Here is a 144,179-nt window from a genome sequence, read left to right as displayed (position 1 = left end):
GGACCCAGGAGGTAAAGACCAATTGATCTCATCCTCACCAGTTTGGCCAATGCACAACCCTTGTAGAGACAATTCCCTCATTCACACTGAGGTTACCCACCATTGTGTAGTATGGCACCCTCATGTACTCAATGTGATATTCAGATTCAGGACAGGGAAAGCAGCTCCGAACTGAGCATCAAAGGTTATGTGCCTGACAACATCCTGACTGTAACACTGAAGACATGTGCACAAGAAAAAGCCATGTCACAATCCATGCAATTCCAGTACAGCTTCAACATTGGTATCTGCCCAATGCCATGGTAAATTGCCCAGGAATGTTCTGTCCACGATAAGCAGAACAAATTCAATCCTGCAATTTATTGCCTTGTCAGTCTAGTCCCAATCATCAGCAAAAGTGATGGAATTTGTCCTCGACAGTGCTATCTAGTTACTCACCAATGACCTGCTCAGCAATGTCCAGGTTAGATACCATCAGGACCACTCAGCTCATTGGAGCTTTGATCCAAACATGGGCAAAAGAGCTGATTTCCAGAGGTGAGCTACTGAATTACTGCCTTTGAGATCGAGGCAGCATTTGAACAAGTGTATTATACAGAAGCCTGAGTAAAACAGAAGTCAACAGGCATCAGGAGAAACAAACCAATGGTTGGAGTGAAACCTAGCACAATGGAAATTGATTGTGGTTGTTGGAGGCAAATCATCTCAGCCCCAGGTCATCAATGAAGGGGTTCCTCAGGGTAATATCCTAGGCCCAACCATCTTCAGTTAATGCATCAATGACCTTCCCTCCATATTAAGTCCAAAGTATAGATTTTCACTGATGATTGCACAGTGCTCAGAACCATTCGCAATTCCTCAGATAATGAAGCAGTCTGCGCCTTCATGCAGAAAAGCCTGGTCAGCATCCAGGCTTGGGATGATTGGTAGTAACTAACATACACAATACACAAGTGCCAGGCAATATCCATTTCCAAAAATCCCCCACCATCAACATCCTGGGGACGTTACTAGTGATCAGAAACTTAAATGGACGAGCCATATAAATACTGTGCTTATAAGAGCAGGCTAGAAGCTGATGAGTCCCTAAAAGCTTCCACCATCTACAAGGCGCAAGTGTGATGGAATACTCTCTATTTGCCTGTGTTCTTCCTCAACACTTATGAAGCTCAACACTATCCATGAAAAAGATGCTGCTTGATTGGCATCCCGACCATCATTGTAAACATGCATTCCCCTTGACCCTGCCACAGTGTGGCTGCAGGGTGAACCACCGACAAGATGCACTGTACAAACTCACCAAGGTTCCTTCAACTGCATCTCTCAAAACTACAACTTCTACACATGGAAGGGCAATGGCAGTGGGTACATTGTATGGGGCATGCACACACCATCCTGAATTGGAAATATTTCACCTTTCCTTCACCTTCACTGGGTCAAATCTGGCAACTCCATCCCTCACAGCAATGTGGCAGTACTTTCACCTCACAGACCTCAGCTGCTCATGTAGGCAGCTCAGCAGCACCTCCTCAGGCACAATTCGGAAAAGGCTGCAGGCCTTGCCAATGAAATCCACATCTGTGAGCTAGCCTAGGTTCTAGATTTTATTTTAGTAGGATCTTCTGTGCTTGCTTAAATTGGCAATTTTATACTAATATGTGAACGGAAAAGGAACCATGTTGATGTTGTTCACCTTTTACAACAAACTAACCCAAAGCAGTCACCAACTAGCAATAGATGATTTCATTATGAACAGATGATTAGAAAGAAGTTCCTCAATTAATCTGGTATTGAAGGGTAATTAATTAATAATCAGTAGTTGACTAGAAGTCAGTTGATGTTATTTCTGTAGTTCTCCATTAACATTTCTTATGAGAGAATTAAAGAGCTGCAACAGCCTGGAAATCCCTCCCTATCAGGGACACACGCTGTCTTTGACCATCGAGTCTATCTTAATATACACGACTCCTGTAAGGACACCTAGATAAGAGACAGAGCTTAAAGGAAGGCATTGTTCTAAGTTTAAGTCAATGTGCCTAATTAGCTAGAACCAATGGAGTTAACCCTTATGATATTGTTGACAAATTATAGACCAATTAACCATTTCTAACAACTTGGCTAAGGTGGGCTTACAACATCTTTGGAGTATAAAAAAAGGTGATGGGAACCATCTGTATGTAAATCAAGTGTGGAAGAACCGGTTTCGATCTTTGGGGGTAGTTTTAAGCATCCTCCTATCAACACGAAGGTCATTTCCAACAAACTTCAGGGCAGTTGAGTATTGAGTGCAGTTAGTACTGGGACTGGCTGGATGATGGTATCCCGGCCAGTCAAAACGCCAGAAAGGTGTAGTGCTTCTTGGGGGCAGCAACGGTTTCTCTGTGGATGTGAGGAGTTGAAGTTGTGGTTTCACTTCTCTTGGATTGATCACCCATTTGAAAGTGTGGATTTGGTAGAGTTTAATTGATGAGTATACTTTTCCTATATTCTTCTTCGATTAGTTAGCTGATAAGTTTTAGTTCATTAAGTTGGTTATTTAGTCTGTAGTTGATTGATAAGTTTTTGATTGGTTGACGATTGTATTGTTGTCAAAAATTCACTTATAATCAATAAACTTCAATACTATTTACAAATTTGTTGTCTGAGTCTTTGCCTGATGGTGATATCTCCGTCAAACTCAGTTTAATAGAGGTTGATCTCTTGGTGGAGGGATCAATAACCGGGGGGGTGGGGGGCATAGATTTAAGGTAAGGGGCAGGAGGTTTAGAGGGGATGTGAGGAAATCTTTTTTTCACCCAGAGGGTGGTGGGAATCTGGAACTCACTGCCTGAAAGAGTGGTAGAGGCAGAAACCCTCATAACATTTAAAAAGTATTTGGATGTGCACTTGCGATGTCATGGCATACAAGGCTATGGGTCTAATGGTGGAAAATGGGATTAGAGTAGTTAGATGCTTGTTTGACTGGCACAGACTTGATGGGCCGAAGGGCCTTTTTCTGTGCTGTAGACCTCTATGACTCTATAAAAGGGCAATTTGTGTTCCAGTATTAGGTCGTGCACAGCTAAATTAAAACAAGTCTAATTTATCAAAACACCCCTTTTAAAACTTACATTAGTGGCACCTCAGATGGGGCAGAGATAAAAGGCTGGGATATCAAAAGTGTAAGGTTGAGCTAGATCCTGCATCCGTACCAGACCAGCTCAGTAAAGAGTTCCAAACATTAAATGTGGAGTGCTTGAAAGAAAGTTGTATTAGCTATTGGGATGCTGATGAGTTTATCACTGAAGGAAGGTAGAGCTGATGAGTTTATCACTGAAGGAAGGTAGAGCTGATGAGTTTATCACTGAAGGAAGGTAGAGCTGATGAGTTTATCACTGAAGGAAGGTAGAGCTGATGAGTTTATCACTGAAGGAAGGTAGAGCTGATGAGTTTATCACTGAAGGAAGGTAGAGCTGATGAGTTTATCACTGGAAGGTAGAGACAAGTCAATATCTTTGGGAGTATAATGCATTGCTTTGTGCACGATGGACTGACAAAACCATCTGGAATAAGGAGAGAAATCCTTGAATTGAAGCTGCTGTTGGAAGAAAAGAACAAACTCCTTTTAAAACAAAACACTGCCATGCAACTTCAGATCCGCGATCTGAAGAATGAGAACAAAACACAGCTTGATGCATAAAAATGAGAAATTGTTTTATTGAAATATGGACTGGAGGGCAAGTTAATAAGGAAAAATGCAGTTCCTTCTGTGGTTATGAGGGGAGAACCCATCCACGATCTACCCACAAAACCAGAAACAGAACCCTGCCCTGACCTGGCTTTGCAGCCCCTCTGACTCCCCCATCCCCTCCAGCCAGGTATCCCACCCTTCCCCCTGAGAAAGCAGCAGCTCCTGTCTTGGTGGTATCTCCAGATGTCCCTGAAATGCTAAGTGAGAAAGCACAGTTTGCTCCTCTTTCTCCAGCTGACATACAGACTTGTGTTAGGAAGTTAGGAACAGTTAAAGACATTAGTCGGAATCATCCCAGATTTACACTAAGTGCGGAAGCGGGCAGGAAAAGAAACATTTTACCCGCTGTCCTCAATGGCTGCTTTTCACGTCATGTCATCCTATTCCTGCCTCATTAATCATGCATTCCCAGAAAATATTCCGGATCGCTGGCGGGGTGTCCGCATATTTGCCCACCCTGCCGTCACATCAGGCCTTCAGTAAGGGCGCCATATATAAAGACCACCTCTGCACAGAGCCTGCACTCTTCAAGGGATAGGAAGCTGCTGTGAACTGATTGCTGCCAAAGGGAGGAAATGTACTGCCCCCAGATTTAGTGACACCTCCCTCGAGCGCCTACTGGATACAGTGGAGGCCCACTGCAATGTCCTGGGCAAAGGCTAGCAATCAAGGTCACCAATCCAGCATGGGAGGCAGTGGCAGCGGTGGTCAGCGCCAACGCCCTGCAAGAGGGCAGCCACCCAGTGCCAAAAGAGGATGAATCTCTGTTCCGCCAGGGTAACTCACTTTTCTCATCGCTCTCAACTCACACACTCACAAACTTATCACACATCAACAGGAATTTCACACTTCAAGGGCCAACACCACTAAATCTCACACACACCCTCACATCTCCATCAGGCTCATATCCTCTCGAGCTCACATCCTATCCGGTCCATGTCTCCGCTCACCACACAAACATTCCACACCGTGCCATGTGTCCTGCTCACAATCTCTCCATCTGTTTCCATGCAGGAGAAGCTGGCTCATAGCAGCAGGGGGTGTCCCAGACTAGTGGCAGAGTGGTCCACATTAGGCCCCTCATTCACTTTGAGGAGTGTGCCATCGCACTGATTGGTGAGGACGTGGACCTTGCCTGCGGTGACAGTGAGGTCGGCGGTGAACACCCTCGTGAGGATCCTGCACCACATCATCCCTCTCTCAATGCAGCTGTGAGTGTCTCTCTCTCCTGCTTTTGGCTCTGCTGCCATGCACTAATTATCTCTAGTTTGGTTCACAGGGAGCTCTGCCAAACGACCGACACCCTCAGCCAGCCAGACCCTCAGCTCCATCCAGGTCCTCACCTCCAGCCAAGAGGACACCTTCTCCATTGAAGAACTCAAAATAAGCAGCCTGGAAGATCCATCACAGCGCTTACCCACACCCTCCACCTCCAGAGACACACACCTCGGTGGAAGCTTGATCTGGAGCAGGCTCAGGTTCACAATCTGGTGGTCACCGCACGGACGCATGTCCACAGCAGGCAGAGGCAGGTTCAGCCAAATTCCCCGGCACTCTAAGGACTGCTGGAAAAGAACCATCTGTGAGGTCTGAGTGAGATGACGAGCCTCTGGATTAGGCCTTCTAACTCATCACAGAGAGTCAGCAGAAGGCGGGAGAACATCATGTAGGGCTGTTGGAAGCCCTCAACAGAGAGGCACCTGAGTTGGAGGAACGCATTCGCCTGCTCTTTGATGAAGTGATGTCCACATATGTGCGCGTGGAGGCATCCATGGAAAGGATGACAGACGCCATGGAGACCCTGGTCCAGCAGAACGTGGGGATGCGCACAGACCTGCACCCCATTGCGGTAGCCATGGGTGGTTTTCTGCAGTGGGAACGCAAGAAGGAAACAGGGCACTTCGACATCCCTCCAGGTTCTCTTTCCCATCAAGGAGTCAGGCTGGGTCCCTTGGGCACCCACGAAGGAGAATCGGCAGCTGGATACTCCTGGGTCATCCACTCAGGAATCTCAGAGACTGTCCCCTCCCTCTGAGTCTCCTTTGCCCGTGACATCCTCAGCCTCATTTTCTGTCACCTCAGAAGGAGCAGCTGGTCCAAAGGAGGACCGCCAAAGCAAGCCGGGGCCCTCAAAGCCTCGGCTCTCCAGAGAACTCATGCCAATGTCATCAGGGGCAACAGGGCCAACCATTGCACAGGCTGTCTCCACCCCTGCTGCAGATGGCAGAGCAGCAGTAAGAGGTGTTAGGCCTAGAAAAGTGAAGAAATTCTGATCACAAGCGGTTGCATGGGCAAACACATTTTGGCACTTTATAATTTGAAAATTTGTTCACTTTCACTGAATAATGTGTAATAATGTCTTTCAGCTTCATTGACAGGCTTCGCAAGTCCACCCACTGCATCTCCCCCCATGCAGCCAGCCCATGAGTGATTGTGGAGGGAGGTGTGTGTTTGTGTGGTAGGACCTTTTGGAGCCTCGGGCAAGCACTGTCCCACACATGCAGACCCTTCCTCCATCACACTCATCTCAATGTCCAGAGCATTTTCAATGCTGCCTGCTGGGGTTCACTTTCAGTTGCTATTTGAGCTGACCTGCATCTCTGCCCACCCATTGATCGCACTTCCATGCAACACCTGATCCCGCCCAGCACGAGGCGCCTTTCACCCACCCTCATTTCACTCCTCAGGAGGCAGTCATCTACTCCACAGACCCCTCCCTTGCACGTTCACCTGGATAACCCCTCCACTCCTTTCACCACCCTTACTCTTTCATCCATCCTTACTCCTTCCTCCACCTTTAATCCTTCCTCCCCCCTTCATCCTTCCTCCCCACAGACTCATTCCTCCTCCTGAACTCCTTCCCCCTCTACGGACTACTTCCTCCCCCAGACTGCTTCCCCCCCCACAACAACCTCCTTCCTCCCCCTGAAGTCCTGCTCCCCTCTGAAATCCTTCCTGCATCCGATATCCTTCCCTCCTCCCAACTCCTTCCCTTACACCTTCCTCCCCAGTTGCCGTATTCTCCCCCATTACTCCCTCCTCCCCCTGTACTCCCTCCCTCCCAAACTCACCCCATCATTCCACTCCTCCCAACCTCACGCACATCCCCCCACCACCGACACACCTTCCTCTCACAATCAAATGGACACCTTCCTCTGCACCCCCTCGAAGGCTATGGCCAAGACACTGAAGCCCCGAAGCAACCCTCAACAATGACCTTCCATCTACTGTGAACTGCTTCACAGTGGAGCCATGTCCATGAGAATCTACCCAGCATGCAATGCATGTGTTTCTCCGGGGTCCGGTAGCTGTTGGGCTCCAGCACCTTCCGCTCCTCAGATGTCTGAGATGTGACCAAGGCCCTGACGGTAGGTTCCAACTTCTGCACATCACACTTGTCAAGACGTGTTCTGCATCGGCATATTTTCCCACCAACATGAGTGCTAAATTTAACATGAGGGGGTGATTCTGGCGAGTTGCGCTTATAATGATATGCAGATGTATTAAAATGAAGTTCCTGACCTGCGGCGGCTAGAAACGTGGCCCGCCATTGATGGGCAGAGCGGACAATTGCAAACTGGTTTCACGACGTCGTGCAACCAACTTTTGGCCTTCCCGCCATATTGTCCGCTTACTCCCGCCAAGAAGCCAGATGCCAACAGGCATGGAAAATTCCACCCAATTACCCCATTGAAGTGAATAAAAAGTGGCAACACATCAGGTGGGTCCTCTCGTAATTGGAACATCTGGATTACTGGTCAGTCGACACTGCCCGCAGCATTGATGAGGGCCGCAGGAAATGGTACACAAGGTATTGACTGTACAAAGAGAGGGAGTTATGAAGGCACGAAGAGTGGTGACGGCTGAAGGTTCAAAGTGGGGTTGTTTGCGCAGGGAAGGAGCGGGAAAGTGGGGGCGTGAGCGGGCAAGGGGGGTGTGAGCAATGAAGTGGGGGTGAGCGTGGGGAACTGGGGGTGTGAGCGGGGAAGTGGGGGCATGAAGGGGGAAGAGGGAAGGGGGGGGTGTGAAGGGGAAAGGGGGAGTGTGTGAGGGGGAAGGGAGCATGTGGGGGGGTGAAGGGAACATGTGAGGCGGGGAGGGAGCGTGTGAGAGGGGATTGGGGGTGTGAGCGGGGAAGGGGGGAATATTTTATAGCGAGGGATCAATGAAGTCAATAGCGTACTCTTGTGGGACAACTGAGTGTGATGATGGAATGAAGGGATGGTGACAGTGAGAGGGAGAATTGGGATGCGGGAGGGTGGGAGGGTCAGGGTTTGGGTGTACCAGGTATAGTTTTAAAAGGGAGGGTCAGTGAGGGGGACAAGAATTGTGGCATGGATAATGGGCGTGGGCAGGATCAGGGTGGGGCATGGGCATTGTGACTGGTGTGGGCTCATTGGGGAGGGAAGCCATGTTCAGGTTAATAGGGTCCAGGGTGATGGCTAGAGGTTCAAGAGTTACTGAGGGGAGAGCAAAGGTCACATTGGGGGTGTCAATGGTGATGAGGGGAAGTTAGTGGGTGACAGGGGGAGGGTACAAGGTGGTAGAGAGAGTTTGAAAGATTATACGCCCCATCATGGAACCAAGGAGCTCACCAGGAAACACCGCTCCCGATGTACAAATGCAAACCATCGAGGTGGGAGGAGGGCCTCCTTAGATGGAGCTGAAGGTCAGCACAACTGGACAACGAAATGGACACCCCAATAATCACGTGGAGACTGTATGAGAGTTTTGTTTTGAAATCCTCACTATTTGGTGAAGGCCACACATCAGCAGCTCTGGCCCATATATTGACCAGAGAAGGTAGGCTTGCAGTAGATGGTAGCAGAGAACCCATTGGCAGTTTTCTCAACTAGCACATTGAAGGAAAAAAAAAATTAGGCTAGTTAGTCTAACATCTATTATAGGGAAATTGTGAGAATCTATTATTAAGGAAGTTATAGCAGGATAGTTACTAAAATCATAATGTGATAAGAGAAAGACAGCAAGATTTTGTGAAAGGGCTATCGTGTTTAACTAATTTAGAAGAGTTCTTTGAGCAAGTAACAAAGTGGATAACGGGGAATCTATCCAAAGGCACTTGATAAGGCTCTACCTCAAATGTTACTATTCAAGGTAAGAGCACATGGTATGGGGGTAATGTATTAGCATGGGTAAAGGATTGGTTAGCTAACAGAAAGCAGAGAGTAGGGATAAATATATCTATTTTGGGATGTCAAACTTTTTTTTATTCATGGGATGTGGGTATTGCTAGGCCAGTGCTTATTGCCCATGTTCAGAGGGCAGTTAAGAGTCAACCACATTGCTCTGGGTCTGGAGTCACATGTAGGCCAGGCCAGGTAAGGACAACAGATTTCCTTCCCCAAAAGCGGTAACTTAAGTCAGTCACAGGGTAGATTCACAAGGCCTACATCCAGTTTAAGAAAAAGTGAAAGCCATTAAAGATGCTAAGGAGTACATCTGAACTGAAATCATTCTTGGGGATGATCAACAACTATGGACATTTCTTGCCTAATTTGTTGACAGTACTGGCACCACTGTATTACTTGCTCAAGAAAAACCAGAGATGGTCATGGCAAACACCACAAGAAGAAGCTTTCACAAAAGTGAAACAGTTGTTACAATCTTCTACACTGTACATTTTGATCCAAAGAGAGTTGATATTAACGTGTGACACATCACCTTATGGAGCGGGAGCAGTGCTTGCCCATCGAATGGATGATGGATTAGAACGACCTATAGGATATGTGTCGAAAACACTTAATACTGCAGAGAAAATGTGCTCACAAATTGAAAAAGAAGGGCTGCAATCATTTTCGGTGTTAAGAAGTTTAATCAATATGTACAAAGTCATCACTTTACTATCATAACAGACCACAAGCCATTATTAGGACTATTCGGTGAGAACAAGGCCAAATAGCCTCAGCAAGAGTACAAAGATGGGCATTGATCTTGGCAGCGTATGACTATACTTTCATTCATAGACCCAGAAGTCAAATTGCAAACACTGGTGCACTCAGTCATTTATCCTTGCAAGTAAAAGACGAGGATGTTCCAATTCGTCAGGAATGCATCTTGCTGTTGAACTTCCTGGACTCATCACCAATATGTGCGAAACAAATTAAAGATTGGACGAATGGTGACCCAGTCTTATCCAAAGTGAGAAAAATTCTTTATGATTGGTCACAAACACAACAATCCGATGAAATGAAACCATATTTCCAGAAAATATACGAGATAACCAGCCAAGAAGGTATAATACCTTGTGGGGAGCTTGAGTGATTGTTCCCCCAAAAGGACGAAAACCATTGTTATCTGAACATCACAGTGCACATCCCGGAATTTTCAACATGAAGGCAACAGCATGTAGCTATATGTCATGGCCAGGAACGGGTAGAGAACTAGAAAACTTAATGAGAGGTTGTATGCAGTGTCAACAAATACAAAAATTGCCTGCAACAGCTCTGTTACACCCCTGGGAGTGGCCAAGAAGGCCATGGGTACGAGTACACATCGACTATGTGGGCCCTTTAATGGGAACAATGTTTCTCCTTATCATAGACTCTCATTCAAAATGGATGGAAATATACAAAGTGAGGTTACCCACATCTTCAGCGACAATAGACAAACTACGACAAAGCTTGGCTATAAATGGATTCCCAGAAGTGCTAGTATCAGATAATGGAATAGTATTCACCAATGCTGCATTTAACCGATTTACAAGCCTCTTTGGTGTTGTTTATGTGAAAACATCTCCATACCACCCTTCTTCAAACAGACTGGCCGAGTGAGCAGTTCAGACATTCAAATCTGGTATGAAGAAATTACCTGGAGAGTCATTAACAACTAATTTAGCACGATTTATTTCCCATTATAAAACCACCCGCATTCGACAACAGGTGTTACACCTGCGGAATTGTTGATGAAACGCAGTCTCTGGTCGAGACTGAGCCTGATTATGCCAAACTTCAGGGGGAAGGTAGAAAGAAAGCAGAAAAGTCAGAAAATGGGACATGATTGTCACAGTCGGGGCAGAACATTTAATGTAGGAGAGAAGGTATTTGTGAAAAATTTTAGGGAAGGACTAGCTTGGTTATTCAGTGAAATAGGTGCCGTATGGGACCCCTTTCCTACCACGTGAAAGTCAGAAATTGAATAGTAAAGGGTCATGTGGATCACATAAGAAGTGGAGAAACCAAATATCCAGAAGTGATTCCACCAGTGTTCGAGACTGAATCAACATTCCCTGTTGAAAGAACTCAACCAAGTGGAAATGTACTTGTAGGGCCGACTGTACCTGAAAGAGTCAAAGAAACACATTTACCTGCTGTAGAACTTGATGCTCAGACAACTTCAGTAAGGGAGACTCCAAAGCAAACTTCAGAAGCTGTAGAGTTGAGGTGTTCTACATGCATAAGAAAACCCCCAGAGAGACTGACTTTGTAAATAATTGACCTGTGTAAATAACTTGATATACTGAAAAATTGTAAAATGTATTTTTCAGTAAAGGGGGAGGGATGTGGTAATCTGATATGTAATATACCTTTAAGACAAGTATTGATGTAAAATCACATGATCTTAATACCCACTAGCAGAGTAGCATGGGCTTCCTCTATGTGAAAGAGTCTTTAGTTAGTCACTGATGAGAAAAGACAGAGTTTTATGTTGTGAGTACACAAGTGTAGCTGCAGAGTTTTGTTTGTAAATAAACAGCATGTGTTTATCCTGTCAACAACCTCTGGATGTTCTCTATCTCTGTACCAACTCGGTCATCCTGAAACAAGCATGTAACCCGGATCCTTTAGCCCCGACAAACCAAGGGCACTGGGTCCAACACCAAAGGCACCCACTGTGAGGGGCCCAGCTCAACACCCGAGGCACCCACCATGAGCGGCCCGGCCAATATGTGCTAGCACAGGCATTGCTGAGGACCCGGAACAGCGCTGTTGCAGGTAGGCTCCAAACGTAGCACTCGCCCTAAAAGACATGAGTGAAGGGAGGGTGGACTGCTGCACGCCTCATATATATCCAACCGTGAATCAGACTGGTCGAATTTCCCATTAGTGTAGCACGTGATTGGGAGGGGGAATGTGATTCTGGCGAGTTGTGTTTTTAATGGGTATTCATCACACGCTAATGCATGCAGATGGGGTTCAAGTCATGGATCAGCAGGAAATCCGGCCTGCATTCAGCCCACCATGAAAGTGGTGAGCGGAAAATTCCAATTTATTTTCCCACTGGCGGGATACTGAATTTTGGCTTCTCTCCGAATATTCCGCTCCTGCCCACCATGAAACCCGTCGCTGGTGCGACCAGAATGTAGAAGGAACATATCTTTTTATTTCTGTTAGACTGATGTGAAGAAGATGGCCAGGACTTTTACTTTGTCAGACAGGTGCGGTGGCTGGGCCCGGGAGTGGTCACGAAGCCAACTGTGGCCCACAGTCGGGCCCCGACATCGATTTCATGCTGGCTGGCCAACTGATGGCCAGCCAGTGTGAAACACTCCCTGCAGCCGGGCGGGGTGGGAGGAGGGCGAGCGCTGAAGTTCTGCCTCAGGGAGCTGAAGATTTTAGACATAAAAATAAAAGTTATTTAAAATCATGAAAACATGTAGCCTCATATGACTCTGTCACATGAGCAGGGACATGTTAAATAGGAGTGTAAAAAGTTTTTTAAAATCATTGATCGAAGCCTCATCCCGCCATGGATGAGGTCTCGCCAAAAATGAAAAGGCCGCTTGGCCTTTTCGCCCACCTGCCAACTGAATGGTTGGACAGGCAGTGAAAAATTCTACTCAATTAATTGATTAAGGGACTTAATAGGCCTTTTAATTGTCAGCGGGTGCGTTGCCGACTCCCGCACACACCCGCTGACTAAAATATCGTGCAAGTGCGTGATTACGTTGGCACACTTGCCCGGTGTCTTTGTGCGTCATTTTACGCTTGTTTGGGTCAGGTGTGCGACCTCCCGACGAGAGAAAAATTCTGCCCCATGTCTTTTTATTTTCTGTTGGACTGTGGTAAAATTACAATGGCTGCAGTTGAAAGACACGTCCACTGAAACAGGATAAGAGATATATACAATGTTGCAGTCCTGGAACTGAGTGTGCCATGAAAGATGGGATGGTGCCAAAAAAGAATCCTGGACCAACGGAGCAGCCTGACAACAGCATTTTAATTGGCTTCTGACCAGGAGTGTGAGTGCAGCAGAATAGCTCCTAGCCTGAAAGGAACAAGACTTAAAACCTCTTTCTCCTGTGTGTGGAAAATTCCAGTAATTCCACAATAATAGCTAGCTGTTTTTTTTCTCTCATATCTTTATAACCTGCTAACTGTCAAAACCCCTGTTAAGAGGCAAAGGAGAAAACCACTGTTAGAGATATTGAAAGGCAAGTTCTCAACCAATGAACTAAATACTGAAAGTGCTGGAAGACCACCTTGTGTCACCAACAAGAACTGAAGGGAGTTTTGAAAACATCAGTCAAAATCAACTCATCGAATCCTGTCCTCCGGAATTGGTGCTATTGAATTATTTTGTCCCACCCTTAAAATCCGTGGGCAGAATTTTGCCTTTGGTGAGCAGGGGGCAGGGCCCGCTTGCCGATGCATAAAATGACGTGGGATGATGTTGGGCAGAACCCCCGTCGCCATCCCGGTCCATTTAAATTTTCAGGAAGGCGGGCCCGCAGCAAAATCAGGCTGCACAATGTGCCATTGACACATCAATTAAAGTACTTAGTGTACCTGCCGATCCAACCTTAAGGTTGGCGGGCAGGCCAGGAGCCCTGGCAGCAAACAGATAAAACATGAAACCGCATCCACGGGCGGGATGAGGTTTCATGCAGCGTTTTAAAATTTTTAATAAAGTTATTATGTGAATTATGAACATGTCCCATCTCACGTGACATTGTCACATGAGGGGGACATGTTAGGGAGTTTATTTTTTTCTATTTTTAATATTTTTAAAAGTGTCAGCGATCTCCCTGAGGCAGCACTTAGCCTCAGGGAGATGTACGTTCTTTTGTGTGCATGAATGAAAGAGCGCACTCTCGCTTTTGGGGAATCCCCCCCTCGCCCGCACAGGAAGTGTATAGCGTTTTCCGCCGGACATCACGCTGGGCTGGCCTTAATTGGCCCGCCCGCGTAAAATGGCGGCGGGGCCCACTTCTCCGGCGGGGATTGGCTCCCCGCCCGCCGGAGATTGGGTCGGGCCCACCCGCCCCGGGCCCGCCCGCCTGACAGGCAGAAAATTTTGCCCCATGGGCAGAATTTTGCCCTTGGTGGGCAGGCGGGCCCCACCAGCTCGGCAGCGGGCGGGCAGCCAAACTCCACCGCCGAAACGGGGCCCGCCGCCATTTTGAGTGGGCGGGCCAATTAAGGCCCACCCAGCAGCCTGCCCAACAGGAAGCGCTATGCGCTTCCTGTGTGGGGAGGAGGAGGAGGGATTCCTCATCTGTCAAAGTGCGATCTTTCGCGCATGCGCGTGAAAGAACGCACTGCTCCCTGAGACCAAGTGCAGCCTCAGGGAGATTACTGACAGGGAAAAAAACTCCAAAAATAGAAAAATATTAAAATTATTAACATGTCCCCCTCATGTGACAATGTTACATGAGATGGGACATGTTAATAAGAAACACATAAACTTTATGAAACTTTTTAAAAACGGACATGAAACCTCATCCCGCCGGTGGATGAGGTTTCATGTATTATCAGAAGCCCGCTGGGGCTCCTGGCCTGCCCGCCAGCCTTAAGGTTGGACGGGCAGGGTCTTTAACAATCTTAATTAGCCTGTCAATGGCCTTAATTGGCCATTGACAGGTCGGAGGGCGGACAGCTGATTTCGCTGTCCGCCTGCCTCCCTGAAAATTTAAAGGGTCCGGGATGACGTCGGGGGTTCCTCCTGATGTGTCATTTTCCCGTCGGCGAGCAGGCCCCGCCCACAAATGGCCGACGGGAAAATCCTGGCCCATGTTTTTGTGTGTCCTATGTGTCTTGTATATATGTGTAAAAGGATTTAAGAAGAGGGTAGAATTTAAGTTATAGTGTTAGAAGTTACCAGTTCATGTCTCTTTCTTTTGCCACTGGTTAATGACAGTTTGTTCAATAAACAGTTATTTATTTATTAAGCTTACAAACCTGGCGTTCAGATCCTGTTAACCTAAGTTAACCAGTTAGAATTGGGGCAATCTGGTGGTTTGGTCAAACTTTCACATTTGTTGCGGCTTGGGGAACAGTGGGGCTTGAGATTACAGCGCACTGTCCCCAGTGAGTCGTGATACCCACCATGAAACCCATCGCTGGTGGGACCAGAAAATTCCTCCTTGTTACTGCTGATAAACCTTACTATTGCTAAAAACCTTACCAATACCAGTGAAGCTTTATCAATACCAATAAACCCTACTAATACTCAATACACATTATTGGGAATAAACCCTCTGTGAAAATCCAAGACAAGACTGACCAGCTGCTCACATGTTACTTGTTATTAGTAGTTAATATTTTTAATGTGCTTTAAACTCCCAGTTGTCTAGATTCAGTCTCAAAGCAGCAACACTCACCAACCAATCATCTTACTATTTTCCTGTGATGTCAAGGTTTGATTTCTTTTTCAACCCAGCTTTCTCCAGACAGCTACAGCAGCCCCAGTCTGACCCTCTGCTACTTGCACGTTCACTCAGGTAACTGACTCTCTGCTGCCTCCACTCTCACAGGTAACTGACTCTCTGCTGCCTCCACTCTCACAGGTAACTGACTCTCTGCTGCCTCCACTCTCACAGGTAATGACTCTCTGCTGCCTCCACTCTCACAGGTAACTGACTCTCTGCTGCCTCCACTCTCACAGGTAACTGACTCTCTGTTGCCTCCACTCTCACAGGTAACTGACTCTCTGTTGCCTCCACTCTCACAGATAACGACTCTCTGCTGCCTCCACTCTCACAGGTAACTGACTCTCTGCTGCCTCCACTCTCACAGGTAACTGACTCTCTGCTGCCTCCACTCTCACAGGTAACGACTCTCTGCTGCCTCCACTCTCACAGGTAACGACTCTCTGCTGCCTCCACTCTCACAGGTAACGACTCTCTGCTGCCTCCACTCTCACAGGTAACGACTCTCTGCTGCCTCCACTCTCACAGGTAACGACTCTCTGCTGCCTCCACTCTCACAGGTAACGACTCTCTGCTGCCTCCACTCTCACAGGTAACGACTCTCTGCTGCCTCCACTCTCACAGGTAACGACTCTCTGCTGCCTCCACTCTCACAGGTAACTGACTCTCTGCTGCCTCCACTCTCACAGGTAACTGACTCTCTGCTGCCTCCACTCTCACAGGTAACGGACTCTCTGCTGCCTCCACTCTCACAGGTAACGGACTCTCTGCTGCCTCCACTCTCACAGGTAACGACTCTCTGCTGCCTCCACTCTCACAGGTAACGACTCTCTGCTGCCTCCACTCTCACAGGTAACGACTCTCTGCTGCCTCCACTCTCACAGGTAACTGACTCTCTGTTGCCTCCACTCTCACAGGTAACTGACTCTCTGTTGCCTGCATGCCCTCCCAGGTAACTGCCTCTCTGCTATCTCCATACACTCCCAAGTCACTGCCTCGCTGCTACCTGCTCACAAACTCAGGTAACTGCCTCTCTGCTACCTCCATGCTCTCCCAAGCAACTGTAGGGCCTCGAGCCTTGGTCAGTATTTATATCCTCACTCTCTGCTGCGTTCTCTTGCAAGTCAGCTGCCTCTGTGGTTTCCCAGGTCACTCGCATGGATTCATTCACATGAATGAAATGGCTAAGGACAACTGGCATCTTTTCCTCCTCAGTTTAGAATTTTAATTTTCAAATACTGTAAATTAAAATTCGCAAACCAACCAAAGCCAACTTTGTTCAAATACATCCAATATTCACCACCACTCACGCATTTATAGAAATGTTCACCGTACAGCCCAGAAACTGTAAATCTTGCTCTAAAAGGTGCCCACACAAGACTCCAACATTAGAGGAATTGATTCCCAAATTCACAGGAACAAGGCTTTTCTCCAAGTTGGATGCCAAACACGGATTTTTAAAAATATTTATTCTTTCAAGGGATGTGGGCATTACTGGCAAGGCCAGCATTTGTTGTCCATCCCTAATTGCCCTTGAACTGAGTGGCTTTCCGCACTATTTCGGAAGGCAGTTAAGAGTCAGCCCCATTGCTGTGGGTCTGGAGCCCATGTAGGCCAGACCAGGTATGAATGGCAGGTTTCCTTCCCTAAAAAGCTATTCGTGAACCAGATGGGTTTTTACAATGTTCACCAATGGTTTCATGGTCACCATTACTAAAATTAGTTTTTACTTCCAGATTTATGCATTGAATTTAAATTTCACCAGCTGCCCAGGTGGGATTTGAACCCTTATCCCCAGAACATTAGTATGGGCTTCTAGTCCAAGGATGTTACTACTATGCTATTGTCTGTCCTATTGGTCAATTCATTTGGCAGAAGGGTCTCAAAAGATCACTACTTTCAAGACATCATTCAGAAGATGCTGCTTCCAGAGATTATCCTTTGGTTTATCCATCAGTCAGAACCTGTTCCAGCAGCACATGGACAGAATTACAGAAAATATCCCTGGTTGCATAAGTATTACCGGTGATATTGCGTTGATGGGCAAAACCAAAGAAGAGTGTGAGCAAAATCTACACTCACTGATGACAGCAGCTCTTTGTGAAGGACTCGCCTTCATTAGTAAGAAATGCCAGGCGAATGTGGATCAGATTAACCTTTTCGGTTCCAACTATTCAAGTTCCAGGATTGATCCTGACCCAGGCAAACTTGAAGATGTACGAGACATTCCTACTCCCCAAAATAAAGAGGATGTGCAGAGATGCTTCAGATTTTTCAACTTCTTAGCACCATACATACCCAAGTATACCAACAGAGCATTGTCACTTAGAGAGATTTGTCCTGCTTTTTGTGTACAGGACATACCAGGGCAATTTTCCCCATAGTAGGGCAGATTCTAGTGTTGTAGCTGTCCTGGAATAGCTTGGCTAGGGGCACGGCAAGTTCTGGAGCACAAGTCTTCAGTACTTTTGCCAGAATATTGTCAGGGCCCATAGCCTTTGCAGTATCCAGTGCCTTCAGCCATTTCTTGATATCACGTGGAGTGAATCAAATTGACTGAAGGCTGGCATCTGTGCTGCTGGGAATCTCCGGAGGAGGCTGAGATGGATCACCACTTGGCACTTCTGGCTGAAGATTGTTGCCAATGCTTCAGCCTTATCTTATACACTGCTGTGCTGGGCCCTTTCCTCCATCATTGAGGATGGGGATATTTGTGGAGCCTCCTCCTCCAGTGAGTTGTTTAATTGTCCACCGCCATTCATGACTGGATGTGGCAGGACTGCAGAGCTTAGATGTGATCCGTTGGTTGTGGGATTGCTTAGCTCTGTCTATCACTTGCTGCTTATGCTGTTCGGCACACAAGTAGTCCTGTGTTATAGCTTCACCAGGTTGACACCTCATTTTTAGGTATGCCTGGTGCTGTTCCTGGCATGCCCTCCTGCACTCTTCATTGAACCAGGGTTGATCCCCTCAGTTGTGGGCGGAAATTGTGAAACTATGACAAAATCGTGAGTAGCTGACAAAATTAAATTAGCTGATGACTGCTTACGCAAATACATACGTGTAGAATAAATCAAGAGTCACATTATCATCCATCTCTATTTTGGAGTGATTTATTGTGAGTTTTATCTCCGAACAGCAGACTTGATGGCACCATGCTTCCATGAAGGAGACAATTGCTTTTATTTTAGCAACTTGATTGAGATCTTCCACTGGAATGAAAAAAGCCAGTGGAAAAATGTAATAAACTTAGAGTACCGGACAGGTTTCTTGTAAAAAACAGTAAACTTTATTTACAGAGCTCCTGATGAAGCTACACGCTTGTTCCAAGACCAAGGCTAGAAAGCTCCACCCCTAAGATTACCCGTGTTTAGGGCTGATTCGTCTGTATGTCACATGATTCCCATAACAGTATGAAAGGTTTAACTTACAATTACTACATTCCTCCCCTTTAATTTTGTTTTACCACTCTTATTTACAAAAATATCTTAACTCATATCGTACACAATTACATACAGTTCATACAATTATAGATTTAGTATTTGAGGAGGTTTTCTGATTTGGGTAGAGTGACACAATTCTACAACTTGAAATTGTTCCATTGGATTGACTTAACCAGGAACTGCAGCATCAGGGACATCCTTGGACAATGGTAGTTCAAAATTATTTACTTCAACAGAGACATCAGGTATGTCTATTCTTTGTCGATCTGGCACCTCAGGGATCAAAGATTTGACTTCGATTTCAGGTGGAGTAATTGGTTGTTGGAGTGTCTCTTTACTTCTGAGATGATTCACATGTTTCCTAACAATCCTTTTTTTTACTTCCACTTGATATGACAAAGTAACTGTTTCAGAGACGATTCAGAGACCCATCTCGGTCCAGTTGTAAAATTTCGCACAAAAACTGTCTCCCCCACGGTAAATTCTCGACCTTTATTGTGAACATCATGATTCACTTTCTGACTACTCTGGTTCTTTTCCACCTTCCCCTCTAAATTAGGGAAGACTACACTCAATCCTGTACAAAGTCAGCATTTCACTTGCAATTCAGGTGGTGTTGAAACCGCATATGCATGAGGAATCATGTGATAGTTGAACAGAAATCTTGAAATCCATGTTTCTGACGTGCCCTTGAATAATTTCTTCATGCCTGTTTTAAAGATTTGCATTGCTGTTTCTGCTAACCCATTGGATGAGGGATGATACGGTGCTGTTCTGACATGTTTAATCCCATTTAGGTTCATGAATCTCTGGGGTTCTGTACTAATGAAAGCAATATTTGCATGGTCAACACTTCACCATAATCAACACTTCACTGTGGGTGTACCGACACCACATGGACTGCAGCATTTCAAGAAGGCAGCTCACCACCACCTTCTCAAGGGCAACTCAGGATGGGCAATAAATGCTGGCCCAGCCAGCAAAGCCCACATCCCGTGAATGAATTAAAAAAAACCCTGCTCCCCTTCCTCTCCTCTCCCTTCCCCTCCTCCCTGGGGTTGTTAAATCTGGCTGGGCATATTCCAAGAGATGTCAGTGGAAGTGATGCCATGGAAAGCCAGTGGCATGGGTATGAGTGGGCTCTAAGGGAGAGGAAAACACATCAACTTCAATTAGGCAAAGAGGACGAATTTACAGCGAGGATGAATAACAATTAAATTTATAGGGAAAAAAAAGCTTTACTCACTCTGAAGGGGCTGACGCCATAATTTCAAACAGGCATATTAATAGCTGCTAAAACTGAGGAGAACGTAAATGTTTATTTTTCTCTATCTCTGTGTTTTTACAATTAAAAGATCTGAGGTGAAGTAATCCAATCACCCTCCCCACCCCCACCGATCGAGCTCGGGGACAAACCCTCAGTGCTCGTGCCTGATGAAATTCAAACGCCACCAATCCCATGGCAGCCCACCAAACTCCCAGCCAATCGGAGTCCTTCTGCGTCTCTGTCGGTTTAAGGTTTGAATTTGACTGGGTGACGCTGCGGTGGATGTGATGTCACCACGTGGCATTGCCTCATGATGGGCGTTATGGTTTCTTCCCATTATTGGGTCGCTGCTGTTGACCAGCCGCGGCTCAGTCGGCAGCGTGTCAGCACCACATTTTAACATTTCATGTCACCATAGCTGCCAAGAATGTGATCAGATCATCAGCTTCTGTACAAATCATTTGCATCTTATTAATTTATTTGCTTAAAATATAATTTTCAAATCTCCAAACTTGCTTTCAACAGCCACTGGGAGATAGATGTCCAATTCCGGTCGATACCCTCCCTGCCTTCCATCCTCCACCTTCTGCCCTCCCCATCCTTCCCCACTCCCTCCCCCTCCCTGTCCTGGCCACTCATTTCCCCACCCACCCCACGCTCCACCCTTGCCCACTCCCTCCCCCTGCTCTCTCCGATTATCGCTCCCTCAACCCTCTCTTCCCCCCTTTCTATCCGCTCTCCCTCCTCCCTTTCCACCCCCTCCTACTTACTCCCTCCAACCTCCCACCTCTCCTCCAACCTTCCGCCCTCTCTACCTGCTCCCCATCACCCCCTATCCGCATCCCCATCCCCCCATCCCCCTCCCCATCATCCCCCTCCCCGTCATACTCTTCCCCCCCACCCCCCCCAATCCACCCCCATCCCCCTCCCCACCAATCCACCCCCCCTCCCCCTATCCCCGTCCTCCCCCTCCCCCTCCTCCCCCCCATCCCCCTATGCCCCTCCTCCCCCCAATCCCCCACCCCCCCAATCCACCCCCTCACCCCAATCCACCACCCCTCTCCCCCCACCCCCCCAATCCACCCCCCCACCCCAATCCTCCCCCTACCCCTCTTCCTCCTCCCCCATCCCCCCCTCCCCCCATCCCCTCCTCCCCCTCCCCCCATCCCTCCTCCTCCCCCCATCCCTCCTCCCCCCATCCCCCCTCCTCCCCCCTTTTCCCCACCTCCTCACGCCCCATTTCCCCTCCTCACCCCCTTCCCCCCTCCCCCATCCCCCTCCACCCCCCATCACCCCACCCCATCACCCTCCCCATCCCTCCTCCCCCCTTCTCCCGCATCCGCCTCCCCCCTTCTCCCCCCATCCCATCCCCCTCCTCCCCCCATCCCCCTCCTCCTCCCCCCCATCCCCCTCCTCCTCCCCCCATCCCCCTCCTCCTCCCCCCATCCCCCTCCTCCTCCCCCCCATCCCCCTCCTCCTCCCCCCCATCCCCCTCCTCCTCCCCCCATCCCCCTCCTCCTCCCCCCATCCCCCTCCCCGTCCCCCCCATCCCCCTCCTCCTCCCCCATCCCCCTCCTCCTCCCCCCATCCCCCTCCTCCTCCTCCCCCCCATCCCCCTCCCCCTGCCCCCCATCCCCCTCCCCCTGCCCCCCATCCCCCTCCCCCCCACTCCCCCCACTCCCCCCCCATCCCCCTACTCCCCCCATCCCCCTACTCCCCCCCCATCCCCCTACTCCCCCCCCCATCTCCCCCTATCCCCCTCCATCCCCCCCTATCCCCCTCCATCCCCCCCATCCCCCTCCATCCCCCCCTATCCCCCTCCATCCCCCCCTATCCCCCTCCATCCCCCCCTATCCCCCTCCATCCCCCCCATCCCCCTCCTCCCCCCCATCCCCCTCCTCCCCCCCATCCCCCTTTTCCCCACCTCCTCCCCCCCTCCCCTCCCATGCCCCTCCTCCCCCCATTTCCCCTCCTCCTCCCCCACTTTCCCCCCTGCCCCCCATCACCCACCCCCACTTTCCCCAACACCAACTCTCCTCTCCCTCTCCCGATAATTCTCTCATTCCCCTGCCGGTGGCGCTGTGACGGGAGTCGCCGATCGGAAGCGGCCGCGATGCCTGGCGGCCGGGAGGGGGTCACGGAGGCTGCGGCGCTGGAGAGCGAGCGAGTGGCCGGAGCGGGTGTTAACACAGGGAGAGGATTCAGTAGCGGCTAATGTCGGCAGGAATGCGGGGAGAATAAATCAGCATCCTCAGTGAGTGAGTGAAATATGGCGGGAATAGCAGCGGACGCGGCTTTGTGCTGTAAACCTGTCTGTATGAGGCAGGCCCGTGTGTTCCCATGGCAACCACAGGGCACAGCCACAGGGCAGCCACAGGGCACCCAGCTCAGGGCAGCCAAAGGGCACAGCCACAGGGCAGCGCCACAGGGCAGAGCCGCAGGGCAGAGCCGCAGGGCACCCAGCTCAGGGCAGCCAAAGGGCACAGCCACAGGGCAGAGCCACAGGGCAGCCACAGGGCACAGCCACAGGGCACAGCCGCAGGGCACAGCCGCAGGGCAGCCACAGGGCACAGCCGCAGGGCACAGCCGCAGGGCAGCCACAGGGCACAGCCGCAGGGCACAGCCGCAGGGCAGCCACAGGGCACAGCCGCAGGGCACAGCCGCAGGGCACAGCCGCAGGGCAACCACAGGGCACAGCCACAGGGCAGAGCCACAGGGCAGCCACAGGGCACAGCCACAGGGCAGAGCCACAGGGCAGAGCCACAGGGCAGCCACAGGGCACAGCCACAGGGCAGAGCCACAGGGCAGCCACAGGGCACAGCCACAGGGCAGAGCCACAGGGCAGAGCCACAGGGCAGAGCCACAGGGCAGCCACAGGGCACAGCCACAGGGCAGAGCCACAGGGCAGCCACAGGGCACAGCCACAGGGCAGAGCCACAGGGCAGAGCCACAGGGCAGAGCCACAGGGCAGAGCCACAGGGCAGCGCCACAGGGCACAGCCACAGGGCAGAGCCACAGGGCAGCCACAGGGCACAGCCACACAGCCGCAGGGCGCAGCCACAGGGCAGCCACAGGGCACAGCCACAGGGCAGAGCCACAGGGCACCCAGCTCAGGGCAGCCACAGGGCACAGCCACAGGGCAGCCACAGGGCACAGCCACAGGGCGCCCAGCTCAGGGAAGGGGTTCCTCTAACCTGCAAATATAATTTACATCAATCCCTCCCTATATTTCCCCACTCCCCAGTTAAAGACACAGCGAAATAAACCGAGTCTTATTTCAAAACAAGGATCTTGTCTTCCGGTAAATTCATGGTTCAACCAACGAATTAGAAATGAGGAGCTCACGTTTAGCCAGTGCAGCCGGTTTATTTGATCTGCATTTTTGCGATGGTGTGGTGACTATGCAAGAGAACATCCCCTGACACTGTTTCCGCCCTGTCTGCCTGTCCACTTGCTGCTTTTCTCTGCCAAAAAGGTGGGGCAGAAGTTGAGCTTTGAAACTTGGCAGCAGTAAAACCAAATCCCCCAAAAATCTGGGTCTTTGTCAGAATGGTAGAAAGGGTGCTGTTTTTATTTTGGAGCACAGTAGTCAGTTAGAGAACTGTGTGTGTTATGATAGCTAAAACGTTGCAATGTAAATGTATTTTTCCTTTTTAAATTATCTCTGCTTCTGTACTGACTAAAGTGTGATTAGTACTTAATTTATTTCGTTCTATTGTTTTATCTCCACCTTTTAGACCATTTTGATCCATTTCCCCCCACCCTGGGCCATCTGCCACTTGCTTGTCCTGCTTGCTACCCTTAATGTCCCTATTAGCACATCCTTTAGCTAATATCATCACTGTCAACACCTCTTTGCCCTTATGTCTATGACATCTTTGGTAATCTCTCCTTTGCCTCCACCTATCACTGGCCCTCTATCCAGCTCCACCTGTCTCACCTCCCTCTACCAGCTTATATTTCACCTCATTTCTCTATTTCCTTAGTTCTGATGAAGAGTCATAGGGACTTGAAACGTCAACTGTGTTCCTCTTTGCAGATGCTGTCAGACCTGCTGAGTTTTTTCCAGCTATTTTTGTTTATGATCAGTACTTAGCCATGTGGGATTAGACGGTGAAAGTCAATCAACATTCACTGTCTATTTAACCTTACAGGGCATCCCAGGAAAATTCAATTCTGTTCTCGGCAAATGTGTATACACCTGCACTTAACACAGGAGCCACTGAAAATAGTCTGGTCCTGATTATTAAAAGTCATTTTATGTGCTTAAAAATGTTTTGAATTAAGAGGCACGGATGATTTTTTATTCTGCTTAGCCCATGAATGCTGACATCAGTGGTCAGAGCTCAGCTGCCACCCTCTAAAGCTAGTTATCTCAGCACAGATGGGATGGAACCACATCTCTTCTAGGTCTGTGTAGTTTAGGACTTTACAGGATGGCCATATTTACTCACTGAAACAGCTTCACAACCAGGTTCGCTGGCTTAGGACACTCATTCAGCGTTCTCATTCTCCCTTCAACACCTCCTGTGCCTGTCACTGCTCCAACATTGATTGCATAATCTCCACAGCTGCATTATTGAAGTGACACTTTGCATTTAAATTCCTGTTTTATCAGTTACTTTATCTAAATTATTTCAGTTGCTGGGTATAGTGAGGTAACTCTGACCTGTTCACAATAACTGACAGACTGGCGCTTGTCAGGAATTTTTTTGACTTATCTTGATTCCAGTTAAGCCGCTTATATGTATGCCCTGTGTTATGATCCTTGATCAGAACTCCCTCCACCATCCCAACAAGATGTTGATAAGATCTGGTTAGGGAATTTTATTTAAACTGGACAAAGTTTAAGATTTAAGAGATTTAATCAGTGAATAAAGCCACAAGATTCTACAGGTTTTGAACAAACAAAAGTGAAATTTACTGTAAAAGGTCAGGAGATAAAACAATTTACGGTATCTTTTATTCATTCATGGGATGCGGGTGTCGCTGGCTAGGCCAGCATTTATTGCCCATCCCTAATTGCCCTAACATTCAGGGTAAGTATGAGGTATATATGAATTAACAAGCCAACTATGGTCGAACATGCCAGGCTATACTATAAATGGCAGATGCGATCAAGACAAAATCTATGGACTTCTCAACAACCCACCCAGACATCAGTCAACACTGTGAGTCAACCAATCTCACTGAAACTCTGTCACTTTCACGAGGGATTCCAATCTTCTCCTTCGAAGATCTCGCCTTGAAATTCTCTCCAAGAGTTGCTCCAATTCAACTTCAATGACGGCCCACTTTGCAGGGTTTCAATCTCGTCTCCCAAGATTCTGTTCCTCTGGATTCCCAAATACACTTAAGCACCAATTCACAAGCACAGTTTCAGCTCTTTGGCTATGCCAAGCAGAACACTACTGCTCCTCGCTTTTTCCTTAAAGTGGGTTGATTTCTGTCCCCTGTATCTGTCCCGTACCTGGGACTTCCTTCTTGCGACCTCTCCTTGGCCCCCTCCCTTGTCCCCTGTCTGGGACACTTCTTGGGACCTCTCCCTGTACCCCTCCCTTGTCCCCTGTCTGGGACACTTGCTGCTTATGATGCTCTGCACCCTGGTCACCTGATCTGAGTTTTCACCCCTTTTATGCGCAGGCGTGCTGGTATTGTCTTGGGCCTAAGGAATATAAATTTGCAGAAGTGCACATGTGCAGCCCACTCCCAGCTTGTGCATGTGTGGGAACATCTGAAAACTGTCGGGACTCGGAGTTCCGGATCTCCAAGCTTAACAAGATAAATTTGGGTTTCGTAACACTTATCATTCACAATTGAGATGAGGTTGGGGGTTGCATGACAATTAGCTTATGTTTATTGTGAGAATTACAAAGAATTTACAACACAGAAAAAGGCCATTCAATCCAAAGGGTCTATGCTGGTGTTATGCAAACATCCCCCCACCTTACTTCGACTAATCTTATCAGCATATCCTTCTGTTCCTTTCTCCCTCAGATATTAGGCATTTGTGTTTATAAAAGGTGTCTTCATTGAGCAGGACAAGTGGAATTCCCCACCTTATCGGATTAAATGTCCCAGTGGAGCAGGTAGGATTGTCGAGTAGAATGGGTAGGATTGCTCTGTGGGACAGGTGGCATTGTGAAGTAGTAGAGGTGCTGTTCTGTAAAATAATGTTCCGAGCAGTCATTTACCCGACTGAATGAGTTGGCAATTAGCAGACGCCAATGTTAAGAGGAGTAAGAAAAAAGAAAGGTAAGTTAGTGGATGGGTGAGTTGTGGGTATTACACAACTTGCTCGTAAATCACTTATTTCTACTGAGTCACTAGTGGGTGCTTGACCTTGTTTTTAAGGAGGGAAATATTGTCATTATAACGTATTATTGTGTCTGAATATGGTAATTTTTCAAATGTTGGTGATGATTGAACAGTAAAAGCATGCTTACAGCAAGACTGCGTGGGGTGGGAAGAATTGAGGCTAGTTTGGTTGCTTGCAGAGTTCGTTCACTTGGGAAGCCTTGCCTCAGTTGATCTGATAGAAAACTTGGGCCAGATATTTTCATTCTTGTTTCATGCGTAATGAGCAGATACAAGCCCAGGATACATAGAATAGATTTTGAAACAAGTGAAGTTTATTTATGCATATTGTGTTCACTTACAGTGATGAATGAATAAGGCAGTGATTGTCATAGTTTTCTAGCCTATCACTCAGTTTCTTCTTCTCTCCAATGAAACCATTTTCCTGCCTTTTATTCTTACAAGGTGGGAGTTGTTCCTGATTTAAAGGCAATTAAGGCTAATTGTTTCTTAAAGCTATTCTTTTTACGTAACTTCTTAAAGTTGCATCACTATCTCAGGTAAAGAGCTCTCAACCTCCTAGAGCTTGCACTTCTCTCACTGTTACACGTTTCTCCAACAGTAAAGAAAACGGGGACCTGTACCATTTCTGTCATAAGGCATGATACCAGAAAGGGCATCCACATTACCTGTGTACCAACTCAGCTCTGTGCTCATCTGTAAAAACATGTTTGGAGGAACAAAAATCAATGTGCACTCTTTCCCTTATTTGCCCACTTTTTAAATTTGTTTAAAACTCATTCATGGGATGTGGACAATACTGGCCAGCATTTATTGTCCATCCCTAGTTGCCCTTGAGAAGGCGGTGGTGAGCTGCCTTCTTGAACCTCTGCAGTCCATGTGATGTAGGTATACCCACAGTGCTGTTAGGAAGGGAGTTCCAGGATTTTGACCCAGTGACAATGAAGGAACGGCGATGTATTTCCAAGTCAGGATAGTGAGTGGCTTAGAGGGGGAGCACAGGTGGTGGTGTTCCCATCTATCTGCTGCCCTTGTCCTTCCACATAAGGGAGGCATGATCAGTTACCAGCTAGAACATTCTCCCTAATAAATGGTGTTTTAATGTGTTTACTTCCCATTCGATCACTGAACAATCCTCCTTGACTATAACATTGTTGCATTCTCGTTGTGGAATACTCAGCCCCTTCGATAACCCGGGATGGTACTGTGCTGATCCCATCATCCAACATGTCCCTCCTGGGAGAAATCCGGAGCGATCAGTTCTAGGTCATAACATAATGCATTCCATGGGCCCTCGAATGTTGTTTCCCCTCCAGGCAGCCATTGGACTGTAATCAGCTCCTGGGACTTGGTTAGATCTGTTAAAGGGGCTGCCATGGTGATCGAGCTCTCCTGTCCCACCCCCTTCTACCAGCTTATATTTCATCTCATTTCTATATGTCATAGTTCTGACGAAGGGTCATACGGACTCGAAACGTCAGCTGTATCCCTCTCCGTAGATGCTGTCTGACCTGCTGAGTTTTTCCAGGTATTTTTGTTTTTGTTCTATCTTTCCTAGTCTTTGCCTTTACCTGTCCACTGTTTTCTTTAACATACTTCTCTATGTTTTATTTAAACAGTCTGTCAACCCAACAGTCTGGGGATGATGTATCAAGGTTCATGGAGTCTGAATCTTTAACAATGCACTTGTGTCTTCCATTTGTCTGGATATAAATGGAGTTCTGAGATGTCTGCCCAACAGGTGTTAATGGACCAGATTTAATACTAAACCATCAAACCAATAGTTGTTCTGCCTCTACCCATGCTCACTGTCACCCTGTGCAACAAATCATTCTTAATTGTACGGTAAGACCCAGCCCTTTTTAATTTCCCTTCTCCCGGGTGTTCATTAACCAATGCTATTTTGGTTTGCATGTTGTGGAAGGCTGGATCATCGGTCTATTCCTATTTCAAATCTGTTCTACTCATGTTAAATTACTGTAAGGAGTCTTTTCTTCTCCAAAGACTCTGCTAGTGGAAGGAGTTAAGTTGATCCCCTACTAATAATTGGGATCTTGTTCTCTGGATCCTCGTGCCTTATTCCAGCTATGCTCCTCTTTACATTTCTGTTTCTTCCCAACACCCTGAAATAAGTCAGGGTCTACAAAGGGATTTTTTTGAGCAGTATCTGGGTCCAACAATGCCTATTCTGGATGTCGATTTTATCAAGGGCTTCAAATTCCAGGAGATTCCTTTGCAGAATTACCGGTTGAAGGAGGCCTGGAACTACCCCTATAATCATTTCCTGACTCCTTCCTATTATATTCAAGTCACCTTAGTACTGGGGTTATATCACACATCCCCATGCACATACCATGCCCCTATTTTGTACTCCTGAAGTAACTCAGGAGGCCAGACCAAATTGTCAGATACCGGGGTCATGCCGCTACTGAAAACAGTCACTGCAGTGACTTCCTTACCATTTACTGGGAAAATAGGTTAAAAGGTAGGACAGTAGAGAAACAGCGGCAGACATTTAAGGAGCTATTCATGACTCTCAGCAAAGATACATTCTGTTGAGAAAGACTCTATGAGAAGGATGCACCATGCATGGTTAACTACGCAAGTTAAAGATAGTATCGAATTGAAAGAAAAAGCATACAATACTTTGCAGGATTAATGGCAGGCCAGAAGATTGGACAGATTTTAGAAACCAGCAAAGGATGACTTTTTAAAAAAAAAAAAATGAGGAATTAGAATACAAGAGAAAGCTAGCTAGAAATATGAAAACAGATAGTAAAAATTTCTACAAGTGTTTAAGAAGAAGGGTAACTAAACTGAGCATTGGTCCCTTAGAGGATGAGACTGGGGAATTAATAATGCATAACATGGAAATGGTGGAAGTATTGTCTTTCTTCATTGTAGAAGACACAAAAAACATTCTAAGAATACTTGAAAATCAAGAGGTAAAAGGGAGGAACTGAAAATGATCACAATCACAAGAAAAAAGACACTGGGAAAGCTATTGGAACTAATGGCTGACAAATCCCCTGGGGATCTGATGTCTTTCATTCTAGGGTCTTAATAGAAGTGGCTGCAGAGATAACAGATGCATTATTTGTGATCTTCCAAAATTTCCTAGATTCTGGAAAGGTCCCAGCAGATTCTAAAACCGCTAATATAACATCTCTGTTCAAAAAAGGAAGGAAACAGAAAGTAGTAAACTATAGACATCTGTTATAGGGAAAATGCTAGAATCCATTATCAAGCAGTAATAGCAGGACATTTAGAAAATCATAATACAATCAGGCAGAGTCAATGTGGTTTTGTGAAAGGGCAATCATGTTTGACTAATTGATCAGAGTTCTTTGAGCAAGTAACAAGCAAGGCAGATAAAGAGGAACCTGTAGATGTGGTGTACTTGGATTTTCAAAAGGCATTTGATAAGGTACCACATCAAGGGTTACTACACATAATAAGTGCTCATGGTATAGGGGTAACTTAGCATGGATAGAGGATTGGCTTGCTAACAGGAAGCAGAGAGGAGGGATAAGTGAGTCATTGTCAGGTTGGCAGGCTGTTATTTGTGGAGTGCCAAGGGGATCAGTGCTGGGGCTTCTACTATTTGCAATCAGTCTTTTAACTTGGTTGAAGGGACCAAATGTATGGTAACTAAACTTGCTGGTGACACAAAGATAGGTAGAAAAGTAAATTTTCAAGAGGACGTAAGGAGTCTACAAAGGGATTTAGATAGGTTAAGGGAGTGGGCAAAATTTGGCAGATGGAGAATAATGTGGGGAAATATAAACTTGTCTACTTTGGCAGAAAGAATAGAAAAGCAGTATATTATTTGAATGTAGTGAAACTGCAGAACATTACTGTACAGAGGGATTTGGGTATCCTTGTACTTGAAGGCATATTGAATGATGGTGTTTATTGCAAGGGAAGTTGAGTACAAAAGTACAGAAGTCTTGCTACAACTGTACAGGATCTTGGTTAGATTGCATCTGTAGTACTGTGTACAGTTTTGGTCATCTTAAGGAAGATATAATTACACTAGAAGCAGCTCAGAGAGGGTTCAGACAACTGATTCCTGGGATGAGGGGGTTATCTTACGAGGAAGAATGAGAGGCGATCTTATTGAACATATAAGATCCTGAGGGGACTTGACAGGATGGATACTGAGAGGAGGTTTCCCATGTATGGAAATCTAGAACCAAGGGAGTTTAAAAATTAGGGTTCTCCTATTTAAGACTGAGATAAAGAGAATTTTTTTCTCTGAGGGCCGTTAGTCTGTTGAATCCTCTTCCCCAGACAGCAGTGGAGACCAGATCATTGAATATATTCAAGACGGAGTTAGATAGATTTTTGATCGAGAGTCGAGGGTTATGGGGGGGCAGACTGGAAAGTGGAGTTGAGGCCACAATCAGATCGGTCATAATCTTATTGAACGGCAGAGCAGACTTGAGGGGGTGAACAGCCTACTCTTCCTAATGCTTTTGTTCTCGTGTTCCCAGACTTTAGCTTCCCAAAGTTAGGACATTATTTGTAATATGCCCTAGCCCATCTCAATAAAAGTTATGATGTCCCTTCATAGCTTCTTGCTGCAGTTCAGTGCCCCTCTTTCCCATACACTGTTACCAGGATCTCCATATTTCTTTTGGCCTGAAGGCACCATGGGGTCCTGAAGAGGATGTCTCCTCAATCAAAAGACAGTTTCTTCTCTACTATGGCCACCAGCTCTCTTTGCCCTTTGGAGGTAGAGCTTAGATGAACCAGCCCATGACAACCAACTCCATTATCTTTGCCAAGTGATTTGTCTCAGGCTGCAACCATCACTGGGCCAGATGTATTAGGTTGTGCATCTGTGATCTTTGAGGTTTCCCTACCTTGTTACCCATGTTTAAAACCTGTTTTCATCCCTGTGGAAACTGTAAACCAAAATAACCAAATTTACTGAATGACCCCAAAAGGAAGAAATTACTAACACTATTTCAATTTTTTGTAACTTTTAATTTAACACCAATGCAAATTAAACATGAATTAACAGGCAAATAATACTTCAAATAAAAAGGTAAATTTCCTTTTCATAGTCAACAAAACAATGATATGCCTTACACAACAACAAGCATCTCCCTTCACCATGTATGGCATTACGTAGCTACATATCTACAATATGCTATTCTTCATTCATGCAGGGTAGGTCAAGAGTTCTAACTGACAACAGCTTTCACCTCAGAGATTCACAAGTACGGTTGTCATTATCAAGGCACACTTCTACAAACCCTCTGTCCCTCGAGTCACGACAACCCTGATGTAGCTTTCCAGAGTTCCTTTTCAACTGACCAACCAATAACACGGTTTGGCTACTTCTGGGTAAACACTCAGCTCTTTAGTGTCTCCGACCTAGTCACAGCTTTCCAGGTTTTAGCCTTTTTTTTAGCCAGCTTTCATTTTTCCTCCAAGAGCTCCTGTCTCCTTTTCTGCCAAACAGAACTGACCTCTTTCTGAGAGTAATTTGATTCTTCTCTTCACAAGTTTAGTGTGTTCCCCTTTCTGTCTCTGTCTTCTTTCTCTTTGTGTCTGCATCTGGGCCTCCACGCTCCAGCTCCCCTGCTTGTAGCTATCCTTTATGTCTGACCACATGGCTTCTGCACCTTACCTTCCTTCCTGTTGGTACTGCTTCCAGGTCAAGGGTCTCCAGGTCACATGGACGGATTCTTATTATCCAAGAAATTGATCCCTTTACAATTGTTGTGGACCCTTAAAAGCCCTTTTCAAACAAACATTCTTAAAAGCAATTACAGATTCCACAGACATTTTAAAGAAATTACAAATTTTCCTTACTGTACTGCTTTGGGGTCAAAGGTCATCAAAATCATATTGCTGTCACCATGGGGCTTACACCAGTACAGGCTAAAATTTTATCCATCAGCATCTGGGAATCAGCTGCATCCATGATACAATTTGTTCCTTGTTGACATTCCAGAATTTTGTTGGTCTGTTCCTCTTGTGCCAATGTGGCTTATATGAATATTGTCAGCATGTCTCCATGATGCCTTTCCTCAGAATGCCAAAATCCCACTTCTAACACATGTGTAACAAGCTGAAGCAGGCCCAGTACCCAATGGTCAATTAGACACATAGTCTAGATCTTAAAAAGTGAGGCTTGTTGACAAGACTATGATCAATATTATTTTCCAGCCTACGGCTTCTCCCCCTCAGTTCTTTCCTTTCCCCAACTGAATAATTTCCCTGCATTTTATTTTTACAGGCAGGGAGTCAGTCCCCATTAAAATAAATTAAGATCAATGATTTCTTAAAACAATATCAACTTTTATAACTTCTTAAAGTTATATTCCTGTCTCTGATACAAAGTTCCTAGAATCTTATGGCTTACATATTGTGCCTCTATCAATCAGTTGTGATTCACTCAAACAAATGAATTTTAAATTTTATTTGTATTTTAGAGTTTTTTGAGAATTGTGCTATCTGAAAAGTACCAGGCAATGGAGAAGAATACCTGCACTACAACAACTGATGGGCCTCCAGCTACTCAAAGTAATCACAGGGGGACAGCAACAGTGGGAAGAAATGACTCTGCATCTGACTGGTAAGTGTGAGTTTAGGAAACACTGTAGAGGTAATTTTGCCTTTGTTCAAAAGTGATGACAGATGATGTTGAATCGGCAGCCCCTTTTACATCTCAATTATAGCAGTGTTTAACATTTCAAGTTGAATATGACTCTTCAGAACAACTTCAGTTCTGAAGAAGAGTCATATTCGACTCGAAACGTTAACCTTGTTTCTCCCTCCACAGATGCTGCCAGGCTGCTGAGTATTTCCAGCACTTCCTGTTTTTATTTCCAGCCTCCGCAGTATTTTACTTTTATTCTAAGTTATATTTACAATAGTTGTTAAGCTATACTAGCTCCTTAATATAAAGAAAATAAATGGTTCACACCTCTAATGTTAAACTATATTTTATCATTAACTTTTTATGTTCTTACCAACTCATTCATTCATGTGTGCTTTGCCCGAAGGCAGGTCCTTGGCTCATTGTCTGCTGATGCTTCATCCTGAGCCGTTTTCTTGGCCGTTTCTTCTTAAGTGGTGGTTTAACATTGCCTTCCACTCTGAGGCTGGTCCCAACTCCACCTCGGCCAGAACAGGAATCAAATCTGTGCTGTTGGTATTCCTAACCACATGCTAGCCAACTGAGCTAGCCACCACTACCACCCCCGCCCCCAACCCTTCCCAACTTACCAACTGCATGAGCCTTTTTTGAGGCATCCCCAATTTCAGCCGTTCCACCTTTGATAGCGGTGCCTTCAGCTGCCAAGGCCCTGAGCTCTGGAATTAGCACCCTAAACCTCTCCACCCCTCTACCATGCTTTCTTCTTTAAAAACACAGTTTAAAGTCCACCTCTTTGAGCAAGCTTTTGGTTTTCTGTCCTAATATTTGCTTAGGTGGCTTGTATCTTATTTTGTTTGATACCGCTCCTATGAAGTGTCTTTGGATTTTTTATTAAGATAAAGATGCTATATGAATCCTAGTTGTTGAAGAGATAACACATCTTCCTAGTCTCTCTAAAAATTCCTTACTGGCCTTCTCCAATTCGAACAATCCAAGCTAATTAAAGCAGTTACCAAAGATTTTGTGCATTTAAACAATTGTCAGCTGAGTGTAAAAGGATAGGCCAGTTATACACTTAACTGAACAATACATTTGTCTCTATTCGAATTGTTTGATTTAGCTCTTCACTTAGCTTTCTATTGAGAGACAAAACTGACCAGTAATCTTCATTGAGACAGACTAGGGATATGAGTTTTAAATGCAGGTGTTTTTAACTCCTTATGCACTGTGTTTGGATTAAGACAGCCAATACCAAGATAAAACTAGAAAATACACTGCAGGCTTGACAGCATCTGGAAAGGTTCTGCCAAGGTCCTTCATCAGAATTTGATCCTATAGGAACATAGGACATAGGAGCAGGAGTAGGCCATTTGACCTTTCGACCCTGTTTCGATAAGATCATGATTGATCTGGCTGTGGTCTCAGCTCTACTTTCCTGTCTGCCCCTCGTAATCCTTGACTCCCTTGTCAATCAAAAATCTATCTAACTCAGCCTTGAATAAATTCAATCACCCTGCTTCCACTGCTTTCTGGGGAAGAGAATTTCACATACTACTGATCTTCTGAGAGAGAAAAATTCTTCTCATCTCCATCTTGAAAGAGAGACCCCTAATTCTTAAATCCATGATGTTTCTACTTCTCTTTAGCTCTGAAGAAGATTCACATGGACTTGAAACATTAACTCTGTTTCTCTCTCTACAGATGCTGCCAGACCTGCTGAGTTTTTCCAGCACATTGTCTTTATTCCTGATTTCCAGCATCCGCAGTATTTTGCTTTTACTCTTATTGTTAAACTGTGTCCCCTAGATCTAGTCTCCCCCACAAGAGGAAACATCTTCCTGGTATCCACCCTATCAAGTCCCCTCAGGATCTTATATGTTTTCCCATTTTAATACCCTCTCTGGGGCTGGTTAGCTCAGTTGTCTAGAGAGCTAGCGTGTGGTTCAGAATAACGCCAACAACACGGGTTTGATCCTGTTCTGGCTGAAGTACACTTGAGACATGTCTCCTCACCCTGTCCGCTGAGAGTCGAAGGCAATGGCAAACCACCATTGACAAGAACTGCCAAGAAAATGGCTCAGGGTGAAGCATCAGCAGACATTGAGCCAAGGACCTGCTTTCAGGCAGAGCATGCATGAATGAATGAATGCTCTTTCTGTAGTCCTCCATTCAATTTCTGCCTCCTAAGCTTGAGATCTGTCCATTGTGAAATTTACGCTTTATGACTAGCGGGGGCAGTGGATATGGCTCTGAATATATTCCTAATGGGAATTGATTTGAGGCTCTATACACTTTTCTCACAAGGGCTATTTATAGGTATCGGGGGAAGAAATTTCTACCTGTGCAGCCTGGGCTAGATTGAGACCCAGACCCCAGGATGAAAGCACATTAAATAATCATAGAATGGTTACAGCACAGGAGACCATTCGACCCATCGCATCTGTGCCAGCCCTTGCAAGAGCAACTCAGGTAGTCCCACTCCTCTGCTTTTCCCTGTAGCCTGCATTTTTTTTCTTCAGATAATTATGCAATTCCCTTTGGAAAGCCACGATTGAATCTGCCTCCAATCTCAGGCAGTGCATTCCAGATCCTAACCACTCACTGCATAAAATAGTTTTTCCTCATTCACCTCTGATACTTCTGCTAATCATTGGTATCTTCTTCCACCAATGTATTTTAATATAATTCATTTAAGTTAAATTAATCCACGTTCCATCATCCTGAGAAAGAGGAGACCTTCAACTCCTCACTCTGGAATAGATTTGCATCCAGGTTATGGAGGTAAAAGGAAGCCGCCAAAACCATTGCTTCAACTCTGCCACCTCAACCTATAATTTTCCCTTCATAGTGACATACCTTGGATTTGATCAGTCATTAATTTTAGCCACCGAGTGAGAGTTGGGGCCTGCGTTTTGTAGGAAGGGAGAATAAGCAATTGGAGTTAAAATAATACCTTGTATTTGAAACAGCATTTACATGGATTACAATGCAACGACGCCTGTGGACACCGAGGTAATCCAAACTGTTACCGAAGCCATGCAAGAGGCCTGGGGAAACCCCAGCAGTTCATACACTCCAGGTGTGTGGTGAGTAGGGACACAGGTGTGTGACTTTTAACAGCCCCTCCCTCTTCCCACCTCCCTACTATAGAAATTCTACACCTTAACTTTTAACTGCAGGGAAAGATCTCTGCGCATACATGAGTATTCATGCATAGTTCTTGCTGCACATAACTCCTAAATAAGAGCAACATATACTGCCTGGCTGGACCCCATACTGCAGCTACTGGCCTCAAACTCGTAGCAACAGTACAAGTACACCCATAAAGCACAGAGCACACCAGCAATTATCACATGACCTGACATTTGTGTTGAAAGATTGCTGTAGCAGCGATTAGCTGCTCTTCTCATGTTGGTCGAGACTTGGATTACTTGCACTGAGGGTGATTTCTGGGAGTTGTTTCAACTCTTGAGAAGACTATTGCTTTTCTTTGTCCCTGCATCAAATGTCCATTCCTCCTTTTCCCCAATCACCTGTCAATATTAAAAGTGGAAAAGCACAGAACTAGAGAGAATAAAGACAAATGCTGCTTTCCATTTTCCTTGTGTGTCTAATTGTGATTAGGTAGGAAAGCCAAAGAGTTGATAGATTGGTCAAGAGAGAATGTGGCTCAACTGGTTGGAGGTCGATCAGAAGATATCATTTTTACCTCTGGCGGAACTGAGGTAAGAAGAATCCTACCTAAAGATATATAATTTAAGTGCCAGTTTTGGTTACTGTCTACAGTATATACTCAAGTGCAAGGCAACCCTCCCCATAAATTCCATCTAACTCTCCACCATTCAGCCCCCTGCCACCATTCCAAAATCCAAAGCTGTTATACAAGGCAAGGACCAACATCGCAAACCTGCATCGCGTCCAATTTTGATGGATGAGTTGATGGTTTCCCTGAATGACTTACAATTTGGGCCAAATTACAAACTCTTCCATGCAGTGGGCTCACGCCCTTTAAGAATTGGATTGATATTCATTTCACTCGGATTGGGGCCCTTCCGGTTAGGGTAGAGAGAGAGAGGAGGTGTAGAGACTTTCAAACGCAAATGTTTAATTAAACAGTGTAAAGAAAGATTATTATGTATCTCCCCCAATAAGTACCTAACATAGCGGGCAGTATTTTCTGCCTGTCAGACGAGCGGGCCCGACCCAATCTCCGGTGGGCGGGGAGCCGATCCCTGCCGGAGAAGCGGGCCCCGCTGCCATTTTAAGTGGGCGGGCCAATTAAGGCCCACCAGCGTGACGCCCAGCGGGAAGCACTATGCGCTTCCTGTGTGGACGGGGGAAATTCCCCAAATGCGAGAGTGCGCTCTTTCACGCATGCGCACAAAAGAGCGCACGTCTCCCTGAGGCAAAGTGCTGCCTCAGGGTGATCGCTTACACTTGTACAAACATTAAAAATAAAAAAATCCTTAACATGTCCCCCTCATGTGACAATGTCACATGAGATGGGACATGTTAATAAATTTCACTCAAACTTTATTAAAGTTTTTTAAACCCTACATGAAACTTCATCCTGCCGGCGGATGAGGTATCATGTTTTTTCAGAAGCCCGCCGGGGCTCCTGGCCTGCCCTCCAACCTTAAGGTTGGATGGGCAGTTCCTTTAATTGTTTTAATTATCCTGTCAATGGCCTCAATTGGCCATTGACAGGTCGGCGGGCCCGCAGCTGATTTTGCTGCACCCCCGCCTTCCTGAAAATTTAAATGGGGCGCAGTGACGTCGGCGAGCGGGCCCCGCCCCCTGCTCGCCGACGGCAAAATTCAGCCCAGTGTGTTCAATGGTGACACTGAATTCATAAAGGAGAATAAAGGCTCCTTTGGTATACGTGACATGCCTCCTTAAAGAATTTCTTAGAGTTTGGCATTGCTAGTCTCCCACACACGTAGCTACGCAGAATGTGGGAGTCCTAACTTAAACTCAATAGGTTCCATGTTTTTCAGGCGAACAATCTGGTCTTTCACACAGCCGTCAAGTACTATTGGGACCATCAGCGCCAGCTGGCCCAGAACAGTGGGAGTAAGGAGATTGATTGGACTGCTAAGCCATTACCTCACATCATTACATCAAACGTCGAGCATGATTCAGTGCAACTGGTGGTAGACAATCTGACCTTGGAGGAGAAAGCAAGTGAGACTTTGTAGATGGACTTACCTCTTGAAATGATTAACAGTTCTGCCTCTCCCAATTATACAATACTTAAAATGTAAATGTATAATCAAGGTTCTACCCGTGTGTTATGAATATGCAAAGTATTTACATTAACAATAGTTTGCATCTTGGCTATAATTTTCAGTATGTCGTCATCTGTGATGAACAGCTGAAATTTAATTTAATTATGTTTGGAGGGCGGGAGCAGAGTATCAATCTCATTATTTTCTTCAAAAGAACACTGGTGGTAACCATGTACATTCTACACCTCCAAGCACTGGAGGAGCTTCCTGTCACTCTGACTTCTCTCTTCCACTTGGTATCATGTAACCTGTTTCAACCAGTGTAACAGAAACAATTTATCTTCTGCCACTCATTAAGATGGGATTAAGGGCAGAATTTTACAGCCCTGTTGTGGCGGGGGCCGGGTGGTAAAATGTGGCGAGGCGTTCAAAAGTCCATTGACTTCAGAGGGACCAGAAAATCCAGCCAGTGAGAGGGACTGTAAAATTCCACCTTAAGCCTCGGATCAATGGTAATGTTCTTGCCTGAGTCAGATTATGCATTCAAGGGTCATTTTGGGCAGGCTTAGCCCGCAGAGCTGAGAGTCCCGGTTTCTGAATGTTGGATTGATATCCAGCAGAGTACTGTATCCAGTGATGACCTCTTTATCTCCCTCTCATCTCTTCTAGCTTGTGTCCCCTGGTCAAGTTTTGTGTATTTTCCAAGAAAGAAATCCCTCAACACAACTTCCAGCTGCAGGCAGAGCAGCTAAACCTCCATCGCTGGAATTTAGGCCTATAAACTAATATTCCCATACTTAAATTTCAGACCAAGTGTCAACTATAATCTGTATGACCTGAATCTCAGTTGACTTCTAAATTACTGCTCTGGTTGAATTTTTACCCATAATAGTGCATCTCCTGTGGAGTTGCTCATGGTAAATTTGATGACGTGCTGGACTGTTATACAATATAAGGCACAGTGTATTATTCTGCTACTGAGATGGAGCTGTGTTTAAAAGCCTTGGGCCCATAGAGATGCATTCTGATGTCATGAGAAGGCATTTTCCACTGCAATTTGTTTCCAGTTTTTAGCTGCTTGTACATCTCCAGTTTCTTCTTGAAGCCAAAGATATCAAGGTCATGTCTGGCTTTTTCATTTCTTTTTTTAAGTTGGTTGATTTATGAATGTAATTTGAACAAGCCAGGGGACTTCCTATTACACAGATAAATATGTAACAGTTCCAACCCTGGCTGGTCTTTGACATCTTACTGGCTGAGAAGATGGGATTGAGAGCCTTAGCAGCATGTGGAACTCATGGTGCTGTGGCATTTTGGTATTTATAAGCATGTTGTTAAGCATTGAGATATTGCTTGGGAGTCCTTGGCCTGTACAGGAAAATACACCCCATAGCAGGAGAAAAGGCAGCTGCTAAAAGGTAGTGAAAAATCTCCCAATTGGTTAGAATTGGAGTGATTTTGTAGTTTATAAAAATTGCAAAGCATTAAGGTTACAGGAGCCTTTAAGTGAAGTGACCATTATTTTTCTCCATTTCAGAAGCTACATTTTTGCCTGTTTCCAAGGTAACCGGCTGCATTGAAGCAGATGATGTAATGGCTGCTGTCAGGCCAACCACCTGTCTTGTTTCTGTTATGCTCGCTAACAATGAGACAGGAGTTCTGATGGTAATTATACTTTTATTTCGTTCTCAGGAAGTGGGTGTCACTGTCAAGGCCGCCATTTATTGCCTATAGTTGTCCGAAGAATGTGGTGGTGGGCTTATCCTTGTTCTGCTGGTAGAGGTTTGATACAACTGTGGCGTGCTCAGCTACTTCAGAGAGCAGTTAAGAGTCAACCACATTGGGCTGAAACTGAAGTCACACGTAAGCCAGACTGGGTAAGGATGGCTGGTTTCCTTCCCAGTCAGACATTAGTGAATCAGTTTGGCTTTATAACAATTTGACAGCTTCATGCAGGAAGAAAGATTCCCCTGGCTGGGGGTCTAGAATCAGGGGACACAGTCTCAGAGTAAGAGGTAGACTATTTAGGACTGAGATGAGGAGGAATTTCTTCACTCAGAGTGTGATGAATCTTTGGAATTCTCTACCCCAGAGGGCTGTGGAGGCTCCGTCATTGAGTATGTTCAAGACAGAGATCAGGGAATATGGAGATAGTGCGGGAAAATGGCATTCAGGTGGAAGATCAGCCATGATCTCTTTGAATGGCAGAGCAAGTTCAAGGGGTCGAATAGCCTACTCCTGCTCCTGTTCCTATGCTCATGGCCACTAACTGATACCTGCTTCTTTTTATTTTCAGATTTTTTTAAGCTGAATTCAGAGTTTCAAACTACCACGGTTGGATTTGAATTCACTTTCTCTGGATTAAAAGCCCAGTAACATAACCACTACATTATTGTACCCTAGGTTAAAAATGTCCTTTTCATCCTTTTTCTCACTCTATTCTTCAGGCGGAGTGTTCGAGCTTTTAGGGAGCTACTTAGCTTCTTACCACCATGGAGCCTCAAAGGCCACATAAAAAGCTTAAATCTATTTTTCATTAACATCTAGTATATTTCAAGCTGACGATATAAACTTCCAGATCATCCACCAATGAACCAACAATGCTGGATAAACCAATGAGTAAGCAATGTAAATGCAAATTGATATGAGTAAACAGGGCTTCATTGGCCAGATTGCCTGCTTTTGCTGGCTGCCTAAAGCATTTATTGCCATATTTTAAACATTCCACACTCTACTCCGAGTTGAACTGGGAACTGATCTAATTCCCTCTTCAGTGGTTAAATAGCATTTGTATTTACTGTACTGTGCAGCAGCCCTATTCCTGATATCATCGTTGGGAGAAATAATTTAAATCTGGCTCCATTTTATGTTCCAAATTTTATATATTTTGTATTTGCACCCTGACCAACAACACAATAACAAGTTTCAATGGAAATTGCTTGATTACAGCCAATTGCGGAGATTTGTCGGCGAGTGAAGGCTCTAAATCAGCAAAGCACAGAAACACCCAGGATTTTGCTGCACACAGACGCAGCACAGGCAGTCGGCAAGCTGCGAGTCAATGTGCAGGATCTTGACGTGGATTATCTTACGATCGTAGGACACAAGGTAAATTACCTCTCTGAGCCTAGCCGTATGTTCTAGGCTGGTGAATTAGACTCGTCAACAAGGACATAGGACCAGGAGTAGGCCATTCAGCCCCTTGAGCTTATTCTGCTACTCAATCACTTCATTGCTGATCTGTATCTTACTCTACCCTGAACTCTCTTCAGGAACTCTTTCCACCCCCCCCCCTCTGTCCTTTACACTATTACTATCCCAATCTATATTCCAATAATTAAAGTCCCCAATAATAACTACTCCATAATTCTTGCATTTGTTTGTAATTTCCTTGTAAACTGGTTCCTGTACTTCTTTCCCACTGGTTGGTAGCCTATAGACTACACCAAGCAATGTAATTGCACTTTTTTGTTCCTTAGCTCCAGCCAAATAGATTCTGTCCTTGACCCCTGTGGAACATCCTCTCTCTCCCGCACTGCAATGTTCTCCATAATATGGCCACCCCTCCTCCTCTCTTTCCTTTCTCAGTTTTCCTGAACACCTTGTATCCAGGAATATTTAATACCCAGTCCTGCCCTCCTTTGAGCCACATCTGTGTTATCACCACAACACCATATTTCCACATGGCTATCTGCTTTTGCAACTCATTAATCTTAGTTCCCCCAATCCATGTGATCACAGACATGCACTGTAACCCTAATTTAGACTTAATTACTTTTTCTCTCACCCTGAAGCTACCTTATTATTTCCTACTCTTAAACTATCTGTCTTTCCTAATATTCTTTGAACCTTGATATCCCTCTCTAGTATTACCTCTTGCTTCCCACATCCCTGCCAAGTTAGTTTAAACCCTCCCCAATAGCACTGGCAAATTGCTCTGTTTAGGTGCAACTCATCCAGCCTGTACTGGTCCCATCTCTGTCAGAACTGATCCCAATGTCCCAAGAACCTAAAGCCCTCCTCAACCATCTCTCCAGCCATACATTCATCTGCTCTATCCTCCTATCTCTATACTCACTTTGGCATGGTACCAGGAGTAATCCAGAGATTACTACTTTTGAGGTCCTGTTTACTAATTTCCTACCTAGCTCCCTAAATTTTGAATGCAGGACCACATTTCCCTTTCCACCTATGTCATTGGTACAGATGTGAACCACAACTCATTCCTCAGTGCTGTTCAGGTGTTCAGTGACATCCTTGACCCTGGCACCAGGCAGGCAACATACTATTCCTGGATTCACGTCTGTAGCCACAGAAACGCCTATCCGTTCCCCTAACTATCATATTGCTCTTCCAGCCTCCTTTGTGCCCCCCTGTACAGCTGAGCCAGTCATAGTGCCATGGGATAAAAATAGTAAATGCTGAAAAAACTCAGCAGGCCTGGCAGCATCTGTAGAGAGAGAAACAGAGTTAACGTTTCGAGTCTGTATGACTTCTTCAGAGCTAAAGAGAATTAAAAATGTGATGGATTTTATATTGTTTAAAAGGGAGTGGAGCGAGTGGTGCAAGATTGAAGGTCAGGGAAAGGTGGAAGCTAATGCGAGATTGACAAAGATGTCATAGACACAAGACAAAGGGAGTGTTAATGGCAGTGGTAAAGACATAACAAGGTGTTGATAGTGGCGTAAAGGTAAGGTAACAGAATGCGTTAATAGCAGAACAAAGGTCAGCGCTCTGAAAGCACAACATAGAAACAAGTGACAGGTGGCCTTGTTGGGGGGGTGGTTGGGGAGAAAGGATAAAAATAAATAAATAAATATTTTAACATTTGGATTGAAACAGGGGTAAAGATGGGGGAGCGAGTTTATGGTTCCCGGTCTGCTTCACAGTGATCCCCACCTGCTGCACACTCCCCCCAGTCTGCTTCACAGTGATCCTGACCTGCTGCATATTCCTCCCGGTCTGCTTCACAGTGATCCTGACCTGCTTCATAATCCTCCCAGTCTACTTCACAGTGATCCTGACCTGCTGTACATACCTCCCGGTCTGCTTCACAGTGATCCTGACCTGCTGCACACTCCTAACGATCTGCTTTCCAGTGATCCTGACATGCTGCACACTCCTAATGGTCTGCTTTCCAGTGATCCTGACCTGCTGCACACTCCTAATGGTCTGTTTCACAGTGATCCTCACCTGCTGCACACTCCTAATGGCCTGCTTCACAGTGATCCTGACCTGCTGTACCTACCTCCTGTCTGTTTCACAGTGATCCTCACCTGCTGCACACTCCTAATGGTCTGTTTCACAGTGATCCTCACCTGCTGCACACTGCTAAGGGTCTGCTTCATATTGACCCCGGCCTTTCCTCCAGATCTCTTGATATCCTTACCTAACGAAATTCTTATTGACCTTGGTCTTGAAAAGCTTATTTGTCCCCCAGCATACACAGCCTTTTGGGAGAGAGAAGTCCAGATTTCCACTATCCTTTGTAGGAAAAAGTGATTCTGACTTCAATCTTAAATGGCCAAGCATTCATTTATAGATTACGCCCCCTTGTGCTGGATTCCCCTACCAGATCAAATAGTTCTCTCTACCTAATGTATAAAATCCCTTTAGAATTTTAAGCATTTCTATTAGACACCCTTCAACCTTCTAAATTAAGGGAATACAAACCAAATTTATGTTACCTGTCCCTGTACTGTCTCCAAGGCCAATATAATTCCTGAGATTTGATGTTCAATACTGAACACAGTATTCCAAATGGAGTCTGACCAAGCTTGTGTACAAATGAAGTTCCTCAGCTTTACCCTAACCCCGTTGTGAGGAAAGCCAACATACCATTACTTTGTGTACCTGTCCAATAGCTGTTAGTTATTTGTGTACATAGACTCCCAATTTTCTTTGGTCCTGCACAGCTCCTAGTCGCTCCATTAATACCCTAATATGTTTTTTTCCTGATGGACTAATTGGATCTACTCACTAATGCCTTACAAGCAACTAACACTATAATTAATTTGCTTTACACGCACAGTCACAGATTTTCTCAGTTATTAGATTATTCCTCAATAATCTTGCAGTTATTTTGTTCCAACTATTAAACTGATAGTTTGAGTTATGCACCAATGATACAGAGCAGCACGTTGATGGTTAGATGCTGGTACTGTGCAGTAGAGATTTAATATGGTGCAATTTAATGGTCTCAAATTTATTGATATTTGAAAAAAAAACAAAATGTTAATGACCATGAAAATGAAGACTTTGCGCTACCAGATTTCAGAACCTTTGTTTTGGCTGGGATTAAGTTTATTGTATTTCTATCACCCAAACAGTTCTACGGTCCACGGATCGGAGCCTTATATGTAAGAGGGCCAGGCACAAGCTCGCCTGTATATCCAATGTTCTTTGGTGGAGGCCAAGAAAGGAAATTCAGGCCAGGGTAAGTTATCTGGAAAAATGCAGAGGAATTCATTCCTAACCCTGGATTATTCCTGAGCGATGATTGCCGCTGATTCACAGCTAAGTTTAACGTTGCATTTCTGATAAAATCGGATTTATTGCTTGTTGGGGGTTATGGAGTGAAATCAAAAGACTGAGCATGATCGCGTTCTACCAAAGGGAGCCCATGTAAACAAATCACTAAAAGCTATTGGACAGGTACACAAAGTAATGGTATGTTGACTTTCCTCACAAAGGGGTTAGGGTAAAGCTGAGGAACTTCATTTGTACACAGGCTTGGTCAAACTCCATCTGGAGTCCTGTGTTTAGTACTGAACATCAAATCTCAGGAATTATATTGGCCTTGGGAACAGTACAGGACAGGTAACATAAATTTGGTTTGTATTCCCTTAATTTAGAAGGTTGAAGGGTGATCTAATGGAAATGTTTAAAATTCTAAAGGGATTTTATACATTAGGTAGAGAAAACTATTTGCTGGCTTTCGACCAGCAGATCTACTTGGACAAGCTAAAGCTGCATCATAAGTTCCCTCAGTTTAATCCAAACTGCTTCCAACTCCTAGGTCACCATGAGCTTCAAACTTCTCTTGTTAATCACAAACCAGCAATGTAACCCTCCCTTTTCCAAGTAACCTCATTCCCATGCTGGACTCTAAATGTAAGGAGTTCTTTGCTTTTTTTGTGTTCAAAATTAAGGCCTTGCTCATAGTTGTCTCTACTCCTGTGATTGTCATTCAACTGACCCACCCCCTTAACTCCCAGCTCTCCTTCCTGCTCTTCAGCTAATCTAGGCCTCACGCATCCTTGTTATCCCATTCTTCCCCTCAGTCCTGACCGCAAGCATTCCATCTCCAGCAGCTGACCGAGTTCTCCTGGATTATCTCCCACCACAGCTCCTGACCATCCACCTTCTCCTCTTCAGTTCATGCTTGCTGATATTGTCAGCCTCTGGCACCATTTCCACATCGACCTCCTTCCAGGGTACCGTGATCATCCCCCTCTTCAAGAAACCTACTCTTAACTATTCATTTTTTTGCAATTGCCATCCTATTTCTAAACTTTAATTTCTTTCTAAAGTACGAAATATGCCGTTTCCTCTCAACTACTCTATATTTGAGACCTTCCAACATGGCTTCCATTTCACCTGCAGCACTGAGACCACACCAGATCAATAACAACTTCGATTTATATAGCTCCTTTAGCAGAGTGGCCCAAGGCACTTCATGGAGGCAAGAATGAACAAAAAAAAAAATGCTTGCCAAGAAAGAGATATTGGGAGTGCTAACCAAAGGTTTGGTCAAAGAGGTGAGTTTTTCTCTCTGCTACAGATATTTAAAAAGTGCTGCGTAAGATACGAGAATACCGCCTTACCCCAAACAGCAGGCAGCTTGGCATGCATTCAATTTATGGCTGACTGTCCAAAAAGCCATCTAAACTTCCATTTCTCTAGCACTCTTGTGTAAGAAGGAATTTCAAATGCTCCCTTCTTGATTCACTATCAACTGTTTTTGCCCCATGATTTAAAAAAATTATTAGCTGACCCCCTCACCGTCTTTTTTCCTTTAGCTTGTTGATTGGCACCCAGCCTTTTTTCCTTCTTCATTGTAAAGCATTTGAGATGTCTTCTATTTTTTGCTGATCCAGGAGAGACCATTTAACATCCCTTTATTCAGCCTGTCGCATCTGGGAGGAGCCTCAAGGACCTTGAAGCAGCAACATAATGCAGTGTACCCATCCCCTTTCCCAGAGCTGGTATAGGCAGCTGAAGGCCCAAGGATTATCATATAATATTCCCATTGTTGAGTTTGCCACTATGATGTCACATTAACAATGACAGACCTGTACTTACCTAGAATCCAGCAACGTAATGACTGTGACCCTGTCAGTAAGGATGGCATGGTCACAGTGATTGATTTGGTTCTAATTCTACATTCAGTTCTGGGCATCACACTTTATAAGAGATACATTTGCCTTGGAGGCAGTGCAGCACAGATTTGCCAGAATGAGACAATGGCTAAAAGAGTTACTGTATGAGGGGACAGTTTGCACAGGCTAGGCTTGTATTCCCTTGAGTAGAGTAGATTAAGGGGTGATCTGGGTGATGTGTTTACAATTAAAAGGTATAATAGGGTAAACAGAAACTTGTGTATCTGGTGGGGACTCGAGAACATGCAGGCAAGTCCAGAACATGCAGACAAAATGGTAAAACTAGAGCTGGGTAATTCAGGAGTGAGGTCCAGACACATTTTTCACATAAAGGGTCATGGAAATCTGGAATTCTGCTTCAAAAAGCTGTTGAAACCAGGGGTCAATTAAAAATTTCAAAACAGAGATTGATAAATTTTTGTTAGGCAAGGGCATTAATGTATGTGGAAGTTTCATGGAAGTATAATAATTCTCATAATAGTTCATGATTTATTGTAAATGTAGGTTAATAATGGGGGTTGGATAGTTTCTGTGTGTGTGTGTGTGTGTGTGGGATTTAATTGAGTTGGAGACAGCTGGTCTGGAGGCTTTGACTCATCAAAAGAAGCTAGGTTTGAAATGCTAAATATGTATGAATGGCTGAAGTCTTAGAATGTAAGGTGAGGAGAATTTGCATTTGTAAATAAATCAGGGTAATTTGAACTTCAAAGAGATTGTAGGATGTTACACCTAGCCAGAGAAGCTAGGCCAAGTAGTGTGTTTATTTTTCCCAAAGGTTGCTGATCGTATTAGCACCATGAAAAGATTTATATTATAAGAAGGACATATGGGAACCCTAGAACTTACATTAAAAGGAGAAACATATACAAAGGAGATTGAAGCTGTGGGTCAGGGAAAGTATTACAAGATCTACCAGAAATGTGAAAAGCCTCCAGTATTTGTGCAATAAGCTGCTGTCTACAGAAACCGAAGCTGGGAAAAGCCATTTTGAATTCTACTGTAATGTTAACTGGCTGGAATCTATTTAAAATCTATTTTTTTTGTTTACTGTTGTCTCAATGGGGGTGTAACTGGAAGCCAGATTAATTAGGGGTTTTAGGAGTTATTATAGTAGTAATTTGTGGACCTATCTTTTCTTTTGCTAACAAATGTTTAATTTAATTTTATAAAAATCTCTAGAGTCTTGGTGGACTTATTACTACTGAATTCAGTTACGTATCTCAAAATAAAATACAAATTGCAAAATCGTGTGACTACGTGATCAAACTTCCCCTTGTGGATTTGATCTGCCTGGCAAACATCATCTGCCATGTCATAACTCCATTTACCTGCTTTGCTTCCTGTTAAGGTACTAATCAACTGTGGTCTAATTGAATTGGGGAACAGGCTTGAGGAGCTGAATGGACAACTTATGTACCAAGGATCAAAGAGGAACACATTTCAGTCTTCAACTGTGACAGACTCCTTTTAATCCTTATTATCATGGGGGGGAACATAATTTAAATTTTTATTATCAGACCAAAAACAGACAATAGTGAATCAACTACCCTGTTTTATACCTCGCCCGGTTTTCTTCTCCATTTAAGTTAATTGACTAGAAAGTCACGTGAGGTCTAAATTGGACAGCCAATTTCCTATTTCCTATTTTTCTCCCAACGATTGAAGTTTAAAATTGCATCCACTGTATGGTCCTGAATAGTTGTCTTCTTACCCAAGTTAGGCTAAATAAGGTTATCGGGCCTGATTTTGAAGACTTTACAGGTTTTGGTGAACATATAAGATGTAAATCTAATATTTAACCTCACTATTTCCAGCACAGAAAACACACCAATGATCGCAGGACTTGGGAAGGTAAGCAATACTTTTTAAATCTCGTCCTGACCATATGATCTAGAACAGACATCCACTGCCTTAGCTCAGCAAGATTTTTCTGAAACAGCCCTCTACAGCTCCCATTCTCAGGCTAAATCTTGCTTATGTCAAAATAAGCTAAATCCTTGCAATCATTGTAAAATTGGCAACAATTAAACTTTCTGGTTCTATATGTCTGTATTCACCTAGCCATTACTTTAGAGATACAGCAAGTTTCTCGCTCTCCTCTTCTAAATGCAATCATATATTTGAACCACTGACTATGGGATATAAATCCAAGTGTTGCTGACCCTTTGGGAAGTATGGGTGAGCTTTGTACAGTATTATGTAAAGTCCTGGCCACTTAAACAAAACAAGCAATGTAAAGGATTGAGAGAGGATTGAAAGATTTTGCATCATGAGCACTGAGGAAACAAAATCTTTTTCCAACCAATAAAGAGAATGAATAATTCCAAGGTTTGAATTCATGAAAGGAATTGATAGGGCTGCAGGAATATTATTGTGCAAAAACAGAATAGGAAGAGATAAAGTCATCTTAACTAAAGGAGCTGTGAGTTAACTCAAACATGCATTTACCTATTTGTGAATATGAACTAATGCCCCATAGACTGGAAGCTAGAAACTCGACTAAAGGGAATTGGATCCACTTCCGAATCAACAGGGAATAAAGGTACAAGTTTAAGATAAGAGAACAGTCAGATCAACTTCTAACACACAATCTGAGTGACCGTGAGTTGGATTGGTTGAACCGCTTTTCTCATTGAATCATAGAATTATACAACCCAGAAGGACACTATTCAGTCCATCGTGCTTTTCCAACTTTTTGAAAGAGCCATCTGATTAGCCCCATTTCCCTGCTCTTTCCCCTTAGCTGCACAATTTCTTCAAATATTACATCAGTTCTCTTTTAAAATTTAGTATTGAATCTGCTTCCACCGCCCTTTCAGGCAGTGCCTTTCAGATCATAACTTGTTGAATAATTTTCTTTTCAAAGCTTTTCGTCTTTCCCTCATCTGGACACTTTGCATGAATACCAAGATAAGGGGAAAAACAACAATTTATACTGTATGAGAAGAGAATGCTGATTGTTTGGCAAATGGACTCTGATTGGTAGTGACGTTGCCATGGAGAATGCATGGAGTGATGGTGACAGACAAGTTAATTGTCAAGCATTGTTTGAAGTTTAAACCAGGCAGCTTGGTCCTGATTGTTCAAGGCGTTGCCCTGAGGCATGAGTCAGCGAATAGCTGTCACTTATTTTGTTTAGCTGAAATAGGCGCAATGTGAGTACACGTTCTTTCTGTCTGCAAAGAATAGGGCCCTATGTATTAAGAATTATGCTCAAAGCCAATTTAAGATTGTCAGCCGGACGTGCAGTGTGGCACATTTGCTTGTGTTAATACACAGTATTATATCATACTATAATATCACATATTATATCATACAGTATAAGTTGTTGCTTTCCCTTATATTGGTATTCTTGCAAAGTGTCCTGATGAGTGCAAGACCAAAAGCTTTGACATGACTTTTTTTTCAGCAATACTCTAGTTCTGTACTCCCAAACAACAATTTTCTTTTCCTCGTGTCACCTCTAGTTCTTTTGCCAATCAGCTTAAAATGATATCCTCTGCTTACTTTTACTTCTGCCACTGGAACTAGTTTTTCATTTATTATCAAAACCCTTCAAGATTTTGAAGACCTCTATCAAAACCTCTCTATTCTAAGGCGAACAACCCTAGTTTATTTAGTCTCTCTACATAACTGAAGTCTTTCACCCATGGTACCAGTCTGGTAAATCTCCTCTGTATCTATTGCAAGGCCTTGAGGTATTTCCTAAAATGTGGTGCTCAGAACTTGACACAATACTCCAGTTGGGACCTAGCAAGTGCTTTATAAAGGTTTAGCATTACTTCCTTATTTTTGTACTCTGACCCTATTTATAAAGCTAAAGATCCCATATGTCTTTTAAACAGCCTTCTGGACTTGTCACGCCACTTTCAAAGACTTGTGTTCCTGTAGCCCCTTGAAAACTATATTATTTGGTTTATATTGTTTCTCCGCGATCTTCCTACTAAAATGTGTCACTCGTACTTCACTGCATTAATGTCTTGTGTCTGCCAATTTTTCCAGCATGTCTATGTCCTCCTGAAGTCTGTTACTATCCTCCTCACTGTTTACTATATTTCCAAGTTTTGTATCATCTGCAAACTTTGAAATTATGTTCTGTATACCCAAGACCAGGGGCAGAATTTTCAGGTCAGTGGGTGGGTGCGATCGGCGGGTCCGGGAGCGGCCGGGGAACAGACCGCTGACCGCAATCAGCCCCTGACCCCGAGTTCACGCTGGCTGGCCAGTTAACGGCAAGCCAGCATGAAGCGCACACTGAAATGCTCAGTGTTGCCGGGGTGGGGGCGGGAGGAAGGTGGAGGCTGACGTAAGTGTGGGCGAGCACAGAATGAAAGCTCCCTGAAGGCAGGGAGCTGCCTCAAGGAGCTGAAGATTTCAAAAGCATTAAATAAAGATTTTAAAATCAGAACAAAAATGTCCAAGCACACAAACAGTCACCTGGACATAAACATTATAAAAATACAGTCCATAGATTTTTTTTTACCGTCCTTGGATGAGGTTTCATGAAAAATGCAAAGGCCATCTGGCCGATTCGCCCGTCCGCCAACCGTAAGGTTGGATGGACAATGAAAAATCGGGGACAATTACAACTTTAATGGGCTTAATTGCCCTCAATTGCTGGCAGGCGCGATTCCAACTTTTGTATGTGCCTGCCGACGGAAATATCGTGCGAGCACAGGATGACGGGACGCTCGCCCAACGTCATCACGCGTTATTTTAAATTCAAGCGGGTCAGGTGCACGCCAAACTGAAAATTCTGCCCCAAGTCATTAAGGTATAATCAAAAAGAGTAGTTGTCCCAACACTGATCCCTGGAGGTACCATTATATACTGCCCTCCAGTCTGAATAATTTCACCACTACTGTTGACTTTTTGTCCCTTCGCTAATCTTGTATACACATAGCCACTGTTCCTTTAGTCCCATGGATTTCAATTTTGCTAACAAGTCTATCATCTGTCTTTTTTGGTCAAACAAACATCCATTCAAAGTCCATGTATAGATCAACCACACTACCCTCATCCATCTCCTCTGTTACTTAATCAAACAACATTATCTTAAATATACTGAATTCTGTATATTGCATGATGAGTATCCCTTGCTCTGTTTTGTAAGTGGGAACTCTGCATTGCATAGTGAGTTAGTTGAAACTGGTTATATGGTAAATAATCCTTACTCTGTAACTAGTTGCTGTTTATTTAGCATAATGAAATGTCAGTTAATGACTGATAGTCTTCAACTTAATTTTACTGACCTCTTTCCTCAGGCCGCTGAACTGGTGGTCAGGAAGCTGGAGGTATATGCCAGTCACATGCAAGAAGTGAGGGATTACTTGGAAGAGAAACTGTTGGTATGTGTGAATATTTAGTAGTAATGAAATAGTATTTTAGGATACAGTATGGGAGCAATTTGGGATGAGTCATGTAGTATGTATAGCGTGTTGTGAGGGCCAAGTGACTTTGGACTTATGGTTCTCGATACTGGAGGCTTTCTTCTCCCCACCCCTGGGTCTGTTGTACTCTAATTGATAAAGGATTGATTGCAATGATTTGTCCACAGCTCCATTATTGCTTCATGCAACTACCAAGGCAGTGAAAGGTAAACTAAACAAACCTTGGTCTTTTCTCATCTAGCAATTTCCACGTTCCTATGAAATGCAGAGACCCACAAAAGATTTGTGGTGACGTTTTACATGTGAGTTGTACTGTCATGAAGTGACCGCACAACATTGTAATGACTATGGTGAAATTGTAAAAATATAGCACAGGTGCTCTGATGGTTTTGTGTGTAATGTACCACTCAATACAGCGCTAAACCATAACAGACCAGAGGTCCTGCTTTGAATCCTTTTCTCTGCTGAATGAACTGATCACAGCTGAAGTGCTGCAACTAGATTAGAGAGGGGGTAATATTACCCAGGGTTTCCGCCTTAATTGTTATCCAATGACTGCAAATACAAAATTGCACTGAGTGAATGGATAAAAGTAGGATTTGGCTGATTAAGTAGCCTGATGACGTTGTGACTGGACTTGCAACTAGAAAGCATCCACTTAGGTGAGAATCAGAGCACTGCTATCACCCCTGGAATGTTAGCCTAGCTCGAGTTAGTACCAGTGGGAGAGGAGAGGAGAGAGGAGAAAACTTGCAAAATAACCTCAGTAGGTGAAATTACCTTAATGTGTTAGGTTGTCCAATGCCATGTTCCAGAACTAAGAGTGTTAATGTTTAGAGAGACTTAGGTGTATTCGTACAAGGGACATGGAAAGTTAGCATGCAGGTACAGCAAGCAGTTAGGAAGGCAAATTGTATGTTTGCTTTTATTGCAAGGCAAAGGCTGCACAAAAACAAAGAAGTCTTGCTACAATTGTACAGGTCTTTGGTGAGACCGCACCTGGAGACCTGTGCACAGATCTGGTCTCCATGTGTAGGGAAGGATATACTTGCATTGGAGGCGGTACAGCAAAAGTTCAGTAGCTTAGTTTGTGGGGTGAGAGCATGGGATTAGAAGCTGAGTAAATTGGCTTTTAACTTAATGAGAGGTGGTCTCATTGAAACATTTGAGATTCTGAAGGAGTTTAACAGGATAGACACAGAGAGATAGTTTCCCCAACTGAGGAAATCTAGAACACAGGACACAGCCTTAGAGTAAGGAGGTCAACTATTTAGGATTGAGATGAGGAGAAATGTCTTTACTCAGAAGGTTGTGAATTTTTGGAATTATCTATACCAGAGGGTTGTGGATGCTCCATTGTTGAATATGTTTAAGGATGCGATAGACTGACTTTGATCTCTCAGGGAATCGGGGGCAGGCAAGAAAGTGGAGTTTAGGATAAGATCAACCATGATCATATTGAATGGCGGAGCAGGCTCAAGGGGCCATATGGTCTACTCATATTTCTTATGTTCTCCCATAGCAGCATTGCAGTATTATAATACCTGGATAGAGAGGCAAAAGTAGACAATGAAATTACAGTGAAAAGTTCAGGGCACACCAGCAGTCTTCATACCTAAACAGGTGGTCACACTCTGCCTTGGCCATTACTTCATTACTTTTCAGAGTTGCCGGGGTATGCATATCACAATAGGATATAGGTTACAACAGGAAGAGTTTAGTCCACTAGACTGTGGATATTTGGAGGTTATGTACAAAATGGTTTCATTAGAGAACGTTGACTACGAAATGGTTAGTGTATAAGAGTCAACATTGTTATTGAATCTATTATTTATGTAGTTGCTGGGTAATACATGATTAATGAGTAAATTTTATGCGTCTAAGAAAGTGATTTGATCTTTTTCTATTCTTATTGCAGACCGCCTTTGGGAAAAACAGGCTCCATTTCAACAGCCACTTTAAGGGCTCAGACAGATTACCAAACACCTGCAACATGTCGATTCTAGGGCCTAACCTGCAAGGTACTGGCAAAACTATCATCTTAATCTCAATGAATCAAGCATATAGTGTTATTAATAAACACCTAAAGCACAGGGATAGGAATGTTTGAATCACCGTTAAGAATGTGCTGTTTCATTGTGTGCAGGTCGGAAGGTGCTGCTGCACTGTCGAAGGTTGCTGGCTAGTGTGGGAGCTGCCTGCCATTCAGACAAAGGCAGTAGGTAAGAGGGCTCAAGATGACTCTTGTGATCCTGGAATTAGTGTCAGAATGGTGTTCGAAATCATTTCACCCATCCACTCTCCTAGGCCATCTGTGCTTGTAATTCTCTGGGATGAGATTGAACCTTAAGTAGGAGAGTTACAATCATGGGATTTTGTATATTTTCCAAATGGGAATGCTGCCGGTTAAAAATAAAAACAGCCAAGAAAGATCAGTGGTTTCTGATTCACTAATCCATTGCTTCCTATTTTGCATTTTATCTACTCGCTGCTTAATTTGAGGTAAATATTAATGGGGACTAATTTAATAACTATGGCAATTAGCTGTTTGGTAGTACAGAACTTGAGTTTTACTGAAAAAAGAGTTTTTTTGTCAAAGCTTTTTGTCGATGAATAGCTTTGACAAAAAATGTCTCTTTTTTCAGCAAAACTATGGCAATGTTGCTATTTAATTAAAGGCTAATTTATATTTTCGGTACTGTGATGCATCGGCATTTTAATTATTAATGTACGGTGTCAGGATGCAACCATGTAACTGAGCACTGCTGCCCACTGTCCATTCCACACTGGTGAAGGATGTTGCTACTTTCCCTTGGTTCCCACTCCAACCTGTCATATGGGAGACTGAAGGGGTAGTAATAGTTACAGCTTGAGCAGACCCCACTGAACTGATAATCAAAAGAGCCCTGTGCCAAATTATTTGGGAGCACTGGTTTCAACCCATGCAGGACAAAGAATAAATTAAGTCTTTGAAAGTAGGTCAGATCATTCCTGGTCAATAAATAATTTGAAGTGAAAAACAAATGTCCATTTAATAATCTTTATCCTCTCCCGTATTTTGTTGTGTGAATTACCCACATCGCTCAGTGCAGTATCTCTGAAACATGAAATGACAGTGACTTCACTATTCTCAAAATACATTGCAGTGATAGCCAAACCCAAGTAGCAAATGAAATATGGTATCAGCACCTGAGGTTGAGACACATTCCAGAGAAGTGGGTAAATTAGTGACACTAGAGAAACAGGAGTTAACGTTTCGAGTCCTTAATACTCTTCAGAGTTAAAGAGAAGTAGCTCAGAAGTAGCACGGTCAGCACTCTGTGAAAGCACAACACAGAAACAAGCAACAGATGGCCCTGGGAGGTGGCGGTGGTTTGGAGGAAAAGGATAAAAGAAATTTTAAAATAATTTTAAAAATTTAAAAACAGTAAATACATAAAAATAAATAAATAATTTTAAAAATGGATTAAAAAAGGGGTAAAGATGGAGGAGAGAGTTCATGGTCTGAAGTTGTTGAACTCTATATTAAGTCCGCAAGGCTGCAAAGAACCTAATCGGAAGATGAGGTGCTGTTCCTCCAGTCTGCGTTGGGAAATTCACTGCAAAATTGCAGCAGGCCAAGGACAGACAAGTAGGCATGAGAGCAAGATGGGGTGTCGAAATGGCAAGCTACAAGGAAAGTCTGGGTCATGCTTGCGGACTGAGTGAAAGTGCTCCGCAAAATGGTCACCCGGTCTGCGTTTAGTCCCCCCAATGTAGAGGAGACCATATTGGGAGCAACGAATAAAGTAAACCAAATTGAAGGAGGTGTAAGTGAAGCGCTGCTTCACCTGAAAGGGATGTTTAGGGCCTTGGATGGTGAGGAGGGAGGAGATAAAGGGGCATGGGAAGGGGTTGAGGAGTTCAGAGGAATGGACCAGGCTGTCACGGAGGGAACAGTCCCTAGGGAATGCTGACTGGGGGCACGGAGTGGTGGGGGTTGGTGGTGACGGGAAGAAGTGTGGTCGTGGCATCATGCTGTGGTTGGCGGAAATACGGAGGATGATGCATTGAATGCGGAGTCTGTTGAGGTGAAAAGTGAGGCCAAGGGGGACTCTATCATGGTTCAGGGAGGGAGGGAAAGGGGGCGGACAGAAGTGGGGAGGTGGTCTGGACATGGTTGAGGGCCCTGACAAACACAGTCGGGGGCAACCCTCAGTTAAGGAAAATGGATGACTTGTCAGAAGCGCTGTTTTGGAAGAAAGCATCATCTGAACAGATGTGACAGAGGTGGAGGAAATGGGAGAATGGGATGGAGTCCTTGCAGGAAGCAGGGTGTACTCAAGGAGCTGAAGCGGCACCGATATAGTCATCGATGTACCAAAAGAAGAGTTGTGGGAGGGGGCCTGAGTAGGACAGGAAGAAGGAATGTTCCACAGCCCACAAAAAGACAGACATAACTGGGGTCCATGCGGGTACCCATAGCCACACCTTTTATTTGGAGGAAGTAAGACGAATTAAAGGAGAAATTGTATAGTGAGAGAACAAGTTTAGCCAGGCAGAGGAAGTGGTGCTGGATGGGGATTATTCGGGCCTCTGTTCAAGGAAGAAGTGGAGAGCCCTCAGACCATCCTGGTGGGGGATGGAGGTATTGTACATCCATGGTGAAGAGGAGGCGGTTAGGGCCAGGAAACTAGAACTTGTTGATGTGATGTAGGACATCAGAGGGATTGCTAATGTAGGGGAGAAGAGGCTGGATAAGGGGAAAAAGAACAGAGTCAAGATAGGAAGAAATGAGTTTCGTGGGGCATGAACAGGTTGACACGATGGGTCTACCAGGACAGTCCTGTTTGTGGATTTTGGGAAGGAGATAGAAGCAGGCTGTGTAGGGTTGGAAGACTGAGATTGGAAGCTGTAGAGGGAAGATATCCAGAGGAGATGAGGTCAGTGACAGTCCTGAAAACAATGTTTTGATGTTCGGTGGTAGGGTCATGGTTCAGGGGAAGTAGGAAGAAGTGTCTCAGAGTTGGTGCTCAGCCTCTGCAAGGTAGAGGTCAGTACGCCAAACAACAACAGCACCACCCTTGTTGGCATGTTTAATAACAAAGTCAGGGTTGGACTTGAGAGAACGGAGAGCAGCAAGTTCAGAAGGAGACAGGTTGGAGTGGGTGAGAGGAGCAGAGAATTTGAGACGGCTGATGTCAAGCCGACAGTTCCGATGAAAAGATCATGAGCAGGTAAGAGGCTAGAGACAGGGGTCCAGGTGGAGGGAGAATACTGGAGACGGGTGAAAGGATCCGTTAAACTGGGGGAGGACTCCTGCCCAAAGAAGTGAGCATGGGGACGAAGGTGAAGGAAAAAGAGTTCATCATTGTGCCGAACCCAAAATTCATTGAGGTGAGGGCGTAAGAGGATGAAACTGAGTCCTTTGCTGAGCACTGAACGTTCCACATCAGAGTGGGGAAGGTCAGAGGGTATAGTGAATACACAGCAAGGGCTGGGATTAAAAGAAGGGCTGGAGTCAGAGGGACGAGAAGGGGTGGAGGGACCCGGATGGGCATTGGTATCAATAAGTTGTTGGAGCTTGTGCTCCTTAACACTTAAAAGGAAGAGAAAAAGTTTCTTGTTAAGATGTTGGATGAGATAAAGAATAAAATGTAACTGGGGACAAGGACAGCTTTGAGATAGGGTGAGTCGGTGCTGCTGGAGAGAGGTTGAGTGTATACATGTGTCAGCACATGGCACTGAGTGTGGATCTCAGGATGCAGCGAGGATAATACCTGGTCTGGAATTGGGATTAGAGATTGCAGGGATAAATACAGACAGAATTAAATACGCAGCAGCTACCATGCTTCCTGGGGACTTTTGGAAAGCAAACAGCATAGGCTGAAGATGAAGCTGTGAACATAAGTGCGTTGTAGTTTTGACTTAAATTTGGACAAGAGCGGGCCAGACTGAGCAGAGGTGGCAGGTTACCTTTATAAGGCATTAGTGAACTGGTTAGCTTTCTTGGACAATCCAGCAGCTTTTTTCCCTTAAATTCCCAGATTTACTGAATTCGGTTCCGTGGAATTGAACTTAGAACCTCTGGGTTGCTGGTCTAGCACTGTGACTACTTATCATCATATCTGCAGCGTTGATCCCATGCTCTGTTCATGGAATAGATTTGGTGGCTGAATGCAGTTTATTTTCTCTCACCCTCTTGCATCCTCCTATAACGATCAATCTTGCTTTTCCAGGCCCTCGCATATTTTACTGAATAGTGGCATTCCATATGAGGTGGCAGAGAATGCACTTCGTTTGAGTGTGGGGCGTACAACATCGAAAAAGGATGTAGATGCCATTATAGAAGACCTGAAGCAAGCGGTTAATGAAATTGAAGAGTGTGCTGCTCAGGTTTTGCAGTAGCACAGCGCCAGGAACTCATTACTGCCAGCAGAAATCCAGAGCTACAAGATGGGAGCAATAAGGCCTTTCTCACCAAAGGATAGAGGCCTGAGTTTCCATTAGGTTGGGCAAGTTCTTTTTTCTAAAGTGGTCAGTTAAACCAATGCAGAAGATCAAGGAGTTACAAGTACAAATTACGTCCAGCGTAAATGAAATTTCCACAGTAATTTTTACTGGTTTAAAAAGCATTGGGCTAGAAGACTGCTGTGTCCACAAAACTGGCCATGCCTTTGGATCGAACTAATCACCATTGCAGGTTTATTTGAGGAGGCATTTAAAATATTTAATTTTAGGTGCAAGAACATTAAAAACGTATCTTTTTAATTTGCTAACAGACTGACTACTATGCACCCATATAACTGTTAAATGATCGTCCTTGTAGTTTCTTTGTTATTTTCAATTAATTAAAATCAGATTACTCACAGGTGCTGGACTAGACACTGATCATAAAGAAGTATATATCATCTGGACTGACTTTAAAAAAACTTTTTGAATTGAATGTGACAATAGCCTCAGTCAAGAGGCATCTCTTCTTATTTGTCCATTGCCCCACCCCCACCCCCCATTACTCTCCAGTTCTTTTTAATCACAGACTCTCAGTCCAGTAATTCTGATGTGAGAGGTAAAAAGCAGTAGTTTTAATATAAGTGGCTTAGCAGGTACCCAGTGTTCTGTAGCATCTGACCCCTTCAATTAGATTCCAACCAATGACTTACTCCTGGCTATTCATGATTACACACATATAATAAAGTACTGCTTGGTTTGTAAGTGATGGACAGTTGTGTTGCTACTGTACAAATTATTTATAGCAACCCACCCTCCTCGAGCCAAAGTGTCCCAGTGCAATCAACCTTTGAAATAAAATTACTTTTTAAACACAATCTTTCCTATGATTTTCCAACTAAGATCATTGCATTAATGAATACTGTCCTCTTCCTTGAGAGTGTTGATTAAATTCTTTGTTAAATGGATACAGGCCAGATGGTAAAGTACAAAACAAATCGCAGATCTATTCCTTGAGAGTAACTTTATTCACAGGACGCAATATCACAGATCTCTGCCTTCTAACAACCCACCCAGTATCCCAGCTAACTCTCTTTATATGTGCTCTCAGATCTTAATCAAACAATATGCCCATTGAGTGTGTATCTTTTTAACATTCTACTACATTTTTGTTGTATTTGTGTCTTGGACACCTTTCATATTCATATGTATTCCCCTTTGACTCAAACATGCCAACCTAGAAGATTCTTAAAAACCAACAAATAGCTTTAAAGGAACTGATACAACTCTGGTAAAGCTACAAGTTATCTAACGGGCCAACAGTTCAATACCAACCATGAACAAAAACCTCTGGCCAAGGCTGCTACTTAAAGTAAGTTAAATTCTGTTCTATTGCATGATTTTCACCTTGGTAACAGGAATTGCAATTCACAATGTAGACTCTTGCTAAGGGAATTGGAGGCAATTTTCTCTGGATACCTTGGGCACTCTGAAGAGCCTCCGAAGTGGTCAAAATGGAGTCAAGCTGAAATGCCCATTTGCAAGCACCTCAAGCCAAGCTGTACCAGTACAGCTACAACACTGACACTCTACACAACAAAGTGGACCACATAAAGCAGGACAAAACCAATTCAGCCAGTTACCACCCCATCAGTCTACTCACAATTATCAGTAAAGTAATGGAAAGGGTTGTTGATAGTACTTTCAAGTAGCAACAATAACCTGCTCAACACTGCACAGTTTGGGTTCTGACAGGATCACTTGGCTCCAGACCTTATTACAGCCTTGGTCCAAACATGGACAAAAGAGCTGAATTCAAGTGGTGAGGTGAAGTGAGGATGATTGTTCATGACATCAAGGCAGCATTTGATTGAGTATGGCATCAAGGAGCCCTTGCAAAATTGAAGTCAGTAGGAGTTGGGAAGAAAACTTTCCATTGGCTGGTGTCAAACCTAGCACAAAGGATAAAGTTAAAATACTGTGGATGCTGGAAATCTGAAACAAAAACAAAAAATGCTGGAAAAACTCAGCAGGTCTCACAGCTTCTGTGGAGAGAAAGACAGAGTTAACATTTTGAGTCTGTATGACTTCTTCAGAGCACTAAGGAAGTTGGTTGTGGTGCCATTCATTTCAGCTCCAGGACATTACTGCAGTTTCTCAGAGTAGTGTCCTAGGCTGAACCATCTTCAGCTGCTTCGTCAATTATCTTCCCTCCAAAGTAAGGTCAGAAATGGGTATGTTCATTGATGATTGCACACAGTTTGGTTGCATTCTCAACTCCTCATCGTGAGTCTGCTCACAAACAGCAAGAGCTGGACAACATTCAGGCTTGGGCTGATAAGTGGCAAATAATGTACTCAAAGAAACCAAACCTTGACCACACTGTCCTTGCAACCTACTTCCCTATCCCCACCTCTTTCCTCTCCAAAGTCCTTGAGCATGTTGTCACCTCTCAAATCCATAGCATCTTTCCCATGATTCCACATGTGAATCCCTCAAATTTGGTTCCACTTCTGCAGCAGTACTAAAATAGCTCTTATCAGAGTCGCAAGTGACGTCCTATGTGACTGTGACAAAGGTAAACTTTCCCTCCTTGTTCTTCACAGCCTGTCTACAATCTTTGCCATGGCTGACCGCATGATCCCTCTCCAACACCACACCTCTGCTGTATAGAGACGGTTGGGTCTGCACTTGCCTGATTCCAATCTTATTCATCTAGTTGTATCCAGATTATCACTTGCAATGGCTTCTCCTGCAATGTTGCCTCTTGTGACTTCCAAGAATCGATCTTTTGCTCCCTCCTATTTCTTATCTACATGCTGCCCCTTGATGACATTATGTGAAAGCACAACATTAGATTTCACATATACGCTGATGAAACCCAGCTCTAACTTACCATCACCTTTCTCTTGACTCCTCTACTGTCTTTAAATTATCAAGCGGCTTATCCGAGATACAGTACTGGATGAGTAGAAATTTCCTTCAATTAAATGTTAGGGAGACATTGTTTTTGGTATCCACTCTAAACTCTATTCCCTTGCTTCCCTAGCCATTCCATTCTTCTTCCTGGCAACAGCATGAGATTAAACCAGTCTCTTTGCAACCCTGGTGTCACATTTGGCCCTGAGTTGAGCTTCCGACCACATATTTGTGGCATCACTAAGACCACCTACTTGCATATCCATAACATTGCATGACTTTGCCCCTGTCTCTGTTGCTGAAACCCTCATCCTTGTATTTGTTACCTCTAGACTTGACTACTCCAACACACACCTGGTTGGTCTCCCACATTCATCACACCCTCCTCCACCCCCCGCCCCCACCGCCTTGACCCTGTAAAGTTGTCACCCATGTCTTAACGCACAGCAAACCCCATTCACCTATTAGCCCTGTGCTCACTGACTTGCATGGGCTCCCATTCAAGCAAGGTCTTGATTTTAAAATTCTCATCCTTGTTTTCAAATGTCTCCATAGACTTGACCTGCCCTATCTCTGTGATCTCCTACATCCCTACGAGATACCTGCACTCCTTTAGTTCTGTTCTCTTAAGCATCCCAATTTGCTCCACTATTGGTGGCAGCATCTTCAGGTGCCTGGGCCCTCAGCTTTGGAATTCCCTCCCTACATCTCTCACCTCTACCTCACTTTCCCACTTTAAGACACTCGTTAAGACCTACCTCTTTGACCAAGCTGCTGGCCATCTGACCTATTATCTGCTTATGTGGCTTGATGTCATATTTTATTTTAAAATGGCCCTGTGAAACACCTTGGGGCATTTGGCAAGAAGGGTGTTGCATGCGCAGTCTCATGCAATCATATATTAAGATGGCTCACGGACTCCCAGGCTTTATACGAATATAAGTTGATGTTGGCACAGTGATAATGTCACTGGACTAGTGACCCAGAAACCATGGCTAATGTGGAAGCATGAGTTCAAATCCCACCACGGCAGCTGGTGGAATTAAAATTCAATTAATAAAACATGGTATTGAAAGCTAGTCTCAGTAATGGTAACCATGAAACTATCAGTGATTGCCACAAAACCCACCTGGTTCACTAATATTCTTTGGCTGGCAGAAGAGAGGGCCCAGGCCCTTGGGATGTGCTGGCTGGCGTAGGAGCAGGCTTGATGAAGTCGCAACAACTTGCATGTCATGCGTCTATTGATGTCCAACTCGCGACCAACGCCATCCACAGCCTTAAAATTAGGGTGCTGGGTCATGACTGCACTCAAGGTGTTTCGGCAGCTCAGGCACATGGTGGACTCCTGTCTGAACTGACCCCTGTTCGGAAAGAATTTCACATTGACTGTCCCGAAACTGCCTTCGGGAACCTCGGCCCTACAATTTGAGCCATCTCATGGAAATTCCCTCCGTGCCTTTCCAATCTGCACGGAGGGATTCCCAGGCCAGAAGCTGCTGCAGACCCTTCATTTCCTCGCCCTCGTCAACTGTTCAGACATGCCATGGTACTCCTTCCTGCCATCTAGAGGAAACGGAGGCCCCCAATGGAGAACTCTTATGTAGGAGTCCTGCCCTTTACGATCGGGGATTTGGTGTGGAGAGTGTTGCATGCGCGCAATTGTAGATTAAAATGGGTCAGGGACTCCCAGGCTGTTTGTAGTTTCTGTGGCCTTGAGTCTGTATTCCATGTTTATATAGGTCGCCAGTGTGCAGTCCCTATTTGAAGGGGCTGCTCCTCAAATTTTGGTTGCACTTCAGCCCCATGTCCCTGATCTTTGGCCATGTGGAAAGGGTGGAGGCGGGGAGGTCGGAGATCTTGTGGGCCTGCTCCTAGGCCTGGCCAAGGTGGCCATTAACAAGTCCAGGCAGCCAGCCATGGAGGGGGTTGTTAGACCCGACTGCCCCCTTCCATAGTTACGTTCGCACCTCGGTGTGCCTGAGAGGGAGCACACAATGTCCACCAGTACGCTTGAGGCCTTCTGCGACTGGTGGGCGCTGCAGGGGCTTGAGTGCATCATCAAATCCAGGAATAACATCTTGATTTTATTTAATAAGTTTCCTTTTGAAAATTTTGTTTTTTGTTATAGTGCCCCTTTAAAGGGCTGCCAATTTAATTAGTTTATCTATTTATTTTATTTTATTGGTTTCAAAAAGAGCATATAAGTTGTTGCTGGTGCTACACAAGTGCCAGCCAATGACCATTTCCAACCAGAGATAGTCAACCAACTCCTGTTGATATTGAATGACATTACCATCACTGAATTCCCCATCATCAATATCCTGGGGACCACAATTAACCAGAACCTTAACTGGACTAGCAAAATAAATACTGTGGCTACAAGACCAGGCCAGAGGCTGGGAAAGAGATTCTGCATAGTTAGTATGAAGAGCCGGGCACCAAATTAAAAAGCAGAACCTGGATTATTACCTGAGCTGTGTGCAAATTGGCATAGGGCAAATAAGATGAGGGAAGTTAATGCATGGCTCAAAGACTGGTGTGAGAGAAGTGGGTTCCGTTTCGTGGGGCACTGACATCAGTACTGGGGAAAGTGTTCTTAAGTTCTTTGAAGGAGTAACCTGTGCTGTGGATTAAGGGGAGCCTATAGACATACTGTACTTGGATTTCCAGAAGGCATTTGATAAGGTGTCACATCAAAGATTATTACAGAAAATAAAAGCTCATGGTGTAGGGGAGGTAACTTATTAGCATGGGTAGAAGATTGCCTGGCTGGTAGAAAACAGTACGCGTAAATAGGTCTTTTTTGTGATTAGCAGGATGTGACGAGTGGAGTCTTGTGGGGTCTGTGCTGGGGCCTCAACTTTTTACAATTTATATCAGTGACTTAGATGAAGGAAGCAAAGACATGGTAGCTAAATTTGCAGATGACACAAAGATAGGTAGTAAAGTATGTTGTGAAGAGGACGTAAGAAGGTTGCAAACAGATATAGATAGGTTGAGTGAGTGGCCAAAAATCTGGCAGATGAAGTTTAATATGAGATAATGTGAAGTTGTTAACTTTGGCAGGAAGAATAAAAAAATGCAAAGTATTACTTAAATGGAGAATGACTGCAGAATTCCAAGGAACACTCGATGTTCGAGTACATGAGTCACAAAAAGTTAGTATGCAAGTACAGCAAGTAATTAAGAAGGCTAATGGAATGCTATCCTTTATTCTGAGCTGAATTGAACATAAAAGTAAGAATGTCTTGCTTCAGTTATACAGGGTATTGGTGAGACCACATCTCGAATACAGTGTGCAGTTTTGGTCTCCTTATGTAAGAAAAGATGTAAATGTATTGGAGGTGCTTCAGAGGAGGTTTACTAGACTGATACCTGGAATGAGCGGGTTGTCTTATGAGGAAAGGTTGGACAGACTGGGCTTGTTTCCACTGGAGTTTAGAAGAGTGAGGGGTTACTTGATTGAAGTATATAACATCCTGAATGGTCTCGACAATGTGAACGTGGAAAGGATGTTTCCTCGTATGGGTGAGTCCAGAACCAGGGAGCACTGTTTTAACAGAAAGGGGTTGCCTTTCTAGAACAGAGATGAAGTGAAAGTTTTTCTCTCAGAGGGTTGTGCAACTTTGGAACTCTTGGCCTCAGAAAGCGGTGGAGGTGAGGTCATTTAATATTTTTAAGGCGGAAGTAGATAAATTCTTGTTAGGCAAGGGAATGAAAGGTTATCAGTGGTAGATGGGAATGTGGAATTCGAAACATTCGAGCAGATCAACCATTATCTTATTGATTGGCGGAGCAGGCTCGAGGGGCTGAATGGCCTACTTCTGCTCCTATTTCATATGTTCGTATTCAATGGGGATGAACTCACCTCCTGACATCCCCCGCCCCCCTCCCCAAAGCCAAGGCACAAGTCAGGAGTGTGATGGAATACTCTTCATTTGCCTGGATGAGTGTGTTATGGCAGACGGATGGTGGACGTCAAGCGGCCCAAATCCCAGAGGGAAACTTGAAGCAGCTGCCACAACTATTTTTGCAATTTGTACTCATTTTGAGGTGCGGCTTATGAATTCAGTAAAAACAAGACCATCAAGTCTTTTAGGTTTCTTGCACAACTAAATATTTGTTAATAGAAGAAATGATTTTAAGTACATACATAGATCTACAAGTTACTACTATGATAACTTCTAAGTCCCCTAATTAATCTAAACCCCAGTTACACCTCCATTAAGGCAACAGTGAAACACATAAGTTTAAAAAAAAAACCCAGGCAAAGAAACACAATACCCTGAACAGTCAAATTTAAAGTGAGTTTTTCTCAGCTTCAGTTCTTTACAAACAGCAGCTTGAGGCTTAGATGCCGGAGGCTTTTCACACTTTTTAGATCTTAGAATTCCCACCCTTACACACAACCTTCTCTCCTTTACACATATTTTCCCCTTTGAATGCAAATTCCCATTGTTTCACTATGTCTTTGGACTTTTACCTCTAAAAATAAAAATCCGTCATAGTACCAATGTTACCAGTCATCTTTGGGAAAAATAAATGCACTGTTTCTTATCCTAGCTAGGTGTAACATGTCACTCCCTCTTTTGAATTCAAGTTAGGCTGGTTTATTTAAAAATGCAAGTGTTCCCTTTACGTATATTTATCTATAGGTAACATTTCAAATCTAGCTTATCTTCTGTTACATCAAAGCCTTCAGACCAGCTGCCTTTAATTTCATTAAGTCCCTCCCCCCCCACACATATATACACACACACTCACACACACACACACACACACTTAGACACACCATTATTCTACAATAAATTACAATAATATTATGAACATTTGTATATATCTTCCTGACAGAGTGCAACTCCAACAACACTTAAGAAGCTCAACACCACCCAGGTAATTGACAACCCATCCATCACCTTCAACATTCACTCCCTCCGCCACCAACGTACAGTGGCAGCAGTGTGTACCATCTGCAAGATGCACTGCAGCAACTCACAAAGTCTCCTTTGATAGCACCTTTACCACCTAGAAGGATGGGGCGGCAGGCTCATGGGAACACCACGACCTCCAAGTTCTCCTCCAAGTCATATACAATTCTGATGTAGAAATATATTGCTGTTCCTTCATTGTCGATGGGTCAAAATCTTGGAATTCATTATCTAACAGAACCATGGGTGTAACCACACCACACAGACTGCAGTTGTTCAAGAAGGTAGCTCACCACATATCCCAAAAACAAATAAAATCCTCATATGACCAAGTTTTTTGGTACTCCCACTTAATATCTTCTTTGCTAGTTCAATATCCATTTTTTTTTTCAAAATTAAGCCTTTATGAATCTCCTTAGGACTTCCTTTAATTAAGACGCTATTGTCAATCAAAAAAGGTGACAACAGTTAAATATTAGCAACCAGCTCCTAGACCTGTGTTTGACATAGGCCTGAACATCATGCAGCATTGTAACTGCCTACCTTTTCAGGTTAAATATTGTCATCCATTGAATACAGGCTGTGAAGCACACTTCACTTGGCATTACACAGCAAAGATTCCTTGTTATTTTTAAATGCAAGAATATTCGAGATCAGATAAAACTGCAAGGATGTCAGTAGGACTGCTAATATGATTTTTCATCATTATTGGAACAAATTCAATTATTTTCCTTTGGAGAGGCAGGATATAATGTTTCTTCTTTGGTGGTGGGGGAAAGAACATGGATCCATTTCAAAGTATGGATTTGTTTGATTTGGTTGCAGTTAAAATGTACAGCTAACAGCGATCACTAGTCTTGCCTTTTGAGGAGAAGATTCCCGATGTTGTCTTTTTTTCAGAATTATTAGCCACTTTTCCACTTACCTTTCCCACCTATTAGCTCAGTGTAGGTTAGATGTGGTTACCTAGCCAAGCAACTGCCTGAACAACACCACGGGTATGTTGTTCCAGCAGAATTATTGGCTTGGCACTCCTGACACCAAAGATGATCAACCCGCTGTCCAATTCATACAACCATTCAGGATATTGTAAACCAGCAGAAGTTTAGACTTGTAAGTCATTCTCAGAAAGGTGAGTCCTAAAGTACAATATTGTAAGATTGGCCTAACCTTGTAATGTACAAAATTAGTATGGTTATCTCCTAGGGGTGGCTTTGGATGCTTCATTTTGTAGATACATCCTGCAGCAACCAGCATACAGACAGTACAGACCAACTCTTTCTGGGCTGCATTGCACGCGGGGTGCAGAATAGCTGATTACTGAAGTCATTCCATAGTCCAGCAGGTTCAGTAGATTATGGGATGGCATCTGCAATCAGCTGTTTGCTAGGCCCTTGCACGAACAGGAGCCAAAAAAACCAAACTGTTCATGCAAAAGGCAGACTGTTGGTAACCATGATATCTCATGGCCTTGAGAGTCAAACTGTGTTTATACAAAACACTTGATCAAAATTTGTTGAGAAAAAGAGGTTCTGCATATTCAGTAATAATGAGTTACCTCATATTTAAATATAAAGTAAAACATCAAACCTTAATATCTCTCAGAAACATCCCAAAGTGCTGTAAATGCACTGAAATGCAGTCACGCCTGTTACATAGCAACTGAGTATGCTTTGAGACTGTAAACTCCCTACTCCTAGACAAATTGTGTCTGGGGATCTTTCACATCCACCTCAACAGGTGGATGTGAAAGATTACATGTTTAATGTAATTTCTGAAGGATGTGACATTTGACACTGCAACATTCACTTAATGCTGCTCTGGAGTGTCAACCTTGTTTAGAAATCTCAAATATTGGAGGATGGATGGGGAAACAATTTTATAATAATTTGATTGTGTAACTGATAACATGTCATTAGTCAGAGTTGCCAACTCTCCATGTGGACTGGAGTCTCCAGGAATTAAAGATCAATCTACAGGACACAACTCTGTGCAACCCTGGAAAAAAATCATCAGGACATCAAAAAAGGATTGGGTTTTTTTCGGTCATTTTCTTTGTACACTTCTCTTTACCAGATATAAGAATATTAAAAATTCGGGGGTGGGGGGGGTGGGGTGGGGGGGGGGCTGTTTGACTGATAGTCAAACATCATCCAATTGGGTAATGAGTCTTTTTGCTTTCCAATTGCTTTGGAAGGCAGTACATCACAAGGATGGATGTGTTGGTCGACTATTGGTTAGAACATGGGGGCAAGTCACATGATGACCTCCAGGTATACATTTAATCACAGTTGGCAACCCTATCATTAATGTAGTGTTTGTGAGGTTTTACATACCAATTTAAAAATTCAAGAAAGAACAGCACTGAAATTAGTGTTTATTCAGTAAATACCCAAATATGATCTATTTAATTTCACGCTGTAATATATTGAATTGATACAATGCATAACAGTTATACTTAATACATTGAGGGCCTCCATCTTCACAATACCTCGATGTATCAGAGTATCCAAAAAGCAGAGTCTCTACCATCAGGTTCCCCTGCTGTTTCAGTTAAATACCCACAGTGACTTCACTGGCCTGTCTGGATGGATGGGGATTTGGATGCACTTCCCTTCCTTAAATTGTGTCACTGTAATAATCCATGATCCACAGCCCAGACCCACCCCTTCTTCTTCTGACACCCAAACCTATCAGGGGACTATGCTAAATCTGAGGTAAAGGCAAAAGTGATTAATATCTTCAGTGTGCTTAAGTTTCCTAGGCCAAAAAGAGAATCGAGGTTAATGGTTGATGTTAGTAGTCTTCAAACAATATACCAGCCTCTCAAAACATTAATGTATCAAATTGGAAAAGATTGAATTTAATGGTTCTCTTCACTATTAGTTCAACACCTCCTTTGGGATTCCATATGGTGATAGGAACTGGGGACTAAATTAAATGGCTAGCTTTTTGGATTGTGTTTGGTAATTGCTAGGGTTTGGTACAGTTGAAAGTATGTTCTGTTTTATTATAACAAAGGCTAAAATAATGCAATGCTTGTTATTCAATCCAGTATTCGCTCAGTGCTTGCTTGTCTTGCAGTGCTTAAGGGCATCTTTCAAAGCTCCAAGCACAAGATCCGCGTTGGCTTTTGTGCAGTTGATGCCCATTAATCCAATCCGCAAAACCTAAAGACCAGGAAAAATAGCTATTTAGTCATGGATAGTTTAGAAATATTAGCGTAAATCCATCAATCTCACATTTCAAGTGGAGATACAAGGGTTGCACTTTGAGGGAGTATACCCTTTATCAAAGAGAGCTATAGCTCTATCTTCAACCTGCTGTTGGACATCCTGAAGACTTGTATATGGGACATCTTTGGGAATTAAAGGTTAATAATTTAATTTTCTTGTATCTTGGAGCAATAGTCTTCCCAATATAAACAGAATGGCTTTGAAGTATTTTTACAAGAAGGCATAGCTTGTCTTCTGCTTTTAGAATATTCTGAATATTATGTACAAGAAATGAGTGTGAAAAAAATTAAGTGACAATAATGACATCAACCATAGGTGATTGAAGTATAACTTTGGTGGCTTCTGTACTAGTGGCTAGTGATGGCCTGCTGGACTGACCTCCATGTGAAGTCTGCACAGTCATTTCTCCACAGCTACTCAGCCAAGATTAGGAACTTGCCATGTGAGAAATCCAAGGTGAAGAGAATGCTTTAAGCAGTATACTAGCAATAGACAATTCTTTTTAGTTTGGGCAGAATAAATGTAAGTAATGCAGGTGAGTGTTTGGAAACAAATATGAAAGGTTCACCAAAGGATTACATCCTTTTAGGGCCGCCTTCTAGTACTATGCCCTAAGAAGGCATTGACAACCATGGACTTCCATTGGATTGGTCCAAGATTATGCTTGGCAAAGTATTGCAGTGGTTTGCCATTGCCTTCTGCAGTATGGCTGAGCAGGAAACTCTCCTGCTCTTACCATCTGCCATCAAGTGTAATGGAAGGATTTACAGGCTGATAATCAACCGGTCTGGTCACCTTATGAACATATCTTTCTTGGCCATGAAGTCCTGGAGTGGGACTTGAACCGGGAGCTACTGGCCCAGAAGTAGGGACGCTTCTACTGCACCACAAGACCTTTTTCTCCTTTCAAGGCAGACCATCAAAAACCATCTCTTTTCCTAGAGCCTTAGCTATGCTTCATGTCTCCAGGTAATGAAGATCTGACTACTCTATTAATGCTCTTTCTTAATTTACAGTGGGTAATGTTCTTCAGCCGCATATGTAGACAATCAGCTCCCTGTTGCAGTGAAATTGCTCCTGCCAAAATGTACAGGTAAAATAATCACAGTAACATTGTTACAAACCATCATTCAATATATCAGGGATCTTCCCAGTGGGTCCACCCCCAATCCAAGTCCTACCTTTCCAAAAGTGGGTCCCAGTCCTCCAGTGATTTCAATCTGATAGTTCTTCATGATAAAATCAGTGATGTCTTTCCATTCATAACCTTCTGGTACCGCAATTGTTGTAACTGTGGGGAGTCTTATGGCCTGAAGGGTGAAGGACAAACTTTTAAAATGTTTTTCCTCACTGGTTGTCCCACCCCATTTACGTCAATGCACTGTTTTCCTTCAGGACCGGACATTCAGGGCTACAAGTTCATCTATGCCACGTGGCAGGTGAGATTTAGTTCATCAGTTTTGTTTTTCACCTCCATTCCCATAAATGGTGTCATAATAATCTCAGCATTTTACCTTATATCAGTGACTTGGATGAAGACCTGAAGTTGCATATTCAAGTTTACAAATGACACAAGTTCGTTGACACAGTAATTTGTGTAGATGGGGGCAAGGAAGTTACAAAAGCATGTAGATTAAGTGAGTGGACAGATGGAATTCAGTGTGGACAAGTGTGAGGTCATTTGCTTTGGACTGAAGAAAGTCAAATTGAAATATTAATGATGAGAGACAAGGAACTGTGGAGGAACAGAGGTATTTGGGCCTCAAGGTACACAAATCACTAGAAGTTAGGATACAGGTACAAAAAGTAATCAAAAAGGTTAAATCACTACAAATGGAATGGTTGAGATGGATTGCAGACTTGCATATAAATAGAAGCCAGATACGTACATGCAGAAGAAAGAAATAGAAAGATATGTTATTCTATCCATTCATAATTAGCCATAGACCCCGAGGGGCTGTAGACATTTCCCTCTGCTCACTGCAATTCTGTGTGCCACTGTCATTCCTCCTTCCAACCAGTTTTTAATGTTGTCCAACCCATCTAGTCCTCTTTTCTTTCCTGATGTTTCAGTTTCTGTTGTCCCCAACACCAGACTGTCACCCTACCTTTCCCAGTGATTGTACTTTCTCAAATTCCACTTCTTCACTTAAGCTATAAACCCATTCAATGCTGGGACTTGGATTTTCCTGCAGACAAATTCATTGGTTCTTTGCTCTGACCAGCTGATTCTAAGAACCCTTTGCCAGAGCCACATTTCCGAAATTGTAATCCTCTTCTCATTAGTTTTATTGAGGGTCCAGCTCTCGCACTCGTATAGCACAATGCTCTACACCAGGGATTTTGCAAGTTTTTATCAGCTGCTCCCAATTCAAAGGTCTTACCAGAGTTTAAGTACTTCAAAGAATGCTGTTTGTCCAGTGATACTCACACATCCCTTCTCTCTCTCGCTCAACCACTCCATCCCTCTCCCACCCCATTACCCCTTCCATTTCACCGCTTCTTCCCTCTCCCACCCACCTGTTCCTTCCCTCTTCCACCTAACCACTGGACAACTGCATTATCTCTTGCAAATATTTACTCCATGACCATCCCCCTCAATTCACACCATTTTCATACTGAAGCACCCAGGAATATTACCACATATACCCCCTCTATAGTCCTACCGCTATAAATTCTACCGCTACTATTGAGAGTGGTAGAGGCCTTGGAGTGCATGTGCACAGGTTCCTGAAGGTGGCAGGGCAAGTGGATAAGCTGGTAAAGAAAGCATATGGAATGATTTCCTTTATTGGATGAGGTATAGAATACAAAAGCAAAGATGTAATGATGGAAATGTATAAAATGCTGGTTAGGCCACAGCTGGAATTTTGTGTACAGTTCTGGTCACCACGTTACAGGAAGGAAATAATTGCTCTGGAGAGAGTGCAGAGGAGTTTTACAAGAATGTTGCCAGGGCTTGAAAATTGCAACTATGAGGAAAGATTGGATAGGCTGGGGTTGTTTTCCTTGGAACTGCAGGGTGGAGGCTGAGGGGTGCCCTGATTGAGGTGTGCAAGATTATGAGGGGCCTAGATAGAGTAAACAGTAAACTGTTTCCCCTAGTGGAGAGGTCAATTACCGGGGGCACAAATTTAAGGTGATTGGTAGAAGGGTTAGAGAGGACATGAGGAAATATTTCTTCACCCAGAAGGTAATGTATGTCTGGAATTCACTTCCTGGTTTGGTGGTGGAGGCAGAACCCATCAACATATTTAAAAGGTACCTGGACCTTCACCTAAAGTGCTGTAACCTACAAGGCTATGGATCAGATGCTGGAAGGTGGGGTGAGAATGGGCAGCTAGTTTTTTATTGTTTCATTTTGGCAGGCACAGACACAATGGGCTGAATGGCTTCTTTCTGTACCGTCATTTTTCTATGGTTTTATGGTTCTACTGAGGGCACTTGTGCTTGAATGCTCAGCCACTCAATTCCTGCAATGAATAATGTGTAAGGTTTTACTGTGGCCTGTCACCAGCACAGCTGTTTTCAGATTGCAGCGCTGTTCCTTACCTTGTCCTTTACAAAGAGTTTTAATCCCAAGTCCTCTATCCCTTTGTGTAGGTACTCAGCATTCTCCTGGTGAAGCTTCCAGTTTTTCTCAAGACCCTGCGTACAAATAGCACCGACACATTACAAAACATCAAGCTGTAAAAACAAGAATAATTCCCAACCACTTTTTAAAACACGAAACCATCTACATGCAGGACACATGGTAAAGGGCAGGGCTCAGATAAACAGGCAGGATACGGTGTAATAGGCAGCAGTTGGCAAACATGAAACAGATGTGGCATACTGTTGGCAATTAAGCAGGGATCCTGTAGCTGTTGAAGGCTTTAAGGCATGACCATTGAATGAGAAGAGTATTGGTCATGGCTGGGATGTCCCGGGAGTTCAACAAAGTGAAATTAGGGTCAGGGATGAAAAATGACCAGCTGGGTCATCTATAGAGGGTACCTGCTGTACTTGCCCTGTATTCCAGAAGAAGTTAATGCTTCTCAAGAGAAAGGGGGAGAAAATTGGAGACTATAACATGAGAGATGATGGAGATTCGATATTGTCCTGCGGAAGAGGTGCAGTTACATAGATGCAATCCTGAAATGGGGAGGGGTTTGGGATGGTGACCACGGGGACAGCAGTCTGATACTACACGGAGACTGGTGTGCAGTCCGTTAAACACTGTCGTGAGGAGGGTGCAGTGGGTTAGATGCTGTCGTGAGGAGGGTGCAGTGGGTTAGATACTGTCGTGAGGAGGGGTGCAGTGAGTTAGATACTGTCGTGGGGAGGGTGCAGTGACTTAGATACTGTCGTAAGGAGGGTGCAGTGAGTTAGATACTTTCGTGAGGAGGGTGCAGTGAGTTAGATACTGTCGTGGAGAGGGTGCAGTGAGTTAGATACTGTCGTGCGGAGGGTGCAGTGAGTTAGATACTGTCCTGAGGAGGGGGTGCAATGAGTTAGATACTGTCCTGAGGAGGGTGCAGTGAGTTAGATACTGTCGTGAGGGGGATGCAGTGAGTTAGATACTGTCCTGAGGAGGGGGTGCAGTGAGTTAGATACTGTCCTGAGGAGGGTGCAGTGAGTTAGATACTGTCCTGAGGAGGGAGTGCAGTGAGTTAGATACTGTCCTGAGGAGGGTGCAGTGAGTTAGATACTGTCGTGAGGGGGGTGCAGTGAGTTAGATACTGTCGTGGGGAGGGTGCAGTGAGTTAGATACTGTCATGGGGAGGGTGCAGTGAGTTAGATACTGTCGTAAGGAGGGTGCAGTGAGTTAGATACTGTCGTGCGGAGGGTGCAGTGAGTTAGATACTGTCGTGAGGAGGGTGCAGTGAGTTAGATACTGTCGTAAGGAGGGTGTAGCGAGTATGATACTGTCGTGAGGAGGGTGCAGTGAGTTAGATACTGTCGTGAGGAGGGTGCAGTGAGTTAGATGCTGTCATGAGGAGGGTGCAGTGAATTAGATACTGTCGTAAGGAGGGTGCAGTGAGTTAAGATACTGTCCTGAGGAGGGTGCAGTGAGTTAGATACTGTCGTGGGGAGGGTGCAGTGAGTTAGATACTGTCGTGAGGAGGGTGCAGTGAATTAGACACTGTCGTGAGGAGGGTGCAGTGAGTTAGATACTGTCGTTAAGAGGGTGCAGTGAGTTAGATACTGTCCTGAGGAGGGTGCAGTGAGTTAGATACTGTCGTGGGGAGGGTGCAGTGAGTTAGATACTGTCGTGGGGAGGGTGCAGTGAGTTAGATACTGTCGTGAGGAGGGTGCAGTGGGTTAGATACTGTCGTGAGGAGAGTGCAGTGAGTTAGATACTGTCGTGGGGAGGGTGCAGTGAGTTAAATACTGTCATGAGGAGGGTGCAGTGAGTTAGATACTGTCCTGAGGAGGGTGCAGTGAGTTAGATACTGTCGTGGGGAGGGTGCAGTGAGTTAGATACTGTCGTGAGGAGGGTGCAGTGAGTTAGATACTGTCATGAGGAGGGTTACAGTGAGTTAGATACTGTCGTGGGGAGGGTGCAGTGAGTTAGATACTGTCGTGGGGAGGGTGTAGTGAGTTAGATACAGTCGTGAGGAGGGTGCAGTGAGTTAGATACTGTCGTGGGGAGGGTGCTGTGAGTTAGATACTGTCATGAGGAGGGTGCAGTGAATTAGATACTGTCGTAAGGAGGGTGCAGTGAGTTAGATACTGTCGTGGGGAGGGTGCTGTGAGTTAGATACTGTCGTGAGGAGGGTGCAGTGAGTTAGATACTGTCGTGGGGAGGGTGCAGTGAGTTAGATAGTCATGAGGAGGGTGCAGTGAGTTAGATACTGTCATGAGGAAGGTGCAGTGAGTTAGATACTGTCGTGAGGAGGGTGCAGTGAGTTAGATACTGTCGTGAGGAGGGTGCAGTGAATTAGATACTGTCGTGAGGAGGGTGCAGTGAATTAGATACTGTCATGGGGAGGGTGCAGTGAATTAGATACTGTCATGAGGAAGGTGCAGTGAGTTAGATACTGTCATGAGGAGGGTGCAGTGAGTTAGATACTGTCGTGGGGAGGGTGCAGTGAGTTAGATACTGTCATGAGGAGGGTGCAGTGAATTAGATACTGTCATGGGGAGGGTGCAGTGAATTAGATACTGTCATGGGGAGGGTGCAGTGAATTAGATACTGTTGTGAGAAGGGTGCAGTGAATTAGATACTGTCATGGGGAGGGTGCAGTGAATTAGATACTGTCATGAGGAAGGTGCAGTGAGTTAGATACTGTCGTGAGGAGGGTGCAGTGAGTTAGATACTGTCGTGAGGAGGGTGCAGTGAATTAGATACTGTCATGGGGAGGGTGCAGTGAATTAGATACTGTCATGGGGAGGGTGCAGTGAGTTAGATACTGTCGTGGGGAGGGTGCAGTGAGTTAGATACTGTCGTGGGGAGGGTGCAGTGAGTTAGATACTGTTGTGAGAAGGGTGCCGTGAGTACTGATTGCTTTATGGGTTATTATCTTGGAAACCAAGTTCTGGTGATTTGGGACTACTTGTTTGCACTAGCGCATGCATATTAAGGAAAATCTCTCCATTTTATGAAAGTAACATTCAGAAACTAAACAGTACTTACTTCTTCTGCAAGAATTGCAAGCGCCTCTCTCAATGCGAAAAGACCAGTGATGGGTGTTGTATGGTGGTATCTGTAAAAACATCAACTTTGTTCAATTTTCATTTCGGGGTGGGGTGGTTTCATGATCCTCATTGGCTATTTGGGCCGCGAAATCTGTTCTTTATCATCAAAGTCCATCGAAAGCATTTTCCCGATTGTTTTTGGTAATATTTGTCTTTCTGTTAATCTTCTGTCTCAAGTAAAATGAATAGATCCAAACTTCCACAGTACAGAAAGTGCTGGAAAAGTCACTCAGTCACACTGCGTTGACTGACGGGATGTTCAGAACAGATATGTCATGCTTTAAGGGGCTTTTAAGACAGTAACTCTTGAAGATTGATTTAAAAATTAATTTGAAACTAATAGAAACTGATCGAGTTAGGATGCCATCACATTACAACTGTACTGTTCAAGATACAAGCCAGTGCATAACTGCGTGAGTGACACTCAGGATCTTCCTCCCTTTCCCAACTAACGAATTCCTTCCCTCTCCCACCCGTTTCTTCTCCCCAACCCACCCACCTTCTCCTTTCCCCCACCAAACTGTTTATTGCCCCAACACCCGCTCCTTCCCCTCACCCACCCACCACTCCTTCCCCAATCCCACCCACTCCTTCCTTCCCGCCACTCCCTCCTTCCTCCCACCCTATCGCTCCTTCCCCCTGCCCCACCACCTGGCCTCTCCTTGTCCTCATCCAATTGCTCCTGCTCTCTCCCTCCTAACCCTCCAACCATCCTCTCCACCCCTCCCTCACCCATCCCCTCCTTCCTCCCACCCACCAAACTTCTCCTTTCTCCCCACCCAACACCTCTTTTACCCGCGCCCTCCCCCCCCCCCCCCCCCCCCCCCCCACTCCCCTTCCAACCCCATCACCCAAACGCACCTTAAAACTGCTCCTTTCCCAACCACCCAGGCATTTCCTGAATCTCGAATATTTCCTATAATGAATGAGCAGAACTCTATCTTACTTTCTTGGGCTCCCGTCACAGCCCCAGATGTTTGAGAGCCAACCCATGTCAAGGTACAGCGAAGTTGGCTTCTTCTTTCGATTAAATATTTTCTGGCTGTAAAAAAAACCACAAAAACCCCACATATGAAAATGGACTTTTAAAAATTGATGTAAAATATTTGTAAAAAGCTTTGGTTCCATGTTCTGTGAGTTTTATGGACATGCTGATGATTGGAATCACTTGCATACTGCTGGGCATTTTTACACATTTACATGGTGCCAAACCATCGAGATGTCTTTTATACAGATAGGGTGGGGAGGAGAGGTTGACTGATCAAAGAAGGAAGTAAAACGATAAATGCTATGCGGAAACAAACTGGAATGTTCACTTCCTGCCATCTTCCTCAATCTCTGACTGAGGATTCAGTAAACTGTTGGATTCATGTTATTTATTGGGAACACTGAATTGTTATGGGAGATTATTACATGATGATGTGAACCCAACTATTTTATTGGAACACAAACAGGGACTCAAAACACCTAGAAGAGCCTGCACACAGTGAGGGACAAGGATAATGCTGGGTAATCAGCTGCGCACTCCCCACTGGTACCCCTGATTCCTGCTGCTTTAAACCATCTGCTTAACCTTTAAGAAGTGAACACAGTCTGAGTTTAAAAATATAGGATTGTGTAGGAGGAACGAAACACAAATGCAAAGTGATGAAAATTGTATCATTTCTGGTTTATGTAACACCTGGATTTTATTCGAATTAGATTTAGGTCTGTTTGGACAAAGTAAACTTTTCTGTTATATGAGAAAAGGAACTTGCATTTATATAGCACCTTTCAGAACCTCAAGAAGTCCCAACATGCTTTATAGTACTTTGAAATGTAGTCACTGGTGTAATGTAGGAAACACAGCAGCCAATTTGCAGACATCAAGGTCCTGCAAACAACAATCTGATCAGAAAATCTGTTTTATTGACGTTGATTGAGGGATAAATATTGTTACAGCGATGGGAAAGACTCTCATGCTTTTCTTCATAATAATGCCATAGGACTTTTTCCGTCTACCTGAGATGGCAGATGGAGCCCCCACGAACATTTCATCAGAAAAATTCTACTTCTAACACCACAGTACTCCCTCAATACTGCACTGAAATGTCAGCCCAGATTATATACTCAAGTCACCAGAGTGGGACTTGAACCCACAATCTTCTGACTGACAGGTGAGGAAGCTGCCAACTGAGCCACACCCAACATTACACGATTTAAGCACAAGGTCATAAGGACAATAAAAGAAAATAAGAAAAGGAGGAACTTTTTCCTAAAAGGATGATAAGTATGAGGAACAGATTACCAACAGGCATGTTGGAACAAGAAATCATGAAGGAGATAAAACAAGTTCTTACCAACAAGTGGGATCCAAAGTTATTCGAAATGTACCAAGGAAATTCTAGATGAACCAACTGGAAAATCTTCTCCTGCCTAAATCTATCACTATGTAGATAATTTAAAACAATCCTTTACCATAGACCACCCCTTGGGTCAGTGTATTACTGAGATTCACAGACCATGAATATTCTAGATTCTATTCCTGATCTGCACTATGTTTTCTGATCTCTACATCTGGTCCCAACTCCTGAGCTAAGGAGCGGGATAAAAGATCTGCCTGGATTTCCATTCCTCATCATACAACCAGTGAACCTTCCTGGAAAGTTAGTTTATGTCTATATGTTGGTGGGGTGGCATGTTTGTATGTATGTGTATGTGTAGATTCTGTTTGTATCTTTGCATATCTCTGTGTACAGAGGACAAGATTGGGCATGGTTGTAATGTCTTTCATGAGTGAATAGCATGCCCGCCCTCACTTCTGGTCAATTTGTACTCTTCCCCTTGTCTTCAAAGTCTTAAATGTGCTGTTGTCACCCAACGCAATGCTCCTACAATTTCCAGGCTGAGCTCTTCCAGCCTGGATTCTGTCCTGCCTACCCTCAACTACCACAAGGTATACAGCACAGTTGACTATCCCGCCCTCTTTTATTTCTTCTCCTTTGTGTTTATCCTCAACACAGGTGTCCTTGCTTAGTTCCACTCCTACCTATCCCAAAATAGCCAGCACATCTCAAGCAATGGTTTCGCCTTCAGTCCTGCACAGTCCTCTCCAGGCTACCATGAGGTTTCAGCCTTGGCCTCCTCCTTGTCTTCATTTATAGGCTGTCCTTTGATGATGTAATCTGCAGGTGGAGGGCCAGTTTCAAACTCATGCTGACAACATCCAGCCCTCGTTCTGCTCCATCGTACTGGACTCCACAACTTCTGTACTTCTTATCCAATATCAAAATGTGGATAAGTCAGACTCTCCTTCAGCTGATCACCTGGAAGACCAAAGCTTGTGCCAAAAACTCTGCACCAGATTCCATTTCCTTTGCCAGCCTCTTGCTCAGGCTGAGGCCGAAAGTTTGTTACCCTTGTGTCCGATTCAATCCTTAGCAAAGCTTTAAGCTGTCACATGCTGCCCATCACCAAGACCATTTGCCTCTATCTCTGCAACTTTGTCCACCTCCTCCTTTACCTCCCGCACCACAGCTGAGACCAAATTCCACATTCTCATTACTTGCAGGCTCTACTCCCCCAACTCCTTCCTCAGTTCTGGCTTACGCAAGTTGGAACTAATCCAATATTTTGCCATCAGCACTGGTATGAATTCAACTCATTGTGTCTCTGGGTGATAAATCAGCAGTCTGTGGAGATTGTAACATTTAAGATATAGGATGTTCCAATGCTTGTTACATTGGTTCCTGCCTAGTAACAAGGGTGGGGCCCTCTGAGAGTGTTTTTATAGTTCCCCAGATCAATTCAAGAGTCAGTGAACAGCTCTTCTTCAAGCCTGTTGAAAAGAGGGCTCAGGGGAAGCCCAGCTAATCAAACTGAAGAAGCCCAGAAGATCTAAGGAGGCAGCCAACAGTTCGTGACTCCTTACTGTGGGCATTTGGAACAGTGGTGTTCTGCTTGGCAAGGCCATAGATCTGAAAGTAGCTTGTAAGCTAGTGTTGGGTGTACTCAGGAAGCAAGGAAGGAATCTCGGAAGGCGAGATTGAAACCCTGTGAGGTGGGCCATTGCTAAAGCCGTCCAAGTGGGAGCAAATTTGAAGAAAATTCCCAGGAGAGACCTTTGAAGGTGAAACTGGGAATCTCTCATGGGAAAGATGAAGTTTCAGTGAGATTAGTTGACTCACAGTGGGACTAAGGTCTGAGTGGGTATTGCGAAGTCCATGTACTCTATCTTGGTTGCACCTGTCATTTCTTTCCTGACATTCTTTGGCTCCCTATTCCACAATTCAAAATCTTAATCCTCATTTATAAATCTCTTCAAGGCCTCACCCTGATGTAAGTCTGCAGTTTCTCCAAGGCCTACCTTCCATTTGCACCTTTTGGTTCTTGGACTTCAGTTTTCTTTTCTGCCTTCATCTGCTCCACCATGATTAGCTTTCAGCAGCCTTGGCCTATCTTCCTGGAACTCTGTCCCTAAGCTATTTGGCTACTTCTCCCACTCTGCCTTCAACGAAAAGCCTCCTCAAAATGCATCTTTTCAACCATCCTTTCATCCAACTTCACCTCTTTCAATGCTCAGTGTTGGTTTCTCCTTTAAGAAGTGCCATGGTACATTTGATTCAGTGAAAGGCATTTTTTAAATATTGCTGTTGCAAATTCAAACATGAAGATGTAAGGGAGGGAAGTGGGAAGCCTGTGGAACTGAACCTGGGGTGAATGCTTGCTATCTGAGGGAGTAAACAGGGAAAGAGAAAACATTAAATGTAGGAGTTCAGAAAGCATTATTTCTTGGTAGTGACTTGTGGTCTAGCATGAGTCAGAAAAGGGATGGCAAATCTGTGAACGGTCTGCAGTTGGGCGCACATATATGTTCGATGGTCATCCAGCAGGACACAGCTTCTTGCTTATGCTTAGGATCACTGAAGTAGCAGAGTCGGTGTGAGAAATAACAAACAATTGCGTACCAGGCTTTGTCGTTGAAGGAGAGCGGTGCAGTACCAGGAGGGCAGTTGAGGACTTTCTGGGATCCCGAGTAAAGGATGTCAATACCTGAATGGAGAAAAATGGTTGCATCAGTCTGGCACAGAGAAGTAGATACTCAACCAAGCATTGAAATTGGCCTTGACTGTTACAAATAATTTATTTGGGGCTGGGGAGTTGTCAACATTGGACTTCATACACTTGAGTAAGCTTTCCATCCAGTTATTGATGGTATCATGCATTAGACTAGTAGTTGCAAATGCACATAAAATGGTGGATGTACAAGTGGAACTATAGAACTTATATCTAATGAAAACATATCCAGTGGTTAAAATTAGATGCTGTAGAATGGCTTTAAAGTTCTTAAGCAAAAAATGGTGCTATAATGCAGGTTTGAAACTCAAGTTCGTAGCCTTGTTTCCACCCAATGCTCCCTTTTGAGCACAGCTGACTCAGATGCAGGGATTTTTCCTGTAGGCTACTGACCTGCCTCACTTTAAACATTGGAACACTTTCGGCTATATTACAAGTAGTGGTGATGTTGGCAACACTTGTGGCCTTCCAATTTAGGAAACATTTCTGAGTCAGTCGAAGGAATTCAGGAAAAGAAAATGATGTGATAGCCAGGTTAAAACAGGGCGAGAGGCTTAAATTCTGCTCTCCCAGGAGAAGTGCGATGAAGCAGGGCTCCACTCTGCCTGTAACCATCGTTATAGGCCCTGTTCCAAAGCGTGGGAACAGGGTCAGTCAGATACAGTACTCTGGACACAGGTATGGAAGCAACAGAGGTGCCCATCCCAACATCCAGCAAGAAAATCAGAGCAGCACCCGCACCATACCATTCCGATGAGGCCTGAGAAAGGCCAAAGCAAAAAAGAGTGTAGATGTTTTGAAACACTTCGAAGAGAGGGAACAGCCATTTTTTAAAAAGGCAATCAATCTCCTCTGGAATGAATTATACACAAGGTCCAATTTCCACCCCATAGTCTCAAAACAGGAATCAAAGGATCAAGGGAGGCAGAAGGGTTGGATGGCCTACTCTTATTAAGAATGTTAGGTACAATACATACCCTGCTTATCCATATAGAGAGGGACCCCTCCCAGAGAGGCAACAGAATCAACCAGCAGCAAACAGTTATGCCTAGAAAAGAAGTGGAACAACATTAGAAATGCGTAGAAAGGAGGTGTTTAAGCAGCACTGGATCAGTTAATCGATACATTAATGGATAATCTCCAACATTCAGTGGATCTAATGTTATTGGTTCATTCAAAAAGGCACAATTGCAGGGAAAGGAGATAGGAAGTGGAGGAGTTCCAGAAAATACCTAAAAATCAGAGTGGGTTGAATGGTACTTTCATTTTGTGGTATTCTTCTATTCTCCATCCCTGAGCATGGTGAATTATTTGCTGTTGCATCAACAGTTTTACTTCCCATACAAATTGAGTATGGTAGCTGAATGGTTATGGTACTGGACTAACAGCTCAGAGGTTGAGTTTAAATCCCACCATAACAAATTTGACAATTCCAGTTATTTATGGGCTGGTATTGGACATGGAAACAACTGGATTGTTGTCAAAAGCCCAGCTAGTTCACTAAGATCCCTACCTGTCTGGTCTCCATGTTACTTCAATCCCACACAATGGACAGAATTTATGGCGTGGTGGGGGCCTCGATGATGGCCTTTAAAGGATGGATGCCCGCCCCCAAGAGCTGCTAGCCAATCAAAGGGCCAGCAGCTCAGCTGTGCCCCTGGGAGTGGTGGCCACTTCTGGGACTGCATCTGGAAGAAGAGAATGCCACGGGATACCAGGCCACCCTCAGAGTCAGGTAAATTGGGTCTGGGTGGGTGGTTTGGTGAAGGCAGAGGGATGGGGTCGCTGCTGGGGCTGTGTCCCCATATGACAGAGGGCCCACCCACCAATGCCAGCTTTGGTGGGAAGAGGCCCTTAATTGGTCACTTTAATAGCTCAGTTGGCCTCTGGGTGCAAGACACATTCCCCACCCTCCCTGCCACTGGAAAATGTCATGGCCGTGTGGCACTCCATTCTCCCTCCACCCCATTCCTTCCATCATACTTTTATGGCCCCCCTGCCCCCACACGACTCCCAATCTGACCTGATAATAAAATCCATCCCTATCTGTTGACCCTTATGTGGGTCTAGAAATGTGTTTACAAGAACACACAAGATAGGAGCAGGAGTAGACGATATAGCCCATTGAACCTGCTCCACCATCCAATATGATCATGGCTGATATTAGGCTTCAACCATACTTTCCTGCCTGCTCCCCATATCCCTTGACTCCTTCAGAGACCAAAAATCTATCTTTGTCTTAAATATATTCAATAATGTACCATCCACAACCCTCTGGGGTAGAGAACACCAAAGATTCACAATCCTTTGAGTGAAGAAATTTCTCCTTATCTCAGTCCTAAATGATAATTCCCTTATCCTAAGACCGTGCCCCCATGTTTTAGATTCCCCAGCCAGGGGAAACAACCTCTTAGGTACTATACTGTCAAACCTCTTCCGAATCTTGTAAGTTTCAATGAGATTGCCCCTTTTTCTTCTGAATTCCCAGAGAATATAGATCCAATTTACTCAGCCTCTCATTATAGGACAACCCTCTCATCCCAGGGACCATAAAACCTCTAAGTTGGATATGAAATTGGGCCACGGCTCTACATGAGCAAACAATTAGTGATAAAGCTGGATTTTCATAGATAGAGTTTTCACTGTGGGGTAGATTTTCGTTTGAGACATTGCCCACACTGATATACTTCATTCATCAAAAACCAACTTTGGAAAATGGAATTGCAATTCAAAAATTGGAATATCCACTCTATATTTCAAATTTAGTTTGCTCTACCTTTTGTATTGTTGCTGTAGGAGATGGTGATGTTTCATGTATTGCAGAGTCTTCGTTTTACTCCTTTTTAAATTGATTTTGGTAATATTTTTGTGCCCATCAAGGTAGAAAAGTGCCAGTGGTTGTGAATAGACAGGCCAAAGATGGCAAGGATTGGATGAAAGGAAAAGCTCCTCACTTTGCTTACAAGAATTCCCAGGTCAAGCATAACACAAGCCAAATGCAGAGTAAAGCTCCCTCTTCGCTGCTCTAACTATATACCTGAACCCCACCAGCACCAATGTAACAGTCCAACTTTCCACATCTCCTTATGGTGCCTCTAAGGTGAGTTTGCCAATTCATTATCAATCTGTGATGAGCTACAGACATCTTTTGTGTTGTAGACCCTGCAGGAACTAGAGGATAGATTTTATATAGTCATACCCTTGGTGTTTATCTCCTTAAACCGTAAAATTGCCCACCCATTTGACATAGCAAATTTCGCAGAGGCAACTTCAGCAGTGGAGCAGTTATTGGAATTCAATTTTCGATCAGAGGAGATAATGAAATTAAGTATACCAATAGATGGACAAAGGGTTCAAGCCATTGAAGGTGAGATGTAGAAGCAGTTGATTGAACTCATGAAAGACAAAAACTGTGCCTTTGAAGAACTGAAAAAAGAAACAAGGGTCTTCATTTCTCCATTGAATGACGTAGGCATCAAAGTGTTGTGATGCAACCATACAGCATGAGGAGTGAAGATCATACACACTGATGAAGAGAGAGAGGGATCAAGAGCAAATGTGTGGCTGATTGTGGATGCTGAATAAGTGGATGCTCCTTGATCAAGAGTTGATCTTGAATAAATGGAAAGAAAGAAAGACAGCAGGTTCTTTGGTGCCCCTGAATCAATCAACAACAAGTGGAAGATGAGCCATCAACCAAAGCATAGATTGTAGGATAAAATAGATAACCTTGGACAAGGTAATTGTAACAAATCCCAAAGCAATGCCAAAATTACTCTAGAGATATGAATATTACTGTTATGTGGAAAATCTATAGGTTACCGGAATATTCAAGGTGGGAAGCTAACAGCAGGCTCGATAACTTTAGAAAGTGGTGATGGATAATGGGGATGGGGAATCATTAGAAAGTAAAAGGTATCAGGTGAACAGAAGCAAATTTCCAATGAGAATAGAAAGTGAAATAGAAGTAGCAGATTCTGGAGAGATGGCATGGGGCAAGGTTAAGCTTTGAGGCACACGGATTGTGGGCAATAGGACCAGAGGTCTGATTGGAACTCAGGCAGTGAAGAATTGAACTGTCTTAATAGAAATAAAAATCGCTCTGTCATAATATAGGTGATAATGAAACATTATTAATTTTTATCAAAATTTTTATCAAAATTACTGAGATAGAAGCTAGTGAAGAGAAAGGTGATCTAACAGCTTTAGAGTTTCAGGGTAGAAGAGGAATGGAGATGAGGACTCACAGTGGGATTTATTTTCAGAAAATACCAGTGTTAATTAATAGCAAGGGAACAGGAGGGGGGTGGGTAGGGGGGCAACAAAGGTTGAAAATTATAAATCTCCTGTGGCAGAGTTGAGCCTGCATTGGGTGATTGGCATATACTCACTTGTGACAGAGAGGTCCTATCCCGTCCATCTTCTGAACCACGCCCGCGGAGGATTCCCCATGTGTGATGAAGAATAGAATGGGCTTGTGCTGCACTAGAGCCTGCGAAGCAAAGCAAAGCAAATCTTTTTCATGGCATCTGCTGCACAGCCAAAAGCAATGCCAATCAGTAAAACAAGCAACAAGCCAACTTTCAGAACCACACATGGCCATTGCAGTTGCCTGTGCCTCCTGTCCGCCTTGTGAAGTTTAACGTGTAATGCACACCCGTGCGTGGCACTGGTCACCTTGAATCAGAAACAGAGTTTTTAACCATGTGAGCAAATAGGATCTTTCCTTCTCAGCCTCACTTCTACCCATCGATTGCTGATCTTGCTAACATCACAAAGCCATTTCACTCTGCTATTAAAAAGGTATTATAATCATTTCCCCATCAATGGCTTCGTATCATTCCCTAACCAAGTGAGCAGTGCCAAATCAGGCTTAAGATATTAGTGAAGCCTGGGAGCTAAAGAGGGTAAGGGTTCAGGGTCTCCCCCAATATCAGAGCTGACCTCTGGGACACAATTCTTGTTATCACCCTGCAAGGGAAGCTTGAAGGGAAAAGTCTATGAATGGTTGGATGAGAACTCTGGCATATCTCTGCTTCTGTCCCTTCCAATAACTCACAAGTGACAGAGTGCTAAAATTTCTCTACTCATGGATCAACATTTGAGGGTGACAAGATGGGTTACCTCAGCCCTGATGAGTGTGAAAGATCATCTAAGTTTCCTTTGCTTTGAGTTTGAATTGAAGAGTCAGGGGCTCAATGTTATACATGTATAACCTGTAGGTGAGTTCTGGTAGACTCAACCATTGTGCCTGTCCATCATTTGAGCAGCCAGTCCTCAGATGCAAACCCTCATATTTGCCCACCATTATTGAATCCCTGGGGAAGGGGCTGATAGCTGGCTAATCACTTCAGAATACAAATGCTTTGTTGAGCCAGAAATTCTAAGTTAAGACCACAATGTAAGGTAAGGAGCCAGTTGCTTTGGTCTGGGTGCACTAACATATTGGCCAGTGGGTGGCGCTGTAGCATGTCTATCCAACCCCACTGCACCGTCTTTTCAGTCAGTCAGTAAACTAATGGAGATCTGAGTTTATTCCAGTCAAGGTTATAAACCTTAAAAATGACAGTCTCTATGATTTAGGAGACTAAACAGTCTTTCTGCACCATTGTGTCTATGTAACTGTCACTAAATTTCCACTTACACTTGGAGAAGAGGCCCAAACTCAGACACAAACGCACACACACACACACACACACAAGCACACATCCAGACAGACACATGCACACAAATACACTTGTGCACACAAGCAGGCAGACACACAGACACAAACCTGCTCGATTTCTTGCAAGGTGAAATTTTCCCCAGGAGGTTTTACAAATCTCCTGACATCTCCACCTTAAATACAAAGTGAAAAGGTACAGCGTCAGTGTTGTGTCAATAGCCTTCTGCTGGCCCTATCTATTACAATATAATGCTTTGGCTACTGTCAAGCTAACAGAAATCTCAAGATTTTGAAAGCTGAATGTCTTATCTATTTGCTGTCTGATTTCAATTATATTCAGACTGCACATGTCTACTTTGGGTACGTACAGTACCAGACTGTGGGCTTGTTCAGTCAATAACATGGCCAACAGGGCTTTAATGAGGGAGATCTGTGCCATGGTACAGCAACAGTAGCTTGTAATAAGAACAGAAAATGCTGGAAATACTCAGCAGGTCAGGCAGCATCTGTGGAGAGAGAAACAGAGTTAACGTTTGAGGCCAAGGACCTTTCATCAGAGCCGAAGAAAGATGGGAATGTAAAAGTTTTTAAGCCAGTGGAAGAGGGGAGGGGAGGGAGCAGGAAGAACAAAGGAGTATGTCTGTGTATTTACATAGCACCTTAGAATAGCAAAATGTACCAAAGTGCTTAACAGGAACGTTATCAAATGAAATTTGACAACGAGTTTTGTAAGGAGATATTAGGGCAGGTGACCAAGAGGAAGGCTTTAAGGAGCATCTCAAAGGAGCAGAGAGAGAGGCAGACTGTGATTTGTGATTAAATGTATTCCTAGAGGTTTCATCACATGACCTGCCCCCATGCTCCAGCCATTCGTCGACCAACACATCCATCCTTGTGACGCACTGCCTTCCCACACCAATTAAAAAGCAAAGAGGCTCATGACCCAATTGGATGTTGCTTTACTGTCAGCCAAACAACCTTTTTACCCATTTTCGATATTTTTATACCTTGTGATGAGAAATGTTCAAGGAAATTTTGTTTTAAAACAAACTTTTTAAATATTCCGATTATTCTTCTCCAGGATTGCTCACAGCAGTGTCCTGGAGATTGATCTTCAATTCCTGGAGACTCCAGGCCAATCCTGCAGGGTTGGCAACCCTAAGATAGGTAAACAGGTTTAAATTCCAGCTGTCAATAACTTCACAATGCAAGACCCTCCGACCTCAGAAGTGCTTTTGAGGGATGTGTAAAAGCCTAAGAGTGACTTAGCAGTAATTACTGATCAAGCACCAGGAAATCTGGGCTAAGACAGTTTACTTCTGGGTATGCACACTCAACTAAAAAAGCAGGAGGAAAATGTGAGTGTTTAGATGCATTTGCTTTAGTCATTATATTATATCCACTTCAGTAGCTGTAATATGAATAATTCCAAGTTTCAAGTAATCTTCCTCACTGTAGCCCCACAACTGAAGCTGTAACCACCTCCTTGCTTCCCACACCCCTTGCCAGCAGAAGCCCCAGGCCCCTTGTCTGCTCAGTCCACGCCCCAAATTCCAACCTCCTAATTTCTCTCCCATCCCTAGTCTGCTAACGCGAAGCCATCTGTGTCTGCTACCCCCCAAGGCCAGTTCTTGTACTCTCACTGCTATTCAAACCAGCTTTATAAAAATATGTTTTATAGAATGCTAAGGTTTTTTATATACAGAATACCTTATGCATTTTTTGCATACTTCCTCCTAACACAAGCCCACTCTCTAACTCTCTTCCACCTCACTTCCTCACCGCAAACATTATGCTGACTTCAAATCCATAATCCCATCCGACCTTGGCCTCAGTTTCTTTCTCAACTGCACAGATTGCAGAAGCTCCCAAATGCGCCAGTCAAGCCAAGGCTCCTTTATGAGTCTGGCAACAACATTAAGACCAGCAGAAATGGACAGCCATCTCCTCACTGTAAAAATGTATGATCTACAAAAAGGGGGAAACTGCAAACTAGTATGTGAGGTAAGCGGAGAAGTTAGTAGGCAGGAGACAGAGATCATACAGGAGGAAAATCAGGCTTACTGGAGGAGGGAGAGAGAAAGGCACGGGCTGGGATTTTCTGGCCCTGTTGTGGGTGGGACCCGCCGTGGGCGAGGCGGCGCCCCAGCCAGAAGTCCATTGGCTTGTGGGGGGACAGGAAGATCCCAGCGGCGGGCGGGTATGGAAAATCCCACCCCTGGAGACAAAGGAGAGATATAGAGACAACAGACGTGTGTGAGAGCCAGACTGATAGAGGGAAAGTGGAATAAAGAGTGAATAGATGACAAAAATAAAGTGATGAAAACAGGAAGAATTAGAATGGGAGATAAGCAGAGAATCAGTTAAAGAAAAAGGACTTGTATTTATGTAGTGCCCTTCATGATCACTGGATGTCCCAAAGCATTTTACAGCCAATTATGTCCTTTTGAAGTGTAGTCACTCCCCTAAAGTAGGAATTTCTACAGCCAATTTGCACACAGCAAACTCCCAAAAGACAGAACTGCGATTATAACCAGATAATCCATTTTGTGATGTTGATTGAGGGATAAATGTTGGCCAGGACACTGGGGATAGCTCCTCTGCTCTTCTTCAAACTAGTGCCATGGTCAGTTTAATATTTCATCCAAAAGGTATCACCTCCAAGTACCAACAATGCAGCACACCATCAGCGCTGCACTTGAATGCCAGCCTTGATTAAAAGCAAAATACTGCGGAGGCTGGAAATCTGAAACAAAAACAGAAAATGCTGGAAAAACTCAGCAGGTCTAACACCATCTGTGGAGAGAAAAACAGAGTTAACATTTCGAGTCCATATGACTCTTCTTCAGAGCTAAAGGGAAGTAAAAAATGTGATGAAATTTATACTGTTTAAGGGGGGGTGAGGCAGGTGAAGCTGGATAGAAGGCCAGCGATAGGTGGGGGCAAAGGAGAGATTGCCAAAGATGTCATGAACAAAAGGACAAAGGGGTGTTAATGACAGTGGTCCTGGCTAAAGGAGGTGCTGATGGTGGCATTAAGGTCAGAAAGCAGAATGTGATAATAGCAGGACAAGGGTAAGCACTCTGGAAAGAACAACATGAACAAGTGACAGATGGTCCTTGTGGGGGAGGGGACGGTGGTGAGAAAAAAGATCGAAAATAGGATAAAAGTTGGGGACAAAACAATGAATAAAACTGAAAATAAATAAAAATAAAAATAAGTGGATAAAAAATAAAAATTAAAAAATTAAAATAAACATTGAAAAAAGGGGATAAAAAAGGGGTCAGGATGGAGGAGAGAGTTCATGGTCTGTGAACATTGACTGGGTCACTGGTTGCAATGTGAAGAGTGATCAGACTCTGGCATGAGACCACAGCCGAATATTGTTCCACCGTGTGACTGTACACTCAAAGGTTCATACTCACTATTACGAGATGAGTTCTCAGTCTCAGATTTATCATTTCAGGGAGAGGTCAAGCACAATACAATGAAGGAATCAGAGGGGGAATCACAACAACACAGGATATTTTTGGATGTGAGCCATCTTAATTTATCCATAAAGACCCTGCGCTGAATTTTACATGCCCCCCGGCGAGTGTGTTTCCTGGGGGGGTGGTGGCAGCCTGTCCGCCAGATTTAAATGAATAATTAATGGTTAATTAAGCTTGTTTTCAGGCCAATTAACCCTGCTAATATGCTGCCCTCGCCATAAAACGTTAGGTGGGAAGCCTAATTTTTAATTTAAATGTTTAAAGGGGAGTGAGTGGGGGGGGTGTGTGTTCGGAGGCTGCCCTTTGCTGACCACAGGGTGCCCCCCATCCCCCACCCCCCTCCCCAGCCCCTTAGGTTGAACACCCTCTTCCTTCCTATCTGCTCTCTCACTTTAACCCACCCCCTGCCCCCTAACTACTCCTCTCCCTAACCTACCCAAACCCTCCTGATCCGGGAATCCATGGGCCTTGATCTTCTTTTCCTTCTGCAGTCCCAGCTGCAGCCAGCGATGCCATCCCGGCACTGCCGGAAATGATAGAGCTGCCAGTCAATCTGATGGCTGGCAGCTCCAGAGAGGCAGAATTGCTCATTACTCCACCCCGCAGCCCTTTACGGCTGTTGCAATGACATGTAAATGATATTACTTATTTTTCTAAATAGGGGGGGGAAATCAAGATCTGATGCCCGCAATGTACATAATTTATCGAAGAATGAAGACATAAAACTCATACCAATTCTCTCAGCGATGTCTGCTGCCCTTTCGCCCCACACGCCATGAATTCCGATTAACACCACATCTCCTGGCTCCACCACATTAACTAAGGCTGCTTCCATAGCTGCATGCCCAGAGCCACTGATGGCCAGAGTCAAGTTGTTTGTGGTTTGAAAAGCATACTGTATTCCAGCCTTTATCTCGTTCATAATCTGCACCAAGAGAAGGAAATAGTGACACAGTCAATCGGAGCACAAAAGAGTTTCAGTAACAGTTCAGAAACTACTCAAGCTGTACTTAAGGTAAAAAGTAAACTGGAGATTGGAAAATCTAAGAAAGTAGAAAATTCTCAAATACCCTTGGAAAGAAAACAGGAGTTCTGACATTCGTAGAATGAACAGTCATGGATATAAGTAATAGATTTAGCTCAGGAGAGACTCCTTTGGCTCCAGTTGTACAAAGCCCTGGTTAGACGACACCTGGTGTGCTCTAAGCAGTTCTGGGCACCATGCCTTAGAAAGGATATATTGGCCTTAGAGGGAGTACAAGGTAGATTAATACCTGGGGGAGAATCTTTGGTTCGCCCGAGGTGTAAAATGACACGGGGTGATGTCAGGCGGGCGTCCCGACGTCACCGCGCGTCATTTAGATTTTCAATTCGGCCGGCACACAGCCGACTTGGCTCCATGCCCACCGAACTGTCAAAGGCCTATTGTTGCCGGGCAGGCAAAGAGCCCAGGCGGCCTTTGCATTTTTCACAGATCCTCATCCATGGACGGGATGAGGTTTCATGAATGATTTTAAATTTTCTCAAAAATTTCTGCAGAAATTAATGCACATGTTCCAGCTCATGTGACAGTTTCACATGAGGGGACATGTCACAAAGATTGTTTCAACACTTTATTGAACTATTAAAACTAATCTCCCTGAGGCAACAAGGAGTTAAATCAGAGGTTGCAAAGAATAGTAGCAAGTCTGAGAATTGGGAATGTTTCAGAAACCAGCAAAAGACGACCAAAAAGTTGATAAAAAGGGACAAAAAAAGAAAATGAGAGCAAACTAGCCAGGAGTATAAAAACAGGCTGTAAGAGCTTTTACAGGTATATAAAAAAGGAGTAGCTAAAGTAAATAGCAGTCCTTTAGAAACAGAGGCAGAAGAAATTACTATAGGGAATGAGGGAATGGCGGAGATGTTAAACAAATATTTTGTGTCTGTCTTCACAGTCGAAGACACAAATTGCATACCAGAAAGAGGGGATAACCTAGGGGCTAATAACAGTAAGGAAATTAAGGAAATTAATATTAGCAGAGGAAAAGTACTTGAAGAACATAAGGGACTAAAATCCAATAAATCCCCAGGACTTGATGGTCTACATCCCTGGGTTCTAAAAGAGATAACTCTGGGGATAGTGGATTCTCAGCCTATGATTTTCCAAAATTCCCTAGATTCTGGAATGATCACAGCAGGTTAAAAATTCGCAAATGTGACACCACTATTCCAGGAAGAGAGGAGAGAGAAAACAGGGAACTTCAGGCCAGTTAGCTTGACATCAGTCATCAGGAAAGTGCTGGAATCTATCATTAAGAAAGTCAACAAAACACTTAGAAAATCATAGTACAATCAGACAAAGTCAACATGGTTTTACAAAAGGGATATCGTGTTTGACAAATTTATTAGAGGTTTCTGAGGATGTAACTATTAGGGTAAATAAACAATAGATGTAGTATACCTGGTTTCCAAAAAGCATTCAATAAGTTACCACACAAAATGTTAATAGGCAACATAAGGGATCATGGAGTTGGGGTAATATATTAGCATGGGCAGAAAGCAAAGAGTAGGGATAAATGGAGCATTTTCAAGTTCCAGGCTATGACTAGCGGAGTGCCGCAAGGTGTGTGCTGGGGCCTCAGCTATTTATAATCTTATATTAATGACTTAGACAAAGACAGAGAGTAATGTTTCTAAGATTGCTGACGATACAAAGCTAAGTGGAACTGTAATTTGTGAGGAGGACACGGAGATGCTACAAAAAGATATGGACAGGGTAAGTGAGGAGCAACAAGATGGCAAATGGAGAATAATGTGAGGTAGAATAGAATAGAAAAGCAGAATAATTTTTCAAAGGCATGAAACTTGTAAATATTGATGTTCAGAGAAACTTGACTGTGCTCATACAAGAAACTCAGTAAGTTAGCATGTAGGGACAACAAGCAATTCGGAAGGCAAATGACATGTTCGCTTTTACTACAAGAGGTTTGGAGTACAAGAATAAGGAAGTTTTGCTACAATTAATCATGGCTTTGATGAGACCACACCTGGAGCACTGTGTGCAGTTTTGGTCTCCATAGTCAAGGAAAAATATATTTGCATTGGAGACAGTACAGCAAAAGTTCACAAGATTGGTCCCTGGCATAAGAGCACTGTCCTATGATGAAAGGATGAGTAAATTGGGCCCATACTCTCTAGAGTTTAGAAGAATGAGAGGTGATCTAATTGAAACATACAAGTTTCTGAAGGCGCTTGACAGGTAGACACTGAGAGATTGTTTCCACTGGCTAAGTAATCTAAAACTTGGGGGCACAGTCTCATGATAAGAAGCCAATCCTTGGGATTGAGATTAGGAGAAATTTCTCCACTAGAAGGGTTGTGAATCTTTAGAATTCTCTACCCCAGAGGATTGTGGACGTTCTGTCGTTGACTATATTTAAGGATGGGATGGACAATTTTTTTGTCTCTCAGGAAATCAAGGAATATTGGAGTTGAATCCAAGATCAGTCATGATCATATTGAATGGAAGTGCAGGCTCAAGGGGCCATATGGTCTACTCCTGCTCTTATCTCTTGTGTTCTTGTGCTGAGTTGCAGTGAAGTCTTCCTGAGGTGTCTAGTGGCTGGTGCCTATTTCTTCAGATACTATTTCTACGTTTGTTGGGTCTGCACTTCTATCTCTGGGATGCAGTGAGTCAGAGTGCAGACATCACTCTATAAAGATCACAAACATCAAGCAGCATTGCCTGTTGGTAGTGTGTATTAGATTGAGACATCACACAGTGTGCACCCCGTGAATTTTTGTCCACCAGAATCTTGGGAAGTGTGCATACAATTTGCTGGTATGCTCTCACCATAAGACTAAATTGAGCCCTAGGAAGTGGGAAAGGAACCAAAATTTAGTGCACTTGGCACTAGACCTCACAGACACCAGAGACCCATCAAAGAAACCAACCTGCCAAATTAAATTTGTTTCTGCAGTCAAGGGAAACAACTTAAATAGCTACTTTGCTGTCTATGAATTTCCTAGCAGATGTTGCAACAGCTTAAGGGTTAAGGCAAAGATCACACACAAAGACATTCCAACTTCAAAGGATTCTTATCTATAGGATAGTTATATCTGCTTTGATGTTTGTTTCGCCAAACACAAGGCAGTTTAAACCGCTGTGCAATTAAGGTGTTCGAAACAGCAAGGAACCTACAGCCCAAGAGCACCTCAATTCAAACTACTGCAACAATATGACCTCATCTCCTCTGGAGATCTTCCTCCCACAGCTTCCAACTTGATAGTCGCCCAACCTCGGACGGCCCGCTTCTACCTCCTATCCAAAATCCACAAACAGAACTGTCCTGGCAGACCGATCGTGTCAGCCTGTTCCTGCCCCACGGAACTCATTTCTCGTTATCTTGACTCCCTTCTCTCTCCCCTTGTCCAGTCCCTTCCCACCTACATCCGTGATTCCTCTGACACCTTACGTCACATCAACAATTTCCAGTTCCCTGGCCCCAACCGCTTCCTCTTCACCATGGATGGCCAATCCCTCTACACCTCCATCCCCCACCAGGATGGTCTGAGGGCCCTTAGCTTCTTCCTTGAACAGAGGCCCCAACAATCCCCATCCACCACTACTCTCCTCCGTCTGGCTGAACTTGTTCTCACACTGAACAATTTCTCCTTTAACTCCTCTCACTTCCTCCAAATAAAAGGTGTGGCTATGGGTACCCGCATGGGCCCCAGCTATGCCTGTCTCTTTATGGGGTATGTGGAACATTCCTTGTTCCAGTCCTACTCCGGCCCCCTCCCACAACTCTTTCTCCGGTACATCGATGATTACTTCGGTGCTGCTTCATGCTCTCGTCGGGACCTGGAAAAATTTATTAATTTTGCTTCCAATCTCCACCCCTCCATCATCTTCACATGGTCCATCTCTGACACTTCTCTTCCCTTCCTTGACCTCTCTGTCTCAATTTCTGATGATAGACTGTCCACCAATATCCATTACAAGCCTACCGACTCCCACAGCTACCTCGACTACAGCTCCTCACACCCCGCTTCCTGTAAAGACTCCATCCCATTCTCTCAGTTCCTTCGCCTCCGTCGCATCTGTTCTGATGACGCTACCTTCAAAAACAGCTCCTCTGACATGTCCTCCTTCTTCCTTAACCGAGGTTTTCCATCCACGGTCGTTGACAGGGCCCTCAACCGTGTCCGGCCCATATCCCGCGCATCCTCCCTCACGCCTTCTCCTCCTTCCCAGAAACATGATAGGGTCCCCCTTGTCCTCACTTATCACCCCACCAGCCTCCACATTCAAAGGATCATCCTCCGCCATTTCCGCCAACTCCAGCATGATGCCACCACCAAACACATCTTCCCTTCACCCCCCTTGACGGCATTCCGTAGGGATCGTTCCCTCCGGGACACCCTGGTCCACTCCTCCATCACCTCCTACTCCTCAACCCCCACTTATGGCACCTCCCCATGCCCACGCAGAAGATGCAACACCTGCCCCTTCACTTCCTCTCTCCTCACCGTCCAAGGGCCCAAACACTCCTTTCAAGTGAAGCAGCATTTCACTTGCATTTCCCCTAACTTAGTCTACTGCATTCGTTGCTCCCAATGCGGTCTCCTCTACATTGGAGAGACCAAACGCAAACTGGGCGACCGTTTTGCGGAACATCTGCGGTCTGTCCGCAAGAAAGACCCAAACCTCCCTGTCGCTTGCCATATTAACACTCCACCCTGTTCTCTTGCCAACATGTCTGTCCTTGGCTTGCTGCATTGTTCCAGTGAAGCCCAACGCAAACTGGACGAACAGCACCTCATCTTCCGACTAGGCACTTTACAGCCCTCTGGGCTGAATATTGAATTCAACAACTTTAGATCTTAAACTCCCCCTCCCCCCATCTCCACCCCGTTTCTTTTCCCCCCCCCACCCCCTTTTTTTTCAATAATTTATATAGATTCTTCTTTCCCCACCTATTTCCATTATTTTTAAATCTAAAACTAAAACCTTTAGTCTTTCCACCCCACCCCCACTAGAGCTGTACTTTGAATATCCTGTATTCCATTCTTAATTAGCACTTTTCTCAGACAAAGACCACCACCTTCAACACCTCTTTGACCCTTTTGTCTCTGACATCTTTTGATTATCTGCTCACACCACACCCTCAATGTGTCTCTTCCCCCCCGCCCCCCACCCACCTTAAACCAATTTATATTTCTCCCTTGTTGAAACTATGCTGCAGTTCTGCTGAAGGGCCATGGAGGCTCGAAACGTTGACTGATTTCTTCTCCGCCGATGCTGCCAGACTTGCTGAGTTTTTCCAGGTAATTCTGTTTTTGTTTTGCAACAATATACAGCTCTGTACCATCTCAATACAAACTACTGCAACAATATACAGCTCTGTACCATCTCAATACAAACTACTGCATCAACCTACAGACACTGTGCCACCTCAATACAAACTACAATATCACCTATAGGCACCGGGCCACCTCAATAAAAACAGCAGTATCAACACATGGGCACTGAACCACCTCAATACAAACTGCTGCATCAACCTACAGACACTGTACCACCACAATACAAATCACTGTATCAATCTACAAGCACTCTGAACACAAACTATTGCATCAACCTACAGGCACTGTGCCATCTCAATACAAACTACTGCATCAACCTAAAGGCACTGTACAATTTTAATACAAACTACTGCATCAATCTAAAGGCACTGTACCATCTCAATACAAACTACTGTAGCAACCTACAGACACTGCATGAGCTCATTAAAAACTATTGCGTCAACCTAGAGCCCTGTACCATTTCAATATAAACTACTGCATCAACCTACAGGCACTGCCCCATCTCAACACAAACTACTGCATCAACCTACAGGCACTGCCCCATCTCAACACAAACTACTACATGAGCCTACAGGCACTGCAGCACCTCAATTCAAACTACTACATCAACCTACAGGCAATTTATCATCAAAAGGCAAACTACTACAACAAACTACAGGCAATGTACCATCTCAATACAAACTACTTCATCAATCTACAGGCACTGTACCATCTCAATACAAACTAATGCATCAACCTACAGGCACTGCCCCATCTCAACACAAACTACTACATGAGCCTACAGGCACTGCAGCACCTCAATTCAAACTACTACATCAACCTACAGGCAATGTATCATCAAAAGGCAAACTACTGCATCAAACTACAGACAATGTACCATCTCAATACAAACTACTACATCAATCTACATGCTCTGTACCATCTCAGAACAAACTATTGTATCCATCGACAGGCTCTGTATCATCTCAATACAACCTACAGGCACTGTACCATCATCGTACAAACTACTGCAACAACCTATAGCCCTCTACCAGCTCAATACAAACTACTGCATCAACCTACAGGCATTGCATGAGCTCATTAAAAGCTACTGCATCAACCTACAGGCATTGCACCATCTCAACACAAACTACTGCATCAACCTGCAGACACAGTGCCATCTCAATACAAGTTATTGCATCAACCTACAGGCACTGCATGATCTCAATACAAGCTACTCTGTCAGCCCTGTACCTTTTCAAAACAAACTACTGCATCAACTTACAGGCACCGTACAATTTCAATACAAACTACTGCACCATTCTACAGGCACTCTACAATCTCAATACAAACTAATGCAGCAACTTACAGGCACTGCATCATCTGAACACAAACTACTGCATCAGCTTACAGGCACATTACCATCTCAATACAAACTACTGCATCAACCTAAAAGCACTGTACCATCCCTGTACAAACTACTGTACCAAACTACAGGCACTGTACTATCTCAGTGCAAGTTACTGCATCAACCTACAGGCACTGTGACATTTTAATACAAACTGCTGCATGAACCTACACCCCTGTATCATCTCAATAAATTCATGCATCAACCTACAGCTTTGTTCCATCTCACTGCAAACTATGCATCAACCTACAGACACTGCTTTATCTCATTACAAACTACTGCAATAACCTACAGGCACTGTATCATCTCAGTGCAAGCTACTGTATCAACCTTCAGGCACTTCAATATCTGAATAGAAACTACTGTATCAAGCTACACACACTGTACCATCTCAGTGCAAGTTACTCAATCAACCTTCAGGAACTGCACCATTTCAATACAAACTACTGCATCAGCCCACACACATATATCATCTCAATACAAACTCATGCATCAACCTACTGCCTTTTTCCATGTCAATACAAACTACTGCACCAACCTACAGGTTCTGTGCCATCTCAACACGAACCACTGTATCAGCGTTCGGGCACTGCAACATCTCAATACAAACCACTGTATCAACATTCAGGCACTGTACCATCTCAGTGCAAACTACTGCATCAACCTACAGGCATTGCACCATATCAATATAAACTACTGCATCAATCTACAGGCACAGCACCATCTCAATACAAACTACTATATCAACTTACAGGCACTGCATCATCTCAATACAAACTACGGCATCAACAAACAAGCACTGTATCATCTCAATACAAACTACTGCATCGACCTATAAGCTGTGTACCATTCCAGACAAACCACTGTATCAACCTACAGGCACTGTAACATCTTAGTACAAACTACTGCATCAACCTACAGGCACAGCACCATCTCAATATAAACTACTGTATCAACCTACAGGCATTTCACCATCTCAGTACAAACTACTGCATCGACCTACAGGCACTGTACCATCTCAATACAAACTGCTGCATCGACATATAGGCTGTGTACCAACCCAGGGCAAGCTACTGTTTCAACCTACAGCCACTGTAACATCTCAGTGCAAACTACTGCATCAACCTACAGGCACTGTACCATCTCAATACAAACTACTGCATCGACCTACACGCACTGTGCCATCTCAATACAAACTACTGCATCGACCTATAAGCTGTGTACTATTCCAGGACAAACCACTGTATCAACCTACAGGCACTGTGATATCTTAGTGCAAACAGTTGCATCAACCTACAGGCACTGCACCATCTCAATAAAAACTACTGCATCAACATAGAAGCACTGTATCATCTCAATACAAACTACTGCATCGACCTACAGGCTGTGTACCATCCCAGGACAAACTACTGTATCAACCTACAGTCACTGCACCATCTCAATATAAACTACTGTATCAACCTACAGGCACTGCACCATTTCAATACAAACGACTGCATCAACCTACAGGCACTGTACCATCTCAATACAAACTATTGCATCGACCTATAGGCTGTGTACCGTCCCAGGATAAACTACTGTATCAACCTACAGGCACTGTAACATTTCAGTGCAAACTACTGCATCAACTTACAGGCACTCTACCATCTCAATACAAACTACTTTATCAACTACAGGCACTGTACCTTCTCAGTGCAAACAGTTGCATCAACCTACAGGCACTGCACCATCTCAATACAAACTACTGCATCAACCTACAGGCACTGTAACATCTCAGTACAAACTACTGCAACAACCAACAGGCACTGTACCATCTCAATACAAACTACTGCACCAACCTATAGGCTGTGTACCATCCCAGGATAAACTACTGTATCAACCTACAGGCATTTAACCATCTCAATACAAACTACTGTATCAACCAACAGGCATTTAACCATCTCAATACAACTACTGCATCAACCTACAGGTACTGTACCATCTCATTGCTGCGCCACTGTCACAACCTTGTTGTAATGCTGAATGTACATACAACTCAGTCTCACAGTTGATCACATTCATGGCTTAGCCATCAAGTCAACTGACAATGGGGCAAACAGGTGGCAAAAATGACTGTGAAAGCTGATGTAAGAGTGGGAACCCTAAATTAATCTCTGCATTATTTGCTAATCTTGGTGTTGATCAAAGCCAGCCAAATTAGAGCACTATTTTGCCATGCTGCAGAACCTTTTTCTCCTAAATTGAATCCAGTCAAAAGGTCATTGTATTGGATGAGGATGACCCCCTCTCCCCGAAAGCCTGTGAAATGAAATGCATGGCTATGAGCTGGAAATTGCCAAATATGACAGGCAAAGCTCCATATAAGAAGCCAGCAATTGAAATATTTACCCTCACATTTTCAAACAGCCCCCACTCTTCTAGATAAAAACAACTTTACTTCAATAACAAACTGCAATTGAAAGGTAGGTTACTCTGGTATATGTCTGTTGGCTTATAAAGGTTGGGATTTGCAAACAGAGTGGTATCTCAATATTAACAAAATTGTATTGTGCAATGTCAGAGCTTATTCAAGGTTGTGAAGGGCAAGTTTCGGACAGATGTGAGGAAGTATCTCTTTATACGGGCAGTGATTGCCAACAGAATGGATACCAGACAGATGATACAATGTGGCAATGACGTTGAAGTCATTTGAGAAATAGCCAATGTTTTTTTGGGTACTCTTGCAGTATCAGTTCAAAGGGAACTGAAAGAACTTCTTTGTCTGAATTTTATCACCTGACCCTTTGAATTTAGGATTGAGGCTTCAATAACACTGGGCATCAAAGAGACAAATCATATAGGTTAAACGAAGAAAGCTTGTGCTTGCTGGAAAACAGAAAACAATGAAGATACACAAAGAGTCAACAATTATCTCTAAGAGAAAAGACAGGCTATTGTTTTGGACAGGGCGCTTCAGCTGACCTGCAGGTAAGATTTCTTCCTTGAGTTGAAACAAGGGGTCAGCGGTGGGGGAGGGTGGGGAAGGGGTGGGTGGTGGGGGTTGGTGTAATTTTAACCTAATTCACTGAGAAGAAAACCTGCACGATTGGATAGAATACTAGTCTTACACCCCACCTAATATTCGTCTCCACTGATTGCAGTGGAGAGTAAGACCAGCATAGCATCTAATCCATCAGTTTACCTGTAGTAGGTGGGGGTTTGGAGGTTATTAGTGGAGGTTACTACCAAAATTTCCACCCTCCCCCCACCCCATTCGCTAAATGGCAAGGGGCAAATGCGTAATTCACTGAAGTGATGGCGAGGGAGAAATAAGTGGACAAGGATTGAAACAGTTATCGAGGAAAAAATTGGTCTTGGACGGAAATGAAATAAGGGGGTTATGCCCCCTTCTGATATCCAATTCCATTAATTTTAATGGAATAAAATACAGGCAGGGTATACAACAGGAGTTCCTGTTTCGTACTTACTCTCAAGGAAAATTCCTTTGTGGAGTTGATAGACAACTTTGATATCTTTCGATGCCTGATTTCAAAAAGGTTTCATCAAAAACTCTGGCCCTCATCAACTGCAACACAAACTTTAGCTCTTTTGTTTCAATATACTTACATATATTTTTGAAATAACCCAACTTGTTAGACATTGCACTTTCCTGCATGTTAGCCCCCCACTTACCCTGCTATTCACAAAGACTTACATATCTTTAGCAATTTATCACATTCTCAGGAACACCAAAAGCCTTGCATTGCTTCAAGCGCAAATGTCTCTGAGAAAGAAAAGTGGAGAAGTACGTAAAAATAGAATTAAAGAGGCTTACCTCGAACATTTCGGTGTGCATATGTCCAATCACCTGCTTGCCCCCTGCCTCTTGGACCCGGGAGGAGATATTTGAGGGGCCTGGACCCAGCAGTAGTTTTTTTGGGACAACGAGAGGTTGCAGGAGGGTCTGGGGTGGAGGAACCGTGAGCTCAGCGTTAGCTGACATGCTGTGGCTAAAGGCCCTGCACTGGGAGCCCAACTGCGCCAGGGGAGCAGAGCCTCGTTCAACCTGCGTCAGGAGACCACAGCTTGCCAGACGGGCTAGGAGAGACCTTTGAAGCACGACCCCTGACATTGTTAAACTTTCCACTGCAGCACACTCAGCAATCACCCATACAATTGAGCCTTTGATAATATTCTGGGGGCCTTTTTTTTGTTTGGAAAGGAAAGGTCCACAGCCCCTCGAGCACTGACCAGCCCACCCTGACCTGCCAATCCCAACACACACGTAAAGTTTTAAAAATGTTCAAATCTGCTCTGACCCCCCCAAACCCCACGACCTCTGTTCACTCAAAGAGAGATCTAAGGAAATGGAGCTAGTCAGATCTCCAAGAAAAAGAATCAGCTGCGGTCCTTGTCAATAAATAGCCGGAATTGAAAAAAAACATTTGTATTAATGGTTAATTATTCAAACAAATCCAGTTATACATTGTTAACCAGTAAATTAAACAGACTTATTAGAGAGTCATGGTCTGTGACCCCATTCTGAAGGTTACTGTTTCAAAGTCAGGGATGGGTTAATTTGTCAAAGCTATTTGTATTTTTATAGAATAAATTCAAAGATAACTTGCATGTTTTTCTGCACGTTAAGTGGTCAGGTATTTGCTTATCATGCCGGTCACCAACTGGTAGAAAGAGGCGGTGAGCTGGAGATTGCAACTGACTGGCTACTGAGCGCAGGAGGGGAGTAGGGTCAATGTACTAGAGCCAGCTTCAGAGCGTATATCATCAGCTTAGCAATGCCACAGCAAGTTAATGCTGAAGCCAGAGCAATGAATTGAGTCAATCTTTGGTTTTGCCACTTTTGTAAAGAGCTCACTTTGGAGGCATCTCACCCCTTTAAAACAAAGTTTCTCCTCGTGCTATGTGATAAGAGCACATCATTTGTGTCACAATGCCGCCACATCACTTGCCTGTGTGCTCATCACTCACCAAACCAAGGCAAGCCAGTCAAGTATAAAAGGCTATTAAAAGGGAAAATGCTGTCCTGGGTTGTATGTATAGGAGCACTGATTATAAAAGACTATTGAATATAATTAGCATCTTGTATTTCAGCCGGCCCTTCCTGCCCTGGACTTAATTGGAGCAGATGCGGGAAGGCAGCGGGATCCCCACCCGGCACCCTCTCACCCGATTAAATGTCCTCCCCCGCTTCCAAACTCGCATCAGGGGAAGGCATTACATTCTGCCCAATGCGATTATAAATATAAAAACAAAAAGCTAAAAGCTACTGCGGATGCTGGAAATCCAAAACAAAAACAGAATTACCTGGAAAAACTCAGCAAGTCTGGCAGCATCGGCGGAGAAGAAATCAGTTAACGTTTCGAGCCTTCATGGCCCTTCGGCAGAACTGGAGCATAGATTAGAAGAAGGGAGAAATATAAATTGGTTTAAGGTGGGTGGGAGGAGGGGTGGGAAAAGGGGGGGAAGAGACACATTGAGGGTGTGGTGTGATGATTGTGGAGATGAGCAGGTAATCAAAAGATGTCACAGACAAAAGGGTCAAAGAGGTGTTGAAGGTGGTGGTCTTTGTCTGAGAAAAGTGCTAATTAAGAATGGAAGACAGGATATTCAAAGTACAGCTCTAGTAGGAGTGGGGTGGAAAGACTAAAGGTTTTAGTTTTAGATTTAAAAATAATAGGTGGGGAAAGAAGAATCTATATAAATTATTGAAAAAAAAGCGGGGGGGGGGGAAAGAAACGGGGTGGAGATGGGGGGAGGGGGAGTTTAAGATCTAAAGTTGTTGAATTCAATATTCAGCCCAGAGGGCTGTAAAGTGCCTAGTCGGAAGATGAGGTGCTGTTCGTCCAGTTTGCGTTGGGCTTCACTGGAACAATGCAGCAAGCCAAGGACAGACATGTTGGCAAGAGAACAGGGTGGAGTGTTAAAATGGCAAGCGACAGGGAGGTTTGGGTCTTTCTTGCGGACAGACCGCAGGTGTTCCGCAAAACGGTCGCCCAGTTTGCGTTTGGTCTCTCCAATGTAGAGGAGACCGCATTGGGAGCAACGAATGCAGTAGACTAAGTTAGGGGAAATGCAAGTGAAATGCTGCTTCACTTGAAAGGAGTGTTTGGGCCCTTGGACGGTGAGGAGAGAGGAAGTGAAGGGGCAGGTGTTGCATCTTCTGCGTGGGCATGGGGAGGTGCCATAAGTGGGGGTTGAGGAGTAGGAGGTGATGGAGGAGTGGACCAGGGTGTCCCGGAGGGAACGATCCCTACGGAATGCCGTCAAGGGGGGTGAAGGGAAGATGTGTTTGGTGGTGGCATCATGCTGGAGTTGGTGGAAATGGCGGAGGATGATCCTTTGAATGCGGAGGCTGGTGGGGTGATAAGTGAGGACAAGGGGGACCCTATCATGTTTCTGGGAAGGAGGAGAAGGCGTGAGGGAGGATGCGCGGGATATGGGCCGGACACGGTTGAGGGCCCTGTCAACGACCGTGGATGGAAAACCTCGGTTAAGGAAGAAGGAGGACATGTCAGAGGAGCTGTTTTTGAAGGTAGCGTCATCAGAACAGATGCGACGGAGGCGAAGGAACTGAGAGAATGGGATGGAGTCTTTACAGGAAGCGGGGTGTGAGGAGCTGTAGTCGAGGTAGCTGTGGGAGTCGGTAGGCTTGTAATGGATATTGGTGGACAGTCTATCATCAGAAATTGAGACAGAGAGGTCAAGGAAGGGAAGAGAAGTGCCAGAGATGGACCATGTGAAGATGATTATAAATACTTGTCTTTGTAAAAGTTTCCCAGTTATTTCAGTGGCCCATGTTTGTATCTAAGACTTCTGTCAGCTAGTTAGAAAGCAGAGATAAATAATCATACTGATGAAACCTGTAATCACACACTTTACTGGTAAACACACTTTAGCTCAAGGCTAGGGACAGCATTGCAGCAACACATGAGCTTGCTGCAGTAGGTATTTGATATCTAATCTATAAGGCAATTGCCACACACTTTCAAAACAATCCATCATTGACTCCTTATTACATTACATGCATTAGATACCTAACAAGGCTTAGGTTGAATATGAATGTTCAAAATTGATCTAAGGAATATCATCCTATTCCTACCTATCTAGTTGTAGCCAATCATCTGCAATGGTCTCTCTTCTTGTTCCCACATCATTACCTCCAGAACTACCAAGAAACCAAGATTAGTTCCTTCTAATCTACTTGCTGACCTTCGACAACATCATTTGAAAACACCTCGCCAGATTCCACATCTATGCTTGTCAACAACTAGCACTGTCTCGCCACCACCTCTTTCAGCCCCTCCACTGTTCCTGATTTGTTACAATGCTTGTCCGATGTCCAGTACAGTATAAGTTATAGAAACTTCCTCCAACTAAATATTGGGAAGTTCGAAGCCATCGCCTTCGGTACTTGCCACAAACTCCGTTCCCTAGCCACAGACTTCATGTTGTATTTAACCTGATATGTCCGTCCACAGAGCTGTTTCCACGGCAAGACTTTCACCTCCATAACACTGCCTATCTTCCTCAGCTCATCTGCTGCTGAAACCCTCATCCATGCCGTCCTTATCCATATACCTGACTGTTCCAATTCCCTCCTGGCCGGCCACCCATGTTAACTTTCAATAACCATGAGTCCATCCAAAATTCTGTTGCTCATACCATCCATAGACCAAGCACCCATCAGCATGGTGCTTGCTAATTTACATTAGCTCCCAGCTCAGCAACACTTCAATTTTAAAATGCTCATCTTTGTTTTCAAATCCCTCTGTGGCCTCGCCCTTTGCTATTTCTGTGACGTTCACCAGCCTTGTAGCCGTCCAAGATCTCTGTGTTCCTCAAGTTTTGTTCCTTTGTGCATCCCTGATTTTGATTGCTGCTTAGGCCCTCTGCTCTACAACTTCCTCCCTAAACCTATCTACCCCTTTCATTGTCTTCATGCTGCTTCTTAAAAAAACCTAACTCATTGATAAAGCTTTTGGTCATCTGCCCAAATATCTCCTTATGTGGGTCAGTGTCAAACTTTATTTGGTAACTCTCCTGTGAAGTGCCTTGGGATTGTTTTATTACATTAAGGGTGCTTTATAAATGCAAATTGTTGTTGCTGTGAAGCTGTGTTGAATTATCCATTAGTCTGCCAATGAGCAACTCTTTTTGTGCTTCCTGAGGGCCCTCACTGGGTAAGAACTAGTCGTCTCTGGGTAAGAAATAGTCATCTCTGGGTAAGCAGGCAAACATTGACCTTTTGTTCTTTCATAGCATGAGACAGGTGCTGCAATAGTCTGTGAATCCAACTTTAATGTTTACAGTGACTGTTGTATGCCAGTATGGGGCTGGCAGATGCTCTCATGGCTCTGATGACGATCAAACATGTCATTTTCCTCGTTACAAGTGCCAAGAGACCAGCTCCACATTTGCAGCATTTACTTTTAGCCTCCCAGCACTCACACTTCTTTTATTTCTCCCTCATGGATTGATGGAAGCACTCATACTGCGCAAAGTGAAACAACTGACCCTAGATGCTATGAATCTTGTACAATTGTTTGTTCATAGAATCGTACAGCACAGAAAGAGGCCATTCAGCCCATCATCTTTATGTCAGCTATTTGAAAGAGTTATCCAATTAGGTCCACTCCCCTGTTCTTTCCTCATAGCCCTGCAAATGTTTTCTCTTCAAGTCTACATCCAATTTTGTTCTGAAAGTTACTATTGAATCTGTTTCCAAAATCCTTTCAGGCAGTGCATTCCAGATCACAATAACTCACTGCATTAAAAAATCTAATTTCCCTCCTAGACTTTTTGCCAATTAACTGAAATCTGTGGTCTCCGATTACCAAGTCTCCTGCTGATGGAAAAAAGTTTCTCCCTATCTATTAGGAATATAGGAAAGAGAAGCAGAAGTAGACCATTGAGCCCCTCGAGCCTTCTCCACCATTCAACTAGATCATGGCTGATTTACCTCAATGTCATTTTCCTGGAATATCCCCGTATCCCTGCTGTCTTTACTAGCTGGAAATCTATCGATCTCTGTCTTGAACATACTCAATGCCGGAGTCTCCACAGCCCTCTGGGGAGGAGAATTTCAAAGATTCACCACCCTCTGAGTGAAGAAACTCCTCCTCATTTCAGTCCTAAATGGCCTGACCCTTATCCTGAGACTGTGTTCCCTGGTTCTGGACCCCCTAGCCAGCGGAAACATCCTGTCTGCCTCTCGAGGCCTGTAAGTATTTTGTACGATTCAATGAGATCAGCTCTTCTAAACTCTACAGAATACAGGCCCTGTCTCCTCAATCTCTCCTCACGGGACAATCCCGCCATTCTATTCCATTAGAATCCCTCATAAATTTGAACACCTCTCTGAAATCTCCCTTAACCTTCTCTGGTGTAAGGAGAAAGTTCCTAAATCCTCTTGTTTCTTCACATAAAATTGAAGTGCTTCATCACAGGTATCATCCCAGTAAATCTGATCTGTACTCTGTCAAGGCTTTGATATCCTTTCTAAAGTTTGGTGCACAGAAATGCGCAAAATGTTCCAGCAGAATTCTAACTAGTGACTCATAAAGATTCACCATAACTTCCTTGCCTTTGTACTTTCTGCCTCTTCTAAAACCGTTTTGTCTGCAATTCAAAGTTCCAGTTTTCATGCAATCACATCCAGTCATAAATAAATTCTGCTGGACTGGGTTTTATCAGGGATGGGTGGCATCAGGTTGAGGCTCAGTCTGCCAATTCCCCCCCGCCCGCAATTTCAGTTAAGTATTTAAATGCCCATTCAACCCTGATTATACACTAACTCCTGTATTCCATTCCTTTAATCCATTTTTCAAATCCTAATTGTTGTTCAGAAGACTGTTTACCAACTATTTGGTTTATGCACTCCCAGTGTTATCTGTGTAAATAAGGAAGATAAGAGTTCATGTGATGAGTAACTGGGATCTTACGCACTGTACTGAAATGCAGAGTGAAGTGTTTAAACACGAAGGGTCATTTGTGTACATACCATCTCCCTATCTTAAAAATCTTAAGAGGTGGGCTAACTTTAACCTCACTCCATTGAGGTAGGTATGGGGTGTTTGAGGTGTAAAAGTTCAGTTGGCTGTACTTACCAACTCGATGCTGCTCCAGCCCCACATTATTTTAACATCGCAGACTTTCCAGCCAGTTAGGACAGGCGGGAATCTTGTGAATCTCATTCAAATCGGGTGTCACGGACACTTTAAAAAGCATTGAAAGACAAATCACACGAGCCCTTGTCAGCCCTGACAATTCACCTGGGAGAATAGAAGTTTGGAGTCACAAGTTTGCTGCCCTCCACCAGCCGTGCCCTTTGGAGGGAGGCATCCACGTCCCTCACTCCCTTCATCTCTGCCTCTGACTGCAGCCGATGGCAAATGGCACAGAATGAATGGCAGCTCCATACATTGCTGGGATCTCGATGTTATGAACAAGCGGAACTGAGGAACAAGCCTGCCGCAATGCAGGATTACTATAGAGAGGAGAACACAAGTCAGCATCTTTGACATCCGGTTGCTTCATAATTATTAGGGTGTCCTTTTAGTCGGCCACATGTGCTGACCTTGAACTCCACCCACCCCTCCTCCCACCTTGAGGGATCTCACTGACTAACTGTGTGGTCAAAGTCAGTTTGGAAAAAAGATACGCGTCACCTCAAACTCACTCCACCACCTTCTACCCTCCCCCTGCCACCCACCAACACTCCCCCCGATCACCATAGACCCACCCAATAGCACCATTCCTCTCCCCATTGTAACCCTTAAACCTCCCCGTTACCCAGGACCCTATCATGATCCACCTCTATATGCTTTCCCTTCCCTCAGAGCTGACACCCGTACCCTTCCCATGCCCACTCTGACCATGCCCCCCCCCAATTATCCGAGCCACCAGTCTTGACCCCTCCATACCCATCCAATGAGACCTTCTTCTACAGACTCTCACCCTGGACCTGCCACCCTACCACATCCCACTCCCCCGTGACTGTTCACACCTATCATTAGTACCCTGAGTGCTACCCCCACGGCCCCGCCATTGACACCACCGACCCTGCCTCCCCTTCCTTGGACGCTCTCACACATCCCCCTGCCCCAGACATTCTTCCCCCTCCTTCCCCTGATATTGCCTCCCACTTCCCCAGGCACTCTCCACATCATTCCCCTGTAAGCCTGCACACCCCCATTTGCCTTCACTCCACCCTTCCACCCTCCCCTACCCACCACTTCCAGCCTTCGCCTGCCTCCCAAGTCAAGCCTTGGTGCAGTGCTCTCTAACAGCACTCGATATGAGTGAAGTTATGCGAGGTACCCAAGAAGGAGAAGGCAACATCTACGGACATCAAATTCATGGAAGAGGTGAAGCTCCCCAAGTGCACACCACTTATATACGTAAAGCTGAACATTCTAAATTCCTGTTGGTGGGGGGCTTGATTTGGAGAGGGAGCTTATATCATAACTGCGCACCATAACATAGGTCTTACGATCTAACTAGGGTTTGATTTTAACTATGGGAAATGGGAGTACCACCTTGCTGAGTGAACCCTTGTCAGATTAATTGGTTCAGAGTCAACCAACTGTGGAATTTGAGGAGTTCAGAGGCTGCAGGTACTCAGACCTCTGGCATTTGTGTGTTACATTTTGTGCTGTCAGAGTGAACTGTGACTTTGGAACTTGCTTATTTGTGATATTTCAGCCCATTACTTCCAGTGTATCTAGGGGGTACTCCAAAAATGTGCAGGGAAAAGCCCCCACTCCCAGAAATCCCCAGGTAAGGATTGCAAGGCAATTGCCTGGGAAATTCAAGCTTCTGATGGGTATTTGCCTTGCACTAGGAACCATCTGATAATGCGATTTAAATCACAAACTTCGGAAGGTTCCAACAGAGTTATAGTGGTAGTTACCCAGAAAAAGTTAGAAGTAAAACCATTTCTAGCTTCTGGGTAACAATAGCACTGACTCACTCCAAACCCCCATGGGACCATCCCCACCCCCAGACCCCTCACAGGTCACAGGACTCCCCCCCCACCTCCAACTTCTACCCCTCCACTAGACTCTCCCCACCACCCCGGGTGCCCCCAATGCCCCACAGGGCCCCCAACTACACCCCACTCCCCGATTGCATTACCCAACCCTCGACTACATCCACACTACCAGCTGCCCTCCCTACCCCCCCGACTACACCCCCACCCTCCAACTGCCCTCCCCATACCCTGACCTCCCCACTGACCACTTCCCCAACGAAACACTCCCCCGCTGATGACCCAACCCTCATTTACTGAACACCACCCCCCACTGACCACCCTACCCCCCCCACCACTGACACCCCACCATTGTCCACCAGTGCCTCCACTGTCCACCACCTCTCCCACAGACCCCTTTCCCCACTGACCACCTGACCCACCCCACTGACTATCAATGCTCACTGACCACCCAACCCACCCCAACTGACCACCCCCACACAGACCACCCCCACCACTCCCCTCTCCAATCCTGCCCACTTACTGTATAAACTTCCCTTCCCACTGGCTGCTCAAAGTGGCTGGACCTTTAAACTTACAGCAGCTAGTGCCAAAAAAAGGGGCATTTCCTCCTTACCTCCAACACTGCAGCTTTGGACAGATTCATGGGAATCCACTGCGCTACACAGATCTCCCCTGACCTGAGTCGATAGGTCAGCTGAGTTATGAGCGAGTGGATTTTCAGGTAAGGAACTATGAGCAGAGTGGCAATCCAACTCAATTACCACTGCACCGGAAGTTATGGTCCTTCATTTTGGTCAGTTGCACTCAATAAACAGGGAAACCTTAGGATAGGTGATACTCTTGCTACAATATACTCAGTGGAGGAGGAGGAAGAGGCAACAACAATAGCAGCAGCTGAACCCTGAGCCGTATTCTCACAACTGTGACTTCTCCTGCATGTTTAAGGGCTTACCCCACCCTATAGGCTCAAGGTGGCCTTTCTGGAAATGTCTGGGAAGTAGTGCTTGAGGAGGCTGTGCTTCTGGAGGCATGCTGTTTCTGACCTTTACTTGAAGGCCTTCCATGTCAAAGGACATGCAGTGCCAGTGGCTCAAAAAGTGATAGTGGCTCTGACGTTTTTCAGGATCATTTCAGGATGCTACTGTGCACATCTCCCGCATCTCACAGCTGGAAGTACTTAAAAGAAACTTTACATTTTTATAGCACCTTTCACAATCTCAGGGCATCCCAAAGTGCTTTACAGCAAATTAAATCCTTTTGAAGTGTAGTATCGTAATGTAGAAATCACGGCAGTCAATTTGCACACAGCAAACTCTCACAAATGTGACAATGACCTGATAATATATTTCTCAGTTATATTGAGTAATGGATAAATATTGGATAAGACGCCATCTTCTCTGAAATAGCACCATGGAATCTTATACATCCGCTCGCGAGAGCTGATGGGTCCTTGGTTTAACATTTCATCTGAAAGATGACACTTCCAACAGAGCAGCACTATCAGTACTGCACCGGACTGTAAACCTTCACTTTTGTGCTGAGGTCTCTGGAGTGGGACTTGAATCGAGAACTTTCTGGCTCAGAGGTGAGAGTGTTTCCAACTGTGTCATGTCTGACATCAAGGAAGTGACCACTGCTTTATTTGCGAGGGTGTACCCATTGATGACAATAGTCAAAAGGAAACAGCATTGCAGTTCGGGGCAATGGCTGACTTCCCCTGATTGCAAGGTGTTATTCACGGTATTCATGTTGCCATTAGGGCTTCCTAGGAGCAGCAAGGGCACTTTGTCACCCACAGGGTGTTTCAATTTCTCAATGTGCAGCTTGGTGTGATCGCCACGACAAGATCCTGCAAGACTGTGCCTGACCCCAAGGGGCCGTGACACATTTATCTCCCAACAATCAGACATCGAACCATCTTTCCAACCTGCCAGGGATGTTCAAGGATGCGGAGAAGGGTTTGAATTAATTTAACAGAAAGTGGACACCAGGCTGAAAGAGTAAGGAGGAGAAACATGGTGCACAGAGGGCTGAGAAGGACAAAGCACCAGAGTAAAGAATAGTTCAAAATGTGAGGGAATAGACAGTGAGTAAAAACGAGACAGTCATATTGAGTTTGGAGAGCAAGTACAGCATGTAAATGAGGCTGGTGAACTGCACGCACAAATTGCCACAGAGGATTAGAATATAGTGGCAATAGCAGAGACCTAGCTCGAAGAAGGGGAGGATTGGGAGCTTAGCTAATGGTTATAGCCACTAATCTATTCTTGTACTCTCGTTTTGCCCCTCATTCTTTTATTTTAGATTTTCTCAGAAGTTACTATATTCAGCTTGGTTCTAACTGTATTATAGACCTTACATTCATTATAAACCTCCTTTCTCTGTCTTATTTTAGTCTCTATGTCTTTTGTCATCCAGGATGGTCAAACTTTAGATGCCCTTCCTTTCTTCCTCATGGGGATGTGTCTACTCTGTACCCGAACTATCTGCTCCCATTGTTCAATTACTGTTTTGTCTACCAATTTTTAATTCCAGTCAACCTGGGCCAGACCCTTTTTCAACTCACTTAAAGTTAACCCTCTTCCAGTTAAGTGTTTTTTTGCTTGTTTATTCCTAGTACTTTTCGTAACTATTCTAAACCTGATGATATGATCAGTTCTCCAAATGTTCCCCCACTGAAACATGCTGATGAGGAAGAGTTGGATGAAGGTGAGAAGCAGAGGAAGGAGAGTCACTTCAGTACCTTGCCACCAGAGAGGCAAGACTTGTTTTAATACCCCAGTAGCTCAGCTGAACACCTCAGTTCTTTCCTTTCAAATCTTCATCATTCCTCTTTGCAGTCAGTTTGCAGATAATATAAATATAAAGAATTGTGTGTTAGGACTGTGAAAGAAAGTATACTACACCTAGCATATCTTGATGTGGTGGGGGAATGGGTCAATTAAGCAAATGATTTTACTTAAACAAATACAGTGCTATGCAAGCAGATATGGTCAGCGCTAAGTAAACTATGCCTTACAGGCAAAAGACCCAAGTCTGTGGAGAAATAAAAATATCTTGCTGATGAAGTTCATCACTAAACGTTGCGCCACAGGTTAGCAAGACTACAAATAAAAGCACACCAAAAGCACTAGGTTTTATTTCTAGAGGGTTAGAATTGAAAAGTAAGGAAGTTATACCAAACCCATATTGAACACTGGTTAGCCCACAATCAGAGTACTGCATGCAGTTCTGGTCACCATATTATAAAAAGGAAATAGAGGCATTGCAGAGGGTACAAAGAAAATTTACAAGGAGGATGCCAGAAATGGTAGATATACGTCTTGGGAAAAGATTAACAGGCTGGGTCTTGTTTCTGTTGAAAAAAGAAGGCTGAGGGATGACCTAACAGAGGTCTATAAAATTCTGAAAGGTTTTGATAGAGTGATTACAGAAATAATGTTTCCTTTTGTGGGTGTCTCAGTTGCATCATATGTCTGTAAAACTTAGTAAGACGAATGCTTCACTTTTAAAACGCAACCTGGAATAATGGACAATTACCTTGCCAAAATGGACTCCAGAGGGTCAGGTGACTTCTTTTGTGGTTTCTGTACAGACAAGGACAGACACATCTGAGCAAGCCTTTGGAATGTCATTAAAATGTAAATGTCCTTTTGGAAGACCTTCCATTGAAGAGATTTAAAGTAACAATGACTGCTAAACTTGCTGACCCCCAAGAAGTTGGAATTACAAATGAAGACATTTCGAAGGCTATTCATGGCTGGAATATTGATGGCTTGTCAAACATCTCCCATTGTGTGGCATATCATTTAGCCATCAACCCATTGTGTGGACAATGGAGAACATCGATACTGCTGTCACATAACAGAAACTGGCTTGTGATAGAGACTATCTGGAAGTACCTTATTAATCCACAAGGACAGCCCAGTGGGTAAGCCTGGGACCAACACCCACAGAGTAAGAGATCTAGCCCAGAAAAAGGAATGAACCCTGTCTTGAAAATAAAATCATCTCATGCATTGAAGTGAGACTAATTTGTTTCACCTACTGAAATATATCTTCACTCCAGGAGTTAGACCACAATTTCAGCTGGAAAAACCAGAAACTTCCAACCTCCATTGTCTTCAATGAACTGAGAGAGAATCCTTCAGGCCTGTAATGTTTCATCTTGAGTACTGATAATTGAAGTGGCCTTTTGTTTTTACCCTTTAAGTAATCTAGGTGCATGTTAAATCTTTAGAAATGATCCTTTATTTTGTGCGTGTGTGTCTTTGTGAATGACGAATGGATGTTTGTTGCGTGCTTTTTTGAGTGTTGTGAAAAATAAATGTTTATCCTTTCTTTTGATGTAAACTTACAGGAAAGCCCATTTTGTGTCTGTTCTTTAAGTCACAACACCGAAGGGGTTAAATCACTCCTTCTCTAAAATACAGGTACATCTTGTTGCAGTTAATCGAGAGGTGGGAAAAAGGAAATATTATCTCACATCTCGCCCCTGACCATAACATGGAGAAGAGCATAACCAGAGGCCATCAATATAAGATAGTCACCAAGAAATCCAAAATGGAATTCAGAAGAAACTTCTTTACCCAAAGGGTGGTGATAATGTGGAACTCACTGCCACAGGGAGTGGTGGAAGTGAATAGTATAGATGCATTTAAGGGGAAGTTAGATAGGCATTTGAGGGAGAAGGAAGTACAGGGTTACAATGAAAGATTTAGATGCGGAGATGGAAGGAGTCTCGAGTGCAGCATAAACAACAGCATGGACTGTTTGGGCCAAATGGCCTGTTTCTGCACTGCATATTCTACATAATGATCTAAAGGCTCACAACCAAAGCCATGAAGTTATATCAAAAGCAGATAGGAAACTGACTTGCATTCACAGGACTATTCAATATAAGGCAAACTTACAATTGTGTTCCTCTACAAGATCATTTCTAGGGCTCCATTTAGAATACTACATCCAATTTTGTTCCCTTCACATGGTGGATGATATTTAATTTAAGCTTGGGGGAAAAACTCAGGGTCGGGGTGGGGGGGGGGGGGGCACAAAATCAATGCCTCGTTTAAGATATCTCAGCTACCCAGATAGGCTTAAAAAGCCATCTTCATTTGGATCTGCATAGATTCAAGATTTGATTGAAGTTTATGACAAAAATGAAGTGACTCAAGCAATTTATTTCAATTAGATAGGTTGTGAAGTACCACAGGTTAATGCTTATAAGTTATTCACGGGTAGGACTAAATTAGATGTCAAGAAAATTATTATTTTCCCTTAGAACAGTAGAGCTTTGGAACAAGTTACCAACTAATACAATGAGTTTTGATTTGCTCAAAAAAGAATGGCACCGGTTCCTGACTAGTGAAGGGATCAAGTGATAGAAGAGGTAAGTGCTAATATCATCTAAGTCATGAAAATGTGATCTCCTGGACTAGATTTAATCACCATTTAAACTTTGGGGGTTGAAGAAGAATATTATTTCCCTAATGTTTGGTTTTTTTCACTTTTCACTGAAGATTACAAGGCTCCTAGTGGGTAGGGAGTGTCTAATTGTGATGCATAATGCATTAGACAGTATGGGTCAGGCTTGGTGGACCAGCTGGTCTTTTTCTGCCCGCTGGTGTGTTTTGCAACCCAAATACATTTCTGGTTAGATTAATAGGTTTTGCCTTTAAGTGGATTGTTGTCAGATTGGGTGCTTTTTATGATAGCTCACTTCCTGGGATTGCTGGGACACAATGCACTCCCAAATTAGTATAGTATGTTGCTAGTGCTAATTCCTGCTACGATGTATATTCCATCAGTATGATTTTATTAGCATTATATTTTTTTGTTAAATTAGCAAACTGATACCTAATGCATTTGTGGGACGTTACTGTCAGTTTGTATAAGGTGTCAACTTGTTTTAGTAGTACTTGCTTCTGAGTCAGGTTCTCAGTTAAAGCCCAACTCTAGGCTGACATCTCAAACCATGGAGGGCTGAACTGTTGGAGATGCTACCTTCCAATGATGGAAGAGCTTCTCCACAGTAGGTGATAGCCTGCTTATTTAAATAGAATAATGAATATTTCCTTGGAGGTCAAAGGGGGTGAATAATTACCCGCTAACCATCATTCCCATAATATTGCCAATGGTGTTTTTATCCCCATGTGGAGTTACAGAGGGGCATGAGGTCATTCAGCCACATTGGGTCTTTTCCATTAATCAATCAGATTATGGTAGGTATGTATCTTAAATCCTTTAATCCACCTTGGCCCCATAACCCTTAATATCTTTGTTGAAAATTTCAATTGATACCCAGTGTCGACAGCTCTTTGGAGAAGAGAGTTCTATATTTCCAATAACACATTGTGTAATTGGTTCCTGACATAAACCTGAAAGGCCGAGCTTAAATTTTAAAAGTTATGCCCTTTGTTTGGGAATGTCCCACCAGAGGAAATAGTTTCTCTCTATCTACTCTACCAAATCCTTTAATCGCCTTAAACATCTAAATTAGATCACCATTTAAACTTCTACCCTCAATAGAATACAAGTCGAGTCTATGCAACCTGCCCTCACAATTTAATCCTTTTAGGTTCAGTATCATTTTGGTGTGAGTTCACCATGCCCCATCCAAGGCCAATCTATCTTCCTTGAGGTACAGTGCCAGAACTGAATCCAGATGGGGTTCAGCAAAGACCACTGTACAACTGTAACATAATTTCCATCCCATTGTATTCCAGCCCTCCTGAGATGATTGCCAACGTTTCACTGGTGTTTTCAATTAATTGTTTGTACCTGATGACTATGTTTTAGAGATTTGTGTACATGAACATTTAAATATTTGCACAGTTCCAACCTTCTCGGCATTTAGAAAATACTCATAATTTTTAGGACCAAAGCAGATGACCTCACTCTTCCATATTAAGCTCCATCGTGATAGCTTTGCCACTCACTTGATCTATCTGTTTACTTTTGCAACTTTCTACTCCTGTCTACAATATTTGCAATGCCACCTAACTTAGGCCCAGATTTTCGGCACAATGGAGAGCCTCTCTGTTGTGGTGAAGATCCCAGAAATGGCCAAATTTTCTAATACCTTCTCCAAACCTTGCATTTCCCATCTTCGCAAGGGGGGGACTGGAGTTGGGCCGAGGTTCACACATGCGAGAATTGCGGAGGCAGCTGCACATTTAAATCACCAGCTGTCTCCACTGATTTCCGATTTTTGAACCCTAGCTGCGTGAATCCCAGAGTGCGCAGAGCAGACCAGGTAAGGGGAGGTATGAACTTGGTGGATTCTTTGGATAGTTAGGGTACCCCTTTGGAGATGTACAGTGTTCCTTTGGAAAGGGTCCCCGCACACATTCGGGAGAGGTAAGGCACCGTTTGGGATTGTTGGAATTAAACATGATGATGCATTTTTTACACACAAACTCATTGGAACTGTCCAGCTGTCAAGGAACTGTCCAGCTATTCAAGTGTCAAAGCTGTCCATGGAGTATCCAAGGATACTAGGTGAGTTGGCATGGAGGGGGTAAGGTCAAAGGGTGGTATGTGGAGGGCATGAGTTGACATGAGTTGGCAGTAAATTGGAATTAGGGTATAAGGGGCCATGGGGGTGGTTAGAGAGGCATGGGTTGGCATGGGGTATGAATGCCATGGGGGTTTGAGGAGCATGAGTTGTCATAGGTTGGCATGGGTGGGCCAGAGGGAGTGTGTGGTAGGGGTTGAGGTGAGAGGGCTGGAGTGGTATTTTTGTTTAATTTTTTAAAATTTAAACACAGTGTCAGAGTATAGAGGCAGGCCTTGCACCCAGTCCACCTCTGCACCCAGCAGACTGTGGATTTGTTCTGGATTTGCCCTTCCCAACTCCTATTTTAACCCACCACCCCCAACTGAAAATCTGAGCCACGGGCGGACACTTTTAAAGGTCGGGTTCATCGAGGCACAAAATCTCCTGACACTGCGCACCCGATGGGTGGGATGAAAATCTGGGCCTTTTTGTCATCGGCACACTTAAGATACTTGCTTTTCCATTCCTTCATCCAAGTCTTTTGTGACTATAGTTTAAAATTGACGTCTCAGTACAGGTCATCGGAAGACAACTGCTAATTACATCCTGCCAATATGAGTACATACCTGCTTTCTCTACTCTGTCTCTTACCTCCTAACCAATTTACTATCGAAGCCAATAAGTTGCCTTCAATTCCATTTTCTCAGGCTCTTGCAAGGGTCCTTATGTAAGTCCTTATAAATGGCATCCATTGATACTCCATTATGTACCATGCTTGTGACCTGCTCAAAAAATTCAACTATGTTTGTTAGATGTGACTTGCATTTTACACATCCATGTTGGCACTCCCTTGACAGCTCATGTTTGTCCAATTGATTAGTAACTGTGTCCTAATAACAGATCCTAGTAACTTCCCCATAACTGACATTAGACCAATCGGCCTATAATTCCTAGTTCCTAAAGCTTTGACAAAAAAATGTCTCTTTTTTCAGTAATACTCAAATTACTAGTTTCTATTTGCTGCTACTCTTGAATAATGGAGTGACATTAGCAGCAGACAGTCTAGGACAGATGGGAGGGTGTGAATTGACCAGGCACAAAAAAGTTAGAACCGTAATTCAAAAATCATTTGTTCTTCAGTGAAGATATCAATTAATTCGTAATAGCTGGAAAACCAGTAGAGCTATCATCATTCATCTAATTCCCCCAGAGACTGCATCATCTTTCACTATCAGCCAGAACCTTTTCTCATTCATTCCAACATCCCCTAGGCTTCACCGCTGGCCCTCATTTACCCTTCACACTGGAACTCATTGATGTCACACTGAATCTCACTGTGGTCACACTGGATCTCACTGCCTTGGTTCAAACATGGACAAGAGAGCTGAACTCCAGAGGTGAGGTGAGGTGAGATCAAGGCAGCATTTGACCGAGTGTGGCATCAAAGAGCCCTAGCAAAACTGGAGTCAATGGGAATCAGGGGAAAAACTCTCTGCTGGTTGGAGTCATACCTAACACAAAGGAAGATGGTTGTGGTTGTTGGGGGTCAATCATCTCAGTTCCAGGGCATCAATGCAGGAGTTTCTCAGGGTCGTGTCCTCAGCTCAACCATCTTCAGCTGCTTCATCAATGACCTTCCTCCCATCATAAAGTCAGAAGTGATGACTGCACAATGTTCAGCACCATTTGCGACTCCTCAGATACTGAAGCAGCCCATGTCCAAATGCAGCAAGACCTGGACAAAATCCAGGCTTGGCCTGACAAGTGGCAGGTAACATTCGCACTATACAAGTGTTAGGCAATGACCATCTCCAACAAGAGAGAATCTAACTATCGTCCCTTAACATTCAATGGCATTACTGTCACTATATCTTCCACTATCAACACCCTGGGGATTACCATTGACCACAAACTGAACAGGACTCGCCATATAAATACTTTAGCTACAAAAGCGAGTCAAAGGCTAGGAATCCTGCGACGAGTAACTCACGTCCTGACTCCCCAAAGAGTGTCCATCATCTACAAGGCACAAGTCAGGAGTGTGATGGAATACTCCCCACTTGCCTGGATGGGTGCACAACGCTCAAGAAGCTGGACACCGTCCAGGACAAAGCAGCCCCCGCTTGATTGGCACCCCATCCACAAACATTCACTCCCTCCACCACCGACGCACAGTAGCAGCAGCGTGTGTACCATCTACAAGATGCGCTACAGGAATTCACCAAGGCTCCTTCGACAACACCTTCCAAACCTACGACCACTACCACCTAGAAGGACAAGGGCAGCAGACATATGGGAACACCACCGCCTGGAAATTCCCCTCCAAGTCACTCACTATCCTGACTTGGAAATATATCACTGTTCCTTCACTGTCATTGGGTCGAACTCCCTTCCTAACAGCACTGTGGGTGTACCTACAGCACATGGACTGCAGCGGTTCAAGAAGGCAGCTCATCACCACCTTCTCAAGGGCAATTAGGGATGGGCAATAAATGCTGGGCCCAGCCAGTGACACCCACATCCCATGAATGAATAAAAAAGAACTGTGGTAACCCAGGATCTCACTGGGGGGTCACAGTGGATCTCACTGAATTCGACCCCGTCCCCAGCGGAATGGTGGCGGCGCGATGACGTCAGCACGTGCCGGTGATGTCAGCACGTCTAGTGCGCAGGGGGAGGGAAGGAAACCCTGGAGCCGGTGTGTCCGGGAGAGGAAGCGGGACGAGAGCACAGTCCGCGGTATGCGTGTGGGAAGTGACCGGGCTCCATTATACTGGGCCCCGGATCAGCAAGTGAAGGTCACCCCGTGCAGGGGCAGAGTCCCGGCTGTTCAACCCCGCTGTGGGAGCGGAGAGGACTTGGCTCCCCCAGCAACGGGGGCTGTTGGAGGAGGGGCTACAGGCTGGGGGTGGGACTACTGGTCGGGAGAGGGGGAGAGGGTGAAGGGTCACGGCGGGATCGGGGTGGGGCTACAGGGGGGAGGGGTCGGGGTGGGGCTACAGGGGGGAGGGGTCGGGGAGGGGCTACAGGGGGGAGGGGTCGGGGAGGGGCTACAGGGGGAGGGGTCGGGGAGGGGCTACAGGGGGGAGGGGCTACAGGGGGGAGTGGTCAGGGTGGGGCTACAGGGGGGAGGGGTCGGGGTGGGGCTACAGGGGGGGAGGGGTCGGGGTGGGGCTACGGGGGAGGGGTCGGGGAGGGGCTACAGGGGGCGGGTTCAGGGTGGGGCTACAGGTGGGAGGGGTGGGGAGGGGCTACAGGAGGGAGGGGTGGGGAGGGGCTACAGGGGGAGGGGGTCAGGGAGGAGCTACAGGGGGGAGATGTCGGGGAAGGGCTACAGGGGGAGGGGTCGGGGAGGGGCTACAGTGGGGTGGAGTCAGGGTGGGGCTACAGTCTTGGAGGGGTCGGGGAGGGGCTACAGGCTTGGGAGGGAGGGGGAAGGACTACAGACTGCAGGGGAGGGGCTACTGGTCAGGGGAGGGGGGAAAGGCTGGGGTGGGGGGAGTCGGTAAGAGGCAAAAGGCTGGGGGGTGTCAGGGGAGGTGTTATAGGCTGGTGGTCATAGATGGGGCTACTGGTCAGGGGAGGGGCTAAAGGCTGGGCAGGGTCAGGGATGAGGCTCCTGGCTGGGATAGGGGCTACAGGCTGGGGCTTGGTGGGAGGGGCTACATGCTGGGAGTGTTGGGAGCGGGGCTACAGGCTGGGGGGGTGGGGGTGTGGTCATATGGCAGGGCTACCAGTCAGTGGAGTGTTTAGGGATGGGAGGAGCTGCTGCTAGTTTGGGGGGTGTGTGCTGGGGAAGGAATAAGGGCGTGATGGTCTACACCTGGGAATGGGGTCCAGGGAAGGGAGGGCATACCTGGTGGTGGGATCTGTTTTCAAGAGGTTTCGGGGTGGGTGTGTGCACTGTCTGTTTGGGAATGGTGAGGTTGGCTGGGGGGAGGCGGGATGGGGTTTATAGTTTGTGGAGGGCTGGGTGAATGATCTGATCCCAGGACACCTTATGTGGTCAGTTTTTGATATCAACATGGATTGTGGTCAGTAGAATTCCATTTGGATGCTCTACATGAATCTCCAGTGGGCTGTGCAATCCTAGGCCAACAATTCAAAGGGCCACTTTGTGTGGATTAAATACATCAGTTTACAGACCCTTGATGTTGCCTTGCCTCTCCTTTCAGATATGGACTTGTTTTCTTCTTTATTTTTGTGAGGAGCCCTGGCATTACAGTGTAATTACCTACCAGAACAAATCAATGAACATGGGAATAAGAGTAGGCCTTTCAGCCCCTTGAATTTGTTGAGCTACTCGGTTTAGATCATAGATGCTCTACCTCAGTTCCATTTGGCTGCCTTTGCATCAAACCCAGTTATGAAAATTTCAATTAATCTATTATCCCCAGTCTTTTAGAATAGTGAGTTTCAGTACCTTTTGTGTGAAAATGGGATTCCTGATTTCACTCCTTAAATGGCCTAGGCTTAATTTTAAGATTGTGCTTCCCTTGTTCTGCATGGGGTTGTTATCCATATTATTGGAAGGTAGCCATGGAAAATGCAGCTAGGAATATATTATCTGGATGATATACGACTAAGATCCATCTAGTTTGCCTTCTGCCATTCTGGTAGTCACCTCATGCAACAACAATATCTAATCAATCAAAAATATGAATTAGGAGCAGGGGTAGGCAACTTGGCCGCTCAAGCCTGCTCCACCAATCAATGAGCTCATGGCTGATCTGATTGTAACCTCAACTCCACATTCCCACCTACCCCCAATAACCTTTCACCCCCTTGCTTATAAAGAATCTATCTAGCTCTGCCTTAAAAATATTCAAAGACTCTGCTTCCACCACCTTTTGAGGAAGAGAGTTCCAAAGACTCATGACCCCCGAGAGAGAACATTTCTCCTCATCTCTTTTTTCATTGGGCGACCCCATATTTTTAAACAGTGATTTCTAGTTCTAGATTCTCCTACAAAAAGAGGCAAAATCCTTTCCACATCCACCCTGTCAAGACCCTGCAGGAGCATAGTCATCGCTCAATCTTCTCCTGCAGATACAAGGCTATCCAATAAATCATGGCTGTCAATCTCTATCAATTAGTCTACAAGAGACCCAGACATGATGTGAGAAAACCCCCCCGGTGGTGGAGAGCTTTGGGAACTATAGGTCTAATGTGACCTATTCTTCCCAAGCATGTTACACCTCATCAGCATAGAATTCAGAAGAAACCCCTTTACCCATAAAGTGATTAGAATGTGGAATTAACTAGCACAGAGATTAGCTGAGGTGAATAACATGGATGCCTTTAAGGGGAAGCTAGATAAGCACATGAGGAAGAAAGGAATAGTAGGATATGTTGATAGGGTTACATGAGTGCCTTACTACGAGGGCCCGCAAACAACCCAGGTAGGGTTTACGTACATGGAGTCCCCCACTGCTGCTAGGTGAATGGTGGTAGCATGAAGCATTTTAGTGGGCATTAATTTCCTACATAAGGGTCTCAGTTGGCATGGTAGGAAGGGTGCCTTCCTGCCCTGGACTTAATCGGGGCAGAAGTAGGAAGGCAGTGGGGTACCCACCTGTCATCCTCTCACCGATTAAATGCCCCCCACCACCAAACTCGCCACAGGGGATGGCATTAAATTTTTCCCACAGTCTTCCCATAGAATTAAACTGAGATATAGGCTTTGTCATGGTGAGATAAAGTCTTTTTCATCGAATTAATTGTGGGCTATCAGTTTGGATATGAAGTTCCCACTATTAGAATAATGGTGGATCTAAGTTTGAATTTTCAACTCTTGACTTGGCGGGATATAAGTTCAAAAATGCATATCTTCACATCAGGAATAATTGTTCCTGTCCAAACTGCTGAGTGTAAGATTGAAGTGTGAGCCACTCTGCTGAAAGATTTTGTACTTATCTTTTTTCTGGTTTGGGCTTTACAGATTTCCCAAAATGCTGTGCTGCCGGGTATTGAAACTGGCGAAGACATTGGCATTGTCATATGGTGGAGCATGTGTGTTGAAGCGATGCCCATGGGAGAGAACCCAAGGATTATCCTGTTCAGCTGCTCATGGAATCATTCAAAAAGGCCGATGGATAGACTATAACGGACAGTTGCCCTCATTGTTAGCAGCAACGATGGGCAATGGAGTGTTTCAAAGCCCCACATTTTGTCACAGAAGGACACTGTCATTAGCCTCATGCTTGTCTGCTCCAGCAGTTACAACTCCTCACCAGGGTTGGTACGAAAGCTTTGCTGACTCAATGCCTGTTCACCTAACGCAAGATCTCCTGACTCATCTGCAGCATGCCACAGGATTGCCATGGTGGGCAAGCATAATTGGCACCACTATGACCTTACGAGTGACTGTGACACTCCCACTAGCTGTTTACCAGATGTACATTATTGCCAAGGTGAGTGGGGAGCCTCATGACATCTTGTCAGTCCGGCGTCATCGGTAACTTCAAAAAGAGGTATTGGTCCTGTCAAGCCCTGTGCTCATTACGCTTAGCACTAGATCACTGACAGAGACCCAGTGGACCAGTAAAGGCATGCTACTAGGCTTAATTACTTCAATTAGTGAACAAGCTGTTGAAATCAGTAAAGACTTTGTTCTTGTACATCAGAATGCATCCATTCAAAAAAAAAATGTCCCTAGTTTTCTTTCCTTACAATCTGTCATCTAAAGGGACTAGCTATTGTTGGGGTGTGGTTCACCAAAGTGACTATTCTTCACAAGGATAATGTTCCAACATCCTGTTGCTGCTCGTAGCGGTTGCCAGATGTTAAGGTGCACACTGCACATGATTTTCTGATCAGTTAACAGGGAATTCTGACTTCTAAATAATGGAATTCCAGTCTTTAATTTTTTTTTTACCTCTGCCTCCCCTTGGCTAGCGCTGCCAAAGCTGGGAGAACAGCATCTCAGAAAGCTTGCAAATACTGTGTCATTAACTAGGCCAGGAGCAGGCTTGGGGAGGCTTCACTCATCCCAATGGGAGGGTGCACTCTGCTGCTGGTAATTTGGTGGAGCCGGGGGGGGTTCAGTAGAGTAGCGGAGTTGAGGTTTGGAAGCTGCGGATGCGGGAGGGGAGCAGTGGAGCCAAGTCTACACCCGGTTCCGCAAGTCCTGGGTGGGGTAGGAAGAGAGCAAGAGCAGCGGAACCCAAGCCTGATGCAGAAGATTTTTTTTCACTCCGGAAAACTTGGAACCAATGGCTTTAGAGGATGTAAATGAAGGTGTGCCAAAACTGGAGATTCCCAAAGTTAGTGAGGTAGATTTGGCATCGTGCATTATTTATTTAATGATCCAAGCCATAAGAGAGTGAGATGTTTAAAACTTGTGCATTTGATGACTCCTGATCTCCAGTGAAAAAGGAATTACAGAATTCTTTGTTGTATTAAAAAAGTTCGCAGGACACAAAATCTTTTTCTTATTTAGTGAGATGCTACTTTGTTATTAGCTTTAAAATATCAGATGTTACAGACTTGTCCATTGCAAAGAAAGAAAAAGCTCAAGGTGTAAGAATCTCTCTTACACAATGCAACATCAGCATATTGAGAGTCAAACACAGTTCTTGTGTTCATTTATTACTCAAAGTACTTTTAGGAAATAGACTCAGAACAGTCTTGTTTAGATTAATTAGTATTCTAAAATTAATTTGACTATGTGCCCCTGCTGCTAATTCAAACTGGTACGATTTTTGTTTATAAGGTCTTCATTGAATCAAGTGCAAAATAGGATGAAACTGACAGATGGATTGACATGCTTTGACATAGTACAACTAGCTACCCAGTAGAGTGCAGCGAAGCCCATGCCTCGACTGATTACAGTGAATCAGTGGCAATTTTCAGTCACGGTGGCCTGGCCATGAAGGGACTTGTGGGGCCCCAGAGCAGCTTGGTGTTGCTGTAAGACTGTTAGAAAGGCCAGACTCTTGAGTGAGTCAGTTGGCCGGGGGTGGGGGGGGTTAGTGTTGGGAAGAGGATCATGTGTGAGAGTCTGTGGTAGGGGAAGGAGAGAGTGGGTTGGGGGGAGGGTGGTGGAGAGGAGAGGGGCTTCACTCCGTCTTCCCTGACTTGGGAATATGGAAAGCTTGATTGAAATCTACATGAGGAACATAAGCCCTTGTTTCATTTTGCCCATTTAATGTTGTTTCACTTTAACGTCAGTAAGCTAACAGGGCCTGTAATCTTGTTAAGGATTGCAAAATTTGTTTTGTCATTCCTGTGAGACCCAATTGGCACAATTTTGGAGTAGTCGCTCCCCTCCCTCCTCCCTGCTCTCGAATTGTGGCCTCTCCCCCCTCCCCGCTCCCGAGTTGTGGCCTCTCCCCCCTCCCCACTGTCCAGGTTGTGGCCTCTCCCCCCTCCCCACTGTCCGAGTTGTGGCCTCTCCCCCCTCCCCACTGTCCGAGTTGCAGATTCTCCCCACTGCCCGAGTTGCTCCCTCTCCCCCCTCCCCGCTCCCGAGTTGTGGCCTCTCCCCCCTCCCCGCTCCTGAGTTCTGGCTGCTCCCCCCTCCCCACTGTCCAAGTTGTAGCCTCTCCCCACTGTCCGAGTTGTAGCCTCTCCCCCCTCCCCTCTGTCCGAGTTGTAGCCTCTCCCCCCTCCCCTCTGCCCGAGTTGTGGCCTCTTCCCCCTCCCCGCTCCTGAGTTGTGGCCTCTCCCCCCTCCCCACTGCCCGAGTTGCTCCCTCTCCCCCCCTCCCCACTGCCCGAGTTGCTCCCTCTACCCCCTCCCCACTGCCCGAGTTGCTCCCTCTACCCCCTCCCCACTGGCCGAGTTGTGGCCTCTCCCCCCTCTCCATTGCCCGAGTTGCTCCCTCTCCCCCTTCCCCACTGCCCGAGTTGCTCCCTCTTCCCCCTCCCCACTGCCCAAGTTGCGGCCTCTCGCCCCTCCCCACTGCCCGAGTTGCTCCCTCTCCCCGCTCCCCACTGCCCGAGTTGCTCCCTCTACCCCCTCCCCACTGCCCGAGTTGCTCCCTCTTCCCCCTCCCCACTGCCCGAGTTGCTCCCTCTTCCCCCTCCCCACTGCCCGAGTTGCTCCCTCTCCCCCCTCCCCACTGCCCGAGTTGCGGCCTCTCGCCCCTCCCCACTGCCCGAGTTGCTCCCTCTCCCCCCTCCCCACTGCCCGAGTTGCGGCCTCTCGCCCCTCCCCACTGCCCGAGTTGCTCCCTCTTCCCCCTCCCTGACTCACCCTCTCACTGCTTCCCTTCCCTGGACCTGCGTTCCCATTGAAGATCCCGATCTGAAGCCAGAACTCCAATGTTGTCGAAGTCCCCAAAGGTGCAGAATTGCTCGGGCATGTTTTCTTTAAATGCTCCTGGTTTACTGCTCTTCTCCCGAACCCTTGCTTACAGTGTCATTACCTGGCACTTGTGTGGCACGAATGTTATTTGCCACTTATCAGCCTAAGTGGCGAGTAACATTCATGCAATCTAAGTTCCACTTACTGGCTTACTGCATATAAAATAACATTTTTACAAAATACTTGAAAACACATTTTATATTTATAGATCAACAGAAAATACATCGTATAATATGTGAACTTTAATTATGTGCTGAATGTTATTATGCTGCTTTGTTTTTGCTGGTGTCTGGACTCGTTAATTTTCAAGAGCTGTAACTGGATGGGACAAAGCAGCCCACTTGATTGGCACCACATTCACAAACATTCACTCCCTCCACCATCAATGCACAGTGGCAGCAGTGTGTACCATCTACAAGATGCACTGCGGGAACTCACCAAGGCTCCTTAGGTAGCACCTTCCAAATCCACAACAGCCAGCATCTAGAAGGACAATTGCAGCAGACTCATGGGAACACCATCACCTGAAAGTCTCCCTGCAAGTCACTCACCATTCTGAATTGGAAATATATCACTATTCCTCCACTGTCGCTGGGTCAGCATCCTGGAACTCCCTCCCTAACAGCACTATGGGTGTACCCCCCTACACCACATGGACTGCAGCGGTTCAAGAAAGCACCATCTTCTGAAAGGCAGTCACGGGATGGGCAATAAATGCTGGCTAAGCCAGTGACACCTACATCCCATGAATGAATAAAAAAAACATTTGTTCATGGGATGTGGGCATCGTCGGCAAGGCCACCTCTTGTTGCCCATCCCTAATTGCCCTTTAGAAGTTGGTGGTGAGTTAAAATGGGGTCACATTGGAAAATAGTTTGGGAAGCACTGCCATAGTCCTTTGTTTCACTTCACAGATACATAACCCAGCAAGGTCATGTTCTGTTGTTAGTGTGGACTTCATCCTGTATTATATGCACTAACTCCATTATAGGCTGAATTGCTACTTTGCCGATTTGATTCAAATCCATTGGTCCACTGTCTTGACGGTAATAGAAGGTAAACAAAGGGAAAGCTAATGTTTCTACCCACTTTAAAACTAATAATCTGACCTATTTGAAGTGATGTACAAGTATTTGCATTCACTATAGATTGTAAAACGTGCTATAATTACATGATTCCTTGTCACAAAAGATTTTCAGACCTTTTTGTCTTCAGCCACTCTCGTCCCTGCATTTAAGTAACGTGTCCAGTGCAGGCCTGCATTATCATTATGTGCTCCTTATAGACGAGGAAACCCATCTGCAGTGTGAAGTAGAAAAACTACTCATAATGTGTAAATCTAGACAGTGAGTATGAACAGACTATTGAACTGTGCACCACCTGAATCTCTTCAAACCTGAACTGCACTTTCTAACAGGGGTGGGTTGATCACAACTAGCAATAGGAACTCCTTGACAGATTTCTTTTCCCTAACTCAGAGGTAGGAAGCCAATTTTAGGAGTCCTACCATTCCAACACTATCAATTTCTCCTGATGTTAATATATCTTGTGGGCTAAGTAACCTCTACCAACCAGCACCCAGTGTTAACTGACTGAACCTCAACTGAGTTTTTTTTAAATTTATTCATGGGACATGGGCGTCACTGACAAGGTCAGTATTTATTGTTCATCCCAACAGCTCCTGAGCAGATGGTGGTGGGCCACCTTTCTTGAGCTGCTGCAGTCTGTGTGGTGTAGGTATACCCACAGTGTTGTTAGGGGGTTCTAGGATTTTGACCAGTGATGATGAAAGAATGGTCATATATTTCCAAATCAGGAGGATGTGTGACTAGAACGGGACCTTCAGATGTTGATGGTCCCATAAGCTTATTGCTTTGGTTTTTAGGTGATAGAAGTAATGGGTTGGATGGTATGCTTGAAGAAGCATTGATAAGTTGGTTGCAGTGCATTTTACACATGACAGTTACTGCGTTGGTAGTGGAAGGCATGGCTGCTTAAGTGGACTACTTTGTCCTGGATGATGTTGTGCTTGAAGGAGCTGCACTCCTTTAGACAAATGGGGAGTATTCCATCAGATTTCTTTTCCCTAACCCAGAGGTAGGAAGCCAATTTTAGGAGACTTGAGCCTTGTAGCTGATGAAAAGGTTTTTGTGAGTCAGGAGGTGAACTACTTGCCATAAAATACCCAGCCTCTGACTTGCTTTTCTAGTCGTATCATTTATGTGACTGGTCCAGTTAAGTTTCCAGTAAACGGTGATCTCCAGGATGTTGGTGTGCAATTCAATGATGGTAATGTTGAATGCCAAAGAGAGGTAGTTGGATTCTCTCTCATTGGAGATGGTCATTACCTAGCACTAATGTAGCGCAAATGCTACTTGTGACTTATCAACCCAAGCCTGAATATCATCCAGGCCTTTGCTGCATGCGATCACAGACTGCTTCAGTATCTGAGGACCTGCTCACTTCTTTTACTCCATGTGGGTTAGTAACTGTCTTGTGTTGGAATGATAGATGTCATCCATGCTTGTGCTTTTAAACAAAGCATTGTCTAAATATAAAATAATGTAACTCAGCTCTCCTCACTAGGAATGCCTGTGAGAAGAAAAAGCCTTTGGGGTTCAATTGGCTGATCCCAGAGTCAAAGAAATATCATATCCATATCATGTCTCTCCTCCAGCTAAACATTGAGAAGACTGACTGTCTTCAGGGTGGAGGGGGAGTTCCATGCCCATGCCACTGATTTTCACCCCCCTGCTGCACAACCATCCCCAGCCACTCAGGCTGAACCAGACTAATTGTAGCCTCTGTGTATTATTTGACCCCAAGCTAAGCTACAGATCCATAGTCTTTCCATCACAGACTATGTACATCCATCTCAGTAACATCTCTCATCTCCGGAACTGACTGTTTCAATACTATTTGGTCCTGTTGGCTTCAGCTCTTCTAAAATTCTGCTGCCCATATCCTAACCTGTGCCTAGGCTTGCTCTTCTGTTTCCCCCCTCCACTCACTCACATTGATTCCCAGTTTCCAAATACCTACAATTTAAAATTCTCATTCTCCTCCAGCTCAAGTTATTTTTATGGCCATGCCCCTTTCAATCTCAGTAACCTTTAGTCCTGCACCCTGCTTCCCTGAATTCTGTTCCTCTGAGTCTTCCCTTTAGTGCATCCTCCCTCCTTTCACCCCATTATTGGCAGCCAGGCTTTCAGCTGACTGGGCCCCCACTCTCTGGAATTCCTGATTAATAGCAAATAATTTAATAACTATGCTAAGCCCCTCCTTCTCATCCCCCTCCTTACCACACCTGCCCCACCCCCCATACACACACGCACACATTGGATACTGAATGCCAGACAAGAAGTCCCACAAATCAGAGCCAGTAGGTGAGTACGGAGAGATGGTGGAGAGGGAGAGGTGGGTGTCATCAATATATGTATGGTAGATGACCCTATGTCTGCAAATGATGTTACAAATGGACAACGTGTTTGAGGAACAGAGACAGCGGCTGGTCATGGGTAGATCATTGGAGGAGACATTTAGGAGGCAGAAAGAGATACTGTGGCTATGAACTGATTAATATAATTTGCCTCCTATTCATTCTTTAGATAAGCCTAGGCAGTTGAGTCTATGTAATAAAAATATAAAATGCTGGAATTATGCAGCAGCTCTTTGAGCATCTGTGGAGAGGTGAGCAGAGCTAATGTTTTAGGTCGTAATCTTTCATCAGAACTGGGAAGAGTTTAGAAGTGTAATAGGTCTATATCTAGGTGAAGTGGGGGACAGTGAATAAAGAACAATAGGCGAAGATCTGTGATAGGGCGGAAGGCGGGAGACATTAAATGTTACGAGTTGGTGGGGCAGAGCCAAAGAGAGTAGTAATGGGACAAGAAAAGAAACAGTGGATGGATCACGACCCGGGACATTAACTCTGTTTCTCTTCCCATAGGTGCTCTCTGACCTGCTGAATGTTTCCAACATTTCCTGTTATTAATTTAGATTTCCAACATCTGCAGTATTTTGCTTTTGGACTAGTGAGCCTATGTAGATGTCGCAAACCCCCAGAGGTATGAAAGCTAATATTTGGCCCTGTCCTCAGCACACATTCCTGTAGGAGTGCTAGTGATTAAAAGCCGCAACTTACACCCCAGTTCCCCAAAGCCTGGGTACATGAAAGCCAGTTTCCATATCACTAAGTGTGATCCTGCTGAGAGCTACTGTTTGAAAAGAAACCAAGGTACTTCCTGAGCTGTATCTTTACAATGGAAAACATGTGTGCATATTTGTGAAGAGGAATGGATAGAACTATTAATTGGAAATGTGCTTTCTTTTGCCGTGCATTTTCTAAACAGGATTTCATTCTTGTTAGCTAGGTTGAAAATTTACAGCCGGAGATTGCAGAACTAGCCAAGCGACTGCGTTATGAAGTATCTGTGCGCGCAAAGCAAGTTGGATGGTCTGAAAAGGTGGCTCGGTATGTGTACCTATATTTATTTCCTTTAAAAGCATGAAAGACAGTGTAGTTGATCAGATTATGTTTGTAGCCTTGGAGCAAACTATCATTGTCAGGGGGAACAGTAAGAGTGAGACTAGCCTGATATTTTTATTGTTGTGAAACCAAAGCAAGGTACATGGGAAGATGGAATAAATCAAGGAATAGTGATCAGGACATGACAAATAAAGGTTTAAAAGCCTGTGGATTGTAGCAAGAAGGAAGGACTGAAGGAGGTAAGGAGTTCCACAGAAATCACGTGACATATTGGGTATTGGCTGGAAACTCATCGCAGTTTCACAATAGGGATGCATAAGAGCATGTAGGATGGTGTATTTGCTGCTTAGGAAGAACAAAAGAGGAACACATGTTAGACTGGAGTTGGGTAGAGGAAGGGACTCTGGGCTGTGTTGTGTCTGACTGGGGAGCAGAATTGCCTGTTGTGATGGTTGTTCTATGTAGTGGTGAGCTCTGGTGGGGGGAAACCTGGCTTAAACTTGGAAATTTGTATGTATTAGCACCAATGTAGGTCGGTTCCATACTCTGTTATGTTGTAAATAGTGACTTCTACATTTTGCAACCTTAAAATCAAGACTACAGTTAATCTGAAATTCATCTTGAAATTTTGTCATAATGAACATTCCAATGCCCATCACAGATAGAATAGATGAAATGGGTGCTGAGCTAGGAAAGGAGATGAGCAGCGGCGATCAAAAGCTTAGTTGAAGAGATGGGTTTTAAAATGATTCCTCAAGGAGGAGAAAGAAGTTTAGGGAGCGATTTCTCGAGCTTAGTACATCCTTAATCATCTGGGTCCTATCAATGATGGATGGGAGCAGGAGGATGCACAGGATACAGTGTCAGGGAAACAAAGTACTGGAGTAGGGGAAGTGGAGCTGGGGTATATAAGGGTGGAGACAGATCTGGAGCAGAGTTATGGAGGAATTTGAGGACAAGTATTTTAATTTTGAGGTACTGGATTGGGACTCAGTGTTCGAATGCTTGTTCAACAGTACGAAGTCAGTGGAAGGTTTGAAAGAGGCGATGAAGAAAAGAGCTAGATGTTGACCATGCACATGTGGAAGCTGACTCTTGTGTCTTTAGGTGATGTTGTCAAGGAGCAATATTTAAATGAAGAAGGGTGGGAGGTCAAGAATAGATTCTCGGAACTCCTGAGATCATGGTGTAGGAGTAGAATGTCGAGCCATTTCTGCGGGTGTCAGGAATAGATATTGCATTGCATTGCAAGGGCAGTCTCTTGGAATTGGACAACAAAGAGGCATTGGAAGAGGATGGTGTGGTCAACCATGCTGAGTGACTTGAAGAGGTCAAGGAATGATATTGCAGCATGGCTGCAATCACAGTGGAAGTTACTTGCAACTGAATAAAGCTGTTTAGGTGCTGAAAGGTGTGAAGACCACAAGGGATGAATTTGAATGTAAGAACGTGTAAAGTTACCATTATAAATGCAGAAATTCATTGAATAAATGGCCTTTCCCATATGCCAAAAAAAAATTAGTTTACATGCTTATGTTGCCATGAGGTTAATTTCCCCTAACCCAGTACCTGAGTCAGTAACTCTGTGCATCATGTGACTGTGATGTACACTGGTAAAAATGTGATCCTTTTTATAATTTAAAAAAGTTAGAACTGATCATGACCAATCGTATTAATTTTGATCTGATCAGCATAGTATTGAGATCATAAAATAAACTGCAAATAATGATGACCTCCCGCACTCGATAAGCCTGTGTGCATGTGTGTTTTAAGCAGGCATTTATTTATTTATGATGTTTTAATCCATTATTTTGTCTCTGGGGTCAGTTTTCACTTCAGGAAGAATCTGCAAAGAATCATCTCTGAGTTGTATGTACGTGACAACTGTCATCCTTTCAAAGCCAGCCTGCTCATCTGGGTCCAGCTACCACTGTGGATTTTCATCTCTATTGCCTTGCGGAATCTGAGCCTAACAGCGCCTGATGCCGCAGCAGGTACTTTGCGTTACCAGCATTGCCAGGTGTATGGTATTTATTTTATCTGGTGCCCGATTGTCACTGAAAAGTGCAGGAAAATGTCATGGGGTGGTGATATTAACTCTCTTTAAAATGAAATGGAAACTGGTGAAAATAAAAACTGGGAGAATCTTATAGGAAAATGGCAGATAGTTAAAGTCTGAAATTGCTGAATTAGGGTTGAGCTCTGTTTCAAGTTTCACAGGTTTGCACAGGGTGCTTTCTTGGTTTCAGTCTTACCAGTCATATCCACCAATTGATCTTAAATTCCTTTCAATATTTGGTTTATTTTTACTGTGACTTGGGACCCACAACCAAACTCTTCTATCCTGTATTGCCTATTGCAGTCCTGCATGTGACATCACATGTGCTCTTCGGATTTTTCAGGAAGGTGAACTGAAAAGTATTTGTTGTCCATCCCTAATTGCCCTTGAGAAGGTGGTTGTGAGCCGCTGCCTTGAACTGCTGCAATCCATCTGGTGCAGGTACACCCACAGTGCTGTTATGAAGGGAGTTCCAGGATTTTGACCCAGCGACAGTGAAGGAACGATGATATATTTCCAAGTCAGGATGGTGTGTGGCTTAGAGGGGAACTTGCAGGTGATGGTGTTCCCATACATCTGCTGTCCTTGTGCTCCTAGGTGGTAGGCGTCGCAGGTTTGGAAGCGCTATCAAAAGAGCCTTGGTGAGTTGCTGTAGTGCATCTTGTAGATTGTACACACTGCTGCCACTGTGGGTCAGAGGTGCAGACAGTGAATGTTTAAGTTGGTGGATGGGGTGCCGAGCAAGCGGGCTGCTTTGTACTGAATGGTGCTGAGCTTCTTGAATGTCGTCGAAACCGCATTCATCCAGGCAAGCGGAGAGTATTCTATCTCACTCCTGACTTGCACCTTGTAGGTGGTGGACAGACTTTGGGGAGTCAGGAGGTCAGTTACTCACCACAGGATTCCTAGCCTCTGACCTGCTTTTGTAGCCACAATATTTATGCAGCTGTTCCAGTTCAGTTTCTGGTTAGTGGTAACCCCCAGAATGTTGATAGTGGGGGAATTCAGCGATGGTAATGCTGTTGAATGTCAAGGACGATGGTTAGACTATATCTTGTTGGAGATAGTCATTGCCTGGCACTTGTATGGCAAGAGTTATCAGCCCAAGCCGAGATATTGTAGAGGTCTTGCTGCATATGGACATGGACTGCTTCAGTATCTGAGGAGTTACAAATGGGCCTGAACATTGTGCAATCATTAGCAAATATCACCACTAATGACCTTATGATGGATGGAAGGTCATTGATGAAGCAGCTGAAGATTGTTGTGCCCAGTACACTACCCTCAGGAACACCTGCCATAATGTCCTGAAACTGAGATGAGTGACCTCTGACAACCACAATCATCTTCCTGTATGCTAGGTGTGACTCCAAACAGTGGAGAGTTTTCACCCTTATTCCCATTGACTTCAATGTTAGCAAATTGAGGCACAATTGTAAACAACAAACTCTCATTTTACCTGAAATTATTACTGCTAAGAGTTTTTTTGAGGATGTAACTAGCAGGTAGATGAAGATCTAGTATATTTGGTTTATCAGAAAGCATTTGATGAGGCACTACCTGAAAGGTTGTTGAACGAGATGAGTGCTCATGGGATTGGGGGTAATATATTAGCGTGTTTAGAGTATAGTTTAAAGGACAGAATACAGAGAGTAGGAACAAACAAATCATTTTTTTGTTTGGGCAGGCTGTAACTAGTGGAATGCCACAAGAATCTGGAGCCTCAGCTATTTACAACCTACATTTGTGATTTAAGATGAAGGGACCAAGTTTAATATATCCAAATTTGCTGGTGGTACAAAGCTAGGTGGGAATTTAAGCTGCGAGGAGTACATAAAGACTCTGCACAGAGGTATAGATATTTTAAGTGAGTGGGCAAAGAGGTGACAGATACAGTATAATGTGGGGAAAAGTGAGGAAGAATAGAAAAACAATATTTTAAATGGTGATAAATTATTAGTAAAAATAAAGTGCTGGAAATACTCAGCACGTCTGGAAGCATCTGCGGAGAGAGAGAGAAAACAGAGTTAGCATTTTGAGTCGACTGTGACCCTTCAAATTATTAAATGTTGGCATTCAGAGGGATTGGGTGTCCTTGCACACTAAATACATAAACTTAATATGCAAGTATAGCAAACAGTTAGCAATAGCAAATGGTATTTTGCCTTTTATTGTAAGAGTATTAGGATACAAGAGTAAGGAGGTCTTGCTGCAATTGTACAGTGCTTTGGTGAAAACACCTGGAGCACTGTATGGTTTTGGTCTCCTTACCTAAAGGAGGATATACTTGCCTTAGGGGTTGTGCAACGAAGGTTTACTAGACTGCAAAATACAAAGGAGAAGATTGAGCTACTGGTCTGGAAGTTTTTGATTGAGCCTGGCTGGAACAATGTAGGAGGCCAAAGATTAAAAGCTTGGATTAATCGCGAGGGGTAAAGGTCAAGCAGAGCAATGAGAGGTTATCTCATTGAAGCAATCAAAGTTATGAAGGAGCTGACAGGGTAGATACTGAGATGTTTCTACTGGCTGGGGAATCTAATACAAGGGGCACACTTTCAGGATGAAAGGCCCATCACTGAATATATTTAAGGCTGAGATGGACAGATTTTTGATCTCTCAGGGAGTTGAGGGATATGGGTGGTAGGCAGGAAGGTGGAGTTGAAGCCCAAGTTCACCTCTGATCGTATTGAATGGCAGAGCAGGCTTGATGGGCCATGTGATTTTTTTTGCTCCTATCTCTTGTGTTCTTGTATAGTAAACAAGAGACTGAATATGATTTTAAACCATCTCTTCCATCTGAATGCACCTAACAGCACTGTAGGTGTACCTACACCACATGGCTCCTCACCACCTCCTTGAGGACAATTATGGAAGGGCAATAAATGCTGGCCTAGCCAGTGATGCTCACATCCATGAGCAAATTTTTTTTGAAAACTGTCTTGTCTTTTCAGATTGCTTATATAATCTTCTTTGTATTTCCAACACTTTTTAAAGAAAAAAAATCAACAAATAATCTCTCGGTGTGCAGTGTTTTTAACTTCCACAGTTTGCCTTTTGATTTGGCTCCTCAGTGCATTTATCCCTTTTTACCTTTACCCTCATTACCATTGTCCTTGCCTTTCTGATCCTTTAGGAAATGAGAGGCCTGATGGAGAGATGGATGAGCATACAGGTGGCAAATGGAACATTGCTAATGCTTGATGGTTAGAGAATGATTGCAGTGGGTAGTGGATAGTTGGAGGGTTTTGTATTTGGTGGTATGTCGATAGGCCATTGGGAGCATGCGATAAACTTTTTATCTCATTTTTTGCTGTAGCGTCTGCTGTTCAGGACCTAGCAATGGGAGGAGTACTCTGGTTTCCTGACCTGACTTTGCCTGATTCCACCTGGATTCTGCCCATCTCATTAGGACTTGTAAACCTTTTAATAGTTGAGGTAAGGAGATCGTTTTGGACTCATGCTGGCTGTGAAAGAGAATGTTTTCATTTACATGACTGCACATTTAAATAGCTGTGATTTTTGCTTCTGCACAATGTACCTCGGAGCAATGAAGGTCAAACATTATGTGCTACAGGAGAGTAGATTTTGACTCATTATCTTGTAACACCCACATTATTCCAACCAGTACCACCCTCTGGAATACTATATCGTGGAATGATGGGACACGGATCCATGCCAATGATTCTCTCAAGTACTGAAATCCTTTATTTATCATAATAGTTGACAATTGCCAAGTGGATGTCGAGCACTTCCTCAAAGGAAAAAAAAACTTAAATAACAGTTGTGTTTTAATTAGTCTTCCAAATAGTACTTTTGCTGGGCGAAGGAGAAAAGCGAAGGAACTGTGCACCATCTCATCCCCCTCAATATCCCACAGCCAAAAGGGCTGTGAATTAATCTCCACATGTACCAGAACAAATGGTCTTCAGGGGTACAGGTAAATTGCAGTTGACCTGCAGGTCACATTATGAACAACACTGCTTTACGTAAGCTATTACTAGCATCAACATTCACTCAGTTGGTAGAGGAGCACACAGTGCAGTTGTAACTTGTGCAAACAATGTTAATGTAGCTTTCTGTATTCTTGAAGTTTCCATGTGACTTTCTTCAAACTGTGGCTGGTGAGCTGGTTGTGTAGAGAACAGTAGGGGAAGTGAGTGATGTTTTAATTTTTGTTTTAACAAGTGCAGTATCTGTACAGTGCTCTGTGGCGTAGGGTGTCCTTGCACATACCTGTACTCCTGGATGTCAAAAGAAACCAATTACATTCTTATTGAATAAACCAAGCTAAAGACCTTATTTGAATATCATGTGTAGATTTATTTATTTGAATTAGACCATGTCTTCTGATCAAGTGATCAAAAATATCAATTGTAAAGAATTTTATAGAGTAAATGAGAAACTGTTTCCTCTGCGAGGAGAGTCAGTAATGAGATGATGCAGACTTAAGGTAATTGACAAAAGAACTAGAGGAGGGATGAGAATTTTTATTTTCACACAGCAAATTATGATGATCTGGAATGCATTGTTTGAAAAGGTGACTGCATATAGTGCCACCATTATTCCCAGCCTAAATAGATATGAATGGGGAATTTTCCTGCCAATCACGCCCGAAGACTATAATGTTAGAAGTGACTGACTTTACTCATATAATACAAATTATGGAACTGTCTGCCACTCACTGCATTTTACTGGACTAATAATCCTGCTTTTATTGGAAAGTGGTGCTGTGGTTTAAGTATGAGTTCTCTTGAAGCAGATTGAAATTGTTTTCCGTAGTGCGCTGAGTAAACAGACTTTGTTTGCCACGAGTTCTACAATTAGTACACCACAAACTGATTGGCAGATGCAGTGTAAGTCATTGGTTGACATGGTGCTGTCAGTATGGACACTCTGTAGAAGATGGAAGCAAATTCAGTAGGGAATGCAATTTATAGTTAAACATTTGCAGGGCGATGGGGAAAGAGCAGGAGATTGGAACTAATTGGATAGTCTTTCAAAGGGCTGGCACAGGCACGATGGGCTGAATGGCTTCCTGTGGCAGATGATTGTTTCCTTTATCTGAATGTGCAGCAGCGATCAGATTGATTTTCTGGTTTATATTGCTAATGGCAATACCAGTATAAATAATAGAGGCTTCCTCTAATTGAGAACATTATGAATATGTGGTTACCGACCCGTTTATCTGCAAACTTGTGAACTGAATGAATTTTCAAAGACAGTGACATGATGGCCTCTGATTCATTTCTATTAGTTTGGCAATATAGCCTGGCAATCTGCTTGCTTTGTTAACTGTTGCAATGCAAAGGCTGGACGTGGTAACTGTAGACTCTTAGTATCACTCACTTCACTATTTTAGAGAAGAATGGAGTCGTCCTAGGTGTCACGGAAACCATTTATCCCTCAATCAACATCTGGTGTGACAGTTACCTGTTAACTTCCTGATTGACTCACAATTTGATGGGGCTTCCCCAAAGAAGGCAATGTGGGTGAGACTCCTTTCACCTCCATAAAATTCCACTCGAAGTGTGAGGTGTTGCCAACAATGCATGAGCTGCTGTTTTCCATTTCCGATATTTGAATTGTTTACCATTAAAAGCTTGGGAATGTTTAAATACCCAGGAATTGAATCATTTTACTAGTTTTTGTTGTGTGATTGAACTACTTAAGGGCTGTTAAGTGACAAGTAACATTCACCCCACACAAATGCCAGGCAGTGGATCTGACTGTCTCTCTCCTGACATTCAGTGGCATTACCATTGCTGAATTCCCCACCATCAACATCCTGGAAATTACCAATGACCAGAAACTTAACTGGACCAACCATATAAATACTGTGGCTACAAGAGCAGGTCAGATGCTGGGAATTCTGTGACGCATAACTCACCTCCTGACTCCACAAAGCTTGTCCAACATCTACAAGACACAAGTCAGGAGTGTGTTGTAATATTCTCCACTTGCCTGGATGAATGCAGCTGCAACAACACTCATAAGACACAATACCCTCCAGGACAAAGCAACCTGCTTGATCTGCACCCCAGCACCTCATCCCCTATCTTAAACAGACACTCCCTCCACCACCAGTGCACTGTGGCAGCAATGTGTGCCACCTACATGATGCACTACAGCAACTCACAAAGGCTCCCTTGACAGCACCTTCCAAACCCGTGAGTTCTAGCACCTCGAAGGACAAGGGCAGCAGATGCATCGGAACACCACTACCAGCAAGTTCCCCTCCAAGCCACACACCATCCTAACTTGGAAATTGTCACTGTTCCTTCTTTGTCACTGGTTCAGAGTCCTGGGACTCCCTCCCTAACAGCACCTTGGGTGTACCTACACCACATGGACTGCAGCAGTTCAAGAAGGCAGCTCACCATCACCTTCTAAAGGGCAATAAAGGATGGGCAACAAATGCTGGCCTAGCCAGCGGTACTCATATCTCATGAAAAAAATTTAAGTATTAGATTCATTAGCAGGATTCAGTTCACAGTGTTACAGGACCTCCCAGTAATGTCTGTGTTCTTAAGCCTATTACAAATTGTTCTGCTAAATGGTACTAGATGGCATAGAGTCTCTTGGTGTGGATTTTGTGAAAGGACTGCAATGAAGCTGTTAGATTTTCAATTTTTTTGTCGTCAGAAACCATAAAACAGTCTTCAGTAAACAGATTATCTGGCTGGGCCTTGAGAAACAGGTTCATGCTGCTGATGTTTTACTGTAATCTGAAATGGCTTCAAAATCGGAATGCCTGTCTTAAGTAATTTGGTGGAGAAATACAATCTCATTTTAGTAATCGTAGTATCTGATCACCATACCTGGCTCCTCTACTTCCAAACCTATAATGCTATTTTTGTTCCTGCTATTCAAATATAGATTTTTGCTCTGCGGAGAATCGAACTGTCAAAGTTTCAGAAATATGTCACCTCTGTGATCCGTGGAGTTTCAGTGCTAATGGTTCCCATTGCTGCAACAGTGCCCTCAGTAAGTGTTTTGTTGATCTGCTGGCCCCGTGACATTGCCTCTCACTTGAACTGTGTGGGTTCTGTCGTGCTGTTCTGTCTTGCTGCTGCTGTAAAGCGGCTTTATTTAAAATGATTCCTGCAGCAGCATTACCATTTTCAAAAGCGGCTACTTGCATTGTGGTGCACCACGTAGCAAACCAAGGAGGTCGAGTGCCCAGTAGAATCGAAGTATGTTTGTTTTCTCCATGTAAACCATTTAGTCTAACCCACTCCCATTTGCTTCCCTTTACCAATGATAAGTCCCTCAGTTTGAAGCAGAGTTTATTGACTCCTTTAACAATGGTTTGTGCCAGTCTAAACACCCTTTTGTGCACATTATTTTTCTATCCTCTCTTAGTAGTTTTGGTGATCACCTTAATTTTGTGCTTTCTCATTCCTGTTTCTTTGAATCATAGAAGCAATCTATTTCTGTTTGCCGTTTCAGAATCTTTCATATTTGGTCATCTCTTAACCATCTATCTCCACCAATAAAGCCCTCACTCTTTATTACTGTAACCGCCCCCCAGCACCTACCCCGTCGCCATCTACTAGTGACACCCATAAGTACTGCAACATTTCAGTCTTTTTCATGGGTCTGCTACTTATCCACTGAGTTAAACACACAATCATGACACACTCCAGCAGGAGTCACTGGACATTGATTGCTGGGAAACCCAGCTAACTTCATCCTGCCTAAGAGTTCAATTATTGTGTTCCCCTCATCACCCAGCCAATTGAACCAGCCTGGGATCCTCTAGACTCTGTGCCTAAAATCATTGCCTGGACAAATCAGTGGAGCCCCATAAGTACAGTCATTTATTACTGGGGATGATCTGTTGAGAGTTTCCGTCTCTGTACCACTTTTCATCTCATTGTAGAAATGTGGCATTCAAATCCTTAGACCCAATGTGTGGCCCACCCTTTCCTCCCAGAGACCCGGATTAATGGAATAATACCTTTTCCATGAATCTTCAAGGATTAGGCTGCCTCATTTTGAAATACCTCCTTTATTTTGTGTGTGACTGACTGTGTGTGTGTGTGTGTGTGTGTGTATATGTACAGCTATATGGGTTGGATAAGCTTGTTCAGTACCTTTCTTTTTTTCTATTCCAGTCTATGGCTCTCTATTGGTTGACCTCCAGCTGTGTGGGTCTTGGACAGAATTTGCTGCTGCGTTCCCCCAGTTTTCGTACTCTCTGCCGCATTCCCAAGATGAAGTCAGATTCAGAGACTCCTTTCAGAGACTTGTCAGCGGGGTTCATTGCAAAATATTTTCCTAGGAAGTGATCAACAGTGCATTGTGTGTGTGAAATGCATGCCAAAACTGAACAGGCTGCACCAATGTTCTGTCATGTTGGGTTTTTATAAGCTGAAATTTCAAAGGCAGAGTGAATCAAGTGTGCCCAGCAGGCAACAGGCATACAACTTGTATTACAGGTACCATGGTCTCCTGGTCATTGTGATGGTTTAATGGTTACAGATGTTTAGTTTGATTTTCTCCCTCATCCAGATTATTGCTGATTAGAGGAGATGAAAAGGTGCCGAAGCTCTAGGTAATTGCAAACTGTTGCAACTCCCTATAGAATCGGGGAGACGTTGGTGTAGCAGTAATGCGACTCAACTAGTAATCCAGGGGCGCAGGCTAATGCTCTGGAGACATGGGGTCAAATCCCACCATTTCTGCATTAATAAAACGTGGAATTGAAAGCTAGTCTCAGATATGGTGACCATGAAACTATCATCAGTTGTCATTAAAAACCTACCTGGTTCACCAAGGTCCCTTAGGGAAGCAAATCTGCCATTCTTACCTGGCCTGGCCTACATGTGAGTCCAGACCTACAACAATGTGGTTTACTCTTAACTGCCTGTGAAATGTCCTAGCAAGCCACATTGTTCGAGGGCAATTAGGGGTGGACAACAAATGTTGGCCTTGCCAGCGATGCCCAGATCCCATGAAAAAATAAAAATTTGTAAGTCAGTTGCAAGGCGTTTCCATTTGTTGGTGATTTCTTGGAAAAGTAAGCGAGTGCTTCTGGCTTGATTGTTTCCTAGTTTTGCTTCCTGGCGTTGGGGTAGAGCCTCATCGTTGTTTGCAGTCTCCAGGTAGACTGCCTGAGACTGGGCTGATGGTGTAATTTGCTATTTCACCTGCTTTAACAAACTGTTCCCACCTTTCTCCTCCTATTTGTTCTGATCACACTCCTACAGTTCATCATTATGTTACCCTACTGGGTAGGTGGATTTAAGTTTTTAACCCTATCCGAATTGCCATCATGTTTTGGTACTAAAACCTAAAGTAAAAGATTTTTTTATATAAAAACAGACTTTACAAATGCTTGATTATTTGAACTTTACATCATAAATGTTCAGAATTTGCCGAGAATGATCTCTTCAACTTGTACATAAAAGTGCTTGAGATCAAAGGTTTTGAAGAAGAACTACCTGAGACTGCAACACTTTGTCAGTGCACTGTACTCTTTCCCAATGCAGGCTTGATTCAAATGTTCTCCAGACTGGTGAGATGAAAGGCTCTTCCACTAAGATACTTTTCAAGTTTCTTCGTATAATAATGGAGTTTGGGCACTGGAAAGCCAAATCCTGGTGGACGAGTACTCTTACCACAAAACTGCTCAGTTTAACAGTTATGGATCTCCCACTAAAATGGTGGGAGATCATGGGGCATCTGTTGTTGAGGTCAATGTTTAGAAACGTGCTTGAGGCTATAGCCCTAAATGGGAGGTAGCATTCATGGTCATGTAAGTCTGTTTAAGAATAACACAAGTCCAGACCTGTGTTTTTCAAAGACAATATTGAAGAATGAGGCCATTTTAACACCTTACTATTGGACTGTTTCGTTCAGTGTTCTTATGACTTTTATATGGCATGGCTTTGTTCTCCATCTCCTTATATGTTGGCGATGCTGTTAAAAACCAAGGCTGCATACAGACTGCAGCCAGACATAACTCAATCTCTTGTGAAAGCAGTGTGATCTTCTAGGTTACTTGGCACTCATAACAGTTTATTGTTCTGGTCTATCCTTTATTATTCCCTCCTGTAGCCAATGCATTCCACACCGCAATCTGTCCTCGGACTGCAGATTTTAAAATGTATCGGAGTGTTAGAGATGGAAATTCACTGCAAAACTGGTTTGTGAACCGGACAATGGATAGGGGAGAGCACTTCTACCCTTCGCTTCAGACTGTCTTTTTTCTTACTCAGTCAGATTCAGGATCCAACAGTAAGGAGCTATGCAGACAAACTGCCACTACAATGCTCAGATTACCAATCGACAGGTATCTGAACCTGAAAGCTTCAGTTAGCTGTGGGGAAATAATATTGCCAAGTTTGGATTCCACACCTGCTTGCTGACTAAGTCTGGAACCGATCCCAGCTAGTTTGGAAGGCAGAAATCGTGGCTCAAATTCACCAATCATCCGAGCAGATTTCACTCAAAGGGTTTCTGAGGGTTCTATAACATGGAATTCTTATTCACAGATTTGTGGAGCCCACTAGTGAATTTACCTTTTTGGTCCACTTTGATGGGAAGTATTGGGTTCCAGTGGTAGTGTCCCTAGCTCTGGGCCAGAAGCTCTGGGTTCAAGCCCCTCTGCTGGACTTGACAATCATGGAAGGTGTGTTCATGACATGACCTAACAGGTTGATTGTCATCCTGTAAATCTATCCAATATGTCTGATGGCAGGCGG

At 44.4% G+C, this 144,179-nt stretch overlaps 3 protein-coding genes across 8 annotated transcripts; 2 read left to right on the top strand and 1 right to left on the bottom strand.

The window, feature by feature from the left end:
* The first annotated feature begins 22,148 nt into the window (after nucleotides 1-22,148).
* On the top strand, nucleotides 22,149-59,288 carry scly (selenocysteine lyase). 2 transcript variants are annotated; one of them, XM_078563449.1, is made up of 13 exons: nucleotides 22,149-22,302; nucleotides 32,816-32,958; nucleotides 35,952-36,061; nucleotides 36,607-36,707; nucleotides 37,980-38,166; nucleotides 39,748-39,875; nucleotides 41,160-41,318; nucleotides 44,540-44,646; nucleotides 48,406-48,442; nucleotides 51,856-51,939; nucleotides 53,900-54,002; nucleotides 54,128-54,203; nucleotides 58,200-59,288. In XM_078563449.1, exons 2-13 carry the CDS (start codon nucleotides 32,855-32,857, stop codon nucleotides 58,366-58,368), a joined length of 1,365 nt encoding a protein of 454 aa, XP_078419575.1. In that variant the 5' UTR covers nucleotides 22,149-22,302; nucleotides 32,816-32,854; the 3' UTR covers nucleotides 58,369-59,288. The 2 variants fall into 2 exon arrangements, with proteins under 2 accessions (XP_078419575.1, XP_078419573.1); XM_078563447.1 differs by having other exon boundaries at nucleotides 22,188-22,306.
* A 9,329-nt stretch (nucleotides 59,289-68,617) lies between these two features.
* LOC144693617 (alanine--glyoxylate aminotransferase-like) lies at nucleotides 68,618-102,573 on the bottom strand. Its single transcript, XM_078563441.1, has 11 exons — nucleotides 101,938-102,573; nucleotides 91,121-91,313; nucleotides 87,006-87,070; nucleotides 85,624-85,724; nucleotides 82,210-82,280; nucleotides 81,124-81,208; nucleotides 77,124-77,219; nucleotides 76,116-76,185; nucleotides 73,049-73,144; nucleotides 70,678-70,806; nucleotides 68,618-69,430 (listed from the first exon to the last, which is right to left on the bottom strand). Exons 1-11 carry the CDS (start codon nucleotides 102,232-102,234, stop codon nucleotides 69,323-69,325), a joined length of 1,311 nt encoding a protein of 436 aa, XP_078419567.1. The 5' UTR covers nucleotides 102,235-102,573; the 3' UTR covers nucleotides 68,618-69,322.
* Nucleotides 100,478-142,784, top strand: cox18 (cytochrome c oxidase assembly factor COX18). Of its 5 annotated transcripts, XM_078563443.1 has the most exons (8): nucleotides 100,478-100,585; nucleotides 100,917-101,090; nucleotides 123,555-124,026; nucleotides 131,296-131,396; nucleotides 133,239-133,405; nucleotides 136,787-136,905; nucleotides 140,347-140,454; nucleotides 141,588-142,784. In XM_078563443.1, exons 3-8 carry the CDS (start codon nucleotides 123,565-123,567, stop codon nucleotides 141,759-141,761), a joined length of 1,131 nt encoding a protein of 376 aa, XP_078419569.1. In that variant the 5' UTR covers nucleotides 100,478-100,585; nucleotides 100,917-101,090; nucleotides 123,555-123,564; the 3' UTR covers nucleotides 141,762-142,784. The 5 variants fall into 5 exon arrangements, with proteins under 5 accessions (XP_078419569.1, XP_078419572.1, XP_078419568.1 ...); XM_078563446.1 differs by lacking the exon at nucleotides 100,917-101,090 and having other exon boundaries at nucleotides 100,547-100,585; XM_078563442.1 differs by lacking the exons at nucleotides 100,478-100,585; nucleotides 100,917-101,090 and adding an exon at nucleotides 120,272-120,352.
* Nucleotides 142,785-144,179: the final 1,395 nt, after the last annotated feature.

Source organism: Cetorhinus maximus, chromosome 19 (genome assembly GCF_964194155.1).
Source record: "Cetorhinus maximus chromosome 19, sCetMax3.hap1.1, whole genome shotgun sequence".
Lineage (NCBI taxonomy): Eukaryota > Metazoa > Chordata > Chondrichthyes > Lamniformes > Cetorhinidae > Cetorhinus > Cetorhinus maximus.
This window is presented reverse-complemented; position numbering and strand designations above follow the sequence as displayed.

Coding starts and splice junctions, on each gene's coding strand:
- scly (XM_078563449.1), top strand. CDS start 32,855: ATGGAGAAGAATACCTGCACTACAACAACTGATGGGCCTCCAGCTACT. Junction 36,708..37,979: donor TTACCTCTGGCGGAACTGAG/GTAAGAAGAATC, acceptor CATGTTTTTCAG/GCGAACAATCTGGTCTTTCA. Junction 54,204..58,199: donor CATTCAGACAAAGGCAGTAG/GTAAGAGGGCTC, acceptor TTGCTTTTCCAG/GCCCTCGCATATTTTACTGA.
- cox18 (XM_078563443.1), top strand. CDS start 123,565: ATGCTGTGCTGCCGGGTATTGAAACTGGCGAAGACATTGGCATTGTCA. Junction 133,406..136,786: donor AGCGCCTGATGCCGCAGCAG/GTACTTTGCGTT, acceptor TTTTTGCTGTAG/CGTCTGCTGTTCAGGACCTA. Junction 140,455..141,587: donor TTGCTGCAACAGTGCCCTCA/GTAAGTGTTTTG, acceptor TTTCTATTCCAG/TCTATGGCTCTCTATTGGTT.
- LOC144693617 (XM_078563441.1), bottom strand. CDS start 102,234: ATGTCAGGGGTCGTGCTTCAAAGGTCTCTCCTAGCCCGTCTGGCAAGC. Junction 87,071..91,120: donor AGACATCGCTGAGAGAATTG/GTATGAGTTTTA, acceptor TTTGTATTTAAG/GTGGAGATGTCAGGAGATTT. Junction 73,145..76,115: donor TTGCAATTCTTGCAGAAGAA/GTAAGTACTGTT, acceptor ATTTGTACGCAG/GGTCTTGAGAAAAACTGGAA.